We start from the raw sequence: 144179 nt of genomic DNA, 5'->3' as shown, positions 1-144179 counted from the left end.
AGACAGTTCAGGAGTTCAGTGACACCTGTATTTCTCAAGTACAGAAAAGCTCCTAGGGACTACACTTCTAAAACTATATTTAGAATGGCACGAAATGGAAACTTAAAATATGGCTATTCACCTCCAGACTTGTCTCTGCTATTATACTGAAGTGACAGGCTTTTGGAGGCAGAAATCACGGTAATTTACTTAACCTTCATGGGAGAGAACAGCACTACTAATACAGCCCTAACAATGGTTTGATCTCCGTACAACACAAAGGCTGTCACTGGGATCTATGAGTTTTGTGGTGTTTTGATTTTGTTTGGATTTTTTTAAATTAAACTATTTGATCCCTATGTGTTAATTAAAAAAAAAAAATTGAAAGTCAGTTAACATACGTGTTGATAATTAGGCTTTCACAAACATTGAGCTCTGTTATTGACGTAGCTGCATCAGAGTGTGATTCCGGCTGCATCTTATGTGTGCTTTCTCCCCTCTGCCTTTCCATTTCAGATATCAAATCAGATGCTTCAAAATAGTCCCCATGGGACAAATATGAATATTTGATTTAGACTGGAGAGCAGTCATTCACATAATTAGTTACCCTGAAAATAAATAGTGAGATTTTCAGAAAAATAAGAACTGACAGATGGATCGGGACATACTCCTGCCCTCTTCCTGAAGGTGGGCAGACACTACGGAGAAAAGCAGAAGAAAACCTCAAGAAGAAACCCCCTCCCAGCCTGAGGGGCTAATTTGAATTCTGAATAATGAAGTTTAATATTCTCTCCAGTATTTTTCCTAACTTATTACATTTCTAGATCTTGTCACTGCTATCAATTACAAGCCCTTGAATTCTCAATCTCGGGAACAAATTATGTGTTTTCCTAATACTTATTTATTTTTCTATGAGTTTTTTAATGGAGTGCTTTTCAGCTTCATTGACAGTCCACCTGTTTTTGTCGTATGACACCAGAAGAAGAAAAACTCTCTATCTGCCTAAGCAATACATGCCAGTACTTCCCATACTTTTCTTTCAATTTCTTTAAGGTAAACAGCCAAAACTCTTGAGATTCTATATTGTCTGTACTCTTTCTCCTTACTCATCTCAGAGCCTTCTGCAATCTTTTTTTTGAGATGAGATAACCAATATTACACAGTATTTCACTAGGCTGTACTACTAAATTCTCTGAAGGCATCATAACACAGGAAGTACATTCCATTATTTCAGTTCCTAAAATCTGGCTTGCAAGCGCAGTCAAACAGCAGAGGTCTTCCCTGAGCTGCGTACAGTCCCAAACTATTTTTTCCCACCAGCTGTTGTAATGATGTGAAATTTTGCAAGGTAATTCTAGCATTTTCAGGAAACACGAGGCTTCTGTTGGTGCTAAGTTAATGTCATTTGTTGACGTTTGTGCTATTCACCTGGCTGGGTCAGGTCTCCTTAGAGTAATGACAAGTCCTTCCTAATTCAGTTCAATGCATATCAATTTCTGTCCTCAACGGATTTTCAGTTCTTCCTCCCCTCTTTCCACCTAATTTTTAAGTGTATTAAATACTGGAGTTGGTACATAACCTTGAGATATCCCAGAATGTTTTGAATGGTGAGTTTTTTACCACAACAAAACTAGACTCCAAGCAAGTTCTGGGGTCATGGCAACACTATCTCTGACTCTCTCTGTTAGTTTCCCTCATGGATTTCTGCTGAAACAAGTAGCAAAAGCTTTCTGAATGTTCAAACAATTTTATACACATGCATATATATATATATATAAACAGTGTAAATTAAATATGACAGGAATACACTCCAGTGTTAAAAAAACCCAACAGATCTGGCCTTACACATCATTTAGTTACAATAAAAAGAGTGTCACTAAGAGAGACAGACCAAATCTAGATCAGACTAGATTACAGACTTATTTCCCAGAAAGCAGGTCCGTTATTAATGCACTCAGTAACTACTCCTAGTGCCAACAGCACCTAAATGTCTATAAGCATGCACAGTAAGATGACAAAAAGTACCCAGGGTACAATTTGAACTTAATAAAAATTATTTGTCCACAGTTCTTGGGCTAATTAAAGCTTCTAATTGGAAAATCACAAGGGAAGTCCATATCCCAAAACTGGGCGTAAGCCCAGCTTGGAGGAGTGTTTAAAGGTTTCAAAGTAGTTGTGAGAAAGCTGACTTCCCGCTTGTGATGATCTCCCCCATTTATATGTGTTCAGCTGATGCAGATCAACACAGCCCTGCTTCAACTGTGCCGTATTATACCAGCTAGAGATGGGTCTTTTCTTCAGTGTGTTCTTCTACATTCCTAGCAACTCAGATTTTAAATTGGCAACAACTTCACATAACCTATTATTTTTAGATAGACATTTAAGAAACTCAGACACTTTGTATACTTATCCACCACCATTACAACTCAAGTATGTAATTTTGTTATTCAGAACAAGTTCCGAGAGAAAATACAACTAGAATAGCCAGCTTAGGCTTGCAATTAACTTTTCCAGACACAGTTATAAATTTCAGCAAATAGGTTATAATTGAGGAGCCAGCATGACCTTTATTATTTCAGAAGGCTCAGCCACAGCAGCTCAGTGTGACTTCAGCTGGACTATTAGTCACTCTGTCAGACAGAAGCACTAACCTCCAACTCAGTCTGGCATCAGCATACGGTCTGATCCTGAAAACTGACCTGAATAAGCTTTATTGTCAAGAATGGTCCCAATCCAGGCAATGGGATTGCTCTTAGAGAAATCCCATACTCCCTGTGAGCGAAGTAGGAAATACCAGATATTTCTGTTGTAATCCCAACCCAGAAAATTAAAAGGCTTTCACAGAAGAAATCTTAGAATATTTATGAGTAAAGTCGTATTATCAGGCAATCAGGAGTGGCTCTTCCTCACAGAAAAACTGAACTAGTTCTGTGTACCACACTTTCTTGTATCATTCTCCATTATTAAGCACACTACCAAACAGATAATCTATGAGTAAACATTTCAGAACGTTTACACTTCATGCTTAGGAAAGTACAACACAAAAACAATCACTTTATCAGAGCCAGTCTTCCCAGCAAAGCAGTGATTTCTGTTACAGCAGAATCCTTTCTAGAACAAAAACCCCTGTGACATTAGAAACGACATCAAGACAACCAGAATATTTTTATGACTTCAGTTAACTGGCAAATTATTCTTAGAAGTTGTTAATTCATGCACCTGCCATCATGATGATGAAAGACGGATAAGAAACAGGGCGTTAGTGCAGAAATACTACTTGATATATTACAAGCACTCAAGGTATTGCTTCCTTTGTAAATCATGTACGTGGAGGAATACAGCTATGTCTCTCTTCATATTGATACCACAGGAAGTTTCTTTTTCAAGTGCAGGCATACGGAGGAAACAGTTCCACTGGACATAGGAGAAGGCATAACATTCAGATCAAGTGCTGTGAAAATCTGACAGACCCCTAAACCAACGGAAAGATGCACCGGTAACGTATTCCTGGGGAAAACTCTACGTGCATGAATGCGCCGGGGCTTTTACACAGCTGTCACAAACACGGTCATCAGCACTGCTAAGTACGACTGCAAGGTTAAGACAAATATTTGACCTATTTTCTTAGCAGAATTTAGCTGTCATGATTCTTAGCACCACGCTCCCGTGAGCCAGCAACTGCCTAAAGACCAACGCATCGCAGAGAGCGACAGTGCTTCCACGGGGCGAGTTTTTTTCCAGGGGGAAAGCGATCGTCCCCCTCGACCTCACACTCCTCAGCCGGCTCCGGACCGTGGTGGCCCCCACGCAAAGCCCCGGGGCTTGTCCCCCTCCTCGCAGCCCCCCGCCCCCCCCAGGCCGGCCGGCACCGCCGGGGACTCACGTTTGTAGCTGGCGGCCCAGGGCTGGTAGCCGTAGTAGCCGGTGATGCGGAGGATGCGCTCCTCGATGGAGGTGAGCCCCACGGAAGCGCTGGTGAGGTCCTCCACGGAGCGGGACCACTTCAAGTCCTCTTTGATGGCCTCGTCCACCACCAGGTACTTCAGCTGCCGCAGCTGCGGGCTGATGTCGGACAGCCGCCGGGGGCTGACATCGGGGGAGCGCCGCATGCCGCTGGGGGCCGGGAGAGGGGCGTCAGGGGGGGCCGCGGCCGGCCGAGCCGCCGCCCTCCGCCGGCCCGAGGCGAACTTGGCGGCGGGCGGCGGGACCTCCGCCGGCAGGTGAGCGCGGCCGGCGGCCGCGGCAGAGGCGCCGCAAACTTTGCTCGCCGCCCTCCGCCGGAGCGACCCCCGGGAGCGGGCGGTGCCGCCGGCTGCGGTGGGGTGGGGTGGGGTGGGGGTCCCGGTCCCTCCCAGCCCGCCCGCCCGGCCCCCGCCGCGGTACTCACAGGGTGGCGGCTTTGCCCCGCGCGGAGCCGTTGGGGAACTCCCGGATCCCCATGGGGAGCAGCAGCGATGGCTGGGGGGCGCCCAGACTTCCCGGCGGGGCGAGCCGGCGGCGCTCACCGGCCGGGTAACAGGCGGGAAGGAAGGACGGGAGGCAGCGGGGAGGCGGCGGCGGCCCCCGCGGCAGAGGGTCCCCGGGCTGGCGCCGGTGCGCGGCGGGAGGGAGACGGGCGGACGGGCGCTGCCGCCTGCGAGGCGCTGCCGCCTGCGAAGCGCCGGCGGCGGGGGCCGGGCAGGGCAGGGCGCGCTCCGCGCCCCCCACCCCGCGCGTTGCCGCCGGCCGCCAGCAGGGGGAGCCCAGCGGCGCCGCCGCCGCCCGCCGCCCAGTGCCGCTCGCCCCCTGGCGGCCGGCCGTGAGGCGGGGCGGCCCCGGGGCAGCCGCGGCTCCGGCGGGCGGGCCCTGCCGCTGCCCGCTCGGCCGGGTGCCGAGTCGAGCTGCCGGGGGGCGAGGCCGGGGGGCGGCCGGAGGCAGCGCGGCTCTGGCAGGGGCTCCTCGCCCGGCGCCTGGTAGGAGGGACGGGCGGAACAGCGGTGCGAGGGAGCCGGGGCGCGGCCGGGCGGAGCGGGGGCGCAGGGCTCCCCGGCGGGTCTCCTCCCTGGGCGCTGGGGTTTCCCTGCTCTGCCGGTGGGACCGGGTGGGGGTGGGGGTGTGTGTGGGGGGGTGGAGGGGTGTGGGGGTGTGTGTGTGTGTGTGTCAAGCCACATTTTGATTAGTGCTTTTTAAACACACACCTGCAGTGGAGAACGTACAGTTAAGCTTAAATAAATGTGCGAGCATTTATTATATGTACGTTATACAATATTCACAAACAAAGGATTAAAAATCCCGTAATAGATACTTAAAACGTGGTTACCTACAGTAGAGGTAGTTGAAGTGACAAGAACTTTTTGTGTATATGTGTGCGTCTCGCAGGGGGCGGATGGAGTCCAAGGAGAAAAGATCATTCCCTTTCGGCACGGCAGAAGCTCGGTTTACCTGGGGCATTAAACCAGCAAGATACTGGATGTGGAAGCGAGCGGGTATCAGTTAAACGCAACCTTTCACTGGCGCTGGAGGTAACGTTACAGGATCACTGCACCATTATCAGAAAGAGAAAGTAAAAGAAACTCCAGCAGATGAAAGCCAAACTCATTATCGTCTTAAATACCCACGTGCTAAATAGCGCACTAAATTTATTTTATTTCCTATGCAACCCTTATTTTGAGCCTGGAAAAGGGAAAATGTTTGTTGCTGAGGAGGTCAGTTCCAAAATCCAACCCAGGTTAACAGCAGTGGTCCAGCCAGGCCAGCAGAGAGTAACTGATGCTGCCTACCTGCAAAGTGACAGATCTCCGTGCAGGGTACACAAACCAATGCTGGAAGATGATTTAAGTTGAGAGGATGAAAACACAATGCTTGCTAAAGCTGCAGATACTGATTACTGGCTTGATTTGGGCCTCTTTAGGACATTCAGGACAGTAGTGATAGCAACAGGCATGAACAGGTTTAAACATTTCAGTCAGGCCTCCAAAGTCTGGTGTCATTCCGTATGCAGAGCCTCTGCTCTCTCTGGCCTTAAGTGATAGACAAGGATAGGATTTCATCTGAGAATTGGCTGTAATACTGCATGTATCTAATGTCAGATTCTTCCATTACAGGTACAAGATTCTCAAAACGTACTAAAAATGACATAATACAGGTCCAGAATATAAGTCTGGGCTGGCTGTGCTCTGTACAGGACTAATTCATATTGGCGTGAGAAAATAGTATAAACTTCTGAGTCTCAGAGCAAGCAAAGGTTCCAACAACCAAGGAAGTGACATTGTTGACCAAGCCAAGCAGTGACACCTGCTGAGCACTCACCTACCTCCCAGCATGGGCTGGTGCAGACTAGCAGAGGCTTGGTCAGCCCTGCTAAAAATTTTACCTCCATCCCTGAAGTATTCAGCTGCCCATTTTCTGTAGCCCCAGAGAGGAGTCATGGAAAGTCAGAGGCCCTGTTACACACATCTCCACTTTAATATGCCAGAACCATCTCATTCCTCTGTCCAGTAAATATTGTTTTCCTGCTGTTTTATTCTTTCCCAGCTGCTGTCATTTCAAGGTGTAAATGAAATTATGGATGGGTGTTAATACTTTGTCCTGTCATGCAGGCAGGTGACTTTGGACAGCTTGGGTGGCAGGGCTGACAAATTTGAAGTGAGCAGGCATCTTGTGAGAGGAAAAAAAACCAAACAACAACATAAAAAAATTAAAGTTCACCAAAAAGTTTAATAAAGATGACATTTCAAAGCTGTAGTAAGAGACAATGTCAACATAGCTAGCTGTTAGGATCTTGTCAAACCTTGCTGTAAGTGATGTTTCTTCTTAAAAACTGACAGTTTTTACTACATGCAAGTAAAATTTTTTCTGCGTTTATTTTAATTATGTTTAAGCATTGTTGCTAAACCTGAATCATTAAATATGGCATTGGATGTTAAAAGATAAAGTATGGGATCCTACCTCATTTGGAATTTCTAGATTTATGGAGCTACTTAAGAGTTTTAATATGAGGAGATAAAATATTGTAGTATCCTAGCAATGCTACCAAGAGTAAGCAACAAGTTAAAAGAAAAAAATTGCTAAAAAATATATACCTATTTCAGGAATAGTGTGCAGGATTTGACTCAGAGATTAGGTTTGAGCCACCTAGCACGGTATGCAACACTAAGATGGAGCCACTATAAACAGCCTTTCTGAACCTCTTACTAGTGCATTATTGTAATGAAACACCTAAATCCTCCAAATACAGAGTAGTTAGGAAATAGTCTATTTTTTTAAATGGCAGAGACCTATAGCAAGGGAACAATTAGCACTTTTTTCAGAGTGTAGTGACTTATTCTGTCCTGCTAGATACACCTTTTTATTTCTTTTTACAGACAATATGGAATTATATGCTTGACTGATAGTTTCTAAAAGGCACAGTCATTAAGATATATTAGCATTATGTTGTCTACAGTGTGATAGCATGTCAGAGGAAAATATAATTTAATCTGTATGTATTTTCACCTCACATCAGTACTAGCTTGCCAAAAAAAAGTTTCCCTGGGAAGGAAGTTTACACTTAGCAAAATATTAGTCATTTCATGAGAAAGGTAAGCAAACTTTTGTATTTCTCCCACCCCCACAAATAAGAGTTTTACATTTAAAGGATACAGTGGCAGTAGTAGGATAATATAGCAAAGATATTCCATGGGGCAACAAAACAATCACAACTGCAGAAACTATAGCATGAAGTATTCCCTCTTCTCCAGTTCCTAAAAATCACCCCTAGGAACTGAGTCTTTAGAAGACCAACCTTCCTGCTTCTTAGTATTCTTAGTATTTTTATGCTTAGCACTGAGGGTGTATACCCGAGCCGTTAGTCAGATGTTCTCACTCCAAGGGGGTTTGGGTGTTAGAAATTCAATATACATAATAAAAGTCCTATATAATACATGGAAATGCTTGTATGGCAAAACTGTCAATTTTCTCTAGCTGGGGTCAAATTTGACATCTGCAGGAATATGATGCTACTGTGTATCCAAAGTGGCTACAGGTCAATCAGTGGGACGAATTTTAGTATGCTATTCAGACTAAATAGGAGCGCAATTCGAACATATTCTATTTCACACACAAAATATTTTGATTCAGCAACAAAAAATATATAGCTAGAAACTTTATAGCCTATCCTGGATAATCCTTGCTTGTATTCATGTTTTAAAATACCACCTTTAAATGGTTTAAATAAACCCAGAGAACCAAGAAAAAAATGATAGAGCGGGCAACGAATGTCTAAATGCAAGACTGAATAAGCAAAAATCAGCCTGACTACCTTCAGCAAACTCAAACTTGCTCTCTCAGGTAATAAGACGGAGACTGTGCTTGTAAGAGCAGTCAGATGAAACTGCAACAAGTTGCAGCCCATGAAAATCATGTGAACCCCTGCATTGTTCTGAGACCCCTGCAATGTACAGGCAAACCGAACAGGCAGCAGAGTTTCTGACATGACTTGTTGCTGAAAGCAACTGGAAAGCTCTGGAAATTACAATGTAGCTGCCTGTTGTAGTCAGGAAGGGACGCAGGTATGGGTGTCCCGGTTCCTGGGAGGTACGCTGCTTTATGGAAAGCTGCTTTAATCTGCTACTTCGAGGCAGTTGAATCTAAACTGTTCAGTTTTTTCTTTTCTGCTGTGTCTGGCAAACAGAAGTTCCTTTTACTTGGAATTGAAAATAGGCCTATTTTTTTGTTTTGCTATCCATTGTTAGATGAGAAGTGCGGGAAAAAATAATTTAGGACATCTCATCGTGTCTTGGTGGTGTGTGAGCCCTGTCATTGCATCTCTTCCCAGTTCAAATTGAGTACTGAAATGCAAAGAGCAGAAAAATAGTAACATTTCCTTCCTCCACCAAAAGGCCCCAAAGGGACCGTAGGAGGTGTCAATGACAGAAAGTGCAGAACAGCAGACTCTTCAGTATCCCGTATTTTGGGAAATGCCCGAGGCTTGAATCTCAAAGTCAGTCTGTGTTCTGCATAGCCTGGGTATCCCTTCATGTTCTGCCATGTCAAGTAATTTGTACCAGAAATAATGGGCTACAAATTAGAGTTAAGGGAAGACAAGATACTGGTCTTGCAAGTTTTCTGTATTTATCCGTGTATCATTCCTGCTTTGTCCTTTTCACACAAGTTTGGCTGAGAGGCAAGGCAAGCAACCAGGGAATAAGGAAGAGGGGTAAGTCATAGCAGCAGCTGGCTAGCCTGGCTAGCCCATGAAAAACCATGGGAGACAAAAGAGAAGGAAGAAAAAAGAAAAGAAAAAAAAAATAAAAGCAATAGCCACAAAGATACAGGGGAAAGAATGAAGGACTCTGGAGGGAACTTGAAAGCAGACTTTTAATGGATTTGTGCGCAGGGAAGGCAGTTGCTCTAGTGAACTAGAGCACAATATTCATAGTATGTTTAAAGTTGCTTATCTGCAAGGTGTGCTAGCCCCAAGAAAAATCTGATAATTCTCACCCTTTGGATAAACTTCTGTTTTTCTAGTTTTGAAGGTGGCTTTTAAAGTTGACAATTTTTTGATGCAGAAAATGTGTCGCTAGCCTTGGACTGTACAGCTTTCTCAGCAGGAGACATTTCTGAAGAGAAAGGAACACTCGGAGACTGATTTGACAGGCAATTTTTACCATGTAAAATTAAAATGGCAGCTGTTTGAAGCTTCTCATGTGTTTGAAACATTAAAAACCCCACAGCTGAATTTTTGATCTGGGAGCATAGAAGATCAAGGAGCGTTACACTTTTGCCGTATTGTTCTATAGTGTGGGACATAGCTGCTTACTTCCATCTAGGCATTTTGAACCCTATTTGTAAGTTAACCACGTTTATTTTTCCAAATCTTCTGGAAATAATTTTGGAAGCTACTATTACTATTCTGCTACACCAACCCAGACCCCACTTCTCCCCACAATATACAGAAAGTTGTTCTCTCTTTTTTTCTTGTCACCTACAATAGATACATTTCATTATATCATAGGTAAAGACAGCACCTCACTGCACTTTTTTCCAGCTGTTTCTTGAAATGAAAAGACTTCATTAAAAATAGATCTTTAGCAGTATACATTTTTAGTGAGAGTAATGGTAGGAACCATGGGCAGACAGGTTGCAGTGGCACTCTGTAGGTCCCTCCTATAGACAGCAATGCCTCTATGTATATACCCACACAGGGGCAGATGTTAGCACTACTGTAAACCTCAAGGCTGCGCTGCTTCTTAGTATAAAATGATATAGCGTTAAAAAAATGAGTTCTTTCATCTTGTATTTCTTTAGTAGATTCTTTTATTGTGGTGATAAATTTTGAACAATGAGATTATTTGATTAAACTTTCTCAGTCATGCTGAATGGAGTACCCTGCTTGTAGAATTAATAAAAAGGCCAGGACACCTCATTAACATGCTCAGTATTGAGCTGAATTGGCAGTGGTGCAGTTTAACGCTGCCAAAGGGCATTTGCTGAGGAAAGTCAGAAAGCTTTTAAATCATATTCTTAAAGGTTGAGTCAGGAGAAGATGACCTTGCAAAAGCTGTAGTCCTGGACTGTCCATACTTGCCCCCCCGGCGCATTCGTGCTAGAGCTGCTTACTGCACAGAACAATATGTTAAATAATATGGCTTCTCCTTGTGTAATTCAATGCATCAGGCTTGATTTTGCTGGGCATGCTGATTGGAAAGCTAGATACAGAAGCTTAGTTTGGGAAAAGCCATGTGCGCTAGCATCCTCTAGCATTTTTTATTAGGTGAAAGTACACTAGCATCACCTGATAGTCTAAAGGTAAAGTTTCATTTACCATAATTGATACAGACCCACCACACCACTTTCACCAATGCCTCACACTCTGTATAAGCAATTACAGCTCAGAAAGACATGGAGAAAGTGGATGAAAAGCACCAGCTGTGCATAATCATGCCTATCAAAACATCACAAAGATCAAGATTAATGTCATCATTGCTGTTTAAAATCATGCATTTATGGCACACATAACTACAGAAAGTTATATTGTCGAGTAAATGGCATAATTCTCCTACATAACAGCCTATAAAACAGATCTCAAACTTCTGTTTTGGGAACACTGTTTAGATTATTTACTTAGACATATAAAGTGAACGTCCCAGGTAATTAAAACATTCTTTACAACTGGTTGTCCCCATGGAAATAGATTTTTCTGTATGTGACACAAACAGCTGCATTTCTCAACAGAAATGAGAAGCGCTCAAGCAAACTGTTTTCAGGTCATTAAAATTTAAGGCAAAGTTATCCACCAACCTCAAATAATCTGATTTATTTCATGCTGGTGAATGAGTTGCTTCTGAAAAAAAAACACCAGCTTAATTGCCTCCAATGTATAGCTTCTGAATTCACAGGTAGGATCTCATTTTGAAGAATGACATGACTTTTGTGATTGATTACTATTGTATTTTTAAAGGAAATGTAACTGCAACAAGATTTTATTGCAAGTATCTTAACTTCTTTTATTTTTGCTTAAGTTAAGCATGTAAAAACGTCTTAAAAAATGGTAGGTCCTTCCATTTCTTTGTTGGAAATGTTTCCTCCAAAGTGCATTTTTGTACTCCTTTCTCTAGGCTACTTTTACTGCGTTTGAGCTAAGGGTCTTCCTTTGTATGTTTTCCTTTGTTGGCCCATGCAAAATTCCTGCTCAAGTGAAAATGCAGTAATGTGAGAAAATCCAGCAAAGACAAATTAAGCCACATTAGCAATGTGATAAACATGAGGCAGTATGTGGAAGGCAAACTAAAAAACATATATGAAGGTAAGGAAAAATCACATTATGGTTAGATATCTTCATTAGGAAAGGGACACTCACCTGGACTGTCTTGAAACACAGCTACTGTCCTTGAAAAAGGTTTCCTAGGCTAGAGGACTCCTTGGCACTTCACAAAATGACAGTGCTGTGTGAGACTGAGAGAAAGACTGGAAGAAAGAAACATTTTTCAGGCCACTGTGGGTTTTTAATTGAGTATTTGGCTATCAAGTTAAGCAAAAATGCTAGCCTTGATATTCTTTTGTTAGAATCTGTAATAGTAAATAATAAATAGAAGAAACAAGGATATTGCAAACTTCCCTAATAGGATGTTTTTAATGCCTGCCAGAAATATCATTTTTTCTTGTATCAAAGAGCTAAAGAAAGAAAAATTAGAGTAATTAATTTTTATTTTATCCTTTCTCCTGCTACACAATGCATGAATGAAGCAGTTGAGATTTCACACATTAAAAAGTTGAAAAATGGCAACATTTTATGCTTTAGAGTACAGTGAAGAGGTAATTTGTGCCCTTTGTATCACATATGGGATTTTTATATTGCCTTCAATGTATTTTTGTAAACATTGAAAGGGAATTAAAATACCCCCTATAAAACACAGGCATTGTTTCTGCCTGAGCACTGCGCTGCAGATAGTGTTTTGCCATCCTCCAGTATTCACACACATGTATACCCAGAGTTTTAGCTCTCAGCTGCTACTAAAATTAATGTTTTGTAACCTTAAATATGGTGTTTCTCTGCTAAAACAAAATAAATCCTCATCACAGCAGATTTTAGCCTCCATTTTGGCACCAATTATGGACCAAGATTATATTTATTCCTTTTGTTGCCATAAACAAAAGAGCTTTTTTTGTGTGTGTGGCTTCTCCTCCTACCCATGCTGTTGTCAGTTACTACAATACCATTGAAAACAAAAGCCCACTCACACAGTGCAGTTACGGAGGTGGTCATGCCATTCCCCACCCCTCGAGTTCACTTTGTGCTGCATTAGTCCATAAAAGACTACCTTGTCCTTGCAGAGATGAGTAAGAGCTCCCTTTCCACCCTCCTCCAGTAGTTGTGGATGTTCTCTGCTTTATCAGGTATAACACTCCTTAATAATATACACAAGCAGAGATGCTGACATGTACAGAAGGCTTTTTTTCAAAAAAAAGCCTTATCTTAACAGTGCAATTAAAAAACCTCAACAGAAATATTCAGCTCTGCTTATGAAGTTGAAGAGACAGACAACAAACATGCAAGTTATTAAAAACGATTTTTCTGACATTGTAAGAATGCATGGGCTAGCAATCTAATTCTAGGCTTTGGTATATCTCTCACTAAAGGTTAAATATTCTTTTTTTCTGCGGTGAGTATTTTTGCAGCGTGACCCTGTATAATTTCAGTATTGAGGTATTTTTGTGATAGTAACACAAGTAAAAACAAAAATTCTACAAAAATAACTGATGAAAAGTTTCCACTGACTGAACAAGATCTTAAAATTAAGCTGATGAACAATATTTGTGCTTATTTAATGATTTTGCCAGTAAATTCCAGTGATGCCTTTATTAGACCATTACACAATTAGTAAGTAGATCTTGCAAAACAGAAAACAACCACATCTGCAGTAGGAGAAAATATGCAAAAATCCTAGCTGCCTCCCAGTTTTTCCAGAGTGAGTGCACTTACACGGCAAAGAGAAAATCTTCATAGCATTAAGAGAACCTGCATCTATCATGACAGTATACCACCAGATCATATGCAAAGGTTTATGAAAAAAACCCACACACAGTCCCCGTGAGACAGCCTAGGGATGAAAGCTATTTTTCAGGCTTGTGCATCAGCAGCATGAACAAAGGTTCACCACTTAGGACATACTTGCTGCTTTACGAGCGGAGAAGAAGGGGGAATTATTTTCACTTTCTCACCTCCTTTATTCTCATGGGGCAATAGGACTGTCCAGGGTAATATCTTTTACTTAAGTTAGCAGATCATATCATAAACAGATTGGATGCAGAAAGAAGATGCCATCTTTACGGTCTCACTGTGCTGCAGTTTTTAGACTGGGGGTAAAGTGAAGACTAATGTGAATCTCTTACAACCATTTGTTATGAGAAAAAGTCAATATATTCATTTCCCTGTTTCTCTGGGACAGGAGACGGGGCTTGCATCTCAGCAAAAAGCTTACAGTTTAGATACTGAGCAAAAATTTTTTTCAGTAAAGGTAGTTACTAACATAGAAGTGCCTCAATTAGGAAGTTTGCTGGAGCCTCCATCACCAGTATGTAAGTAGCCAGACACACATCTGTCAAGGGATGAGTCCTACCTTGTCCATCCTTGGTCTTGGCCTCAGTCTCCATTGCTCATTGGCAGCAAGCCATTTCATGTGCCAGGCCAAAATCATGCCAGAAAAAAACACAGACTCGATATTAGATTTCTCAAGAAGTGTTGCTGCAGTTGCTGCTATTATTCCATTTAATGTTACATATTGCATTAGTCAATAGCTATCTCATTATGCACAGCCTCCTTGGTTTTTCCATTTTATTACATTTTAGTTGTCAAACAAGACTGAAAAGAAATAAATCCTGGAGCTTGGGTAATGACTTGTTTTCCCTTTTCTGAATGTTCATTCTCTGGTTAAGAATGAACCCCTTTTCCACCCCCCTCCAGAGTTAAGCTATCATTTTGTCTGATAAAATTAAGTTACTCCTGATTCTCATGCCTTATCCAGGGAATGTCATCAGCTCTATCGTGTACGAGCCAGCTTAGGAGAGTCTTATCTGTTTCTTTCAGAAACGTAGCTCTTAGCACTAACTTTTGAAAAAGATTCTTCGGTGACATTGTGTAAAGGTACAAATGAAGCACAAAAGCAATTTCCCCGCAACTTGCAATGCAGGGGGTGTGAGGGGGAGCACTGCTTGCCTGCTTCCCTGGCTCCCATTTCACCACATGCAGGAGGCAGTCAGCAAAACAAGAAAACAGAAGCAGCCAGCTCACAAAGGAGAAGTAGAAAGCAGCAAGAAAAACACAAAACCTCCTCCCGCTACTCAGGAGGGGGAAAGGAAGCTTTAGCAGGAGAAAAACCCTGAACACCCTTAAGAACTCAGATTACCATGGCATCTAAATTGCTGACCATCGGACAAGAAGGGCTGTAGTTGTCTACCAGCGGTATCAGCATGCCATTTGCTCCCAAAGTTCAGCCTGCCCTCTGCTACTTTGTTCTGGGGTAGGCAGGCTGACTGCAGAGCACTCACTCACTGCCTTGAGGTCCAGCTGACCCACAGACAAGCACATATACAGTGGAGAGGTCAGCGAGAGACCAACTAAACTGATTTACAGAAAGTGCATGTGTTATAAAGGAGGGAAGCAAGACCTCTCCTACGGCTGTGACCATTTTTACTGGGGATAAAAAAGTAACGGTGCAGTTACACTGCTCTCTTACACGAAACACATCAACTATGTTTTTAACTTGAATTTTTAAAAGTTCATACACAAACCCTCCATTTCTATGCCTTTCCTAAGCGCTAGTTTATTTTATTTATTTTTATTTATTTTACCTATTTTTAAGGTATTGACCTACACAGACACAATTGCTGCCAGTGTTACGTGAAGGGCAATAAGAGCTGAAGGGAGAAATAGGAAAATATCCCTGAGATTGAACTGTGCAATTCTGGGGTGTGAAACTGCCTAGTGCCGGCGTATAAGTTCTCATCCTCTGTTAGTGCCTTCCCAACAAGGGGGGTGGGGCTGCACACACACCCTTAGCTCCAGACCATGGCACCGATCAGCTCATTCTCGAGCTGCTGTGCTGGCCATGGGCGGCTCTACATGGGGCTGGGGCATTTTTGACATCTGCAGGAACATGAGCAGGCCCTAAATAAGCAAAGGATCTAGCTGTAGAGGTGTGTAAGAGGTGTATAAATCTCTACTCTCCCTTCCTCTACCTGGGATCAAACCCAAGCATTAAATTTTTAATAGAAGGACAGTTTTGTAGTCACTCTCCATTTTGATCATTGAGGAGGTTTTAAAAAACAGCCCATTGGTTCCCTTCCTTTTGAAGTTATACACAGCAGGATCGTTAGTGGTAGATAAGCAGACAGATGTAGTGCTCAGTGTTAGATTTTCACTGTCACCATAACAACATTTAGCAGGGATGCTGAGCGAACTTCATTTGAAACGAGACCAGCAAGTGCTGCAGGGTTGTGAGCTTGTGACATGCTTTCATTTTGAGGCTGTTCTCTCCAGCAGTGAGCTGAGAACCTGGGGAATGACCTGTTTGTTCTGGACAAGAGGCAGGGGAATCTCTGTGAGTCATAAAACAATTGGAAACTTTTGGCTCTGCTTATCTTGTGAGAAGAGATGAAGCTTTGCAGGGTGGGGAAATAATTTGTGCAGCTTCTAGTTCTGGCTAGTTTGCAGGTCCTGCTTTGATTGTCAAGCTATAGAGAAGCTTCTGGAAATGGTTACCTTCTCCCCCCTCTCCCCTCTACCACCCCAACTCTATGGACCATCACCAGATGCAAATGTGATGAGCTCAGTTCAAAATTTGAGAGTAATTTATGTATAATACCTGTCTTAGATTCTCCTTTTCTAAACATAATATTGGTGGAAGATGGCAGCTGGAAAGTTTCCTTTTTCTCCAGAAACCAGATGTTTAAACTGTGTTTAAATGATTTCTAGGCAGTTACAAGCACTATCCACATGAATTAACAGTTCTAGCTCATCTGCAACAAGATAACACCTCTTGGGGGCTCATTGAAGTCATAAACCCGCCACAGGGGCAGCTCCTTCACTGCAAAGTGCAATAGTCTCGTAATGGTTGCTTAGCTCTAGACTGGCAGGCAATGGGCGATTAAGGACACGGTTAAAATTGCAAAAGAGATGTTTAGAAGATGTTTTAAGGTGACCTAAAGTGATTCTTACATTTCTATCCCATTTGAAGACAAACAATGAGAGATCCCCGAGGTGTGACACTGGATGCTCTGTTTTAGAAGGTGGTGGGAACTATCAGCAACCTGCATGTCCCTGGGACTTCTATGGTAGTTTCTAGCCATCATTCACCTCTGTGAAAACAGCATTTTTCTGTGCTGTAGGTAGCTTCAACTCTATCTTTTAGATGGTGACAGTACAGCGTAAGAGAGATACATAATTAATACCAGCAAAACTGTGGTGGACACAGAAACGAAAGCCCAATTCCTAGTTTCTTGCATCTAACCCATTGATAGTGAAGCTTCAAACGTATAGTTTTCACTGGAGCTGACACTAATCCTGTACACTTTGCTATAGGGTCATTTTGTGTAACTTGTCCAAACCTAAAAAACCTACCCCAAAATTTGTAAGTAACAGTGTCCTCAGGTGAGCTCACCTAATGTCAAAGACTTGGAGGGGTAGGAATAGTTTGACATTCAAACAATAGCACAGGAGTTTGTTGTCAGGAAGAGCAGAGGGGAAGCAGAAGAGGACCTTAGTTTAGGACTCGCTCACCATAGTAATGCTGGCAATGTTTTGCTGTTTCTGTAAAGCATCATTTCTAGTGATAATGGGCACAGGCAGCGAAAAAGAAACCCAGTGAAAGGAGTTCTGGTGCTAAAGAGCAGCCTAGTGACTATCTCAGTAGAGAAAAGTGAAAAAACACATTCCTCTCAGTTTGGAGAGGTTCATTTCAGAGAAGCCTACAGCCTCCAGGTGGTGCAAAAGCAAGGCTTTGAGCAGGTGAATTCAGCACAAAGCTCCATGCACAAAGTTCTGCTGCTGCCACACTTCGCCACACTAAGTTACTGGCACTTTTAGCTGTTTCCCTGGTGGCTCTGCTATTCATCCTCTTTTCCTTTCCTCAAAACAATTTCTTGTTGTTGATACAAGCTTCAGGATGTGATAAATTACTATGGTTTTGTGCAAATATATTTCTTCTTGTCTGTATAATGAACTCTATTCATTTGTTTATAATGTTATATTAGCTCAGTTAAACATATCTACAAATTTCAGCGTTGGAGTGAAAAAGAACAGTACCACACTAACACAAACCTTTTCACTCCATCAGGTGCGTGTTTATTGGAAGAATACTAACTTTGTTGTCCATTGTTCATGCATCTATAGTTTTCCGCTGCTTTGCAGATTATAATGAGCATACTGATTTTCTCATGCGCACGTATTCAAGACTCTGCAAAAGAGCTCTACAGTGAAAAAAAGCCCTGCATACTAATAGCCTGGCTGGTACGTCAAGGGGCTGCTTGTGGGCACTAATTCCTACTTAGAGCTAAAAGAAACTGAGCCTTCACTTTAGACTAACTTAGAAACATGGCGGAGGCTACTAGACCAAATACAAAGACTTAGATCAAATAACTCCTTCAACTGTAAAAGCCAGCACTCTGTACTTACACCAAAGCAAACTCTGAGCTCACTAATTGAACAATTTCTAGCTCTAGTACTGTGAAAACTTGTAGGAATCATGAGCCTCAGAGCAAGAACTTCAGAGCAGAACAACAAAACAGTGTACTTGTGCATCCCAGTACACAACTTTTGATCAGAATAATCTCCTCAAACAGCAAAATCCTTTGGCCTGGTGGTCTGCATAGTGCAGTAGTGTAGCCGCCAGGGCCCCTAAGTATAAAAGTTGTTTGTAACTTTAGTCACATGGACATCATCTGCTTTCATTAGGTTTTTTATGCTGCGTCCTACCACAGATTACTTGGAAACTTTTGAGAGAGGAAATTTAAGGTGCACGCTGGCCTTTGGTTTGGTGAATGTGACAATTAAATGCAGTGCTATAGCAAGGAGAAGTAGTAGTGCAGGACAGCAATGCAACTGGAGGGAGAGACTATTTGCCAGGTTAGATGACTTAGCTCACATTACAGAGGGTAACACCTATACCACTCTTGATCTATCACAGGAAAGGGAAGGAGTAATACAGAAACAGAAATGTAGGCTGCTCTTACACTTCCAAATACTAAAGTGGAGTTTATTGACCTGGGTCGACATACTTTTGTACTTCATGGAACATTAACTCTGTAGTTTGGGGCCTTTTGATTTCTAATTGTGGAGAGTTCATTACAAGCATTACCATCCCAGTGCAAAACGGTTCACAGAGGACAAATAAAGGTAACTCCTAAACATAAAAACAAAGAACCAGAACAAAGATGACAGATAAAAGCCCTGAGAAAGGAAGACAAGGATTGCAGAAGACACACAAACCCTGGGATTCCCAGGCTGGTTGGGACTGCCATGTGTCTTTCATCATGCTGCTGGTGGTGCTCATCTAGTACCTCCAGCACTGCTAGGAAGAAGACCAGCAGAGCTTTCTTGTGGACATGATGGTGTAAACAATTAGATCTTCTGTTTCTTGAGTTCTTGTGGAAGTGTCCATTCTATGTCAGCACTCCATACCCAAAGTAATGAAAACTCCATCACAGAGCAGAATACCTTATGCTTCCACGCTGACATGAAGATGGGGCCTTTACAACATGTACTGAATATGCCTTTAATCAGTGCTTTGCATTTAAGAATCATAGCAGTGAGCTGTATTTAGCCCCTTTTCTCATGACCCTGTCTGCAGCTTTTCCCAAGGCTTTTTCAGCACTTCACGCTTAAAAAGAATAGGACACAGATGTCTACCTGTCCATTCTCTGGAGAGTAGCCTAATCATTAATCAAACAGTCTAGAGTTTCAGGATTCTGCATTCTCCTCCTCTCACTTCTCTTCTCCAATGGATCACTGACTGTTCCTGAACAAAAGAACCTAAGAGTCTTGCTTGGATGAGCCTTGCTCTTCCTAATAATTTCAGACATGGTTATAGCACTCTCCTAGGAAGAAAAAGGAGGGGGAAGAAGAAAAAGGAGGGGGAAGAAGAAAAAGGAGGGGGAAGAAGAAAAAGGAGGGGGAAGAAGAAAAAGGAGGGGGAAGAAGAAAAAGGAGGGGGAAGAAGAAAAAGGAGGGGGAAGAAGAAAAAGGAGGGGGAAGAAGAAAAAGGAGGGGGAAGAAGAAAAAGGAGGGGGAAGAAGAAAAAGGAGGGGGAAGAAGAAAAAGGAGGGGGAAGAAGAAAAAGGAGGGGGAAGAAGAAAAAGGAGGGGGAAGAAGAAAAAGGAGGGGGAAGAAGAAAAAGGAGGGGGAAGAAGAAAAAGGAGGGGGAAGAAGAAAAAGGAGGGGGAAGAAGAAAAAGGAGGGGGAAGAAGAAAAAGGAGGGGGAAGAAGAAAAAGGAGGGGGAAGAAACCCAGAAAAATTGCAAAAAAACCCCACAAGAAAACCATAAGAAAAAAAAAAAAGAAAAAAGAAAAGCAAAAAAAGAGATTTAACATCCTTCAGCAGACATGGGATGTGAAAACAGATCTCCCATTTGCATTGCTTTCATCACATCATAATCTTAGTCCTGACATTTTTAAATCAGTGGCCAGACCTGCATTTTCTGAAGGGCCTAGAGTCTGCTGCCCAGCTTCTGAAAATGTAACTACTGGCCCCCTTGGAAGACCAATATTTCTTCTGGATTCCAAGGAGACTTTGATGTGAGCTAGAGGCAGTTGCCCAGCTGAGATTTCTGACCAAAGGAACATACACCAGCTCAGTAAAGGCAGTCTAATGAATGTTGCAGTTCAGTGTCTGTTTTTCTTGCATATTCAAGACTTTAATCATCATCTTTATCTACAGAAATTCAATAAGAGCTTCAGAACTGATCCTTGATCAGATTATAGATCTAAAGTCAATGTGAGCAGTAATCCATTTTCTGTGGCCAGTGAACTTGCACTAGTTTATCTTGGAGCCTACTATAGGCAGACGTATGAAAACAGTGTAGTATTATTTTCCCCGGCACTTGCAATCCTGCTTTAAGCACTTGAATCAACATCTCATCTTAAGTTTCCAACACTATGAAGCAATGTTTAAGGATCACCCGGCTGAAAAATATTGTATTAAAAATGAATTCCAGGTGTCTTTAAATACATTAAAGGGTAAAGTCCTTGAACCCGTAGTAAACAAGCACCAAAGGATTTTACATGAAAGTGAACATTAAGAAGATAGCTCTTACCTTTGCATATTTAACTGTATGATTCTGAGTTCATGTATTTGTAGCCTCATACTTAGGAGGTTTTACAATTGACTTAAGAAATAAAAGAAGCACCATGCTTAGTAGTTAAGAAATTAATTTGAGGTGAAAGCCTTGCTCTGTCACAATTGCTTTATCTCTGAAGTTGATGTACCCTCACAGCACAAAATAGTCTTGTGAGAAGTGCTTGCACACACCCTTCTCATCCTTGTGAAGGACCCAAGTCTGATCTCTCTCTCAGCTTTTACTTCCATCTCTCCTTGTCAAAGTGAAACCAGAATCAAGTCTTAAGGATGAGTCTTCAGCAAAGCACAAAGTAGGAAAATCTCCCCACCAGTATGTAGAAGGTGCAAGCACAGAGTTTCCCACTGGCTCTTGGTACGTTCACATGGTACGCTCTAAGTCATCTCCCCTTGGTTTCTGCACATTCTGTACTTACAGAGCTGCACACTGCTTCCATTAAAAAACACAACAAACAAACAGTCAGGCAACTTGTCTGATCTTATGTATCCTGTTAGAAGCCAAGCTGAAGAAGCCAGACATCTAATATCAAGGCAACTTAAAATTTCCTCAGACTTTACCTTTGAGATAAATGTAAATGTATGCCTGTTGTGTTGGGTTTGCGTGGCCAGGTTTTGGTAGCGGGGTGGATGCTACAGGGCTGGCTTCTGTGAGAAGCTGCTAGAAGCTGCCCCCATGTCTGATGGAGCCAATGCCAGCTGGCTCCAAGACAGACCCACCACTGGCCAAGGCCAAGCCCATCAGCGATGGTGGTAGCACCTCTGGGATAACATATTTAAGGGGGAAAATTTGATGCACAGGAGTGACTGCAACCAAAGAGAGGAGTGAGAATATGCGAGAGCAACGGCTGTGCAGGCACCAAGGTCAGTGCAGAAGGAGGCAGGAGGTGCTTCAGGTGCTGGAGCAGCAAAGCCCATGATGAGGCAGGCTGTGCCCCTGCAGCCCATGGAAGTCAGTGGTGGAGCAAATATCCACCTTCAGCCCATGGAGGACCCCACACCGGAGCAGGGGGATGCCCAAAGGAGGCTGTGACCTCATGGGCAGCCTGTGCTGGAGCAAGTTTGCTGACAGGACCTTGGCCCCATGGAGAGGGGAGCGAGCCCAGGCTGGAGCAGGCTTCTGGCAGGACCTGTGGGCCCATGGAGTGGGGAGCCCAGGCTGGAGCAGGTTTGCTGGCAGGACCTGTGGGTCACCCATGGGTTCATGCTGGGGCAGTCTGTTCCTGAAGGACTGCACCTCGTGGAAAAGGACCCATGCTAGAGCAGTTTGTAAAGATCTGTAGCCCCTGGGAAGGACTCACATTGGAGAAGCTCAGGGAGGACTGTCTCCTGTGGGAGTGACCCCACACTGGAACAGGGGAAGAGTGTGAGGAGCCCTTCCCCAGGGAGGAAGGAACAGCAGAGACAACATGTGAGGAACTGACCACAGGCCCCATTCCCCATCCCTCTGTGCTGCTGGGGCAGGTGAGGAGGTAGAGACACTGGGAGGGAAGTTGTGCCTGGGAAAAAGAGAGGGGTGGGGGGAAGGTGTTTCAAAATCTAGTTTTTGTTCTCTCATTAACCTACTTTGATTTGACTGGTAATAAATTAAATTAATTATTCCCAAGTTGAGTCTGTTTTGCCCATCATGATAATTGCCAAGCGATCTCTCCTTGTCCTTATCTCAACCCATCAGCCTCTTGTTACATTTTTTTTCTCCTCCCTCTGTCCAGCTGAGGAGGGCAGTGATAGAGCAGCTTTGGTGGGCACCTGGCATCCAGCCAGGGTCAACCCATCACACTTGTCTAATCAGCCATCAACATGAAAGAATTTTAGTTTGGAAGAGCATTGAGCTGTCTGAATGCTGAGGATCATTTTGCTTGATATAACATCAAGGCTGACATGGGCACGTGCATACTCTTTTCATTAGTACAGAGAAAATGCATTTGAACAGCAGGCAAAGCAGATCTGGCTTTGCAATACTTTCCAAAATACCATCCGCTTGCCTAATCTAAACGAGGTTTTATCAAGATCTTTAAAAAAAACTAACATAATTTCTCTTTTCTTGCATGCTTTGATCAGCTGTGAGGAAATTAAGGCCAGCGCAGTTTGGCTTTAGCACTAAAATCCTATTGAGATGAATAATGCAATTAACACCTCTGAAAGCATTTGATTGACCATTCATACAGTCCAGAATATCAAAGCTTTTTTTAATAGTTGGCATTTATAAGCGTCAATAAATTTCAGAGAAATTAAGCAGAAAAATTGTTCTAATGTACAAAATGCTACCTATGGAGATATTTTTTTCCTGACAGGACCACATAGCTTTTCACTATCCTGGAAGCTAGAAAGATTGCATCCAAGTTTGCATTTTCAAAGCACACTGTCTTAAAAATAAATTTCTAAAAAATCAAGCTTACTTTAACTAATTCCTAGTGCTCAATTGACATTTTTTTCATTAAAAAGCTCTGTTAGAGTACAGTAGAATCAAACTGTATTCTAGTATTAAAGAGTTTGCCTACTCTTTATATTAAGCTAGTATTAAAGAGTTTGCCTACTCTTTATATTAAGAAGTTGCACAAATATGGAGGAGAATTTAGGCAGGCACTGCAGTTATGTAACACAAATTTGAGCTTGTTTAGGTCTTAAAGTAGTTTTTGGAAAAGCTCAGTCAGTTACAACAAGGGGTGTTTGCCCAAACCTTTTGGAAATAATGTACTTCTAGATATGCAGTATACCCTTTCCCAAGAGGGGAAGTTCAGAAAATAGTTTGCTGATTTTTTGTGTGTACATATACTACTGCCTCTTTAGGACTACTTTAGATGAACTACTGTACTCAGCAGTAGTTACCTACTGCAGATCATCATTCAGAAAGGAGCACAAGGAAGATCTCAATAGTCCATCGTGAGGCTTCGGATGCTCTCTGGAGTCCTGAATGAGCTGAGGGTGTTGCAGCCCCCAGTAAGTATGCCCACTGACAGATAGATAGAATTGCTGGGATTTGAAGTCAGGCCTAGCCTCCAAGGTTGTTGAGAAGATAATTCAGCTCTGACCATGCCACAGGCTTCACAGGGCTTTCAGAATACTTTTCTATAGATTATCTGTCTTCAGGAGTGAGAAAAAAATATTAAAGCAACATCAAGGAGGTCTGGCAATTTTACCTCCTGCTTTTCTTGAAGAACAGAAAGAGAGGGCAACCTGAGAAACGAGTATGCACAGGAAAATAAAAGCAGACTGCTTAGAGAGGTTCTCTTTGTTGAGCTTTTTTGAAAGCTTTCATAGCTCCACATGACAGATGTCTTAATTTTGCAGTTCCATCAGATCAGCGTTCACTAGTACAGCGATCTCACTGACTTTCAGCTGCAGCTTGTAAGGCACAGCAACAACACTTAGTGTCCAACCAAACTAAAGATCAAACACAGCATACCCAAACAGACTGTTTGAAATAGGCTGAGTTAGGGCTCAGATGGTTTCCTCAACAGTGATAATAGAAACCTAGAGAATGTGCAGTCAATGTCAAGCACACATTGCATGCCAAAGCAAGCCTCGTTAACAGCTTTATATTGCTCCTCCCTCTCACTCTGGGTAGCAGTAAAAGCTCCAACAATAACCTGCCAATATTAGCGAGCTATACATCACTCTCTCAGTCCCACTTTTCCTCTAGGAGTATCAAATCTTCTTACACAGAGGAAACAAGCAGGACTTTGGAGTAAGCAAGAGGAGACCCGTAGTCTGCTCTCATTTACAATATGAGAAAAATATGTGAAAAAAAAGGAAAATGTTCAAGATATCTGGAAGGTTCCTCTTTACCAACACAGATTACACAATTTCTGTTTTCTCCATTAAACATCTATATTTCAATATTCTGTATTAAAGGTACATATTCTACTTCTTGTTAACACAATGAACATTTGTATTCCAGTAGCAGCTGGTTATAGGCTCTATGAACTTAAATATAAATATCCTATTTTTCTCTTCAAGACAGTTAAAAGATTCTTAATATATTCCTCCTACAAAACCAGATAAACCATAACACTAGCAGCAGTGTAACACAGAAGGTACCTGTTAGATATCACCTATTCAAAAGCTTTTATAGCTCAGTTATGCATTATGTATGTGATGAGTGACCTCCCCTTCCAGCTTGATCAAGATTAACTGTTTGGATCACAAGTAGTCTTTAGTCTCATATTACTGAAAACAATTATGCAATTACGAAGGAATTTCATGTAAAAATTATGTAGCTGAAAAGAGGAATGAGCACTGATCCACTTAAACATTAAGTACTGCAGTTCTGTAGTAGAAACCAGTTAATATTTAGTGGTCACATAAAACATCTTCCAGAGAGCTAGAAAATTGCTGGAGGTGCATCAGCTTCTGAGGGAGAGGTCAGCAGAAGTATTATTCATAAAGCCTGCTTTAAAACAAAGACCTGGGGGTTGTGGTTTTGCTAGCAATTAACTGCGTTTCTGTACTTTCCATGAGAAATCCCTGTCCTAGATTCACTATCAATACTTGTCAGCATATGCCTAACAGAGCCTTGGCACAAAATCCCCAGCTGTAGCCCAGCCGCAGGCATTTTCAGGGAATAGTTCCTCTGGAAGCCCAGCCTTTCCTTCAGTAGCCCTTTTCCAGCCTCATGCAGGCGGGAGCTCCAGCCTCTCTCAACCCTCGCCAGCAAACCCCTTGTTCCCTTTGTTCCCTCTGCTTTCCAGTCCCTGTTTGCGGTTAGGCGATCACAAAGCTAACCGCGGATTGCTTCAGCTGAAGCAGAATTCCTGGTGAGGGCGTTCAGACGCGGCTCTTTCTACTCTGAAGATCATAGACTTCGATAGTAAGGGTTCGTACAGATGCAAGAAAGCCAGGGTATGTTCTGTGGAAACATGAAGCTGTTACTTTTTGAAGGAAACTATACCTCAGAGAGTATCACCGTTATGAAGAGCACATTATACTGTAGGTACAACTCTTACTAAATGCGTTTTCTCCAAAATACAAATTAATCCCTTACTAAGTTATCAATTTGGTTTCCTTTCAGCCTTACTTTCTATAAATTGTTTCATTAAGAAGCATTACATGAAACTGGTATTATCATGTCCTTTTCATATCAGTACTTTATTTTGTAAACCACGCTTTCATAATTAAGTAGCTTAAGAGGTTCAACATAACCACCCTCTGTCATTTAGAGTTTGAAGCCTTGGCTGGTATGGGACAGGGAGGGATGTGGAGTTTGTCCTTTTTGTCCTTTCCCCTCCCATAAGTATATCTTACAGCATGATCGCACCTCAGAACAGGACAGATTCCAAAACTAGCTTAAAACGGTCTGCGTTGAGGGGTGGTTTACTGTGATTAAAATATGTGCTTATGTCCTAAAAGACCTTATGTTTGAGCGAGGGAGCTGAGGTACCTACCATGGGGCATTGCCCTGTTGCATACTAGTGCTAGAGCTGGATACCCCTGTGTGCTCTGGGCTATGTTGCACTCTTCTGAAGTCTCAAAATTACTGGCTTCCCACTGGATTTTCACCAGAAACCTTTTTAATGCTACATGGAAGGGAGAATGGGCCACATTCATATTTGCTGATAGTAGGCATAGAAGAAGAAAGGACTAAATTCCATTTCACTGCTCTGATTTTATGTTGTCACATAATTGCAGAGCTTCATTTCCTGCCTATAAACTGAAGAGCTCATTGCAATACATTTTTTCAGGCATAATCACCAAACCCATGTAATTCAATCCTTACTGTATTTTATACCGTTCACTTGATGAGCTGCATTAGAAAACAAACTCAATGGTTGTTAGTTGTTAACACATTTAGGGAATTAGATCAAGCTTAAAACCATTGCTGAAACATTTGACAACTCTCAAAGGCAAACCTTAATACTAATCTCTATCATGTACCCTGTTCTGTAGTTCCTCATTACCTCTTTGGGTAGGAGAGGGAGAATGTGCCAATTTATTTACACTGGCAGCAGCTTCTAATAGAGTTGTGCACCCCTCAAATAATGTTTTGCATGCACCCCAGTAAATGTGTGGGAGGGGAGGCAGAAAAAAGCCTCTTCTCCAGGGAACCAGTTGGGTGCCATTCCAAGGATAGCTTTGTCTTTATTTCACCCCAGAACAGCAGGGACCAAGAAAGGTGCTCTGCACATCCAGAATCCTCATCTGCAGATGTTCAGGGTCTACAGACCGTGCAACATAAGGCCATGAAGTTCTAGCCACCTCTAGTCTAAACTTCAAAAGAAGAACATGCCGATTGTAGTCTGACTATTAAAAAAAACAACAGGTCTGACTAGCAAAACGGTTTAAAAGAAGCAAAGGACCACAGAGGTCGTACATACAGAATGCAGGCAAAGCCCTGAACACGCACTCAGCTTTGACATACGATTAGCCATGTACCCTGCCCACATCGCTCCAGCAGCAGCGCCTGCCTCAGATGTGATCTTTGCTTCTGCCGAAACATACACTCAGGCAAGAATATTCATTTTTGCTGCCCCAGTATATGCGGTTGTCTCCCTCAGACCTCATCAGACCAACTCTTTTATTCACACAATTTCACTCCATGGCTTCCTGCTGTGGAAGGGAGGTGTAACCACCACAAGAGGAGCCTAAACCTCTGGCTGGGTCTTACACAGTCCAGTCAAGTACAACTTAGTTCTTCCCCTTCCAGCTCCCTCAGATATTGGTTTACTGTCTTTTTTTGGTCTAAGTGAGCTCATAGACACATTCTTCACCAGCAGGCACATCTTTTTTTTTTTTCCATCTCTGGTACTAACTGGCCTGGTTTCAGCTGGGATAGAGTCAGTTTTCTTCTCAGTAGCTAGCACAGGGCTGTTTTTTGGCTCTGGTGTGAGAACAGTGTTGGTGGCGCACTGATGTGTTTGGTCGTTGCTGGATAATGTTCATACCAAGTCAAGGACTTCTCAGTTTCTCAGGCCCTGCCAGGGAGAGGGCTGGAGAGGCACGGGAAACTGAGAGGGGACACAGCCAGGACACAGGCAGGTGACCTGAACCGGCCAAAGGGGTATTCCATACCATGGGTTGTCATGTTGACTATGTAAACTGGGGGAAGGAGAAGGCAGGGGGGACATCTAGCATTATGGCGTCTGTCCTCCCAAGTAACCATTATGCATGATGGAGCTCTGCATGGGGATGGCCGGACACCTGCCTGCCAATGGACAGCAGTGAATTAATTCCTTGCTTTGATTTTGCTTGCGTGCATGGGTTTTGCTTTACCTATTAAATGGTTCTTATCTCAACCCTTGAGTTTTACATTCCTCCCCATCCCTCTGGGTGTGTGGGAGTGAGCGTTCAGCTGCATGGTGCTGGGTTGCCGGCCAGGGTGAAACCACAACGCTAACAAAGTCATAAAGCACTAACAAACTTAGCAAAAGTGGTTGGCATTCTTCAAGTTAGCCAATGGGAAGATACTTTGCTTAACTCAATTTGTACAATACTCAGAAAATATTAGGCAGAGAGGGTAGGGAAGTAAGAAAATTCAGTTATGTTGATACTACTTGTTTCTCCAACATCAGAGACTCAATTATATCTTTGTTTCCGGACCTGTGCAATTCTTTGTAACCTGGACCATTGCTAGAGCTTTATGAAAGACAAAAGAAAATAGCAAACCATGACCCTTTATGCAACATAAGCCACAACCCAACAGATGAGTTTAGGTCTCTGAGATCCATGCAAACATTTTCTACAAATTTCACAGCTTAACACTTCCAGATGCACAATTGCCTTTCTGACAAAAGCCAGTCTCAATGAAAACAAGTTTTCAATTATTTAATTCTTTTAAAGTCTCCTTACTAAAAAAAAAAAAATCTATAAAACACATAATGTAATATTTCTTCAAAAGGCAGTTTGAGAAATTGTTTATTCTACTTATTTTAAAATTGAATTGAAGTTGCAATTACAATTAGCACAGGAACCTTACAATAATAAGATCAGGTAAGAAACAGGGATTCATAACAACACATTAGTTCCAACTGATAATTCCTGCAAATCATTTTTCACATCCGACCTTTCACAATTGTGTTCCTAATATCCAAAATGCAAGAAGCAAAGTTTATTTTGTACATTTTAAACAGGCAAACTAGGGCAAGGAAACCACAATTCCCCACACACTGAATCATGGTGTGCCAGCTACCAAGTTTTGGGAGGAGATGGAGTAGGGAGTTGCTCTGGACTGCTAGACCAAACCAGAGGAAGAGGTCATATGCATGAGGGCAGGCTGAAGGACCCACACCAGTAATTAATTATTCCATACCCACCAGTTGCCACTGGGTTAACAACCAGCAGCTTCCCAAACATAATTCTGCTGATTACCCTGCTTCTGAGGAACCTCCCCGCTATGGTCATCCCACACCTCTTCTACCTGCTGTGCTACCTAGCATGAGCACAGCCACCTTGCTTTCCCCATTGTCGCTTGCAGAAGCTCCAAACAAGGGCTCTTTGCAGCTCAGTCCCCCACCAGGCTGTGTGGGGCACAGACATCCATCATCCCATCACCTAGCCCTACGTAAGAGGCCACAGGTTAGCACCACAAGAAACTGGTGGATACTGGTGCAAGAGTGCACGGGAGTTTCACACCAGCAGTTGGACATCTGGAAGCTGCAGCCCTTAGCTCTGTTGGGTTTGGCAGCCCCAGGCGAGCCTCCAGCTCCCGTGAGCCCCACAACAGTGACATGGATCAAGAACTTCCTCACTGCCCCTCAAACAGCCTAAATACATGCTTAGACAGGGAAACTGCTGCCTGAGAACAGCAGTCTCAAGAGCTGTGATCAGTTTGCTCTGTTATCTCAGTGCCGCTTGGCTGAAGCTCTGGACCTCCTTTTTGTTGGTATGAGGGACACAGGGAGTTGATTTTATAAGCCTGAGCCTTTACACTCCAATTCACAATATCAGAGATGCACATCAGCATCCTTACACCACTGAGAACAAAAAGCTGCCTTGCTGTGGCCCATGGCAACTAGTCTCCCAAACATACGTGGGAAATAAGACAACTGGATGGCCTGCATCCCTTGTCCTCTATGGTGCACACCATAACTCCTGGACAGCTATTACTTGTGCAGCCCACTGCCTACAAAACATAGGTGTGAAAACATAAGCAATACATGCATATGTTAGAGAACACAGGTGAGCAAGATTTTGCTTAAAATTATAAATATTAAGTTTGGCTTAAAAATCAGATCACTTGCCCCTCCCATGAGAGTCTGCAATGGATTCCTTTACATTCACTTCTTGCATACAGGTCTCATATGAACCCTTCTCATTTTTCACCCTTCTCCAAGAAGGCTTTCCTACCTTCGACCTCCAGCAGCCTTCCCTCCATGCTCTCTAAGGACCCTCTCTCTACTGGTCCCACTAACTCTCCAACACCTCTACCCACTCATACCCTGAGAGCTGCCTTTTAGACCAGTTGTGCCTAATTGGCAATTTGGGAAAGAGGAGGAAGCAGGCTCCTTTGAAACCTTTCCAGGCTGCTACAGGGGGAAGAAAAGGGTGCTTGAACTTCCACCTGGGTTACTACATGCCAAATTTGAGCTGTTATTGTAATTGTTTTGCCAAGCAGGCTGGTCTGGCTGCTGGGGTAAAGCATACAGAAGGCGGTAGAACTTCTCTGTGGGCTGGTGATACTGATATGGCAATACAGTATTCAGCTCCGCTGCTCCCACTTTTTTAAAGAATCTGGCAAAATCAAATGAGTGCAAAGAACTGTTGTGAAGTGGTTCAAGGGCTGGAGGAAACTCCTCATGGTGAAAGACTTTAAGAGGTAGTTTATTTTGTCAACAAAGATCTTGAGAGGAATATTGACTACAGCACATAGCTGTCTGCATGGAAACAAAAAAAAATAATCAGCATTAATGATCTCTGTAATCCAGAAGTATTAAAAAATTCAAATGAGAAGGCTCATGTTATAACTTTGCATGAAATGTAATTTTCAAGAAACCACCCATGAAAAAAATTAATAAATTCTTTTTCAGTTTTCATCTTCATTATTTCAGATGTTATAAATTTGTATCACTTTATTCATATAAAATCAATGTAACTGTGCCATTAATAAAAATTAGAAATATTTGATTATATATTTATTAAACATGGAAAAATGTGGCAAGTATATGAGGCTGGTTACTTGACTGTTAATTATGACTTTGACAGAAACCTGACTTTTAACATATTTTCTAGAAAGGACCATAAGTTTCTAAAGAGATTTTAGGACTAAGAGGCAGGGAAGGGCTCGAAATAAGCTTCTTCTCAAAGTAAATAGAGGCAAAATCATGTGCTTTCTGGTTTGGATGTTAATCAATTTATGGGAGATTCATAGAGAGTCTGATAAAAAAGTTAATGGGTTTTCTCCCTGGCAGATCTCCTTAGAAAGTCTGTTGAATATCCATAGGAAACTTAAATCATCTTTCCAGCTGTATTTTTAAATTGGTGTTCTTGAAATATCTCAGTAGAGAAGTTATCCTGTATAGATTTCTGTAGTTACCACAATAGTTTCTCCAGCAGTCTACTGGTTTAATCTTTATTAAACCCTGTAAAGATTTTTTTCCATCAGAGCTTAACTATGGTTGAAATCATGTCAGCTTTTGCATAATTATACATAATTTTACCTTTCTTCATGAGGCGCCAAGAGGAGTCCGCAGCTCTGTTTGCATCCCACCAGAACAGCGCGTTGGCCATCTCTGGGCAGGTGGCACCGGGTGGTGTTGTGCCCCCACTGAGCAAGTCCATGGGGACCCCCAACCTCCTGCACAGCCCAGCTGGGGCAGGCTGGATGGGGCGCAGTGCACATATCTGCCAGGGCACATGTCGGTGTGTTTCTGTCTGTCTTTGAAATGAAGTCATGAGTGTGGGGATGTGAGTGGGTGATAGATCGGGGTGCTTGGGAAAGTTGGGAGACCCCTAGGTTAGAAATGGCCCATGCAAGGGCCCTCTTCTTTCTGACTCAGCCCCAAGGAGCTGCACCTAAAGGTCCTTTCCCACCTCCACACAAGGTTTTTTGTGTTACTTTGCAGAAAACATGTGAAAAACTTAATGGAGTGTTCAATGGGCACATTTTTTGGGTGCTCCTAGCTCTTCCCTGACTTCTAAATCCAATAAACTCCAGCCAAGTGAATGTACCTGCCAGAAAGCATGGCTGTCACCTCAGCAAGCTGGCCTTTGCTCCCAGCAATGGGTGCCGTGGGTGCCAACACTATCAATGTTCATCTTGGTGTGACCCTGCTTCCCGAAGCTGCCGTGGAGAGATAGAAGCAAAAGTGCCGCAGGTCTCCATGCCACCCTGGGCACGTCCTTGATCTGCCTTTCTGTGTTCTGTTTGGCCAACAATCTGCCTCATAACCTGTTGGTTTGTAACCAAATTATTAAAATGGTATCTAAGGGAAATAACAGACCAGCTCTGGCTCCCAGAGGTGTTTTGCCTATGTAGAAGACTGCCTGTGATGGCTCTCGGGGCAAGGTGGAAGCATATGTGCAATGCTGTTAAAACCTAAAAGAGAGCAGTGGTGGAGTGGCAGAGGAAAGCATCCATACTCTCTGAAGCCAGGCATTTAGTGACAGTTTTGCTTGTGCTCCTATGTTAGATAAAACTTTGGTAATAATATTGTCTGTCCACTTCTAAAATTCATACTGCAGTACCGGGGCCAGTGATCTCCTGCAGCAGAGCAATCCACCAATTAATGAAAAAGTGCATGAAGAAACATCAGATACCAAAAAATGCCTCTTTTAGCACTGAGAATGCAAGAAGACAGTGCTGGGACAGCGTTGCAGGTTCACAGAGGGTCCAGGCTGGCATTTTAACCTTGAAGCAATAACCACAAAGTTGTAGCTGTCTCTTTGTGGGAGGTGAGTCAGACTTTTTGCTGTTTGGTTCTGTAACAAACAACCTGTTGGCTCCAGGAAGGGTCCTCTCAACCTCAGCTCTGAAGAACTTACGTGTCTGTCGGTCTGTTTTTTTCTGGAGAAGGCAGGAGATGCTTTCATACCTCTATGACTCTGCACTGTGGTTATCAGGGTCCCCGCTGACCAGGGAGTGACAGGAGAGTAAAAATGATTAATAAAGCAAATTCTCCCTTTTTACCTTGCAATGAAGTTCCATATTTAGGCATGTTTCTATAGTAACAACAACATCTTCAGAAGAATTTGTGGGTTTATCTCCTGGATATATTTTACAATATTTGGAATTTAAAACTTCTTTCTGCTCCACAGAAAGCAGATTGTTGTTTCCCTGAGAAAGAACAACCGAAATTAAAGAACATTTTGACTGACATTTTTGCAATTCTGAAATGCCAACAAACACCCCAAACCAACCCTCCCCTCCCCAAAATAACTATGAATGGGAGGAATATACATGAAATATACCTACCAGAATGGGGGAGGGACTGGTCTTTTTCATTTGGTAGAGTATGGCAACTCCTCATAACCAGAAAAAATGAAAAGGTATTTTTTCTAAAACATAATCACATTAGTTGATAATTAAACCATTCTGTATGTTCCAGAATACCGTATAGTATCTCTTTCATGGGATGCAGGTTTTGACAAGCACTTTTCTTCTTTATTGGTGCATTCATGCAGACGTTTACGAGCATGTATTTTTATGTCAATGAGATATAAAAACTGCTTGAATTTCCAGAAACACTTGGACATTCTCTTGCATTGCCCTGACACCACAAAAATCACACGATGCTGTTCCTTTGCACTGTCTGTTTGCAAGGGGTCCTCCACAGTCTCAGAAGGATCACTGTATTTCAGAGTCAGCCTGCACTGTGCTGAAATGACTTTGTGGAGCAGAGAGTTAATTATTTCTATTTATTTTATTATATTTTAAAAGAATAAAGGTTTGTTTTTCTGAACTGTCTGAAGAGATCTTAGGGCAGAAGGTGCATTAAACCATCCTACTTCAAGGTGAATTTTGTGTTAAGGCTCCCTCCAGTACTTTAACTATAAACATCAAAGGTCGATGTGGTTCATCTACCCAGAATGTATGAGTTTGATCTATGTGACACCCTGTGCCCTTGCAGGACAAAGCCTGGTACACTCCTGGGGCCCTCTGGGATGGCCTTGAGAATACTAGTAGGATAGGCTCCCTGAAACCTGTAGCATTTTGAACTGTTTTAGCCATGAAAACTATTAAAAAAAAAAAAAAAAAAAAGCTATTCTAAAAGATGTTGGAGACTATTCTGGACTTTATTTTAAAAACTGTAGCAATTGTGGCCATGGTCCTGGGCAACCTGCTCTAGCAGACCCTGGCTGAGCAAAGAGGCTGGGCTAGATGATCTCCAGAGGTGCTTTCCAACCTATTCCAATCTATTCTGTGCTCGGGGGTTTATTTTCTGCCTCACCTGCTGCTTTCTGCAGCACTGTTCCCATGCATCTCAAAGCTGTAAGATCAGGCCAAGGCTTCTCATTACACATGCTCACTCGGTGCAGTGCTGGTCACAGGGGACAGAAGCTTGTCAGCTAGCAGGAGGCAAGGAGAGACACATAAAGACATTGCAGAGGAGTGCAGAAGTCACCTGGGAAAACACAGTTCTCATTACCTGGGAGGAGGTGACACCCAGCAGGCTGCAAGGTGAGCAGCAGAGCTCTGGCAGATGCGCTCTGAGGTGCCGTGGGACCTCATGCCTGCTCTCCAGGTGGTCCTGGGGCTGTCGTGCCATCTTCTGCTCTTGCAGGGATCTGAAACAGAGAGAGTAGAGGCAGAGGTGGCTCACCAGGTGGGTTTGGGAGGTCTGCCAGTAAGATGCAGAATCCCCTGACATTCCAGATCTCCCTAAAACACCGTTGAGCTCAGTCTCCAGTTTTCAGTTGTTGGTTGATATACCTAAACAGATGCATGCACAGATAAACATGCACATTTTTACCAACTTGAAAAAAATATGGTCAAACTGTTGCTTAAAACCTAGGAATAAGCATTACTAATTGACATAATGGATATTAACACACACCCAACCCTTTTCACTGTTTCTAATCAAGTTTAATAAACTTGCAAAGAAACGCAAAGCAGTGAGATGGGTGCAGTTTCTGAACTCGGGCAGCAAGGCTGAAGACACGGAGATCCTGAACCATGTGAAAGGAGCAGCTACAAGTACAATATAGTCCACAATTTTCTGCATTTTTTACTCTGCAAATACTTTCTCTTATGCTTTGACAATAATGTCAATCTGGGCAAGCAAAAACTGTCACAACGAGTGTTAAGAAACAAGTAACCTAGGAAGTGGGAGGGGAGGGGACACACATGGGACGGCACAGAACACACGATGGGGGACGGGAATTGTTCTCCACACGAGAGCACCTGTGGATATGACAGATGTCAATGTCACAGCTCCTAAACATGAAGCCAAGTATCTTTGCAGGGGTCATTTTACATCCATACATTCTCAGGAATAACTGTGTGTAAGAGAACTTGGAACTATTTGTCCTGGGTTTAAATATTTTTCTCTGTAGGATTTTCAGGATAATGCTCAGAGACTGCCAATCACATTTATGTTACCTCACAGAAATCAGAATTTCTGCCATTATTTTGATGGCTACTTCCAAATATGCCCAATCCCCTATGTGATACTTGTTTCTAAGCTGGCAATGTGTAAGGTTTCAATAAAATAAACTGTTTTCTTCCTTTTCAGGTCCACACTTTGGTATTTGAACCCAGGTACCTAATAACCAAAAACTTACAAAGCCTGAGGACCAGTTGAAAACTGGTGCAAAAACTAAAGCCTACAGCATGCATCTGTGTCTTCATACAGTTTGAACATTACATCCCAAGGCTTTGGATTTTCCAGCTTTAGCATCTCTTGTGTTGGAGTCCATAAAATAGGCTGAAGAATTATATTTCTTTTCAGCGTTTTCACTGAAGTGGAATACACTTGAAATTTTCTCATCTTCTGAAAGAAAGGTGCTATAGAAGGTGTGTTATTTTTCTCTATGTACAAAACATCACTATATCTATATTTTACTTAAAATAATAGAAGTCAGAGAAGTGAAAGGACAACTTTACAATGACCTTGCCTAATACCGTATTCATACTTGTATGGATAGAAACCTTAGATATCAGTGAAATCCTGGGAAATAGACGGAGATCAGATTTCTTCCTGAGAAAATAGCCTGGTTTTATTTGAAGACTGTTACTTGTTTTTACTTGTATTCATAAGATCATTTAAGCATTCCCTGTTCAATATACATGTTCTCTGTCTTATCTGTCAAGTTCTCCTTACTGCCTGAAACAAAACCAGTGCTCTCCAAATGGATGGGTTGTGATCAGGTGTGCAAACCAAGGCAAAGTGCTAATAATAACACCTGTTAAAACATCTCTGCACATTTCTATGGGATGAATCAGCATTGATGTGGGCAGTAAGGATCTTTTTATGCAGTGCCCCCACTTCTGTTTAAAGCAAATGCTGGTTACTTCAGCCAGGAGAGTCCTGCTTTTCAGCACTTCTACACATCCATTTGCAACTTTGTGAAAAGTTACAGTTCTTTTTCCCCCAAGACTATGCTAGCTGAGTGTTGGGTCAAATAAATGCTTCAGAAGGGTATCCCAGCTACTCTTCAAACATTGAACATCCCAACCCACTTTCTCCTGAAATCTGTTGGGATCTGTCTTTGAGTCTGGCTCTGTCTAACAGGATGCTCACAAGCCTCTGAGGGAGCAGTAAGCTAAGCTACCCTGCCTATTTTAAGGCATTAGAAAGCAAAACGCTGGGTTTTTTAAGCCACGGGACAAACCAGTTCCGAAGTATGTGACCAGCTCAAGGGTTTCAAACTGCCAATATCACATGCAGAATAAAGGGATACACTGCCTTTCTGTTACCGGTGTCATTTTAATATAACTCTTCCTTGTCACAAGACTTTTCATGAAAACAACCCTTTATTCAAATAGCATTATCTGAGGGAGGATAAAGTTAAAGAGCTGTGACAGACTGAAGTGGGAAAAAAAAAAAGATGTCATATTATCAAAAGGAGTCTTGTGTGACTCAGTTATTTCATGCCTGTATAAGCTGATATTTGCATCACATGTTTTCATTGAATTTCATCCTATAAAAATAATATTTAATTTTGAGTGTAACGTGTTCTCTATAAAGACAGAAAGATATTTAAAAATATAATGGTAATCATCTGCCTATAGCACAGAATATTATACCTGGATGCCTTTTTTTTTTTTTTGCCTTTCCTCTATGGTACTGTCTGAAGCAGGAGCAGGAATGTGGAGAGACAGTAAATCCTCCAAGCAAGCAATAGAATAGATGAAGCAGTTGACTGGCATATGCCAGGCAGTACAGGTTTCGTTTTTTAATTAAGAGCAATTTAACTCATTTTTGGACTACTCATGTGGCAGTGACTGTCAGTACGGGAAGGTGAGACATTACACTTAAAATTATCATACACTAGAGAGCATGTGAAAATAGTGGGTTGGAAAGAAAAGTGTTTGGGAATCAAGAAGTGGGAGAATGAGCATTGCCCTTGCAGCCTTACCATGGTGTGTTTATATACACGCTTGACTGTGGGCAGTGACAAGTGTTCATAGGCAGCGCTCCGCACAGGACCTTCCTCCTTCAGATCACAGGATGGAGCTGCTCATGGTGTGAATCAAGGCTGTGCGAGGAAAAGGACTAAAACCAACTCCCGTGCCTGTTGTAAGAACTGGAAAGCACACAACGGATGAGTCAGAAAGGATGAGCTCATGGTTAAGGCAGATTAATGCTGCCCAGGGTACAATTCTGCTATCAGTGCCGAGGCCACAGATGACTCTGTGAAGTGCCAGAAATCACCCACTGTAACTCTTTGCATGTGCTAAAGATCTGCTCTTGACGTGATCCGGGGGTCGATTTGTCCAAGTGCTGAACTGCAAAGGGTGTTAGCGCCCATGGTACCGAGTGCCCTCAAAAATCCAGGCTACTCAGTATGGCCTAGGACTGCTTGAAACCAGAAAAACGCTGTGTGTAATAGCATGCAGAGGTCCCTCTATATTGAGGATTGTCCTCCATCGGGCTAATATTATAAACATGAAGACTACAGAGCTTATAGGTTAAAGCTCTCTAATGCCAGAAAAATATGGATTTCCATTTTGAAGGCACTGATATGAGCAGGGTGGAGGAGCTGCTACTTTGTTTTGCTCGAGCAACACTCTAATCTAGCCTGGGACCAGCAGTAGAATGAGAACTACTTTTAAGGTAGCCCTTAGTTCATTTTCTTCAGCTGTTTTCCAGCATCAGTGGCCTCTGTGCCGCTGGAAGGATGCATTTAGACACTATTACTTTCACAAGCCAAACCTCAACATATAGGAAGCTTTGGCATTGCAACAAACTGAAATTGTAATACTGTTGTATTGCCTTAATGTAGTCTTTGTTGAAAAGATACTTCTGGGGAAAATATGGGGGTTATGCATCGAGAAAATATGGGGTCTGTGCAATAACAACTGGCATCCAGATTTTCAAGCTGTAAGATCCGTGCTAATGTACTAATTTATTAATTGTAATCTGTACTAATGTACTAATTTCTGTGGAACACTCTCCCGTGTTACCTGTATTGCAGGAAGGGAGGTGCCTGTTGTCATATAGTCCCATCAATATAATGTTTGGACCCTACTGCAGCACATTTACATGCAAGACTGTACAATGCAGCTGTAATTATCACTGAAAGGGGCAGATCTTTCCAGATACATCCATTACATGACAAGCACACCTGGAATTTGATCTACCAAACATAAAATGCTCATTGCTAACAGTTTGTAGCTAATCTGGGTTGACAAGGAAAGGATCATAACCAGTACAAAGAGAGCATTCACGTAGATATCTATTGCAACAGTGCCAGGGCAAGCTCCGCAGGGAGTATTGGCGTAAAGGAGTGGTTTAGGTTAGGTCGCTTGAAGAATCACCATCCAAGTTATGAGTGAAATATTTTAGTATGAATTTGTGGGAGTGCAAATTCACAGAGTTCGATGGCAAGGTTGGCTCTTTTTTTATTATATTTTTATTAATGCACAAACCAAAATAAAATTAAAATCGAGTCAGACTTGAGCTGAAATGATTTACACAGGGATGAAAGATGTAAAAGGTTAAGGGAGACCCTCCTGGTGAGTCAAGTGGCTTAGAGTGTATTTTTCAGTAACAATGGTACTGTTGCACTCAGGCTACAGTTTGGGCCAGGCATGTCCCAAGGCTGTCAGAGGATGACCGATTACCATTTTCATTTCCACCTTTGCTGGGCAACAGGAGTTCCTGGTATGGGCATACCATTCCTACCTCAGCCATGCGGAGTTGCTGGTATGGTCAAGCGGTCCTTAACCACCCAACTCATTACTCAGATGCCAAGGCCTAGCCGGGACCCCTGAGGTGGTAAGGTGGCCCAACCATCGGTGGTTGGGCAAGACGCACCACCACAATCCACCCTGTGACCGAAGTCAATCTGTCTCCCAGAGTGGTGGTGTGGTTGCATCTTGTCTCAGTGCCTAAAACAGACTCATGTCATGTTCCAATTGTGATTTAAGGGAAACTTTTGCTTAGCTTACCTTTGCTAAAGTAATCAAGCAATGTTGTATGTGCAAAGAGGTTTTCATAACAGTGCCATCCAAAGTAGCTATCCCCCCCGCTCTAACATACAGAATAATGTTCAACAACAAGCATAATATAACAGAAATTAGTAAAAATACGACGGGATGTAGCATTTGATTCAAAGCCCCTGTTGTTGGTGGTGACCATCTGAATAAGGTGTCCCACTGGTGATGTTCTCCATCCTTCTTTACTCTGTCTAGGACATGGTGTATCTTCTCTGCATCATGATGGATGGTAATCAGAGGGGTTTGTTCATTGTTTTGGATTCGTTCTAGCACTTGACTCAGGTCATGGTGTTGCAACAGTTTTCTTACCAATGTAAGATGTGTTCTAATGGGGATAGGCAGTAAATCCTAGCAGGATGTGTAGTGTGATTGCAGCAATTGGTAGGTTGTGACAGGAGCGATGTGATAGTCACATCCCATCATCTTGGTCAAATTATTAACACAGGCACTTGAGTCATTGTGTATCTCCACAGTGGTGGTGTCTGTGAGTATAAAATCACAAAGGGTCTTCATATAAACACATTTCCAACATATATCAGTAATGGTTTTAGGGATTCCATTAGGATGTATTTCAAAATGACAAACATTTTGTTCAGTTTCAAGGCAAATGCCTTGGGCCCTAATGGTACTACTTTTATAAATAAATCCTTGTTGCTCCCATATAACGTATGCATCAACATCAACAGTTTGCCATGCGTTGCCATTTTGTTGGGCCCATACTCTATGTTCTAATGGATAGAGTACAGGTCCATTGTGATTTAATCCCAGTGCAACGATTGGGTATATGTGTGTATATATATACACACACCCCATATATATCTATATATGGTATATACTGAAGCACTGCTTATTATTAAGACAAAAGCTGTGGTTTTATGGTTGGTGGGGTCCTGAGTGAAATTAACTAAATGCCACCAACACTGGAAGACTCCTGGCTGCATTATCCCAGACTACCTTTAGAACTTTAGTGGGCAAGGTGCCCTCATCACCTTTTCTTATAACTGTTGCCATGGTAGATACTATCCACAGCTGAGCTTGGATGCAGCTAAAAGCTAGAGAAACATTATCTTGGGTAACATCAAATGTATCTGTAATTAGTTGGTGGGGGTTTTATTAATTCTTTTCCCACTTAGGCAATATATTAGATAAAAGCTATTCCTAGTGCCATTAAAGAAGATTGTAATGGGTGTTTTAGTTTATGTAAATCACTTGTTGCCAAGTTTATTTTGTTTGTTAAAATTTCAGCGTTTATGCAATTTAATATTCCTAGTCCTGTTCCCAGGATACGAGTCACATCTTTCCTCAGTCCTTTTGGAGAGGTGGGGGCTTGTTCATGCAACCATGCTGATCTGTTGAGGAATGGTGAGCAAGTAGGTTTAATCGCAGAGGTATCAACCTGCATTGATAGTTCCACTCATTTAAGGGACCATAACATGATGGGTTAAATAACACTCGCTGTTGTCCTTTGTTTTTAACTATGTAGGGACCAGTGTTATAAATGTGAGGAGACAGTTCAATAGGAGGCTGAGTTGGTAGATACGGCTATTTGCCATCAATCTTAATTTGATTAAAAACCTAATCTGGAACAAGAATTGGGGTCTGTCCAAAGACACATTATGTGTGCTGGATGAGACATAGTAAAAGTATACCAGCATCCATGTTTGAAAGGACACGTAACTAAGTTGTGTGTTTCTCCAATATAGTTTACAACAATGCATAAGGTTCCTCTCTTATATTTAGTGTGATTTTGAATTTGATATCCTTCTGAAATGGGGTCTTGTTTGGTTTCCTTTAAAGATGAAATTTGCTGATTGTCACTACCATTTTCAACTATTCATTCCTGTGTAACGTAATGCTACTACAGGTAAATTTAGACCAGGTGTAGGTACCTCAATAAGTATGTATACGTCAATCTATGACCACCTTATCATACACAAATTCCACATTTGGTGCTTGGTAATCAAAAAATCAAATGATAGTTCTACACCATGATTACTCCAGAGACAGAATGCATGTACAGGTTGTGTAAAAGTAAAATTATACTAGCACTTTGGTTCTAGTACCTTATAGCAAGATTTCTCATTGTTCCTTGGTCTAGAAAAATCAGTATAGTATATTCTAATTTCAGTGGCTTTTATGTGGGTAGATCCATTGATTGTCCAGCATCCTATTTTTATCTCTTCTCCTGGTGTGGCTTGAAGTGATAGCATTTGATGAATGTTATTACTATGGTGAAATATCCCAATTCTCTTTTTGTATAGTGCCTCCCATCTCCATTCATCCTTTGGATATGCTTCATTTCCATGTATAATCAAAGTGGCAAGGTTTAGGTTTGCCTTATTTTTTGGTGTGATTCCAACATTTCCAGTATAATTTGGTAGTACGTGGTCCCCAAAATTTTATGTCTGAACTGGAAGAACTAGATTTGTCCTGATAAAGAGGACAAATGAGATTGTATTGGGAGTACACTGCTGCTGTTGTTGCTGCCATCGATACAGGTACATTTTCTCCTTTAAGAGAAAAGAAAGAAAAGGTTTCAGTGAGGAAGGTCAAACAGGTCACTCTTTTACAATGCAGGATAAATCCACCTAGTACTGATTTTATGTTTTGCTCCACTGCTATCAGTAGCTTCCCAAGCAAGTGGCCCACGAGGTTTAATTAGAGTCATAGGCCACAGTTCCAATTTGTGGTAAATTTATCACAGCAGATTGGCCTGGCTGTAATGTTATCAGACATTTTCTGTCGTCAGGAGATGGAGTACCAGGTTCAGTTTTTGCAAAGAATGCTTGGTTGATAGGGCTTCCAGTAGGCCAATATCAATTATGCAACTGGTGAAGTTCTTCAGAAGGTCAAGTGTCCCATGGGGCCTCATGTGTCTTAAGGTTCCTTTTTAATAAGCCATTAGCTCTTTCTACCATCCTATTTGATTGGGAGTAATATGGAGTGTGGAATAACCGTTGAATTTCTTCTTGTTTTGCCCAGTTTTGCACCTCTTTACATGAGAAATGTGAACCATTCTGACTTCGGGTGGTATCAGGAGGTAAACTTGAGAACCAGATTTATATTTCATCCATCAGCCTTTTGGCACTTAGTTCCCATAAGGAGTCCATATACCATTTCTACATCTGTTGAAATACATTTATACATGGCAGATGGTTTTAGGGGGCTGATACCGCCTATTAGTCATGTAGACCACTAAGTTTTACCTTTGTTAATGTGTAAAGGTGGTGCTTTAGCAGGATGACCTGTTTGAAATCTTAATTTACATTGGGGACATTCCGTAAGAATAACTTCACAAGTTTTGCTGTTTAGGGGCCAACCCTTGCTCTGTGCGGAAAAATGAAGTGCTTTTTTACTTGTGTGACCTAATATTTGATGTAGCCATTCTCCCAGCTAGTACCACTCAGGATTTAAGGAACTCTCTGTTTTTACCTTCCTAATTATGGTCAATTCATCCACGTTTTTATTCCAATTTGTAGCTGCCTGCAGGAAAAATACTTTGGGGGAAATTAGAGAAAACTGGAACCTAATAGCAGCATAGTATTACAGAAAGCTTTTTAGAGTAAAATATAGTTACCTCTTTCTGGATGGTTGGCATGTACAGAATCTACTTTACCACGGCTCCTTAAGCAACACCCCCTGCCATCTCAGCACATGCTGATAGGAGTAACGGAGTGGAGCGGGGACACCGCGGCCAGGCTCTGTTGTACTCCTGGCAGGAATGGGAACTTGATGGTACCATACAGCTGATAACCTCCGTGGCAGTTGCCAAATGAATAATATATGAGATGTCCACTGCTGAGCCAACCATTGTGGCGGAATTAGTTTGCTCAGATGAACCTTGCTCATTATAGTCTCATTGTAATACTAACGCACACCTCCATCCCAAAGCTGCCTGCCTCCAAGGTATGACTACCCCTCACTGAGCATGTGCTTTGTATTTTTATTTGACTCCACCTCTAAAGGTAAAGTGAGAGAGTTTTACACCTATCAGTAACAAAACCCTGTATGAATAGAGTTACTCAAGCTTTACTTAGAAGTAAAGAACATACAAAAGTAAGTTAGGAAGGGGAGAAGTTAGGGAAGACTCCATCGTAACTTCTGGGATCAGGTGACAGGCTGAACCTGTTATCTGCCCCATAGGGACGCCTACTGGGTAAGAACTTTGTTCTATGACTAGCCCATGCTAGCTGTTACTAGGTATATTGTTTTAAGCTTGTTTTGCAGTCAGTGTATTATCACTGGCAATGTCTGAGTCTTATCCTGTCACAAACTTGCATTTTTTTATAATTAAAATCTTCAGCTGAAGTTCATTTTGTGTAAATCTCTGGAGATTTGGCTAGTTGTTATGAGGGATTTGACTCAATGATGCTGTCAGCAGGGGTCCCTGAACAGGTCAGTCGAATCACCCTCTGATAGAGTGAGCTGTCAATACGCAGGTAGCAGACAGGCTGGTCGGGCAAAGGGTCTCCTCTTTCCTGGGAAACAAACAGGCTGATCAAATATAGAGGGTTCGAGGAAACCCCCCTTCTTAACGTGACACTGGCTTATTATCTTTGGCATGAGCTTTCACCCATCCCACCTTCAATGGTGCTTTCCTGGCTATATCTAATAATTACGAATCCTGAGTTTTCCAAACAGGAGATGTGTTTACCACCCACTGCAAGGATTCCCCTTGACAGAGCCGTTGTGTGGCAGCAGCCCATACAGCATAGGAGTCTACATACATAATATTTGCTCCATTCTGTGTTGCCAAAACAACCACCCTTAATTCTCCTACCTGTGCGCTACCTTCACCTTCTTCTATTACTTGTTTGCCAGTAGCAGTATTTAATGCAACAGCTTTGTATTGCCATTTAACATTTATTCTTTTTGCTGAAGCATCAGTGAAACAAATGTCTTCTGTTGGTGTTTCTTCAGGGAAGGGAGGCACATTTAAAATTGGTGAGGGTTTAAAAGGTTGTAATGTTAATGGGTCTGTATTTATAGACATTTATAATCTGGAAACTTTAGTATGTCCTTTGGTTGATTTCATTTCCTCTGCAATTACTGTCAGATACGCATACCATTTTCTGACTGTAGGTTTTTGTGTAACTCTTTCTGAAGGAGCAGTTCCCTTTCAGATGGTTGCTAACAAATTAAATGGTCCTCTGGTTTGCACAGGTTGTCCCTGGTGTATTTTCTCAACTTGTTTTAATGCTTGGGCTAAACACAAAAGTCCCTTTTCCCACTTGGAATCTCTCTGTTCTGTCTCTTTAAATGCAATTGAGCTGAAAAGTAAAGGTCTCTATGGTCTGTCGGGGCCAGTTTGCAATAGATTGCAGTAAGTACCATGTTCAGCAAAAACCCTTTCCCCTGTATTAGGGTCGTGGGGATGTATGGGTCCTAAGGGTTGATATATCTTTAACTCCTGCGTTAGAGTTTTAACTGCTTCTTTATGTTCTGGGTTCCATCTCCATGGCTTCCCTTTTGCAAAAATTAATATAGTGGGTGAGCAATGATAGAAAATCCAGGTACAAGTTTTCTCCAATATTCTGAAGTACCCATAAGCTGTTGTAATTCTTTCCTAGATTGGGACATCCTCAATTGTCCTGTTTTTCTCAAGGTATCTAGTGAGATCATTGCACCCTTCTATCCAGCAAGTACCCAAAAACTACTTCTCTACTTGGTCCCTGGCATTCTTCAGGTGGGATGTCAACTTCTGCTTCACGGAATATTTGTGACACTGCTGCTGTTGCTTCCCCTACCTCTTCAGGGGAATCTACTCCAATTAGATTATCATCTATATATTGGTACAATGTCACAATCTGAGATAGTAGGACTGTTTGTAGGAGTTTAGCAAGTGTGGCATGAGCAATCATGGGTGTTTAAACCCTTGTGGAAGTCTGCTAAAGGTGTATTGTATATCTTCCCAAGTGAAAACAAATTTCTTTTTATCCTCATCTTGTAAGGGGACCAGAAAGAACAAACCCTTTACATCTTGTGGTGCCACCCATGGGTATACAGCTACTTGTAGTGTGGCTGTTAGGGCTGCAATATTATACTGTCCCTAAGTACTGTAGCTGTTAGTGGGGCTGCACTGGCATTTAAGAGATATAACCAAGTGTAAGATGCTATCTCCCATCCAGTTTTCAAACTGACCGAACTGGTGAATTATATGGGGAGTGGGTTCTGGAGATGATTTGTGTTTTTCCAAATCAGCTATGACTTCAGAAATTCCCTTTCGTGCTGCAGCAGAAATTTGATATTGTAGTACATGAGTAATTTTTTAATCAGGGAGAGTAGGTGCTGAGCAGGGTACATACACTGTAGCCTCCCGATATCTACCAGGGTCAGGGTCAACACTTGAACTGAAGGACCCCCCTGCTGTCATCGGGCAGGCGCCAGGTTCGGCCATTCAAAACATCAAAATGCAAAATGTTTTCATTGTGATCTTTAAAACTGCAAAGTGAATAGACGACATGTGTTTCTCGCCTGGGAGCCATAAATTAACTTTGGCAGTTTGACAAATAACACTTGCTCCGTTTACTCCAGCAATATTAATTCTTTGCTGTCTGGGTCGTATACCCAGTTTCTTGGCATCCTGCTGTATTAGTACGGAAATTTGTGTGCCCGTATCTATTAAAAATTTTACCAGTTGCTGTCAAGGGCCAGCTGGAATCATAATGTATGGGACATTATTATCTAACCATTGATAGCATTCCACTTACCAGAAAGACAGGCCTAATCGTCGTCCAGGCGCTATTAATTTTCTGATCTAGAATTTTGGGGAAGAAAGGGACTATCACCCCCCACTTGGAGTTGGTAATGGTGTCTGAGTGTTTGGAGTGTTTTGTCTTTGATTACTGTTATTGTGCCTCTGCACCTCATGAATTAGATCTTGGACTAATGCTGGCAGATTGTCTCTGAATTACAATTCTTGGAATGCCTAATGCCAATACTTGGTCATATAATTTGCTCCACCTCTGAGTCCTGGGCTGATGATCAATGGGTCCTGGCTCCTGAGAACTATTTTGGGGTGATGGTATAATTTGTCTGACATTACCACCTATATTTCTGGTTACACTAGATAGATCACTCCATCCCATTTTCTCCTCCATGATTTATAATATCATGCACTAATATTGCCCAGGTGGGGAGATTTCTATGCACCAGGGTTCTTCCTGGTTGTCAGCAACATCCCTTATGGCAAATAGGGCAGTGAAGTCTGTGTCTCTCTTAATCTCATCTCATCTTGCAATGAGATAAGGTTTGAATATAGCAGGGGACCCCTTAACTAATGGCTTTAGCGTATCATGATCCACAGTTGCTGATACAGGGACATCAAGGGGACTGCACTCATGCATCACCTGTACATAGGGAGCTTTTGTAATAGCTGTGGAAAGCTCATTCAAAGATCTGATGGGTATTAACAGAGGCTCTCCACTCCCTAATATATCTATCCTGCCAGCCCAGTATGCTACCCTACTTGGTTTTGAGTGGGGGTTGTTTGGAGGTTCGGGGCCAGCATTTAAAAAGACACCAGGACCCCAAAATCCATTGGCCTCATTGCTGTTTAGAAAGATTCTATCTCCTCCAGTTAGACATACTCAACATAAATATTCAGTTTCTCCTGGCTTATGGTCATAGTGCTCTTGCAAATCTTCTGAATCAGATTGAATGGGGTTGCTTTTCATGTATGATCCCCTGCTACACCAAAAGTTCCAGTAGGTTCTTCTGGTTTTATAATGGGCCTGGCTTCATATTCATGGGGAATAGAAGGAGGTAAAGAATTATTTCCCACCCCTCGTTGGCTATCACTGGTATCGCCCCAGATATTTCCATCCCATTCTTCAGGGGGTACAATTAATTTCCTAATTTGTACAATGTCATGGGGACAAGAAGCCCACATAAGCATAATTTCAATCTTTTCTTCCAGTTCTTGGTTTTTTCTCTTTTTCTCCCTGTGACTGTTTTTGCAGCTGCCCACTCTTCATAGGTAGTATGAATTCAGCTGTTTTTCTGCCTTCTCTTTCTTCATTTAGGTCTTGTTCCCTTTTATTGTCATTCTTCCTATCCTGACAAGTGGTTTCTAGGCAGGTGCCTAACATTTTGCAAATAATTCCTTTTCTTTTTCCATCTTTTCTATTGTCTCTGTCTGCCTTGAAACGTTCTACAGCTTTCCAATCATAGCAGTTATCACAAACTCACTCTTTTGAGAACTTAGGATTTGGATTTATTCTGTGTTTTTGTAAGTAATTAGTGATATGACTTGCCATCCTGCTGACTATGCCATTTCTTTTTGCAAAAGAGTGGTTTAGGTTAAGTTGCTTAAAGAATCACCACCAAAGATATGAGCGAAATAGTTTTAATATGAATTTGTAGGAGTGTGACTTCACAGAGTCTGATGGCAATGCTCACTCTATTACTTATATGGATGGAACACGCAAATCAAAATAAAATTAAAATTGAGTTAGACTTGAGCCGAAATGATTTACACAGGGATCAAAGACATAAAAGAGTGAGGGACACTGTGCCATTGAGTCACGAGGTTTAGAGTGGATGCCCTTGCTCTCTAAATTCTTAACGTAGCTTAGATGCAGCTAGAACAAATCTTCGTCTCAGACTTGGACAATGGTTTATGTCTAATGGAATATAAAGAGTAAGGGAAATCCTTCTGTTGAATCATGAGGTTCAGAGTGGACCCCATTGCTTTTTAGGCTCTTGATAGAGTTTAGGTGTAACTGGGTCCGGTCTTAGTCTCAGGCTTGGTCAACAGTTTATATCTGAGGGTATATACAGAGTGAAGGTGTATTCACAATTTACAGATGGCCAGAAGATTTTAGCAGAACTTAATCATCAATTTAACATTTACAAAGTGAATTTATAGGATTTACTTCAATTATAACAGTGATTTAGTTACGGATCCAAATGATAACACATATACTGCATTGATTATGAAGTATTTAAATCATTTTTTACACACGTATGCACACAGACACAAAGGAATAGGTGTATAGAGATATACGTACAAATCTACAAAGGTATATACCTTTAAAAGTTTGCCTCAAGTTCAGTGAAATACATCAAATACCTTTGCATTTCTCAGTGGTGAAGGGTTGAGCCTAGAGGAGCAGGGGTGTCATCCCAGGCTCCATCATCAGCTTTCAATGGTGGTACTCCTGGTTTCACAAACTTGGGAATTCACAAGCTCTGAGCAGCATCCCCCTCAGAGACAGATGCAGGTCACACCCGCTGCAGCCCAGGAGAGCTCCAAGGGTCGCACTTAGGACCACTGTTGTAGGGTTGGAGATGATTTGGTTTAGTCATCCGTAAAACTCCATCCCAGCCATAACCCAGGGCAGTCATTTTTCAATGACAATGGTACCATTCCACTTGGGCTATGGTTCAGGCCAGGCCCATCCAAGGCTGTCAGAGGATGACTAATTATTGTTTTCATTTCCACCTTTGCCAGGCAACAGGAATTCCTGGTACAGGCAGTACCGTTGCCACCTCAGCCATGCAAGAGTTGCTGGAGTGGTCAAGCGGTGCTTAACCACCCAACTCATTATTCAAATCACCTAATGGAGATTCCTGAGATCACCGAGCAGCCCAGAGAAGTGGGCGAGATGCACCACCCTGAGTATGAGAAAAGCAAACCTTCAGGAGGGCGCTGGCCAGAAAACATAACTGTTCCAGAAGACATACAACCAGCAAGAAGACAGCAACTCAGCAGCAGCACGACACTGCACGTGTGAACACTGCATCAAAATACCGGTGCAACTCACTGAAGAAGTACCTCAGCTGTAGGAGAACATCACTGTATTTGCAGCTCAGGCAACAACTGTAGCATAACATTTACCAGAGACACAGTAAGCCTGAGGCAAAGCTCATGTATAGAGATGTCATTCTGCCGTGCATTGATGAGGGGAAAAATACAGCAAGGCTGGGCTTGCCAGGAGGTTTTGATCAAGCTTATCGCTGGCTGTGTTAACTGAGTAATGAGTCTGGTCACCAGGTTTTTAATTACTCCCTGCCCCCCAGTCTGGCATCCTGAAGTGTAAGATCTAACATGATGAGGAGACTTCTCAGGGCTTCCTGGCAGGTGGCTTTGGGCTGGTGAAGCTTTTCTGCAAGACATCACAGAGCCATGTCCAATTACTTTGCCTGCAGCCTGAGCTCTTCTGCAAAACTGTTGAAGACTCACATATCCAGGTGGGCTTAGATTAATACATTTTACTCTCTCCCAGCTGTTTATAGCTGCTGAGGCTAAAGGTGAGAATATGGCAACGGAGCCTGAAGTTCTGAAATACGGCAGTCAGCCACGGCTGCCTCTAGTGGGAGTTAGAGCCAATTTGTACAGAAACACTGTCTGCACAGTATTTATTTGTGCACTGTGGGTGTCAATACAACTCAGAGCTGTCTTCACAAGCTGCATGAAAGTCTTCACACACAGGTACTCTTAGGAAGCCATTACTCTCTCAAGGCAACTCCCATTAGTTTCAATAGGAGAGCCAAGCTGATATCATGGGAGGTCACAGACATAGTTTCCCATGAACGAAATACTTCTACAAAGATTCCCGGTATATTTAGAGAGTTTTTAATGTATTCAAGCCTGCTCTGAGATCACAGAAAGTGAGAATAGTCACCATTTTTAAATCAATAGTAGCTTTCATAAGCTAGGTGCAATTTTCAGAGCAATCATGTCAATTCTGCAGATAACCATTGTACAAGTTAAGAATATAAATTGTGTGATATAAAAGAAAGAGAAAAAGCCAATTCCTTTGGAGTTCACATGGTTGCAGAGGAAAGACGGCAAGAAACATCAGGGAGTCACTTTTCACAGAAGCACAGATAGCAGGGGCTTAGTTAGCATCAGATCATATGTATCAGACTGAAAATATGTAGTGAATTGCTAGCACTTTCACATGAGACAAGGCTGATAATTTGCCATATTCTTTCAGAAAACATTTATGTATGTAGACAAATAATCCCAGCCACAAAAGAATCACACTGACTGCCGTAGACCTGCCAAAAGGATAATTTAGAGCCTAGAACACCTACAAATGACCCTTAAAATATATATTCAATGAGGCTGTAGTTTGTATATGGCAGAAAATGGAAGTTCCTGCCAGATCCAGCCACATCTGAGATGTACAATTTACCTTTGATGAAAACAATCTACAGCAATCTTTTGAGTTGCTTGGCTTTATTTTCCTTGTACCTGACTAAGATGAAGCATGTGTCATGTTTAAGGTCCATAGTGGTACATTTTGGGGATAATTTTGTAGAGCTGTATTAATTGTTACAGGTTTTAAAGTTGAAGTTTTGCACCAAGACGACAGAAAAAAAGAGTGAATGGTTTGAACACTGCATAGGGACGCTGCTGGTGTCATGGAGAGTTAAATGTGTGTAAGTAATCCCATTTCCAGCCAAATGAGACACCAATTATGGAGCACACTTGCATTACTTCTTCATCCAGATGTTACAGAAGCTACCGGCATGTCTCTAGGGACTTCTCGTCAGCCTCCAGCCCACAGGCCTGGCCACAAGGACCAATCTTTAATAACCATTCCGTCTTGAGTTAATCACCACTTTCAGGTTTCTCCCTTTTCCTCAGAAAAGTCTTCCACTTGCAGATTCCTGCTGACTGCTATGCTAGTGATAATATTTTATGAGGACCTGCTGGCCCCTGCTCCTCCAAGCTGTGTCCGCAGACCTTCTCTGCAGAGGGAGCCCAGCCCTGAACAAGTATATATTTACAGTAGAAAATAAATAAATTGAGGGCTCTACCTTGCAGGCCCTTGCTCTTCTTTCAGAACACTGCTGAGTTACCTGTCTTGCTCTGTCCTGGTTTCAGTATTTGATGTTTCTTACAATGCCTCCCTGCTCCCTGCTTTTCCCATGTTGTGGTTCCTGCTGCAGAGCCCCGGCTCAGCCAAGCTGCCACTTGTCATCCAGCTTGCTCACAGATCAATCTGCTTGTCTTTCCCTACTGTCATGGGAAATATTTCTTCATTTACCAGTATGCTCCTTCACACAGCACAGCAGAGCGTAGCTCTGAGCCCTACTATTTGCTTCCACAGTCTTGTAAGAGCTTGTTAAGAATTAGGCAGAAAATAGTGCCAGAGTGCTTAAAAAGAGTGTTTCCTATGGCTATGCTTTTCTTATTTCACCCTAATTTTTCTTTCTTTGTTCCACACCGCAAATATTGATTCTACAGGGAACAAGACTCCACAGTTCACCATAGAAGAGAATAAAAAATTCAAATTTTCATCTGTATATTGTTCATTTTCCTACAAAACTCCAAAACAGACTTCAAACAAGAGCTCTTACTGACCCAAAGAGATTTCTGAAAATCCTGCTTTTGCACCTTGTCTATACCAGCATTTTCCCCTGCCTCGGATATTTCTCATAAATCCTTGAAACAGAGCTTTTAAAAGTACAAGGAAACACTTCAGCCAGGAGGATGACAGCTTTAGCTTTGTCCAGAACTGAATCTGATTTATGATGGTTGAGCAAGGCCAAGAATTAATGCATGGTCTTTGGAGACTCTGCTCTAAACCTGACAGATAAATCATTTTTATACTTGGATGTTTCTGTTTACCTAATTCATTACGTCTTTAGTTTAACGGCTTAATATTTCCTTGAACAATAACGTAAGAAAAGGATTTAAGAATTGCGCCACATCTGTATTAGTAGATTATAAGCTAAGTTACAGGCTTTCTCTGAATTCGAACTGATCAGGGTATACAGAGATGTGATAGATTTGGGGTTTTGTGCTTTTCTCCCTACACATTCAAATCCCTCTTTTTTGTATACGTGTGGACCATAATCAAGTCCCTCTTAACCTTCAGTTGCAGTAAGTGAATAGATTGAATTTTACATCCTTTTCCTCCTGTTTTAATATCTTTCTTGAATCCTTTTGCACAAAGCATGCTATGGAAGAGTATTACCCCAGAAAAGGCCGTTATATTCCTGCAGGGGTGGCATTATTATCCTGTACAGAACCAACATACTCTTTCTGCTCATGTGATACTCGCCTGGCTATCTATCTTTTGACAGTGCCAGGCAGATTCTTTATTGCCACAAGTAGGCATTTAAATAGTGCTACTGTGCACGTCACAGCAGCGTAGTGCGTGAGTCCCTTTCGCTCAGGAGGCAACATACAAATCCATTAATTAATCAGATTTCAATCCCCCTCTTTGTCTTTAATATAGATTGACCACAGGCTGTTGGTTTTTTTAATTAAATACTGTTTACAAAATGCAAGACAGGTCCATGCCTGTACCTCTCAGTTTAGTATCTTGACTAAGCACCCCCTCTGTTCAGGCTTCCATTATGCAAATGTCTTTAAAATGGAAGTAAAAAATAGCAATTACATATATATTCATACACATATATATAAAATATACATATTAACAGGTATATTAGAATCACTGAATCATTCGGGTTGGAAAAGCCCTTTGAGCTCATCAGGTCCGGCCGCTACAGCCAAGCCCAGCACTAACCCACGGCCCTCAGCACCGCATCCACGCGGGCTCTAAACACCTCCAGGGATGGCGACGGCACCACCTCCCTGGGCAGCCTGTCCCAACGCTTCACCACCCTTCCCGTGAAGAAATTTTCCCGATACCCAACCTAAACCTCCCCCGGCGCAACGTGAGGCCGTTTCCTCTCGTCCTGTCGCTCGTTATCCGGGAGAAGAGACCGACCCCCGCTGCCTACGGCCCCTGTCAGGTGGCTGCAGAGAGCGATCAGGTCCCCCCTGAGCCCCCTCCTCTCAGGCCAACCCCCCCAGGTCCCTCAGCCGCCCCTCACAAGGCTGGTGCCCCAGCCCCTGCCCCAGCCCCCTGCCCGGCTCTGGACACGCTCCAGCCCCTCCACGTCCCCCTGCAGTGAGGGGCCCAAAGCTGAACACAGGGGTCCAGGGGCGGCCTCACCGGTGCCCAGCGCAGGGGGACGGGCACTGCCCTGGTCCTGCTGGCCACGCCGTGTCTGCTACAAGCCAGGGTGCTGCTGGCCGCCTTGGCCACCTGGGCACACTGCTGGCTCCTGTTCAGATGTCTATCAGCCAGCACCCCCAGGCCCTTTCCCACCAGGCAGCTTCCCAGCCGCTCTGCCCCAGCCTGTAGCGCTGTGTGTGGTTGCTGTGACCCAAGTGCAGGACCTGGCACTGAGCCTTGTGGAACCTCATACATGTTAAATATGTACTTGTAGGCATAACATCAATCTGAAATAATTACACTCTTTAGATATCAAAATAATTATTTTAAAAACCTTGATCAACGTAGATATTTTGTGACATAATCCTCCCTTCCTCAGTTTCCCTGAAGTACATTTGCCTTTTGAGCGTTATCCCTGAGCTTTTCTTATTTGTTTCAGAAATACATTTTTTTCCTCCATGAAGCTGTACTGTGATCATGCCCTGCTTGTAGGTAGCTGTAGGAATTAATCATTAAACCAGAAACATTTTTTAGAGATAATTCTATCTAGCACACACAGAATAATCCTGAGCCGGTGGCGATGCCTTGTTTGGAAAAATTGCATTTGGAGACTTGACAGGTATTTTGCCATTGGCAGGGATAGCCCTATGGTATCTGTCTTTAGATTTCAAATTACCACTGATAATGCAGATCTTTTCTGCATATGAAGGAGCTGCTTATCTAGGTCCTTCCCCTGATTCGGGCACGGTTGCAGACTCCCTGGCAGCAACTGCCATCACTGAACCAGGGGTACTCTGTGCCTCCCCTTTCAATTTGCCAATAATTACAGCAGATAATGATAACATCGCACCCTGTACAAACCCCCAGCCCCTTCTGCCTGTCACCAGCTGGTGGTTCGCTGCAGACCCATCTTTTCCTTTTTTCCGCTTGGAGAGTGTATATCAAAAAAAAAAAGGAACCCCAGCACTTTAATAGATCCAGACTTCTGTCAAATGGAAAATGGTATCCCAGCATGTTAGAACTTCATAGAAACTATTTGCATGCAATTTTTACTGGATTTCTTTGTCTAGATCAGTGGAAGGGAAGTTTATGAAATAATTTCCCCATATTGTTATACAGAACAACTTGTTTATCAGAATTTGTTATTCAAAATCTTCATTAGACGTTCAACAGCTAATTTAGATATCTGAAAGCCACAAATGGTCTGCAGCTTTTGAACCTCGGGCCACTTTCTCACTTGAGGCACTTGAAAACTTGTTTATGTGATATATATCTCTATAATGAAGTTTGAAATGGAAATTTTAATCCCATAAGATCTTCTTTTCAGGAGCTAATGGGATTTATAAAACCTATTTTCACATGCTACTTTTATACACTAGCTATACCTGAGCGCAGTTTCTGGCTATTTATTTCCAGCTTTTTAGGTCAGCTATATGTTTTCACCTCTTTTTTCCCCCCAGCAGGAGAACTCCTCCATGCTTATTAAGTAGATGCACCTCATCTATGAATACAAAGTAAGGCAGAAAAGAAGTAGAGATAATATATGACTTCCAATGGTCTCCATCACATGTAGTGCCTTATAGAACTTCTGTTCTTCGAGCCATGATTTTCTGAAAAAAGAAAATGAAGAAGTCTGCTCAGCCTATAAGCAACAGGTGGATGGTGTGTGTGTGATACCAGCTAGCAATCAAACTGAATGCAAAATCCTGTTAAAACTGAACAGGAGCGCTGAGATACATGACCCAAGCAGCAAAAGGATAGCGGTCCTGTGATGGTGAAACCAGGACAGTGCCAGCCTGGGGATGTTTTTCCAGTGATTTTTAGGGCAATCAGTGAGCAGAGTGCAATAGTTTTGACAGGAATCATCCTTCTGAAGTTTAAACTGAAGGGGAACATACTTGACTGGTGAAGAGCAATAGGATAAGAGTACCTGAAAACTTCAGCCTATCAATTACTTGAAGATAGAAACACATTTATATATGAAAATGTGCACAACGCTTGGGCTAAGTGAAGGTTGACAAACAACTTCCCTTCAAAGTGATGAGGACAGCATAATTATTTTTTTCATAATTAAGTAAAATTACCTGCCTGGGAAGGAAGTTACGGCATCATGAATGCTCAACTAAGTGAGAGAAGTCAAGGTGTGAAGGCCCTGGTCCCGGGCTAGTACTGAGGACCTGCTGGAGAACAAAAACATTCAGGAAAGATGCAGAAACACGCCTCTACCCGCTGCATGTGTCACCTTTTGAGGACAAGGACAGGGAACAGCCCAAAGCAATCAGGTGAGACATGGGTGATATCTGCTAACACTGGCACAGCGCAAAGCTGGAAGAAGGTATGAGAATGGTGACACCACCCTCCCTCAAGAGTGTGGCCATGCTGGATTAAGGTGCTTCCTTGCTGCTATTGTGAAGATGGAAAAAGAAGTCTCTGTATCCAGGGAAGAGCCACCCATACTCATTTTTTTTGAGTCAGGTTGGTTAATACCATAGGAATGGAGGTTGCAACTGCTATCTGACAGCTCACATATCCCTCCCAGTGTTCAAAGAAGCTCCAGGAGAGCTTAATCTATAAATCTTGGTCAAATTAAGTGGCTAGTTTTGAACACATTATAAAAAAATATAAATGGGATTAAGAACATGATTTTGTTTCAGAAATGGTTACTTTTTAAAAGTGTATTTTTAAGAAAACCTTTCAATTCATTTGAAAAGATCCAATTTATAACTGTCCTAATATGTGCTAACACTCAATAAAGAAAAGGGTGATTAAGACCTCCCCCTTACAACAGGATTACTTTTAATTTCAAACAGTCTTGTCAAGAACCCACAAACCTGAACTTTTGCTTTCATATGCAAGCACTTTTTTCTCTTTTCTTTTGGTCAGTCATGACACCAGGAGGAAGAACCCCAATCCATCACCAATTCCATCCTGATGGTAGGCACCAGATGATGATCCGTTGTATGAGAGACTCTGCTTTGTGTGATGCTGACTGTACAGAGGAGGCGAGTGATGAATAGGCAAACCAGAGCCACATCCAACTCTTCCTTGCTTCTTCCCCTACCCCTGTCACTCAAATCATATGTTTTCCCGCACCGAAAGCAGTTTCCAAAATGCCGTTTAGATGTTGCTTCAGCTGTATCACTTTTATTTACAGCCTTACTTTTCACCGTCATGCCAAATACGTAGCACACTGCACAGCATTGGCCGTGCAGCCAGTGTTCGGTCCCACAGTCCTAGGAGGAGTGCTATAAATTTAAGGTGGGCCATTTCCTGGCATGTCAGCCATTTACCCTTGTAGAGAATTTCCACCTAACATGCCTGTGACAAATTTCTTTTCTCCTTCCCTTTCCTTGTATTATGAGTATAATAAAACACACCCTATGACGTTAATGGTCTTGTAATATTGGTTGAACTATTTGGATGCTAGGAGACATTGCAACTGAGGTCATTTATTCAAGCAACGTATTGAATTACAGGATTCTTTTTGCTTTTTTTTTTGCTTGTTGTTTTGCTTTTCTCTGCAGGACCCACTTGTGCACTGAACGAAGTAGGAGCTTGTTAATACAGCTATTCGGTGTTTCATCTCACCGTAATTGTCTTGCCTAATCACACAGTATTTCAGTTCTTTCGTGACAGGAGAATTCTCTCTTGCACTTTTCTGTGGACTCACACTATAATGTCTGAATTCATAATAAATAGGTGTATATTTACTGTCACAGCAATCTGGTTTGGGGGCATTTTCACTTCCTCTCCCTTTTTACAGGTGGAGAATGGAGAGAAATGGAAAAGTCGGGCCACCCATTTATTGCATGGTCAGCTTCAGACAGGTCAGATTTCTCGTTTTAGAGCACTTGTAATACGTGATAATTATATAGTTCTATAACAACAGATGTGCTGGGGACATGGTGACACTTGAACTAGTTCGGATATTCTAGGCAAACTAGTAGGGCTGGGAGAGCTGCAAACAATTACAATATTTGCATTGGGCAAGTGAGTGCCACCCGTCTCACAGCCCAGTGCCACGTCACCAAGGCATGACCTCTAGCTCTGAAGCCCAGCTCCTAGCTATTTAAAAGCTCTGTGTTTGAGTGTTAAGTGCTTTTGTAAGTCTTACATCAGAAAATAGGGGGCATAAATTAAAGGCTTTGTCTGCACAGCATAATGAGGTATGTCAGCTTTTGCACAAACAAGCTGGTACAGCTGATGCCATGGGTGAAGGACACTCAAGCCGGCTTTGCAACGTGTCATCCGGGGAAGGACCCAGGTGACTGTGGATGCTCATTGGTTATGGCCCATGCATGCAGGCAAAGCTTTTGATTTATGGTTCTGTTTCTGGCTTGCAGGAACAAATACACACATTTACTAAGCAGCCATGCACGGTAATTCTGAAGTGAGGCCACTCTTGGTCCATTTCTAAGAGCTGGCCCAGTCTCCAAGCAGCGATTCGGTGGGAGCTCAGCGCATGGAGGCAGCTGCTCACTTGATTGTCAGTGGTTCGTTGCCAGAGAACTCCCTTTCACAGAGGCTTAGAACATGGTTTCTACGGGATTTTGCCCTCAAAACCACATCTTCCTGTTGCAGCACAAACAAACTAGTAGGCTGCAGCAAGGCTTTTATCATCAGTCAGATTCTACTGTCCATGCTGTTTCTCCTTCCTCCAGAGACCAGACCAGACCACACTGCTCCCCATCCATCCAACCACCCATCCCACACTCCTCAGGGCTATTTAACCACTTAGCAGGAACGAGCTACAGCTGCACATCGTCCATGTCAATCAACCCACTGCCTCTGAGGCAAGGCCACAGCTGCATGTTATCAATGCTGATCAACCCACTGCCTTCGTTCCTCTACATCTTCCCACTAAGAAAAGCAACATGATTTATGAATTTTTCTTCCAGAAGCTGTCATTGGCAACAGCAAATTGTAGAGGATGAAAGTCTTTCTCACCATGTCAGTTACAAAAGGTCAAATCAAGGTCTTACTTCTCCTTTGTGTCCCCTTTTGGCATGGTCCCTGTTCTCTAGACTTTCTTCCTTCGGTGCCCATCCTGTCCCATCTTTCTCCTCTCCTGATTCCCTCAGCCACACATTCAAAGGCTCCTGCTCCTGCTCCACTGGATGCTCCTGCAGGACCTCACCCCAGCTCTGCCACACTTCGTGCCACGCTTGTGCCCAAACACATTAGAAAGTAAATCAACATTTCAAGTTGCTACAGACTTGGGCAGAAAGTCCAGGGTGAGTGATTTCTCTCTTACTGTCTCCAAGATCAAAAATCAAAGCAATTGATTCTGCTGCCAACAGCACCCGGGCACCCCGGCCACCTCGCTGAGAAGGCGAGGTATTAACTGGTCCCACAGCAAACACAGGGCACAAAGCAAATAGCCCAGCCGATGACGTGGTGAAAGCTTACAGCCAACAGTGCCTGAGAAGGCCTTACTTCTTCCAACAAACACCAGATATTTATTATGAAGTCTGATCTGGGTTTGAAGCCAACTATTTTTTAGCCAAAAAATTTGCAAATGTGGGAAACCTTGAAGGCGGGTGTTCTGTTAGTGCCAGCTGAACAGCTTGGGAGAGGGTGGCGTTATACACATGAAATTCAGAGGATTCAGGGTCGCTTTGCCTTCTTTCCTTTCACTCAGCCTTACTTTTTGGCAGAAGAGAAAATGGAAAGCAACATTTTTGAAAGCAACAAACCTGAATACAGCCATAACAAGGGTTTACACTCTGCAGTCTTTAGAAGGAAATATTGGCTATTAAGGTCTGCATGCAGGTGGCCAGCCCTAAGGCTGAACTAATGGGAAATCAATGTGGAAAAGAGCCAAACATTGCAGAGGATAAAAGGGGGAAAGCAGTTGGCTAGCCACGCCTGGGACTGCACTAATCAAACAGGAATTGAAAAAAACTACCAGGCATTTCAAATAGTGAAACAGGAGCATTGGGAACTCCCTTTAGGTGAAACCTCAAGAGACAGGGAGATGGTGGTTTATGGGCTGTCACTGTGGCCAAATCAGCAAAGCTGGGGCCTGTGGGGAACGATTAAACAGAGGCAGGTCTGTTATTTGGCAAAGGAACAGGTGTGAAAAGAGATTGCTAGGTAAAACAATTCCCGTGGTTAGGGCTCTGTGGGTTACCTCTCAAACATCCACGCAGCTGATCAACACAGCCTGCGGCAGGACAATAAACCTGGTTTTGTAACCACATTGCGTGCATCTGGCTTGCTTCCCTTGTCAGCAGGGTCCAGAGGGAGTCCTCAAATGTCAAGCTGGAAGAGGCTGGAGGGTGCACTGAACACCACTTTAACATCAGTGGTCCTAATCAATCTTCCTAACGTACACCTGACTTTATTTTGTTTATTCATTTTAATTTTAATGAAGATTTTGTGCAAGACAAAGTGTTTAGAAGTAGTACATGTTATTGTGGACTACTGGTCTAAGCCTGTTTACACTGTCCTGGTGCATTGCCCTCTGCAGCAGCCCTTTGCTGAGCGTAGCCACGACGGCGATACCCGTGCTCCAGCAACACCTGCCTTGTCCCACTTGTTTTCCTTCATTAACACACTGCTCGGGGAAGGTTGAGGGACTTGCCAGGACTGGGCACTCTCTGGAGTTGTTTCCCTCAGTAAAGTGGTACACAGCAGCTTGTGTCAGTCTGTCTTGTGCCTGCCCTTGTCCTCTTTCCACATTCATGTGCTCCTCTCCACATTATTCCCTGTCAAATACTTTTCCTGGTTAGCAGACCAGAAATGAAAGTTCAGCAATACAGAGAACTCCTGGGGATGCGGGCAACCATCGGTCTCTACTTAAGCCAGTGGATCACTCTGTTAGTTCATCCACAAAGAAAGTTTTGGGGAGAAAAAAAATCTATTAGATGGGGGGGGGGGGGGGGGGGGGGCAGGGGAAACCCCAACTGTTGCATTTGTAGCTGCCAGCCAGCAAAGAATAAACTCAGAAGGAAAAGCTCTGGCAGGCTGCACCATGCAGTGCCATCCTTTCCCAGCCCAGTCACGCAAAGGGTGGTTTGACAAACCAAATGCACAAAAGCCGCAGTTCTGCATGTCTCAGGCAGCTCCCTCAGCAAAATCTGGCACGATAGTAAAAGAAAATTTTACCCCGCTGCCTCCTCTGCCAGGCGTGCTCAGTGCAAGGTGCCAGCCGGGACATCGTGGCCTCGTGGGCAGAGAGGAGAGCCTTGCCAGCACCATGGCTTCCTTCAAGCTGTAGCTGCCCTCAGCAGGAGATGTAGGCAGGGTATGAGCCCCCCTTAAGGAAAACACACCTGTCATGGTTTAACCACGGCTGGCAACCCAGCACCACAGCTGCTCGCTCACTCCCCCTCATCCAGAGGGATGGGGAGGAGAATCGGAAAGGAATGTAAAACTCAAGGGTTGAGATAAGAATGATGAAACAATTGAAACAGAATAAAAATGAAATTAATAATAATAATAACAGCAACAATAACAGTTATAATGAAAAGATGGGGGGAAATTATAAAATCCAAAGGGAAAGGGAGGAAGGAAACCAAGTGATGCACAGTACAGCTGCTCACCACCCACTGACCGATGCCCAGCCAGCCCCCCAGCAATGACCTGCAGGCCCTGGCCAACCCCCCCAGTTTACATAGTCAACATGACAACCCATGGTATGGAATACCCCTTTGGCCGGTTCAGGTCACCTGCCTGTGTCCTGGCTGTGTCCCCTCTCAGTTTCCCGTGCCTCTCCAGCCCTCTCCCTGGCAGGGCCTGAGAAACTGAGAAGTCCTTGACTTGGTATGAACATTATCCAGCAACGACCAAACACATCAGTGCGCCACCAACACTGTTCTCACACCAGAGCCAAAACACAGCCCTGTGCTAGCTACTGAGAAGAAAACTGACTCTATCCCAGCTGAAACCAGGACAATACCAAAGAGAAGGGCTACGGGCAGGTGGGGGCCTGTAACTGTAACTACAGGTCCCCAAACCCTATTTCTATGCAGGGCACCTCCAAAAAGGCTCAAACCCCTCTTCCAAGTTGACTTTTCCATCGTGCCCTATGTTGGGCCCCCAGAAGCAGCACCAGAGCCTGGGCTTGGTGCTTTCCCTTGAGAGGACACCCTCAGCCAGGACATTGTGACGGGCCAAGAGACATAGACTTTCTCCAGGACATAAGAGAAGGGCCCTGTCCACAGCTCATGCTTATCTGATGTGCCCGGGTCCTGTGCCCCCCTCCACAGCTGTAGCTCCTGCCTGGCTGTGAGGTCAAGCAGAACCTCAGCACATGTCCACACACTCCGTAAGCCACTACATGGGTGAGATTTTCATACCAGCTCCAACTCAACCTGGCTGAGATATCTACTCTTGTACACTCCTATGCCTCATCCCTAGAAGATCACCTGCTTCTCACAGGCTTTGCACATGTGTTATGGTTTCTCGTGCCCTACTTTTACAGGTTGGCACCAAGCAGGGAGTGCATTTGAACTGCTTCATGCAGGAAACACGTTTGCTATGTGAGATTCTGCTTGACCTAAATAGAGCCATGCACTGGCCTTACGAGGAGATCAAATGGAGGTTGTATCATTACAGGTGTCTTTTAGGGCATCAACATATACCTCTACCTCTCCTCAGGCTGGAGGGGATGTCCCCATGAAAAAATCTCCTCCAAATAAGCACAGTAGGGTCATGTCAGACTTTCAGACTCTGATAGCCCAGGTTTTACTGAATGGTGCTTCATTTTTTTGGAACTTCATCAGCATTCAACCCTAAGGTCTGACACCCTGCAGCAGGCAGCTGTTTGGCATTCACTCGGCATCACAAAAGGGTGGTTTCTTCTGCTGAGAAGTGTCCCGAGCAGCTGGGTTTCTAAAAGTGCCAGAGTCTCACCGCAAAGGCACTTTTGCATGCCAATGGGTTTTAAAGCAGCCGTTCACTTGGTGGACAGAGCAGGGAGAGAGGAAACAGGGGCCATGGGGTCCCCAGAAAGGGATGGTGGTCAGAGGAGGGGGACGACAAGGGTGAAGGAAAGACTGGGAGAAGAAAGGAGTGGGCAATCGAGAGGAAAGTAAGGAGGACTCATGACAGCTATAGACTTATGACAGTGGTATGAGTGACAGCTGAAATTTTATGAAGCAAATGAGAGAGTGACACACTTTTTAGGCATTTTGAGTCTTTTCCACTGCTGTGTGATAAGGGGAATGCAGCTGCAAGATGCCATGTGTCTCAGATAAGAGGAGGCTAATAAACATATGGATGAGGTTTAAACCCAGCTAGATCAAAGGAATATATTTGGCTATTCTCATAACAAGGGTTTTATCCTTGCCTTGCTATTTCCCCTCAGATAGGAAACACATCCTTTAGTCCCAGGGCAGTTCAGCCTTTTTCTCTAGGTCTCCAAACAGCACTTATGAGAGTCTACACAGAACACTGATCTCCTGGCTTACACTTGCTCCCAGTAGAGCCCTCTGATTTCTCTCTAGTCTCAGCTTCTTGCTCCCCAGCATCACTCTCAGTCCTTTACAGCTGCACCCACCCCAAGCAGCAGTTACATCCTCCCACTGGCTCCTGCATCCCCAGATCAGGCCAGGGTGCTCCACAGCTCTGGCCCTGGGCTGGGGAAAGGTGCAGCGAGCAGAAGCTGGGCACTTGGGTCTTACCTTTCTCCAGGAGTGAGGCCAGAGCCATTGCACATGCATGGATGCACTGCCCTAGATAGGCTGCCTGCAAGGCTGCTAACACCTCCTGCGCCCGCCAGCACGGGTAAGAGCCACCATCACTCTCTGCTGCAGGTCTTCACTCCATAGCTAAAGCTGCCAGGATTTGTTTTACCAAGTGTTTTCCCTGTGCACATTGCTTAGATTTTTGCAATATTCCTTTTTAGCCAACCTGTCCCTCTGCAGGGGAGAAGCTCCTGCCCTTCAAACAAGACCACAGACCTTTCGCCACCCAGGCACTGGTTGCTGGTACCTACCCCAGCTGCCTGGCCCTGGTTAAAGGGAGAGCTGCCTCAGCCCCAGAGGATACACTTCTTTCTTTAAGGAGCTCAGCAGGTCTTTCTGTGCCTGTTCACTTGCATTTAACCCAGCCAAGTTAGCAAATGTGTTTGGCTGAAAGAAAATGACAACATCTTAAAGATAGAAATGAGTGTGATTTGGGGGCAAGATTTGCTCCGCTGAGGAATAATAACTCCTCCTTTAAGGTAATATCGACTTTATCTGTTGCAAAAATATACAGCTCTGTTTACTCTCCGTTGGTATTTGCCCAAAGGTCAATATCGTCTAGATCTCAAAACTTATCTGGCCACACAAAAGAGCTGCCAGATTTTTACTGAACTCATGATTCCTTTTGTGTCCTCCTTTTCCTTATCTGGGCATCCAGGCTGTCATCTTTAATTATTTTAAAATGAACTGCCACATCTCATCTCTTTTAGAATATTTTATCCTCTGTACATTCTTGTATTTCTTCCTCATTCACAATACTAAAAGGAAAGAACTGATTTTTCTTCTTTGATTATTAGTGGTTTAGCTCTCACTTCTTAAATTGGGGAAACTTTTAAAAACCCAATTTTTATTCAGCTTTCTTATTCTGGTTCTCTGGTGTGAGTGTCCTTCCTAGCTGCTCAGGTCTCTCCAGCAGACTTTTCTCGTATGCTGGATGATGAGATGCCACATCCTACAGTTTGCCTGGAACGTATCAGCTACATGACACTGGAGAAGGACTCCGAGAGACCAGACCAGGTGATATACGACCCCCCCCTGCTCTGCTGCATTGCCCCACTCCTCCTGCTGCATTAACCACAGCTCTGACATCATGACCACTGTGCCCCTCCCCACCAGCCCAAGCACCATGGCCCTTTCCACCCTGACACAGTTTTTGCTAATAACTGCTATCTGTCTAGGCATAATAAATTTGTGCATGGAGTCTGCAGACTCCAAGCTATACTTCATACCAAAAAAAACCATCCAGTATTTCACAGTTGCACCCTTCTCTGCAAGGAGTGAATGTGCCCATCAGTGTACATCAGTACACCCAGCAGTGTACGTCACTGTCACAGGGCTTGGATATTGTGTGGGATGTCGGGACAAACACCAAAAGGACTGGCGTTTAGGATAAAATTTTAAGAACTCTTCCTGTGAGTGTCATGAAGGGACTGAGGACCTTTTGTAGATGTTTAAAGTGTTTGTGAAATGTCCATACAACCCTTCCTAGCCCCTTGGCACCTGAATGTTCCCAGATCTCCAGAGCTTTCGCCTGCTATCCCCATCCGTGACAGGATGGGTCCCATGGGGTGCTGTGTTACTGCCACCAGCACCAGCAGCCCCTTGCTCATCGCAGTTGTGGTCTGGGAGAGAAGGAAGCTGCTGCACCCCGTGGAGATGCTGGGCACTTGAGGGGCATTTTCCAAAGGTGGCTGTGGCGTGTAGGCACTACTCTAGAAAACAGGCAAGTGGTCGAAAAAGGTGACTGACAAGAGCTCTGAATGGGAGAGAGGAGGAATTGTGACACTTAGAAAGCAGCTTTTCTTTAAGATTATTTTCATCGTGGACTCTTATTTGCAAAAATCAAAGCCTGATCTACACAATCTAGTCCCACCATAGCATGGGCAATACGTCAATAAACGCCTAGGTATCTACATTTCTATTTGTTCAGCACACCACATGCTTCTAGTGATCTATAAAATACAACTTGGAAAAGCGTGGATTAAGTGAAATACGTTTTTAGCATTTTGATAATCAGAGACAGAATGTAACGAAGCAGCTCTACGCCAAAACACTCAAACCCATATCTTATAATGCATGAGCCTGTCGGGAGCCATTTATTTAGTATTTTATCATATTAGGCTTAAAATTAAGAAGTAAGCTGTACAAAATTACAATCACATGAACCTCAAAGACAAGAGGTAAAAAGCCAGGTAGGTAAAAGCCAGGACATGCAGATACAGAGTCGAAGTGGACTGAGTATACAGGCTGGTAAGGAGCGAGGATGAGACATGGGGCAACAAGCTGCACTGATACGGACATGGAAATAATTAGAAGACGTCCAGAAAGTGCTGTACAGCACCCAGCAAAGCAATCAGAGCTCCACCCCGGAGAGCAGAACAGTAACTGGCATCAGAGCAGAAGCTGAAATGAAAGCTGACAGTGGAACAAACGTCGGTCGGTAAAACACAGGCTGATTATATACCAGTTAACATTGATTCAGATGCCAAGAATAACAGCAGGCACTGGAACAGAGTGGGGGAGTGCAAGGCACTGAGAAAGAGCTCAGCACAACAGAGCAGGAGATGATTAAACAAACAAACAAACAAACAAACAAACAAGCAACCCCCCACCCCAAGGAGGAAATGCTTAAAGCAGCACGAACAGGGAGCTGCAGCCTTCTTCTGTGGGAAGCAAATCCCGCGGTGAGCCAGCAGACTCGGCAAGCCAGCAAGTGGCAACTCTAAATTACTGGGGGAAAATGGATCCGTGTTAGCCGTTAGCCAGCATATGCTTGACCTTTCTGAGAAAACTGGCACAAGTGCTTTTATTAATGATCATGGCAGGGAGATGGGTTGGCGTGGAAGGAGGTTTGATTTCCGGACCATCTGCGATGCCGCCTGCCAAGCGATGGTGAGGCGCGCGGCCACCAGCCAGCCCTGGCCCAGGACAGCATCCCTCCTCAAAGGCAAGGGAAGGTGAGACCTGCTCATCTGCACTTCTCTTACACAGGGGGGCTCATTTAGCTCTCGAGCACTGGCATTTGGATTTGGGGACCTGCTGGAAGCCGTCATGTGAACCGAAAGCACCATTTGCCTGGGAGTGGCATGTCCAGGCTCTGCATGGCCACCTCTTACTGCGAGAAAGGGGAGGATGACAAGAAGGAATGCCCAGTAGGTTAAACCATGTCAGATCCTGTATTCCACGACACTTAAAGCCAGTGTTTCTGTATCCATCAAGCCGTTTCTTTTTCTTTCAAGCACACATGGGAAGTATTTTTCACCTCCTTTGTTACATTTTATCAACGAGCAGGGGTAAAGTTAGGCAGAAAACAAACCCCATCGTGTTTGCTGAGAGGAATTAGAAAATGTGATCCTAGAAATAGCTGGTTATTATGTACAAATGCAAACAGATGGAGAGTGCTGCAAAAAAGGTTATGCCAGTCGATAGCATAGATTTGTTGGCCTCATCTCTACAGAAGAATTTAGTACAGTGACTCACAAGGATTTGCTTGTAAAGCTGGGATGTACTGCAAGAATTATAAACGGCGTAATGACTCGGGTGAAGACGACGGCGTAAGAAGATTAATTGGCAGGGGTGTTACTAGCACATAGATCGTAAATTAGCCCTTTTCCCTCCATGCCTATGGTGCAAGACAAGGCCTGTGTTTATAGCGGGTGACCGCATTATTTCACAAGAAGAATTAGGTAGCCCTGGGGCTAGTAAAAGTATGAAATGCTATGGGGAAAAGAGCGTGGCATAATTCACCTGGGGTCACAGAAGAAGGTCTGTTGCCACATGCTGAGATGTTACCAAGGGATGCTGGGGAGGAGGGTGATCTGGGTGTGACTGCAAAACGCAACGCTGCTGCTTAGCCTCTGGGACTCGATGCTTGACGGCCGGGGAGACGCGGCAGCAGATCCAGGAGGTACCGGGTGAGGTGTTTTCCACAGTGGCAGGGAAGGAGCTGGTGCTGGCTAAGGCGCTGCAGCAGCCTCATTAAGCTGTCAGTGTGCACTTATCACCTACCTTTCAAAAGGATGATTTTAAACATACAAATGGGAAAAGGGCTACTCAGAAACCAGAGATTGTTTTCTACATTTCTTAAGGGTAGATTAAATAGCCTGTCTTGTGCAGCTGTGCTAACAGAAGACTGAGAGAGGGTTGGATTTCATTTCAGCAATAAATACAGGAAAGGAGAGGAATTATTTCTGTTCAGATAAAACCTGCTACAAGATCAGCCAGGTGTACACTGACCCTGGAAGAATTCGGGTGGGAAAGAAGAAGAAGAAGATATTTAACTTTAAGAAATAAAGTGCTGGAGCCACCTTTGAATACAGATACTGGGAGAAGGTATCTTGACTGTTGCAAGATAACATCAGGTTAGGTTACAGAAGAAATTGTGTGAGCACAGGGCTGGTTCTTAGTTTTGAAAATGATGGTGTGAGATATGGAGTTTCAATTCCTTTAGTATTATTCAGAGTTCCAGTTGAAAGGAGACTCAGTCACATGTGTTTGTGACACTGGATTTAACCGTTCAATTCCATGCTAAGCCAATTCCCTGGTTAGCCCCAGGCTCCAGGACAGATTTTGTCTTTCTTGCTTGTTGCTGTTAATTTTGATTTTCGTTTTTATTCTTTAGGGCACTACAGCTGTCGCAGGCAGAACAAGGTGTTAGTCCAAGTGCATGGGTGCCTCAGTGGCACAGAGATCACTTTCAGGCACCCCACCAGTGCGTGTCCCTCCTGACCGCATCGTGGTCCAGGTCAGCTAAGACAACTTTGCTTGCTCCATTCTATGACAATTTAAGTTGCATTTGATGGCTTTCATGTTTGACAGCTGACAGAGCATGAAACTGATGGAAGGAATACGATGAAGCAAAGCATTGCCATCTGCAATTGCCAAGACCTTGCAACTGATGGACTTTTCCTTTGACCTGGACTGAGTCCAGTCCTGCAAACATTTCCACACAGCCAGTACACCTGGCCTGGGAGAGACCTCCTCATTTTGGGGGAAATTTACCTACAGAAACCACGTGAATTTCTAAAGTGGGGCTTTTAGCCTGTACATTTCCCAAGCTGAATGCTCATCCAGGCTTTCTTGTTTTATCAGAACAGAAGAACCAAATCCTATTGACAACAAAGAGAAAACATTGCATATAAATACCCCAAGAGGTAACAACCCATTTAAACATAACTAAAGGACCTCTTACTTAAAGTGCATTTTTTTTTTTTTTACTCAGGAATATTTCCCAGCCATTAATCTGCAGTGTAAATGGGCATGAAGTCTTTTTCCTCAACGGGAGTACTGTTGCCTAAAACCTCCCTCAGCACCAGCCTTGCCCAGCCATTAAACAAACACTGGATGTATTTACACCGAGCCATTTGACTGCAGCACCTCTCACAGGACTGATAACTGAGTAAGACTTAAGCCTGTTCAAAACATATACAGCTCTGCTGTGGCTGTAAAACACACCTACAGCCAACATGAACCCTCAGTCCCTATTTGTTTTGAGTTTGCCCCTTTAGATGGCAAATATTTATCCAGCACCTCCCAGGCTGTCACGAATATTTTCCTGTAATCCATTTAGCTGGGCTTCAGATTAAACAGTATCATATAAATGAAGAGCTGTTAATGCTATGGCTTGTGCGCAACATTAAAGTTTGGATGCAAACTAGGTCGAATTTACATTAAAATTGCTAAGCCCCCACAGGAGTGTACCATGGCTGCTGCATGGGGGCAAGATTATAAATTAAATCTGGCAAGAGAGGAACAGAAACTCACATCCCAGCTCACTGCCTGTTTTTGCTTCTTCATAGTCCTTCAGAGACCAGTTTGTCATTGAGGAGCTGAATTTGGGCTCTTGGGGTTGAAGGAGAAGGTCCAGGTCTCGTACACACTTCTGAGACTCGGATAAACTCTGTGTGTTGATACTTTCATCTCTGGTAAAATAGTAGCAGAAAGAGGAAGGGGACAGGATCTGGCTGCATTTCTAGAGAGTAATAGAGCTGTAATCTCTCAGCAGCAGGGATTATAAAGTCAGTAAACAAGATAAACTTGGTTCCTTTTGAGAGAAGTGCAGAACTACTGGGTGAACTTGGAGCTGTAATTCCTGTATTATTCAACACATGGGTTTTCTACCGATTTTGTATCTCACACCTCATGAGATGCTAGGGGTTATTAAAATGCCAGATTGACCACGTGGCCTCAGGGAATGCCTCAAGGAGCTGCCAACATGATGGCATTAGAACACCGTAATTTGCTGATGCAATGCCTCTAAAAATCATTTAAAAATAAGCTTGGATTGCATTCAAGAAGGGTGGTACCTCCTGGATTACAGGATGACTGCAAATCGTAACCATGATTAAAAGGTAGAAAAATAGCAAGCGGTTGTTAGCTGTCTTGCTGGGTCAGTTTGGTGCAGACACATCCTCTTGTTTCTTGGGATGCAGCAAACTGACCTTCCTGTGGTCTCGCTGAACTGGATTTTGTGTACTTCCCATTTATTCCTGCTTCTCTGCTCTGGCTATCATCTCTGGGAGTTTCACCCCGGCTTACATTTTGCAGCTGGGGAAGAGAGTCCTGCGTGACTATTTGCCCAGTGAATCTATTTTTGTTGAAGCATTCGGTGTCAGCCTTCCATCATTCTGTTTAGCCACCAAACTCACATTTGAGGGCATTCAGAACTAAAACCTTTCGAAAAAAACCTATCGACATGTTGAGATAAGTTTTTCTTTCAGTGTTGTCATGAATAAGTGGTTTAGGTTAAGTCATTTAAAGAATCACCATCAAAGGTATGAGCGAAATAGTTTTAACAGGCATTTGTGGGAGTGCTGCTTCACAAAGCTCGATGGCGATATTCACTTTATTACCTATCACATAGATAAATCACACAAAGAAGAATCAAATTTAAAATTAAGCTGGATGTGCTTAAAGTGACTAAAGACGTGAAAGGGTAAGGGAGACCCTCCCGTTGAGTCATGAGGTTCAGAGTGGACCCCCTTGCTGTCTAAACTCTTAACAGCTCAGCTGCAGCTAGAGTCAATCTTAGTCTCAGACTTGGACAACAGTTTATGTCTAAAGGATGATTAAGGTTTCTTCACAGTTTAAGGTTGACCACAGGATTTTAGCAGCACTTAATCATTGACTAATTTAACTTCTACAAAGTGAATAAAATAGGATTTACTACAATCACAACAGTACCTTAATTACAGATCCAAGATGGTAATACTTATACTATACTTATTACGAGATACCTAAATCAATTCAAACACACATGCACACAGACAAAAAGGAAGAGATGTATATACAGATATAGATATAAATGTGCCAAAGTATACCTGTTAAAATTCCCCTTGAATTCAGCAAAATACTCACCTCAAATGTCTTTGCATTTCTCAGCGGGTGAAGGGTTGAGCCTCAAGGAGCAGCGGTATCAGCCCAGGCCCACCAGCTTTCGGCAGTGGTACCACTGATTTCACTGACCTGGGAGTTGGCGAGCTCTGAGCAGCATCCCCCTCAGAGACAGATGCAGGTCACACCCGCTGCAGCCCAGGAGAGCTCCAAAGGTCTCACTTAGGACCACTGTTGTAGGGTTGGAGATGATTTGGTTTAGCCAGTGGTAAATTTCCATCCTGGCCACAACCTAAGTCACTCATTACTGGAATTTTTTAAAAATATGGTGGTATCGTACCACTTGCATTCAGATAGTGTTGCTAGGCTTGTTAAGGGATGTTATGGTTCCAGATAAGGAGCGCTCCAAGGCTGCCAGGTGGTGGTGTGGTTCTGATAAGGAATGTTTCTGGTACAGTCAGTGCCGTGCTCCACCTCAGCCAGGCGAGAGCTGCTGGTGCGGTCAAGGGGCGCTTAACTGCCCGACTGGTTACACAGAGGCCACGGCCTAACGGGGATCCCTGAGATCACTGAGTGGTCCAGGGAAGGGGCGAGATGCACAACCACAAATGCGTAACTTGCGAAGAAAAAAACCCTTGAACCTTATTAGTCTCCTTTGTGAGAAGATGAGATAGCAACACCTGCACCATCAAGATTATCAGTAACTTGGCAGATATTCACAGGTTTTTGGATTGTTTATATGGAGGTTCTCAGTACCTGGCTCGACTCAGGACATTGCCTCACCCACACTGGTATCCTGGAGTTAGGTCTCTTGCCTCATCTGTAAAAGGAAATTCCAGCCTCAGGAGCATTTTAATACAAGCCAGACCTCACTAAGGGGGTCGCAGCATGAGTGTCCCCAGTGCACATCACAGGGACATGTTACAGCCCCACAGCAGCTCCAGTGAATGCAAGAGATTTTTTTCTTGTTTTGAGCTGTATTCTGACATTAATAAAAATACATCTCTCCTCCCCGCAACGCCCTCCCTGCAAGGTGCTTCACTCCCAACCAAGGGCACATTTGTGCTCTCAGACGCGTGCTCAGCACCTTGTTGATATCTGAGGTGCAGCCAGGAGGGCAGGATTGCTGAGTTATCCCTATAGCTTAAAACCAGTGCTCTGAGACTGCCTGAAGTAAAGGAGCAATTGTTCCTTCTGGCAGGTCAACTTGTGTTTCTCTGAGCTCTGACAACCTCTCACATCCTGAAGGTCAACAGAAGATGCAAAAAGCTCCTGGCCAGCAGGCTGGGCAGGTGGGCTGGAAGGGGGTTACAGAGCTCCTGGTTCTCATAGGGCACAGCAGATTGTGTTTAAAATCAAGGTCTCTGTTTCAGACACTTTGGACCATCTGGGGCAGAGAGGACTTGGTGCTGCCACAGCCTCTTCCCCTGGCACGGGGCATCTCCCCAGGGTTAGCTGGGGTAGGGATGAGTACCTCCTGTGCCTCAGGCCCAGGTGTGGCACCAGGCAGGCCCCTCAGGGCTGCGCGAGGAGAGGGATGAAGGCAAGCCTGGGGGTCCCCAGGGAGATGGAAAGCACGGTGGCAGTGGCATGGTGGCTAACGCCATCTCCCCTTTCTGCTCCATGGCCACAGGCCAGCCCCTCCGCAGAGGTACCACCCTGGGTGCTGGCGGGAGCGTGGCACCCTGGCTTCAGCACTGCACTGAAAAATGGATGTTAAAAAACTGACCCAGGAACAAGCTGAGCTTTTGACAAGACGCTTGTGTTCAGCGCCCAGAGGAGCTCAGCCCGCCTCACCTATTAAAGAGGACACTGAGGGATGCTCATCTTCTCAGAGCAAGCTGATAGCTAATGTGGTCTGTCACTTAGCAGACAAAAACATAACAAAGCCCTATAGAAATGCTGCTTTTGAAACAATTCATTAAAAATCGTGCAGCCAGACAAAGGAAACAGGAAATTGTTAACAGAGAAGGTAATTAGCATCTGGGACAGGGGATGAGAGCTGAGGCAGGGTCTCTGTCAGACTTGGAAATCCCATCTGTTCTAACACAGCTACTGCTGAAGTCTTGGGTCCTGCAAGAGGTCAGGGACGAGCATCACAAGGGTTGCTTCTGCCTTTAAAAACACAGAAATGCATCTTTTCTCTGAACATCTAATTTTTACAGATTCATTAGTTCCTACTTCTCTTTGCAGTAAACTTCAAAGCCCCCTCCCCCAACTCAGCGTGGAAGATTAAAAGTAACTTCAAAAAACAACACTCCCACGCCCCAATTTGATAACCCTGATATCAAATTATTTCCTTCCTTTCTTCACATTGCAGCAGGTGCAGATCCTTCCCCAGGGGCTGGGGCAGGCTGTACGCCCTTGCTCCCTCCAAATCCCACCGTGTCCCCTCCTTTCTTGGCAGTCTTTGCTATTTACCTTTGGCCTGAGAGCAGCTGTGGTCTCTCCTCTTGTATCCCATGAAGGCTGCTCTCCCCCGGGAAGCCCCATCTTTTTGGGGCCGGGGATGTTGCTTGCAAGCCTTCCTGGGGCAAAGACTGCCTGCCTCCATGTTCCGTACGACCCTGGAAAGCCAGTTCTTTTTTCTCTGAGCATGGGTCAGCAGTACCAGGTCATGCTCCCTGGGAGGTAGAGTATGAAATAAGGTCATCTGTTCTGTATTGATTGTTTCTTTTCTCTGAACATGCAGAAGGAATTTGAGTTAAATGGATTATGGATTTTAATTTTTGCATACTAAATTTCAAACAAGGCCTTATTACCTCCTGCAAATAGGATTAATCTCCAAAAGCAGCCAACTAAACATTTGGGAGACTTAATCCCAAAGGTGGTAATTGTACTTTATTACTGGACATCAATACTTTTTGCATCTCTGTTCAGAAAGCATGCATCAAATCACAGCTGCCAATTGCTAAACAAATTTAACAGATCTTTGTCCATATGCAGGAAACCAGCCCCGGAATGCAGAATTAGAATCCACTAATTCCTATTTAAACTGATACTACAGTTTGCTGTCTTCTGTTTATGCAAGCGTGCTGATTTCTGCCCATGCACAGCTGAGACAGATGCTTTACAGTTGTAGGATAACTTGGAATTGCAGGTCAGAATAAAATCAAAGTCTAAATAATGCCCAGAAGGACAGAAACAATGTACTTCAAAAGAAAAATAATTTAATTCTTCTAGATGAGCTATTAGTTTTTATAGTCCCTACGTTACTAGCAGCATGAACTCTGGCTGATGTAGAGTGCAGCCGGGTGAATCATAAAGTCTTTACATGCAAGACATTGGAACTAGTTTTAGAAATAAACTAGTACATTTACTGGTGGCTGCAGCTAAAGTTAACACATACTTACGGGCAAGGATGGGGCTTTCCCAGTGACTACCCCTCACCTTTTCCCATCACCACTCCTTAGGACAGATGACATACGAGTCCCTTCTGGTCTCGCCTCTAATCTCACCTCACTGCTTGCTGAAGTGGCCCAGTTAGGCACTGGTGAGCCCTGAGGGACAGCCAGCAGCTATTGTGAGTCACATTCTTAAACGGGGAAGATAAATTCAGAAGGCTGAGTGGGTTGAACAGTCTCAAAAAAATTAGGCATAGAGAAACCGAGTCGCAATTCTATGTGCTACTCCAGGTACTTGCACATATATACTATATGCTCAAAACTACAAGACCTCTGGGATCAGCACAGAACAGGTTGGGGGAGCTTTGAGCCTCCCAGGAGGGTGGGTTTCTCACTTTTGAAGGCAGAGGGTTCACTTTTCTCGTTCCAGACAGCCTGGACTCTAAAAAGGGAGGCAGCCCCACGGCCAGGCAGCACCCTGAGCCACATTTGCCCCTGGAACGTTTCAGCAGTGACACTGACTTACACTCCTGCTCACGGGTCTGAGCACTCAGTGAATTTCATACAGGAAAACTTGTTAAGATAACAAGCATGACTTGTTATGTTATTCAGGGAGCACAGGGACCATCTACACTGGGAAAATGCCAAACCGTTTTCCTGATTTGTAACACATACAGTGCAACTGAAGTAACAGAGAGCTGCAGACTATAGACAAATGGTGAAAAAGCTAATTCTGCTGAACTTTGTTTCAGATAACTTTTGGCAATGTCCTTTCCTCCTTCCTTCCTCTGGAAGCATTTTCCTCTTATTCCTAGCGACAGGCAATGAAGCCTGGTGAAAACTATGTGGTCACTTAGCAGTCTGCCAGGATGATTTTGTCCTGACATTGGCTGTCAGCCCGTGCACCTGCTCCCAGCCACACTGTCCCTCCTCATTATCTAAATCTATCATTTGGCCTCAACTGCCACACATGAGGTAGTCCTGTTGTCAGCTGAGGCAACAGCTCTGACAAACGTGCATCATCACCAGCAAAATAACTGCATCCCAGCACTCATAATCAGTGGCAACATGATGACCTTTGAAGATAATTGGGACGAGAAATCCATGATAAAAAGCAAGTAGAATGGTAACTTAGGAAGTGATGAGACTAACTCTGTAGGCATTAAAAATGACACACATCAAGTGCCTAATACGCATTAGTGAGCATGTGAATTTGCAGAGCTAGTCACCATGATTTCAAAAGTTACCATTTCTGTTTGAAACAAGCAACATGAAGATACACACTTGTTTTGGCTGCCTTGATACACACTACAATAATGACAATTAGCAGCGCAGAGAAGAGAAACCCTATTCTTTTGTACCAGTGCGTAGGTAGAAGAGCACTGCTTCCAGTTTATTTTGCTTTGGTAGAAAGCAGAATCTAGAAAATGAGTAATAATGTAGTAACATTAGGGCAGTGATGTTTTCAGCAGCTCATGGCTCATCTTGTACATTTCTGACTACTATTTAGAAAGCAAATGGTAAGGCGGAGCTGCAAGATCTAGCATTGGCAAAGAGGTTCTGTGTACATTTCTACCTACCAAGAAGACAGCAATGTCCAAGTAACGGCACGTAAAAAGCCTTCCCCTTCCTTTCTTCCCTTTTTCAAGAGATCATCTCATGCAGTGTTAGTGCTACCCCACCTGGTCACTGCAAAGCACTTGAAACTGCTTTGTGGGAAACAGGTAATCTTCATTTGATTCTGTGAGGGACAGTCTCATACCAACCGACACAGAAAGCAGGTGCATCAGAGTAGCACATCATCTACGTGTCACACCTACGCTGACTTCCCATACCTCCTAGACATTATCGATACAGAGCTGCACATCGCTGGGAGCTGGAAGAATATTCTGCAGAACTGTTGCTACATGCTAGCCCTCTCCTTACATAAGCTCACATGTCTGCTCTTGGCCATCGCCAGAAATAAAATACCGGACTGGACACGCTTGATATAATCCAGAACTGCTGCTCTTATGCAATTACTCTGAGATAAACACCCTAAACAGCTTTTGTAGTGCTGGCATTAAAGCTGCAAACCACTCAAGTCTCTGAAGTTGCCTACTTTGAAAATTACTCATTTCAACCTTCAGCAACTCTTATGTTCAGCCATACCAGGTGCCATTGGTGAACCTTGGGAACAAGCTCTTAGGGAAGAGGAGATGCTCTCAAAGGGACAAATGTGGCTGACATTCAACTCCAAGATCAAAACTCAAGTGGGTTCTTCAATTTTCTTTCCCCCAACACAACTGAATAGCCCACCAATTCTTTCATTTGAAATAATAGTAAACCACATTTATATTTAATGACTGAAAGACAAAGAGAAGATGGCAAATGTCAGCTGTAGCACGGGAATAAAGCTAATAATGGGATATATGCCTCGATCAATTGAAGACAGAGAGTGAGGAGAGGACCCAAGCGATTCTCTTCTGTGTACAAGTAATTTGCTCACATTTCTAACTCCCTCTTGTAACTTTTGTTTCAGCACTATTTTTTTATGACCCATGCTCTCCATCTGGGTTTGCATGCACCCACTTTGCAGTTTGCCTCTAGGAAAGATAGGCACTTTATACTAACGTTCTTGCACAATAATCTTTCTCCTTCTAATTTGGATTCCAGTTTTAACTACTCTTATCTTGTGCATTGGCTTCACATGAAGATGTAAAAGCTGTAGCAAATTAAAGCCATTATTTGCATCAGTGGTATGGATAATCTGCCATGACAGTTTTTTGGATTTCCTCAAATATTGTAGTTAGATTATCAAGACAAGATAAATGTTCTGCCACTATTTGTTACTCGCCATAATCAGTCAGCACCTGGAACACACACATTTTGGAATGCTTTTTTTTCTATAGGAATAATCAAAACATTACTAAGCTACAATTAATATCAAAGTTAGGTACCACACTCACATACTCTGGCATTAACGGTCCCTTCTTGAGTTGAGGAAGGCTAATTAAAGGGTGTATGATCTTGACAAGCGCAGACAAGAGTTTTACACAGTATGGGCATGCACACACACTGCTAAAGAAAATACTCCCCACTTCGTAGTGCAGGCAGGCAAAAGCCAGACTTTTTATTTAAGTTTAAAATAACAAATACTCACCCACATCACAGCATACTGCTTAGTTTATCGCTTCTGCTTTGAATTCTGTGCTTTCATTTCACGTGTCTACATTTTGCAATTGTGTACACGCTGCAAAGTTAACTTTGTAAATCATTTAGCATCTGTGCATGTCCTTTAGAGCTTAATGTTACACTGAAATTAAAAGAAATCTTGAATTTTAAGGTACTGAAAACAATCAATAAAATTCCACTCAAAAAAACAGTATAAATGTTTCTTGTAGTACAGTACTCATTGTTTTATGTCAGCGTCATTTTAATGCGATAGTTTTCGATAACTGAGTGTATAAAGAGAAGCATAGGGAAAAAATTATCTAAAATGCCATTCTTAAATCTGTTAAACTCTGGTGATTTATGGTATATGTACAGTATATAAATATATTTATGTATATATGTACATATATATTGGTTAACATTAATTATAAATAGAACTGTGTTAACTTAAGCAGTATAAAAATAGCCACTTTCCTGGGAACATGCAAACGCAGTATGCTCTCACCTGATCTATAAAACCCAAAAGAACCAAAACCTTTAGCTCTGGTTTTCTATAAATATAAATTTTAATTGAAGATTTTCAGCTGATTTAACCCTAAAGTAAGTTTTTCCAGTAAAGATATAAAACCTGTTTGAAGCTAGCTATAATTAAGCTCAAACACAGTATATTTTGGGTTATTTACTTTCAAGTATTTTTCCCATGTGCGCTAAATCTAGACACACTGCATCTTTTTTCTTTTACAGTAAAATATTATTCAGCTCTATACACTAAAAGCCAAATTACAGGCAATCTGGCATGCTTGCACTGCAGGGAAAAGGCTCTCCTCTACACTAGTCCTATGTGGGAGGCTGTCCTAATATGGCTATTTGTGCTCCAGATCTTTTATTCATTGCAAAGCATTATCATGATTCCCATATCGTAGATTCTTAAGGCCAGAAGAGAGAGTACTACAACCACTTAAGTCTCATCTCCTGCTCACTGAAATTCACTCTAAGGTCCCTGCATTCAGCACAGTGACTGGTAGCTGGACTAAAACACCTCTCTTGTTAGAGCCAAAGAGGTTCCAGCTTCAGAAGTTGAGCAAGATCTTGACTTTGTAGTGACTTTTCCCAAGGGGAAAAAATTTCGGTTCCATCTGAACCAAATGTGACATTTTTCCTTTTTTCCTGCCGTATGAAAAACTGAAAAATTGTTTTGCCCTGAAACATTCCCTTCTCCTCCAAAGTGCTCTGAGTACTAGTTAGAAAAGCAAAAAAAAAAGGGGCTATGGTCAAACGTGACACTATTTCCATTCCTCCGCTCACATACCTGCTCAGCAGAGAGCATACACAGGGTTGGACTGTGGAAGGAACAGCATCGAGTCCTTCTACTGAACAGACTTCAGCCATCTACTAGGAGAATGCCATAAGCACATGACTATGCCAATTGTGCCGTATGCTTACTCTTTTTCCTTCCATTCCACATAGCCAAAAAACCCTGCTGCCCATTCCAGAGGGCAGAGGACTGAAATGCAGCTGTCTCCCTTGCCTACAATCCCATCTCACTCAGCACTTTGAATTGGTCTTGCTATCTCTCGAGGTTACAAAAGTATTTCATACAAACAGCATGGAAGACTCAAGGCACACTCTCTTCAGGACAACATTTTTCTTGTTATTAGGGGACCTTTTAAGGAAATAGGAAATACAAATGTAAATGGCATGGGCAAAGGAGTGACTGGAGCCTTGCTTTTTAATTCCTAGAATCATTATTTGCACTTACAAGTTACTGGGTAATAGAGGGATGATTTAGATACTCTCTCCTCCAGCATACCTATAGATATTGCTCTGGAAATGTTTTCCAGATTAAGATATTTGGTGTGTTTGGATTAAATATGTGACTACATTTCTGACAATCAAAAGTGCACATCCCACAATCTGCTGTGTCACCCAGCCATAAGATTCGGTGTGCAACTAAACGAGTTGGATGTCAGCGAAGGCCTACCTAACCATGTTGGATGAAGCTGCTTGTGCAAGCCTTTCCCTCTGGCACCTCTGAAAGTGGTACACCTAACTCCTTATCCCTCGAGCAAAAGGGCTTCATGTTCCCAGCCACATCCTACATTGTTTTTTCCCTGATCCCAGGGTGGCTCCCACATTTTTCCCCAGAAGTCTTTTCTATATCAGAAGCCATGAATCTTTGTCAAAGTAGCACAGTCTTCCAGCTTTTATATTTTTAGGAAAAAAAAAAAAAAAAAGGGGGAGGGGGGCATTCTACTTCTTATGGTAAGTAGCATAAATGCACCAAAACAACGGTATGGATACGCCTGTATTAATTGTTTAGAGAGCTGTCATTGGAAGTTGGGGACTGGGAAGTCACAAAAGGTTCGTTTGCCTTCTGATCGTCCTTCATGGAAGCTGCTTGGTCTGAGATGGAAGAGAAGGAGAGCTGGTCATGTTCCATAATATGCACTTGGTCCTCTTCCTTGTCCTTCTTCACATAAAACAACTTCCTAAACTTTTTGAGCTCATGGAGTTCACAGAAAGTCTCCAGAACCACCAACATTGCGATAAGGCCCAGCAACAGATAACCTAGGTGCAAAAAAAAACCAAAACAAAACACCAAAACCAAAGTATTTTAATTATTAGCAAATTAAGTGTAGTTGGAACAATTTTAACTCTGTAACTTTTCCCACCCAACACCTCTGAACTGTATGTTAATTTTCTTTATGACGCAGTTTCAGAGCTCTGTAACCCACTTCGGACTGTCCAGTCCTTTTCTTCCTTTTACGTTCTACAATCAACAAGACCCTCTAGGGGCTTTAATTGTTACAAATGTATAAGAGAAAAATATGTAAAGGTCTTAATGAAACGGAATACTAAAATTTACTATATCCATGCTCCCCCACTTACTTACAACCTTCCTGATTAAGTGCTCTTCAAAAGGTTTTTTTTTCCCCCTTAATATTCCTACATGTTACAAATAGAAGTAAAAATATGGCTGCTAATTATGGTTATTTGTTGTTTGTGCCAGTTTAGCAGGACACCACTTAAGATTTCATGAAAACTTTTGAATTATTTTCCTTCAAAGTTATAACAAGATATCTGACACCCTGCAATGAGTGGAAAACAAAGCAGCTAGAAATATGTACAAACCCAACAAAATAAAAATAAAAAATTACTGTAAAATTACTGCTGGTATTTTAAAAACCTGACAAAGTTGTCTGATGACACCCTGAAGATTATTTGCAATGCTTTACTAACATACATAAACTATCCAAACCTGGAAACATTACTTAAATGATATTACTGATGACTTTGGTGGTATACTGACTTTTTTAAAGGTATTAGTCAGCTCTTATAGACTGAGACTTTTGGAAATGGAGTTTTGCATGTTTAACAGCCTACTGCTTTTTTTTTTTCTTCCGCCTATCCAAACATATGCATCTAGAATTTGAGGGAAGGTGTTAAAAGTGAGCATTTCTTAATCACAATGTTTCATCAGACCCCTTCTACTGATCATTACAATTTAATGAAGAGCATGACTACTTGAATGTTTTATGATTTCAATGAGTAAATCAAGCACAAGCTAAGCATGTAATTATTAGTACAACATGCTTATCCAAAGGCTGAACATTAAATGTGCTGAAAGATCAGCACAGATTAATTATTATAATCTACATATGGTCACTGTTCTGTTACCTAAAGGCATAAATATTTCACCTGTAGTTACAGATCATTCACTGACAATAACACACTCCTCCTCCTTCCAGGAGTACCATTAAATCAATCTTGCAATATCATGTACTGATCTAAAACAGCACTACAGCTAAAATTTATGAATTGTTTTTAAGCTTCACCTCATGACATCAAATGGGAGCTATGCATTAACACAAGGAAGAAGTGACAAAGCTATGCCAACTAAAAGACATCTATAAATCTGCAGTGCGAATTTTGTAATTATCTCAAACTCAGTCAGCTGATCAGCGCTTGATTTAGAAAAGGACTTGTGTTCTCCTAGAAATCCTTGAAAAGCCTGTAGCACTCCTGTATTTTCTGATGTAGAACTCCAAAACTTTTGTTGAAGAAAATTTAGGTTCAGCAAGAGAAAGCATTTTATACACCCTGTTTGGTTCCTTGAATTGTTCACATGAAGAATAAAAAGAATATTTTAAAAGTTATGACCTTAAAAACTGCTGAAATTAAATATTCTAGAGTCATAACTTTGCCTAAAAGCTACTTTTTCCTTTTAGTATTTTCAGCAGCTTCCTAAGTGTTCTAGGAAGTGTTCCTCAGTTTGCTAGCCAACACCTCCCAAAGTTTGAAAAAGGATAATCTGAGCCATAATGTTTTCTTCTGATTTTGAGTTTTCAGAACAGCTAGAATTTTTACAAGGCCTTTACTAGGCATCACTTTCTCCATTCACTTCACCATTTAGCATCCCCAAGTCAACTCTGCAGATCAGCAGAGTAATAATTAAAAGCTACTGCTGGTAAAATAAACACGACAGGTAGAGTGGTAAAGTCTGCAATGACAACAGGCCTGGCAGGAGAATAAAATTAAGTGTTCTGCTGGCTAGTTCATGCCCTGCTTCAAGGAATGAAAATGTAAGGCCCAGTCTTTCTTCAGGTGAAACACAAAAGCAAGTTAGTGGACCCTTTGCCTACATTAAGATTGCTGGATCATGCACAGGAGTACAGATAAACACATACCAGCCTAAAAAAATGGACCTGACAGGAAAGGTTTGTTTTGGCCATTTAGATCGTTTAACTGGTGTGTCTGATGACCTAGGACTGTGCAGACTAAAGCCCTATCAGAAACCAGGATGCTTCAAAACAGTGTCACTGGAGAATATTGCCCTCGGCATACATTCATTCAGAATGCCAACACAAAGTTTGATCGCCTCTTCTGTGTCAAACATAATGAAACAATTAAATTTAAACATTCGTGGTCTTGCTTTGCTATCATCTCAGTCTACTTGTCTCTTTGACAGCCGGTATGTACCACTGCCAGCTTCAGCTCCCATCTGTTACAACGGTGAAGTCAGAAACTTCACTGTTCTGTCTCGTTTCCCATTGCTCCTTGATTCGCCTTTGCCCGCCAGTCATCTCCCCTTATGAGGTGACCTTAGGTTACAAGAACCATCCTCCTGGCTCTTTGATGCACTGAAATCTTAGCCCAAGATGCTCATAACCATTTCCAGAACAGTAATGTGAGCATTTTTTTCTACTATTAATAAGAGTAAGTAGCTATGTACTAGCACAATGGAATTTTGGTTTTAGGTTTTTCTTTCTTAACTGAGAAAACTGACTTTATTTAAAGGTTTCTTCTTTGTGCAGCTACCTACAATGCTCAGTTTGCTAGCCAACACCTCCCAAAACAATCACCATCCACAAAATGGAGAGGGAAAGTCTGGTTTTTTGGGTTTTCTTTTGCTGTGGTTCTTTTTTCTTATTTTTTTTATAAAATGTCTTTTATTTAGCTGGTTAGTTTGAAACTTACATGTAATCCCAATTTTATACAGCTCTCTGAATTTTTGATTGTAGCCTTCTCCTGGCACATAGTCTCCGAGGCCAATGGTGCTCAGCGAAATGAAACAAAAGTAAAAAGATTCCAAAAAATTCCAGTCATCTTCCAAAACAGAGAATATTGCTGCTGGGATTAAGAAGAAGCATGAGACAGTGATGAACCCAAGGGCTATAGCATGGATGATTGCAACAACCTGCTTGGAGAAGCCCCAGCGAATGTGGAAATACAGCACAGGCCGCCTGGTGACATATACAATGATGCGCTGTACCACTGCTGTCAGGAAAAGCAGTGTAAATGGGATCCCGATGACTGAGTAGATGATGCAGAAGGCCTTTCCTCCATCAGATAAAGGCACTGTGTGTCCATAACCTGGAATAAAGCAGAGGAGGCATAGGTTGAGCTAAAGCTGAGAGCCCATGTACCAATTTGATATTGGCTATGTTGTATGAAGAAAAAAAAAAAGTAAATGCTTCGCTATTGCTAATTCTGAATTCTGCTATTCTTGAAAAATGCTGTTGAAAGGTCTGTTTTAAGCAGGCAAACAAAGCCTAAGTACTAGCAATAAGCAAGTAAATATTCTGAAAAAATATTTTGTATTTCAAAATTGTGAATGTAACTGTATAAATGCTTTTTTTGGAGAAGGAAGTAATGCCTAGTCAGGAGTGGGAAACCTATGCCAGGAGATCTCTGTTTTATGCTGGGTTTTCCTGCTGAATTATTTGTTCAGATTTAAAAAGTGAGGTAACTTCCTTTACCTGCCTTGTCAAGTGCAATAATCCACACTACAGAAAAATGCTCCTATATCTACTTGTAACACACTCCAAGACCTTCTGTGAAAATCATTTTAATTACACAGAAGTATTGTAATTATCATCAGCATTCCATGCCATATACTTCCATGCTTCCGCAAGTTGTTTAGACGATAATCCATCAGAGGATATCTAAAAGCAGATCAAACAATTTCACAGCAAAAGTCCTGGAATCTAACCACCGTGGCTGGATTTTTGCCTAGGCAGATAACGCTAGAAGTTATCAACAACGATAAGCGCGGAGTGCAGGAATGCACCCGCTGGTGTAAGGCTGATCACGGCCAGCAATCTAAATTCCACAAACGTGTGCAATTACACTGGTACCCAGCGCAAGCAGCTATGCTGCCAAAGCACACTCCGCCAGACAGCCTGGTTCCAAACGTAAATCACAGGCACAGAACAGTAAATCCAGCATAAACCAGGAATGCTTTCTTCTGTTTGCCAACCAAAAAATGAGCATTTTGTTTTCACTGCTGCAAGGAAGAGGAAATCTCTTGAAATTTGGTTCGGGCAATCTAAGGCGATACCAAGCCAAGCAAGTGCAGACAGACCCTAGTAATTCTGCAGCCCCAAATCTGCCAGCTCATTCAGGTTACGTTAGTGCTGTACAAGGCATTTTCCAGAGCTGCTGCAGCTAGCTATCTTGAGGAGCCCAGGCAGAGCCCAGTGCATACAGGGTTATGCTGGTTCTGATCTCTGCACTGGGCTCACTCTGCACTTGCCCAGCTTGCCCGGTGCAACACTGGGCTGGGCAGACATACCCTGAGGGCTCCTGGGAACCCCCTGCCTGGTCCCCTGCTCTACCAGCCCCTGCAGGTTTTATATGAACACCAGAGATCTCCCCTCTGCCATAATGAATTTAACAGTAAAAACATTGCTCTTAAGTTTTCCAGCAGAGTAAGAAAAGGAAATTTTTCTTTTATTTAAGATGCATAGAGACACCTCCAGACAATGAAAGGCAGGCAAAACATCTTACCATTACAACGTACAATGTCTTAGAGAAGAAACACGAGGTGTAGTTTCTCTATGTTAGCTAACCCAATAGGAAACTTCAGTTGTTTTTGAATTTTAATGGCACTATGAATAATTTACCAAAGCTCAGTCTTTTGAACTCCAGAAAATGGTATTAATTAATGGCTTTTTTTCTTGCTCACCTTCTGTTTGCTTTATCTGCTCTAAGATAACCGATCATAACTGCACAGCAGACACAGCTGAATCAGATTTATGAAGCTTGCAGAGGTTTCTCACCTTGTGTCCTACTTCATTCCTAAAAAAGCTGGACATTTGACTGGCATTTCTGACTACCACTGAACTGACGCTTTCTTGGCCCTGTCTATCAAAACCCCAGAATCTTGCCCCTCAGAGGTATCCAGAGAGCCACCAATGCAGATCCCATCACTTCATATGTAAAACTATGACTGGTTTTGCAGTGAGCATGACTTCACATTTTATCCACACTCATTTCAACATGCCATTTTATTGTGCTGCTGCCCTGTGGCTCTTGCATCCTCCTTACTGCCTTAAATAATTTTGTGTCTTTGCTAAACTTTTTTACCTCCCTCTTCCAGGTCATTTATGAACATGTTGAACACTACAAGCTCCAACAGAGGCCTTCAAGGAACAACCCTTGTGATATTCTCCTGCTTCAACAACTACCCATTTTCTCCTACTCTGTTATCTTTCCCTATCTCACATCATATGATGACCAGCCCCAGCTGCTTAGTTTTTCTGAAAGCACTTTGTGACAATCAACTCAAAGTTTGGAAGAGAAGAAAGATGTGTGTTTGGAGAAGATCATAGGGCATCCAGAACTGACCCATGTGACACAAACACAAAAAAGGCAATTGCGTCGTTCCATCACATCAAGGTGCCTTCAGTAAAGCAGAACTAGAGGTGTGTTACTTGAGTAAGACACAGATCAGACCTCATTTGGACTAATTACCTCATTCTGTATATCTACACTTAAAAAATGAATTCATGCTAGAAGAAAAGCAGAGAAACGTTACTGAAACCATCAGGGGAACAGAGACTATTTTATGAGAGGAAGATAAAAGTGGTTGGCTTCCTCAGCACTGCTCAATGGAGGCTGAAAAGTGATACAGCATCTCCCTGTTAATACATCAGCATACAAGTACTATCAAGGGAAAAGAAATGCTTTAGATGAAGAATAATATCGCCACACAAACAAATAGCTTTGATGTAACATGAATAAATTTAGTCTAGAAATTAGAAAAAGGTTTTTAAACTTTAGAGAATATTTTTGGAGCAGCCATCCACTTTTAGTACTGGGGAAAGAACCCAGTTACGTTTAAAATGGAGCCTAGTGAAGCTTGGTAACTTTATTTTTGGTGCAATATCATGAGGCTACACATTACAAGTAGAAATTGAGCTTGCAGACATAGAAAGCCCCTTGCAAGCTCCAGGTTCCTAAATTAATATGTGTTTGCACTGTACAATTAATCCAAGCTTTCATTAATTTGAATTCCAAACATCTGTATCTTGCATACAAAAAAACCCCTAAACCTCCAACACATTTGTCAGTTCATCACGCACAGAGCAGGTTGATGGTGATTTAATTCCAGTCTCTGTGCTGACCCAGACAGCAATCATCTCATTTCTTGGTAAGGAAGGGTTCTGTTACCTCTCCAATACTTCTCTCATAATTCCTTCTGAAGGACAGACATTATCCTTCCAGGTGCTACATAATATGCACCCAGACTCAAAGTAAAGTGTAGAATGAGAAAGACTTTACTACAGGAAAGTTCTTTCCCCATTTCACAAATTAGTTGAGGTGCCTGAAGCAGATGCTACCTTCTAAGGTCTGCTCTGCCATTCTGGTGAGATTGTCACATCCTTTAAGGTATAGCCGAGGGGATTTGTGTATCTGCTCCTCAACTGCTAACAATTACAGGAATTATAACCCTAAAGAGCAGTTTCAGACTGAGGTTAGAATATACATTCCACTCAACCAGCAGCAGTAAGAGGATGATGTCTTCCAAAAGCAATGGATGGGTGATCAGCGTTTGCTTGCTACTCAGGATACAGTCGCTGCCTGGGAATCATTATATTGAGAAACTTGAGCTAAAACACTCACAATTTATGAGGCTACGGCAAGTGGGAAAGAAAAGGATTTGTGTTTTTCCTCAGTATGAAATTGCTTTTATGTGACTTTTCCTAACAATGCATACAATCCTAGTTATCACTGTACAAAAGTCATTAAAAACCCCACCCCAACAGCCATACATTAAGAGACAGGAAATTACAGATCTGAGGTAGAAGATACTCCATGTCTGCTTTCAGACACTTGTGCTCTATTGCCTCCCATCTCTGCGCTTGCACCTGTTTGTAGCTTCTTTGTGCTGTAACCTCTTCAGGGAAATTCCCTCCTATAATCCCTCTGTGTGTGGGACTAGCACACGCTAGTTCTACATAAATAATGGATAATAAAATGTATGTTGATTTGCCTTCTTCAGTGGAAACTGCCATGTTCATAAGTTACAATTTCAATCCTAAGATATTCTTTTTGTTATGAGAAAAGGATGCTCACAAAAAGGGGGCTACTTATGAAGACATCTCTTTATCAAGGAGAATTGCTATGGGTGACTAGAATTAACTTGTCCATGTAGCGTATCTGATAACTCTCTTAGTGATTATGAAGACAGACAAGATTTCTCAAATGCCGTATTTTCATATGTCTAATGCAAATATCAGACAACAATCACCCATTTAAAAGCACTGACCTTTGAAAAACCAAACCCTCAGATAATCCACCCAAACTCAGAGATGAAGTAACACAAGAGAGAAAAAAAATATTACTCATGTATAATCCCTTCTATTGTCTATTCATACCTTGGAGGGACCATTCCTTCAAAAAAAGCTCACAGGAAAAAAAAAAAATGTGTGCAAGGTAATCAGGATTTACCAAATTATGTAAGATCAATGCTCCATCTAGCTCAGTGTTTTGAGACAGACCATATTTGATTGATCATACAAAGAACAAAACCCCACAAGATGTAGACAGTTGTGTCTCAGTTCTGTTCAGATAAGGGTTTCTTTTTTCTTTAAATGTCATTCACTCTTATGACTTGGAGGACTTCTACTGTTAGACGCTTACATAAATACATAAAATGTCTTTATCTTCTGATGTAATTTCGAATGTCATCGTAGTCTACAAAAGTGCTTATTTTTAAAAATCATTTTAAATGCTCAAATCTTTTTACATTGATCTCAGTGCTGTGAGTTATATAGGCCAATTATGTGTTCAATAAAACATTTACTCTTCAATTTGCTTTCAAGTTAGTCTTTTGCTCTCATACCTTTCTAAAAAAGCTTGATCATCACCTTTCTATGCTTTTCAGTGGTTTGTATCCCTCTTGTGTAATTTCTTCTTTTAGTTATTCACTCTTCTATCTTATCTGTGTCTAATTGTTCCTGCCAGATCACTTTGTAGAGAAATACACAGAATTAGTCATTGTATTCCAGGTAAGATATTTTCTCCCTCCACTTTTATATACCATCACACTCTGTTTTCCAGAGTCTCTAGGTACCTTAGAACAACGTCCAGCTCATAACAGCCTATGTCAAACCCAGCACTGCATACAAGCATTTCATATTGCTCTTCCACCCTGTGTTAGCCTGGCACTTGCTGGCACTGGGTGTTTTCTCCTTTTCAGATGCTGCTTTAACCAATCTAAGCAGTTCTCTTCATAGTTCAGTCCTTCCTGTTCATTAACTGGTTTTCTCTCTGGTCAGAAACTGTGGCCACCTTACAGGTCTTTCAGGACGTCGAACTGAGCATTTAGTGCCAGAGTGCAGAGGTGCTGCAATTGTGTTGTGGTAACTCAGCCTGGAAGGAAGTCTCCAGAGGCTGCCCCAAAGGTTGGATGTTTGCATGTTGTAAATTGATCTGATATCAGGTGAGGCAAGCAATAGGCAAACAGAAGTGCCACAGCCCTTGGAAAGGTTCCCCAGACAGCCTCTCCCAGGCTATGGTGACAAGCCTGGAAGGTGTGTATGCAGGCTGCAGCACTGGCTCTATCTCTTGCCCCTCTGGTACGCACTCCCCAAGACACCAGCTGTCCACGATTGCTTTCATGGGCTGGTCCTATGGATGGGGACCACCATCCACAGCATTAAAGCTCATTCCTCCCCCTTCACAAATTAAACAGTCAACGCTTTTGTGTTGTCTGTTTTCTCCCACCAGGTGCCCCTCTCCCTCTTTCCTACCACAGGTTTTGTTAAGCACTGCTCCCTCAGGTCCCCTTAGCCCCTGACCCTGTTGCAACACCACCAGCCCTACTCGGCACCACCGAGCTTCTCAGGGCAGGGAAGGGGTTTTCTTCTGCACATCCAGTGTCCCTGCAACACACCCATTCAGATGGCAGAGTCATAATGCGCAAACCCAACAGGGCAGCACAACACAATAAATGTGCTTATCCCTTTGCTGGTTTGAGTCACTGTCCCTGAAGAGAGGTCAGCTCTTAACATCTGCTCATAATCTCAAAATGCCCCCATAAATGAAGTAAATCTCGAGCTATGTATTAAAGTTATGCAAGGATCTTTCATTCGTTCCAAGCGCAACATGACTCACTGGAATATGATGATGATGAAGGTCAATAATATTGCATGATTTCTACACTTATTTTTGTAAGCCTTTGACATTTTCCACTGTGTTTCCACATCCTTCTTCATAACTGGTCTATTATCTTCTAAGATAAAAAGGAAGTGTCAGGTGATGGTAGATCCATGTGATGGAAGAGATCACAAGTAAATCTTCAGTATTTTTTCCTATTGCAAGGAAGAGCACAGCAGCAATGAAAGTGATCAGAAACTTGCACAGAGTTCAAACCCACAATATTACGATTGAAATAATTGATTAGGAAATTCACATACAGCACAGCAACTGAGTGGGCCATGCATTTGCCAGCAAAAGGTCATCTACCGTACAGAATGAAAGAAATCAGAAAAAGCTGTTATATTACAGAGCTTATCTACACCTGCTAAAGCATCTGCTCAGAATGAAATTATTTCAGAAAAGGTATTTTGCTTTTTCTATAGGATGTGCACTGGGAGGGACCAGCTTTAAAGGTGGCTGATAAGGCAGGTAGCTCACCAGCCTTTTAGCACACCATCACACTTCCCTGCAATACAGACAGAAAAAAGAATGTAAAGCACTGAACAGAGAGGAAAACTGGTTCATAGCTAAAAATGTGTGAAACAGTAGCAAAACTGCTAGAAAAGACTTTTTAAGAACTCCTAGTCAGGGGGTTGAGACACAGCAATACCATTAAAACAGTTGTATGTTAAAAGGGGATACAAATCAAGAGTTAGCCAACACAGTTTTGTTAAACAAACCTGAGCACCTTGATTTCCCGCCAGGCTGAGATAAGCTACCCGGTATGGTAGAAAGGAGGAAAAATTCCACTATCATAGGCATTTTTTGCACAGTGGAAATCCTTTTGGATGTTAATTTTGCTACCTCCTCTGTTGAGCTAATGGAACTGATTTTGTGAGCAATGGAGAAGGAAAAGGTGCTGTAAACTGAATTGATGAAATTGCCTGGGTTTGGAGAAAAAAAAAAAAAAAAAAAAAGGGAGAGAAAGGGAGGAGGAGGAGGAGATTTGTTTGAAACCCAGTTCATTTCACTAATAAAAGCTTATGGAGCAGCCATCAAAGACTTGCACTGGCGTAATTAGGGAGGTGACAAAGGGTGTGGCAGAAACCTCTTAAACCAGTTCTGCCACTAAAGAAAATATTCATCAGGCTCATCCTCACACAGCACCAGTAAGGGTGACTTAAGCTTCCAGCTGAGGTGATTTAGTATGGTGCTATTCCAGCTCCCTTCAATAATAATAGCTCACTAAAATGAAAGTGGTAAAAATATATTTAAACAACCAAATTAAGCATGAGCATTAGATCTTCTCCATAATGATTTCTTGCCTAATCACTTCTCTGAATAGAATTGTTTTCTTTTGCCAATTTCTAGAGTCAAGGGACCCCTTAAAAAAAAAAACAACCAAAACCAAAAACAAACCACCCCCCCAAAACACAAACTCACAACAAACAAAACACCCACCAAGATTCCACCACACTGATTTGCGTGCGCCTGTTGTCTCACAAATGGAGTTCTTCACCTGCTGTGGAAGCGCCAATCTCACACACAAAACTGAGATATCATTTATTGCATGTTTGTGCAGAGATGGGTGCTAGGCAGTTATCCACAAAGCTAGCACCCCTCTTAACAGATGGTAAACCCCTTTATACACCTTGAGCAATTGTTTACAATTACATTTAGTCCTACTTAATCCTCACTAGTCCTTATGAGCCTCAACTCCATTTAAAGGTAGTGTTCTTTTTTGTCATCACCCATGTTCTGTTGGGAGGGGGCTTTGTGATTAAGGGGCTCTCTCTGCTCAAGTATGCTAATTAGAGCAGCCCACACATAGTTAAAGTAATTTTCTGTTTGGTCTCACTACCCACTTGGTTCTCCTTGAGCTTATCTGCTATGCCCCAACTTGACTGTCCCTTCTCCCCAGGCCATGTTCCACCAACTGTAACACATCCTCTGTCTTTCAGACTCTCTCCTCTTCTTCACTACAGATATTCACATATTTTGTCTGCATTTCAAGGTAATAACAGACTAACCTTCCTACTGATCATGTATCTGCAAGCTGGTTCACTACATACCTACTATGGTACATAATTGTTTCAATTCCTTCTGAGATTGTCCTTTGCTACCATTAGAAGACTGCCACTTCCTCAGCATCACTGTCCTGCCAGCTAGGACCAGGTTCATATAATCAGCTCAGAAGTGTCACCTGCTGCACCAAGAAAGGCTGAAATGACTTTGAACTTTATCAGTTGGGTAATAAGGTTATAATTTGGCTGGCTGGCACCAACATCTGAACCCAAGAACAAAGCCAATAGCATGGATATATTGGCTTCTATGTTCAAAGCCAGTTTCAAAACCAATTTCTACCAGAACATCTGTGTGTCAGAACATTTATATATTGCAAAGCATAAAAAGTCTGCTGCATCTGCTCCTGCATAGGAAGCAACATTCACCTGCCCAAAGAAACCAACCTAGAAGTGGCACCCCCAGATGCTGGAAAAAGGGGATGCTGATGAATGAAACAGGGGGAAATTTATCAGGACAAGGGATACTATTTCTGTGCATACATTGATATAAACAGCTTGTTTTATGGTCTTATATTTGGTATTGTTTAAACTGCTCAAGGATTTTTACCAGTGCTGGCAAAACACAGATGCTTAATTCCTGTTCACACTAACATGATCTGGGTCAGCCTAAATAACTGGTGTGCCAGTGGATATAGCTACAAATCGACATGCAAGACATCTGCATTCAGAAAGCATGGCAACTGTTAATTAAAAATAAATAAAAATAATAAATAAAGAAAATAACCAAATGCCTCACACCAGGAGCAGAGGGAGTAATGATTCCAATTTCCTACTGAGTATGCTCTTAGCCCTCCGAAAAGTCATCCCCTTTCCTGCAATAAGCCAAACCCAAACTCCACGCCTTTTCTGGGAGTCCCACATGAAGAGACAGCAAAAGCTCTTGTTGACCTGGACCTATGCACAGGGTGGCACTCTGGCAGTAAAGTCACTTCTACAGAAATAAAATAAATAATTACTCCTAAAAAATAAAAATTCGGTATTTAAGAAATAACTTGTGTATATATTCTTTTAAAATCAATGTAATAAGCATTTAGAACTTACTGCGTAAGTATTTAAAACTAAACTCATATGAAAGTATTTCATATATCCCACAATAAATATTACTCCTATTTATATTCTTTTCAGTTACTGCATACTTATTGTGCTAACAAAACAGAATAAAATATTTCCTTGCCCTCAAAATGTAACAGCTTCAGTATAAAATATAAGGCAGCCAGTGAACACAAATGGAAAGGTGAAAAAGAATGAGATGATACTGGGCAGTGTGCAGCACAACAGCATCCATGCACCACCAGTACTTAACCTGCCCTTTCCAGTATTTATACACATTGATGAGCTCCCCGCTGAGCCCTCTCTTCTCCAGGCTGAACCGTCCCGCTCCTCACAGGAGAGATGCTCCAGTCCCTTCATCATCTTAGTGGCCCTTTGCTAGACCCTCTCCAGTAGCTCCATATCTTTTCTGTACTGGGGAGCTCAGAACTGGACCCAGCACTCCAGGTGTGGCCTCACCAGTGCTAAGTGGATGGGAAGGATCACCTCCCTTGACCTGCTAGCTACACTTCTAATTGCAGCCCAAGATACCATTAGCCCTCTTTGTCACCTGGGCACGTTGTTGGCTCTTCTTCAGCCATTAATTGTGCAAGGAAAATTGAAAGTTCATTAGGTCTTTTGAGAGGAGTTTAACAATCAGAACCAGAATAAAACCATATGTTGTGTTCCTATTTATTTTCTTAACTATTGAAAAATTACAGTACCATTTGTTTATAACAAGAACTCCTGTATCTTTTTTGCTATTACAAGTGCACTTACGATTTTCTCCAGCGATATATGCTGTCCCCTTCTACAGCTTAGCAGACCTGGGAACTCCCAAGTTCCAAAAAACATTTTATAAATCCGAAATTATGGCACGGAAATCCTTACGTCATTCAAGTCTACCATTAACCCATTTCTATGATCTCCAAGGAATATCCTTTCTCTTTCCAGCTAGGAAATGTGTTAAGATGGTTGTTGTCTTTGTTCCAATCTCGCTGCTGGTGCTGGAGAGCTGTCAGTTCAAGGAGAAATCTATTAAGGTTGCTGTTCACATGAGATATAGAAGGTGGGAATATTGATGTTGTGGCCTGGGCACATCTTTCCAATTCCATTTTCCTTCTGCACCAATTACGCAGCAGGAAGAACTGTTGTCACCTTAAATATTCAGGGCAAATGACAGTAAAGCACAAACAACCTTTTATTTCTTTCTTAAAATTCTGACATACTTTCATATGAATTATTATAAATATTTTCTCTCATGCAGAGATTAAAATATAGACATGTCTTTTCAAACTAGGAAAAAACCCACATTCTTGAAGACTGATGAAATGTAACTTTCCTCTGCTCCACCTGTGAGTTAGCTGCTCTCATGATCCACAAACACCAATATAAAAATGCATGTGAAAATATTTTTCAACCAAATTCAAGTGACAAAACATAACGCAGAACAAGTACCCTGTTGTCATTTCAATAAGCAAGAGAAAAGATGCAGTCGGTGCAAGGGGACCCCTGGAAATTATATATTTATAGATGGTAATTTTCCATATAAAAAAACATGATCATTTTTGATACTCTTCATGTCCCACAGAGACAGTAGGAGAAATTACAAAATGTCACAATGAAGAAAATATTTTTGTTTCGTTAGGCTTGTCAGCAAAACTAGTCCTTTAAAACATGAAAACAGTTTGGTTGCAACAGGAGCTGAGACCTTATTCTAAAAATCTCATCTGAATGTAATGAAAAAAGCAAAAAAGGCAACATTTGATCATATTACTTAAAGGCTCAAGTATGTGCCAATTCCTGCCTAGAACAATTATTTTGACTATCGGAATGTAAGGTATAGCAACTGAAAAAATAAATGGGGAGGAAAAAAAAAAAAAAAAAGACTTGCTTAGCCACCTTGTTTACATTAGTATTAAAGCACAGTAAATGAGTATCCATAGAGTGGAATATTTTGTAGCATGGACCTAAATTCATCATCATATTTAGGGAAGCCAGGGTTTACTTCAGATTTCCTCTGCTCCATTTGTAAAGACTAGATGCCCAGCAATAGCAGAGGTGTGTGTCACTGCTCTCCAAGAGCGCCTGTTTCAGGTTGCTCAATTGAAAAGAACTCCAGGCTGCACACTCCAGAACTGCTCCACAAGTGTCAAGTAAAAGTGGGAATGATCTGGAGATTTGTTTCAGCAGTGCACTTGATCTGAACCAAGACACTACGGCAGGGCCGAGAAATCTGGCAGACTTCAGCTGTCTTCAGTTTCAAATTGAAGCTAATAGTTCTTCTCTAGCATCAACTCCTGCACTCATGTTCAGCAGGGCTGTGCCAGGGTGCCTTAAAAGCACAGTTCCCCATGCCTGAAGTGTTTCCACTTCTCCAACAGGCTCCAGATTTTCTGTAGGAGAGACTTTCACTTACAGTTTCTGAATTGCCATCATAGAATCATACAGGTTGGAAAAGACCTTTAGGATCATCAAGCCCAACCATTATCCTAGCACTGCCAAGCCCACCAATAAACCATGTCCCTAAGTGCCACATCTACATGTCTTTTAAATACCTCAACTTAATAAGATGAACGATGACATCATTAATAGTCTGTGAGTCTACCGGAACCACAGGTCACCTGAGAACATACCAGGATACTCCATGAACTGAAGGGAAACAATATAACTCTGGGCCAAACCAAACAAATGCTAATACTTTCTGATTCTGACCCAGATATTCTGTGCTTCCTTTCATCAGAAAGTTAATCCATGTCTTGCTCACACCACCACGCAAGGCAATGCATGCCAGATGCAAAGACTACAGTCTAATGGGACATACTGGATGGCTAGCAAACACTAACATTCTGACCATTTACAGGGACTGCCATTCTACACAGGAGTTGCCCGTAGTTACTGTTTAATGAAGTGAAAAACATTACAACTGTTTAGCAGTGATGCTAATGACGAAGTCATTCCCATACCAGCAGTTAAAATCCATATGGTGGAGGTTATAAGGAAGTGCTCCGTATAGATACTGCAGGGTAGAAGGATGTGTTGTAGTAGAGCAGCACTACAGTAGATGGAATCTACTGCACAGGAACCAAAGAGTAAGTATAGAAATTAGTATGTCCCTCCCGCATCGGAGGTAATTACTAGCAAGTGTTTGGTGCAATACTATCTCTTCTCAACAAGAGTATCATACAGAAACACAACTCAAAAGATAATAACTTTAAGTGGAAAACGATAGCATCCTTTCATGCCACTGCTTGACACTGGATATTGCTAATCCTGCCTAGATTCATTATGTATGAGTAAAGCAGACATTATCAAACCAAGGGAACTGTTAGATCCTTCCAGCAACAAGTCTACATCAAAGCACACATTGCTCACTACCAAAGAGGGACCTACTATATGTGAGACAAGGGTGGCAGGACTCCAGGTGAGGAACATTCTCCATTCCAGGGCTAGTATACATGCCTTTGGAAAGGACATGCTCTCTGCAGGAGGAGCTTGCGTTCTCCAGACACCCAGCCGGCAAAGCTTTTCTCACTTACCCTGCAAGAGCAGGTTTTTCATACCCTAGCTGTAAGCCACACAGCTCCTATCAAACTGTTCGCTGACAAACTCCTTACGTGCTAAATGTTCAGCCCAACGTGAGGTTTGTGTGGGCTGGACCTCTGCTCCCACAAAGCCCTGGCAACTTCAGTCATGTTTTTTTGAAGTGACATGCCATTGAAGACTTTGTGCCCTCCATGTGCTCCACACAGTGCTGAAGGCAACAGCAAAGACTAAATATGAGTGCCTTCAGCAGACAGAGGTCTGCTAAACCTCTGTGGCAAAGCATTCAGGCTTTACTTCTATCACAGATGATAGCCAAGAGATATACAAGCATTTCTGGGTTTGCTGTTCGGGTTTGTTTTGTTGCTTTCTTAAAGTTAACAGCACATTTTTTTTTTTTTTAAACATTAGTCTTTATACTAGAAATTGGTTCCTTTTAGTGTTACCCTGGATTTAAGACCCTCTAAGGGTTAAACTGCAATAAAACCAGGATCCATCTGGTGTTGGGGACATTTTTCCCCCCACAGACCTCTCAATAACAGCACATTTCTAGAAATATTTATCCAAAACATGAACATCACATCTTTAGATCTGCCTCTAGCAAAGATTTAGCATAAGTAAAGAAACCTGTATCTTGTTTCAACAGTTCTTTTCCCTGTTATCTCAGAGTCATTTCTCAATGAAGGAACAAAAAAAAAATAAAATTACAAAAAGTCTGCTGAATAGAACCCAACCAACAGGCCAATAGCAAGGTGAGACTTCCTGAGGGCTCCTCTGAGAATTCAGCCAGGAAAATTCCAATTATTCCTTTATTGGTTTACTTGCCCGCTAGGCAACAGATGGTCAAAAATCTGTATCGAAGTAGGGGCGCCACCAACAAACTACTTTATTATGAATGCTTCCCGATAGAACAAACTCTAAACCTGAGAAACTTAAATTTGATAAATAAGAAATACAAATGAGCTTTATTAGGAAAGCTTTACTTGTAGCCCGCAGAAATGTTAGAAAACAAGACAAGGTTTTGTGCTGGTCTTTTGTTAAGTGTTTTTGCCCTGTTCCGTTTGGCAACATGTGTGCAGCAGCATTTCCACAATTATGATTTTTTAAATCACCAAGATTAACACACAATCAAAGAAACAAGTTCATTAAATTTTTTTCTATAAGAACTTCAACACCAACTTCATGGTACTGAAAGGGGTAAAAGTCTTTCTGCAGCTCTTCATAGGAGAAATATTCAAAGTAGGAAAAAAATAATCTTAAAATGGACAATGTTTTGGCAGAGACACCACGGAAGAGAAAACAACATTATCAACTAGATTTAGCCAGCAGCTTGCCCATGATAGCGATCTTCTCATTTCTCACAGTAATTTTGTAAAAAGCCTGATGAGACTCTCACCTTGACTACAGCATAAAGTTGGTATGTCTTACACAACAGGAATACTTCCATATTTTGTCTTTAGATATGGCAGCCTGCACCTACAGAAAAACTCATTTTAGCAGCTAAGACACATTTAGCATCTAACTGGCAGTGAAGCTGAGAGGATACACACTTTCTGAACAGACTGGCAGAAAATGTAGCTGCTTCTTTCCAGAAAAGGTCTGGAACCATGGTTTCATTTCATACTGCAACTTTCCCTTTCCCCATCCCCTCCAGTTTTCCTGTAACAGGTTTTAAAATTCTATCAATTACTTCAGCCTTCCACCACTTGAAAGACCTTGTTTATGCATGGTGTACCACAGGGATGTGCCAGCTGCAGCTGCTGAGCCCTGCACCTGTGCAGTATGGTACTCCGCTTGAAGCCTGGTGCAGTTCACTGGGAAGAGGTTTCTAAAAATTGATAATTTGGCACCTGTTACCATCCCAAACGCACCCTGGGATGCGTCAGGAGCTTTGAATGTGTTGCAGTGGCATTAACTGCAGTGTTTAATCACATATCCAATTAGTGAAGAATACCTATCTCATCTTGCTAGGTTTATCATTTCTTTCACTGAAACGAGCCACAGTTGTTCTTTCTACCATCCGGGAATAAAAAGGAACAACCAGCTGCAAATTAGTATGCTTCCCACCTTCACTTCTGAAACAAAAATTGCTTTATTGCACCATCAGAAAAAACAGAACATGAAAGCACTGAATGAAACTTGTATTGTGGGTAGTAAGGAATTATCACACAACATTAAAAAATTAGGCCATTTCATGCTGTGGAGTTAAAAATCAAATCTGTAAGCAGCATCTTTGCATTAAAATGCAACCTCACATGGAAGAAAGTGTTATCTACTAGATACAGCAGGGGAATAGGAATTTATGCTTCTAATCCTGTTATTGATTTAACATGTGGAACTCAGGGAAATTACTATCATCAGCTCCCTTGTTTGGCAGAGGAAGACACATAGTCCTTACCTATCTTTGCAAGATATTTCAGTTTTCATACGTAAATCAACCAGACATAATACATTTGCATAAATATAAATCTTATTTCTGTCTTCTGTTTTAATAGCTATTTCTCAGAAATATGAAGGATTCAACAGCACATAAAGCAAAAGAGAAGCAAATCAATTCAACACAAATAGCAAAAAAAAAAAATATCACTAAAACAACTAACAAAACCTCACAGATCAGGGTGCTTTAGTCTCCACTTTTACATGCTGCATATTGCATCTGAAATATTCATTTCTAACTTTCAAGTTATTGTTAAATAATAATTAAGAGAAATTAAAAAACAATATTTAAATAAGGGCCAAAGTGAGATACTTTTTCAGATCAGATGGCTTATTCTAAAACTCTAAATCACAGTCCTAAATATGACGCTTGGTAGTACTTTGCCATCTGAATATAACCTAGTTGAATATACCGTTTCATGCTCAAAATAGAACATTAATTTGCAAGGCCCAATGGGGAAATATTTCAGCTATTGTGAGAACTAGCTTACTGAACCATAAGCAAATTTTATAGATACACTAGTCCTATCAAATCATTCACATGTTTAGGACATCTTGCACAGCAAACACTAATTGTGGGAACCATAAATTTGAGTAGTTACACTGGAATCAGGATAGTCACAACTGTATGTCCTACCAATAAATAGAGGGAAAAAACCAGCATTGTAGTTGCACATACTATTGATGTTCATAAGAGGATGAAATGTAGATGGTTTTGCTTACCTAGAATAAGTTATTCAGAAACAGTGACGTAACATTTATAAAGGCAAGCTACAGATACAAGACATTTAGCCAGCAGTGTAAAGATACACACAGAGTCACTTAAATACTGTGTGGTTTTCAAACGCTTTGCTGTCTGCTTAGATTAATGGCAATTTATTTTTAACCAGTGAACCTCTCTTCAGTTTGTTAGAGAAATGTCTCTGGGTGGGATATTTGATGTTTCTGGAAATTCTTACACCATAGGATGATTTTCCTAGTGAAAACAGATCATTCTAACCTCACAGGGACAGAATAAGATAGCCCTGTATATAATGAAACAGGAAACATAAATCAGTAAGACAATTTACCAAAAATGCTCCATCTGCCCCATCACAATCCTGGACCCACCATGTCAGTCAACACTGACCAATGACTCTGAGTCCCATTTCCTTAATTCTCATTACATTAAGGCAGCACACACATCAGAAATGCTAAACAACTATCCAGGCTGAAGACTGAATCATAGCAAGGCTTCGCATGGTAAGCACCCTCTTGCCAGTGCTTGCATTTTCAAACCATGGCCAGCATGTGAAGGGCTGGATTGATGCAACCTGTGCTTCTAAGGAAAGTGGGACCCTGTCAAGTGGCATCTCTCAGACCTCAATACAAAGGGAGGGGGATTGCAAAATTGTTGGTAATTCCAAAATTAAGGCCTAGTATTGAAGAGCCTGGGCAGCAATGTGTAAATTAATACTTAACTCATCTTTTCAAGGGAGGAATTTCTTTGCAAGTGTCTGGCCCTATGAACACATCCAGTTTCTTGTAATTGTCAACGATCAGAATTTGTAAACTAGTTACAGTAACTAAACACAGCGGTTTGACTGCATTAGTTCCTTACTAGTTTCAAAAATGATGCAATTTATCACAGAACACTAGTTACCCCAGGGGGAAAAGATAAAAGTCCCCCTTGAGATGCATGTACCTAAGGTGTACCAGACAGAAATATTTCAGTGGTGGCATCTGTATTAACAATGAGGAATCCTGTTAAGTTCGTTCAGCTTTGCTGTCATTTTAATACTGCTTGAAATAATGTTACTTTACAAGGGCCAGGCAGCGACTGTCAGATGACTGTCAGATACATTGTCATTACAAGAAACATGTTCTTAGGTTGCCAGCTCCCTTCTTACATCTGTTGTTAATTTGGCTGTGCATTTTTGATTCTTTCCACTCTTTCACCAAGTTCTTACATGAAATGCCTAACCTAATCCCAGAGTTATTGCTAAGAAAGAAGATACTTCTCTCTATGGGCTCAGCCCATTTTGTTTTAAACCACTGTAAGCAAACATTTTACTAGGCATAAGGACAGACAACCAGCATGCTAAAACAGAGCTAACACTGCTGCCTTCCCACAAAGGCTATTCACACATTTGGCAAGTTATGTGGGCTGTATTAACTCCTGTACACAACCAAACAATTTCCTAGAAGGGAGTGGCAATATTTCTGGAGTCTCCACTGAAGGAAAGATACAGAAATGTGTACTGCACACTTCGGTAAGGCTTCTGTAAGCCCCTATTCAAGTACTGCAATTTCCTCTAAGATTACTGAGCAGAAAAAAATATTACTAAAGCAAAAAAAAAAGGATATCCAATACAAGAAAACGGTGAAGTGCATCCACAGGATGGGAAATCAGCATACCATATGGGAACACTGCTTAGCAGGAGGAACAGAGAACTGCAAGACAAAATTCACAGGCTCCTATTCTTGACCATACTAATGGCTCTTACACGATCTTTCACAGCTGTTTTCCCCCCTTTTCTTAGTTCATCCTTTTGTGAAATACATACAGAAATATCACTTTAATTTCAGAAGATACAGAATATAATAAAAGTGCTCTAATTAGTACAGCAGTTCCTGCTACGTGCATGCTTCAAGATCTACGGATAAAGGGTGGTTCACAAATGTGAAAGATTATCGCCATCTCCCTCATGGCATCTAAGGAAATGATGCAATGTCAAGCTAAAATCTGGAACTCAAACTTCTGTTTGAGATGTTGAGAGAGTTTCTATCTTTTGTTTGTTTGAGATTCATGGCTAGTAATAACTTCAAGTGTCGATGACATTTTCCTTGAAGCAGCATACAAAATTCTGTCAGGTGGCAATTACCCCCAGACAGTATAAGCTGAACATTAAGCTGGCTTCACTTTATACAAATAGCTGCACTAGAAGATATGACTGAAAGATAAAAGATTTTTCTTTGCACTATAGATAGGCAGGACGTAAATGCATAACAACTCCAATAATTAACTAAGGCAGGAGTTTGCCCTTAGAAAAGATTTACTCTTTTCTTACCAACATGAATTGTTGATTCATGCAACGCAACACCACGTAGCATTCACGGTTCTTTGCTTGCCCACCTGGAGCTGCAGCAGTGCACCAGAAGCTACGTTGGGGGCCAGGACTTCTCAACAGATGTGCAAATGCACACAGGTAAATTAAACAATCTCCTGCCCTCAAATAAGAGAGCTTCATTGCTATTAACCATTCAAATGATTTACAGTGTTTTACATTCATTTCTGTGCATCACTCATAGTTTATAGTAGCTAGGACTTTCAAACAGAAACACCACAATATGTCTTTGAGCCTTACTAATTTTTGCTATACTGCTGAGTCAGCATTCCAATGCTAAATAAAAATACAGCCATGAAAATAAGTCACAAGTCATGATGTGAAGTGTTTAAAATTTAATTGCCCATTAGTAAATCATACCACCTACAGCTTCCAAAACTCTACAAGAGATGCAAGTTCCCTGGTTTGCTTTAGAGTTTTCTCATTTACTTTAGGCTGTAGGCTTCAAAGGGAAAGGTCTATGCCATTCTTGTACAGCACACAGTTGAGTAAATAGCTGCTTAAATAATATACAGTGATTTCATGGCCTTCTCACATTGATCTTAAATATAACAAGCAAATTTTAGAGCTCTTTTCCCCCTTTCATTAAGTGAGATGTATAGGATTGTACAATGAACTCCCCAAGAGTTAAACATTCAAGCTACTTGATTTTTTAGCAGACCGCTGAACACCTTGCTACTTTCTGAAGACAAGGGTTTTGGGATTTGTTTTTCACTACAGCTTTCTTTAAAGCCATGTATATATGATCCCAACCTATTGCGGAGGAGGTGAAATCAGAATCTTTGCCCTGCCTCTGCATTTAGTGACTCTGAAGTAACCCACCCCTTTTCAAACTGTATTATAGACAAAGGAGGATACCTATTCTGGCTTGTCTCTGGACACTGGCACTAACGCTCCATGTTGCAATGTCTAAGCCTGCCAATCACATTTTACAAGCTCAACCAAGCAAAGTATGTGTTCAGTGTAGCAGGTAGGTTTAAGATAACAAAGTAAAAGGCCAAGTGTCATGCTAGAGACATTTCAGTACAAGCTTTAAAATAAAAACATGCTTAAGGTCCATTCCAACCAGTGCTGCCATCATTTGAGATCTTCTGAAGCATTTACTTTTGCCTATTAATGCTGAGAAATCTCACATTTTGAAATAATGTAGTCTTAGTATGTATTTAACCATTACACGCAACAAAAAGGAAGAAAAACTTTCTGAAATTATAGTCAGTTTTACCATCCTTGTTGAGCTGGCTGTCTCTTTTTTTTTTTTCCTTGATGCAGGAGACCTTCTCCCTGCAATTCTGTGTTCAGCTTAGCTTCAGGACACTCATGTGTTGCCTTTAGGCACTTAACTACAGAAAAGAGGATGCCAAAGCAGATGCGCACTCATGGCAGAATTCCCAGCAGGTTTTGTAGTTGCATAATTTTCTGTAGGGCAGACTATTTTTCTTTCACCCAACAGACCACATGTTTGTGTACTTCTATATGAAAAGCCTGGTACACAGCTTTTACCAGCATTACAGGGAACACATTGAAACAAATGTGTAACTTATTTACTATTTTAACGGCATATAGTCATATCAACTAAATGCAGTGTCTTTACTGTAAACACTGAATGAAGAATATTTAACCTCTAAATAAAATATTTTCAGTCAAGTTGGGAAAAGGATTCCTTTTACAGTCGCTTTGGCATAGTACTAGCAATATCATATAGTCAGTACAAAGAAACCAAGTCCCCAAAAAATCTAAGTGCTGTCTGCTTTTTCTTTTGTGAAAGGCAGAATTTTGAAGCTAAATTCACCTATCATTAGAATTAAGCTTCTGCTTATATATATATAAAATATGTAATAATGGTACAATGTATGTGTTAACCCTACCAATTCAGTATCGAATCCTGGTTGGTTCCCCCTTTCCCCTTCTCAAGCCAACTTGTATATCTACTCTTAGAAACCATTTGTGAAGTAGCTACTGTTAAAGAATTTAAGGTTATTTAGCAGATTCGATTTAAAAATTCTTTAAATAATTGAAAGACACAGAAGGTGGTACTCAGGTATCACATGTAGGATGAACTTCAGAGTTACATTTTAACCTTTTCAGTTTAGCTTCTGGAGTTATTTTTAAAGTCTTCAGAAAATACATTCACAGCGTGTGGGACACGAAATGCACGAGGAGCAAAAGAGATGAGAAAACCCCGTTCTTATGGTACCAGTTCTCTCAAAAGCTGCATTTGCAACGGTATTAAATTATGCTTGAAGACATTCTGTATAGAAGTTCTGGTTACTCCAGAAGTTTTTTCTTTGTAGTAGAGGACAGTAAAAAGATGCAGAAAGCCTCTACTCCCTGGTAGCATAACAGTCTGAACTCAAGGTTTTCAGGAGAAAGATGGAAAACTGCTGTTGAAGTTTCTACTGCTAAATAGTATGGAATTTTGTCAGAGGGCACAGCCTCACTTTCTCTCACACAAGCAGAGCTGTACTCAGAAGACTACTCAGCTGGCTTGTTCCGCTGGCAAAACCTGTTTCCCAGCCCCACCTCCTCCCTCAGCTGTCACCAAGCCTAAGTGATCTCCTTGCTACCACATCTGCATTCCCTCAGTTCCTCAAAGATGCTGTGATACCTTCTGAAGCTGCTTAAGCTACTGGCACAGACTCAGTGTAGAGTACAGATTATGGTAATACCTAGGAAGCATCAGTTAGTAAAAGTTTGGGGTCTGGTGACAGCTGGTGTATCACTTAGATTCATGTGTGCTTTTCCAACAAGGAAGTTTTCATACTCTGTTTTCAGAGATGAATGTGTACCTTTTTCTTTCCAGGGGAGAGAAAAATCCATATGTTCTTGCAAAACCCACTATGACACTTTTCTGAAGCACAGCATCTCGAAAAGCTTTGCTCCATTCATTCCTCTCAGTCCTGGTCTTAACCAGGACCACATCACTCTTTTGTCCTCATAAGAAACACAATCTCTTCAAGGTTTCAGCGAAGCTCTTAAGGGAAAAAGCAAATCAAGACATTTCTCCTACGGTCTTCTGGGTCACCAACAATAACTACTCTAGGACTTCAGCTGAATTTTATACAAATGTCATAACTTTTAAGCAGCTGAAGTCAGATACAGAAAGACAGTAAGAATTCAAGTAGCCAATTCCTGAGAAACTTTTTATTGCTATTCTTTAATCCTGAAGGCATCAAAACTCATAGGTAAATTGCTAAAATTTCACTTCTGCACGTACCAGGAAATATCCTGGTCTTCATATGGTTTAGCAGCTTGTGGCCTACTTCATAATTAACCTGGGGCAGTGGCTAAAGTAGACATTTCTCCATAGATTATGATGTTCTTCTATCAAAAACCCCCATGATTATTAAAATGATGATGCAGTGGGCCGAAGTGAAACAAATAAAGAACAAAACCCAGCCAACAAATAAAAACAGAAGAAACTACAGATTTGAGAAGACTTATTTTAAATTATTTTCACTTCTATGTGAATGCCTTACTCTGCAACAGTAAGGAACTGCAGGATTTTATTGTTAAATTTTAGAAGTCTTGCTCTGAAAGTGTACATAACTTTAGCTTAGAATTTGATTTGGAGATGTCTGTAGAAAGGTAAAAAAAAAAAAATCCAGCTTTGCAAAAGGATTACAAATAGAAACTTTTTAATGGAAGGCAATTTTGGAGGAGATTACGCTCTTCCTTTCAATAAAGATGTAAATATCACAGAACAAAATAAAGCCAGAGTAATAATTAGAAATAATAATAGAGCAACAGGAGGCCATGTAATCTGTCTATGAAAACCGGCAAACAATTTTAAGATGGCTAAATTAGGTAAAACCAGAGAAATAGCAAAGGAAACATTTACAAAAAAATGAGTCAATTAATAAGCCTGGGGCAGAACACCAGTAACCCAGTCCTGACCCGTTACACTCTGTGTATCATACTAAGTTCAATGGACTTGTTTTATGGTTTGGTTTTTTTATTCTTATTATTTCTGCAGAGGAGGAATGACCCTAGACCTGACATGAAAGGACTACAGGGGCAGAAATTGCAGTCCTTCACCTGTGGAGAGTGCTGGGCTGGCTCCTCATCACGGAATTTAGCAAGGCAGGTGGAATAGCAGGACACAGAAGACAGGACAGAGCTTCTAAGAGAGAGATTATATCCATCTGCAGCCAGCACTTCTCCAAACAATAATACAGTCATGCAGCTCCATGGCTTCTCAGATTTCTGCCAGGAGATGGGTTTTACTACTCATTGGCCTGTAAAGCATAAACATTGGATTAGAGCTACTCTTGCCACCCTGTGTTTCAGCAAGTACAAGCAGGAGTTTGGCACAGCTGATTGCTGTACTCTCATGAGAAACCAGGAACTGTCACCCTGCCTGGAAGACAAGAGAGGACAGACCCGTATTTCCCCTCCACTACCGCCTACTTCAGTAGAGAAAACAAGAACTTTGTCCCTTTGTCCTGGACACACAAGAGATAATGTGACCGTCTGTTGGCTGTGACTGTCATCTCTGGTAACAGAAGAGTGGCTTGTGTCCTGAAGCCCAGAGTCTAATACACTTTGTAAGAAGTTTATCATTAATAATTTTGACAAATACAGGTATTTTAGAGATATTCACACAAGAGGGTTTTGGCCTGTGGGGTTTTTGGTGGGTTTGCTTAGGATTTGGTTTTGTGTTTTATTGGGGGGGGGGGGGCTGGTGGTTTGTTTGCTTTTTTAACTTAAGACCCTTCTTTTCTTGCAAATTCTTTTAAATTTTATTATTTTTTAAAATTTTGTTGAATGTTCCCATGTTTTTGTGTTGTGAGACAGGGAAACCAGAAGCACCCAATCTACTTTCCCAGTATTAGTCTATAAATTTTGATCTCACATCCTCTTACAGCTTCCCTAGATGGTGTTCTTTTTGTCTCTTGTTCCTAAAGACAGCTAGAAAATCTTAGTTCAAGTCCTTGTCCTGAGAATGGCATTAATCAGAACTCAACTGAAACCTCCCACATCCCAGGAGACAGCATCTTAACCCTGGGACCAGACTAGAATATGACAGCAGCAAGTCTGGAGCTGCTCAATGATGTATAAAATACAAGAACTTTCCCTGAGAGGAAAGCAGACAGAATGACTCTTTCGCTTTGTGTTTATACCACTTAATCTGAGAGGCGAGACACCTGGTTACAGGAGAGTCTACTGATCTATCAGGAAGGGGACAACCTCAGGGAAAGTAACTATGACTACCAGAACACCCTGCAGCATTCAACCACTCTGCTGGGGTGAGGCTTCAAATCCCTCCAGGCAAAGGAAGGCAAAGAATGTGGTTTCTCACATCCTAAATCTGTGCCCAGACAGCTGGCCTATTGAAAGCAATCCCTCTCCTCTGGCGGCTCTCTCAACCTACCTCTTCAGTTCCTTTGCTTCCCTTAGAAGCACTCCAGAGTGGTCTCTGTTGCAGAGCACCACACAGTCTCGCTTTGTCTCCTAGATCATCCCCAGCAAATTACCTTTTCCTGTAGATGTCGTTGCTAGGCAACAAACAACTCTTAAAAGAGAAACGAGTTCCTTCTCAAAGTTTGGCATCCCCACCCTGGTGAATAGCTGCAATTCATCACACGTATTTAAATGGGCCGAGTGCTCCAGTCAGAGCAGTAGGACAATGAAGCTTCAGTTTTCTGCTGGAGTCAGAGGTGACTACTAGTGAGACAGATCCGAGTGTAAAACCATCACAAAGTTTGTACATTTTCATACAAGAGGCAACAGGGAATCTTATGACAGGTCTCTAGGCATACATTTGGTATGAATTATAAAATGTATTTATTTGGTGTATACTAATGAGCTAATACAGGCATCCTCAGGGACACAGGCCACATGTCCTGATGCCAGCAAGATAAAATACGCATTTTTACATTGAATTCAAGTATGGGACAAAAAATTCTGCTTTCCCTAAAGCCTCTGTGAACTACCCTCTTTCTAATTAAGTTAAAGTCACATTCTTCCACAAGGTATGAAAGACCCAAGTAGCCTCTCCCACCCGAGGACTCTACTGTATGAGCATAGGAATCTTACGATGGAGCATTACAAAGACATCACTGTGTTTTCATGGCATTCCCTAATCTTCCAAGGATTTCTTAAGAACTGTAACGGACACTAAATATGCACTGGATGTGGCATCTGTTCCCCTGAGAGGGAAGAAAGCAAGGAAGGCCACTTTTTGACAGAAGAACATGGAGAAAATGGAGACTGAGGTTTCTCTCTCCCTGGTCTCTTCATACATACTGTACCTTCTTTTGCAGTATATCCACTGGCCCCAGCACAATCTCCCAGCCTGTCACCTTTCCTAAATATAGGTATAGTTCTGTTTCTCTTGCAAGTCATCAGTAGCAATGCTTATGAGAATCAGACCTAACAGAGAACATCAAATGTTATATGCATATATGCAAGCGGAAACGTGAGTTCAGTACATCATGGACCCTGGGTGGCATTCCTTGCAATGCAGTGTAAGACGGCCATCCTCAGTGCCAGCACTGAAACTGGCACAGGATAAATTCTGGAGAAGATGCTGATATGTACTAACAACCTTGCAGACAGCCATATTGCAGCCTTCAGGAGCGGTTGAATACCAACAGCCCTCTCCTACCTTCTGTCACTGTCTTGACTCCTGTGGCTCAGATGAGAGTCCAGCCCGATCTTAACCAAAATATGAAAAACGTGCATTGCCATCATGGAATATACATACAACTTCTCCTCACCCTTCCTCTGCAAATCCCTACGTGAGGACAAGGCTATCCTAGCTTCCTTGTAATGTGTATCTCACCAACCCTATCACAGCAGAGAAGGATCCAAAGCAGCTCTTTCTCAGCATCCCTCTGGTATTCAAATTTTAAATGAAATCTACAGTCATGTTTGTGACAGGTAAAATTACTCAAAGCTGGACCCCCAGAGTAAGATTTATGGTCCTTTTGCATAAAATACTGTGGGATATCCTTACACTGCAAAGATGCTTTCCAAAAACAGATGTAAAAATACAGGCCTTAAGTTCCTAAATTTCCTTTCCTTCCCCGTTTTCCATCAACAAACAGAAGCCACTTTACTCTCTGTATCTTGCAACAGTCAATACCAATTTCTTTCTTTACTCCATTCTGCCTACAATTCATGCAGTGCAGTATTCCCATATTGTACCAATATGGGATAAGATCTTAGAGCTTAACAGCATGCCAAGAACAGTGAAAACACACTACCCGGGAGGGTAAGCGCAAAGCATTACTTCACTTTTATTGTGAGAAATAAAACATGTATGCGTACAGATGGTCCTACAACAAAGCCGGCCAGAAACAACTGCTTCAGCAAGATCATTCATAATATCTAGCACTGAGACAAGTGATGACCATAGATGTGCATAAGGTCGTAATTACAGAGAGTTTCCAAGACAGATGCTATTTAAATGCACATGATCGTATATTCTTAGTGCTATGTTGTCAATGATTAATGACCAAATTACTTCCTCTTGCACACTGCTCATATGGCACTCTGCATGACTGCTTAAGTTGCACAGGGAGGAATAAAGTTGTTAGAAACCTGCTGCCAGTCACTGCTATAATCTGCTGGAGACTCACCCCCAGTCCATTTCACTGCCCTTTGTTTGCCCGTCCTTCAGGCAGCTTGTGACAGTCTGTATGTGCAGCAATATAAATTGCTTTCACATAACAATTTGCCTCGCTGTGTTTATTCTGCAAATTCCCTCCATTTAAGAATTTTTTCCAAATTCTTAACTGCCTTTATCATTTTCTTCAACTATTTTCTCTAGTGAGTAAGAAGTCAAAGAATGTAATAAAGATGGGAGGGAACAAGAAGTGGAGTTGGGGCTGCTAAAATTAAATGCTTTTCCTAGAATACCAAAAGGCTATGAAATAAGCCTTGTCCCACCTACAAGGGGTAGGTACGCATTTATTTACAAGATGAATGACAAATTCAGTCAGCTGAATATAAGGAATATCCCAGTGCTGCCTGCAATTTCACTTATGCACAGAAGCAACCATCAGTTGGTACCATCAGAACCAGGATTCTCTTTTCCTGCATTTGTCCTTACTGTACTCAGCAAAGCAAGGGCATTCCTGGTGCACAGTTTGTAATAATACATCATTTTTTGAATGTTTAAACATTTCCAGAAGAACAGCTGTTTGCGATGACCAGGCAGATTCTGCTTCTTTCTTGTCTTTCATTTTAGTGACAATTTCAAAAGACTTGAAAGATTCCTTGCACAGTTGCAGAGTAAATTGCAGGGGGGGTGGGGGTGGTGGTGGTGTGTGCTGTGCAGGGATGCACCTCACCAGAAATCCGTATGCTCTGGGAAGAATTTGAGCAAGTGTTGGACATACTATATTTTTCTGGATTTATACTTGTCTACTTGCAAAAGTTCTTATTTATGTTAAATAGGAAAGAAGCAAAGCCACTCCATAAAACAAGAAACAGATGGATTTTGTTAAAAGGGGCCCAACCCAAAGGACTATTGGACGTAGAATGAATTATTGATGCCTGGACTATTACATAAATGATGACTAGATGAACTTCACAGAAACAACAATAACATGTACAGTGTACATTTAAGTACAGTGTTCTAAAAGGTTTTCAATTTGGACAACGGTACCTTGTGTTTTCAATATGTTCCTTGTTGGTCCTCTATGATCAAACCAGCTAAACATGCAGGGCCAGGCTGTGCCTTGCCCTTAAGCAGATGTGCAACGGGAAAGAGAGAACTCTGCCTCAACTGTACTACTGAATCCAAACATCCTGTAGCTGTGCCTTAACAGGCAGTATTGAAGTGTTACCAACTCAATCCCATGCCCACTGTCCTGGTTTTGGACATTTTTTGATTGATTCATCTCTGAAATAAACAATGCCAGATTTAAAAATAATAAATTTCAGGGACAGTGGATTAGATTTTTGTCTCATTAAAAAAAAAGCTACATATACTATACTGTGTAAGAACAAACAGAAAATCAGCACTTTTAAAAGTATCTTTTTTCTTTTTAAACATTATTATTTTACAGAAAAAATAATTTGAATACAAAAATAGCTCTTGGACAAAATAATTTATGTTTTGTAATAGTAGACAGTGTAGTTGATTAGGAATAGGAACAGGCATCATAAGGTCAATTTGACACCTTAAGTTTAAAGTCCTCTATAGTTTTACTAAAAAAAAAAATATTAAATGGTTCAGTACTATCACAATTCCATGCTTTTCTCACCAATAGTATTACTATACATTATTAATGCTTAGAAATTTGTTCACTGAAAGCATTTACCTGTCACAAGCACGCCACTTTCTTCTTACAAACTTGAACTCTAGTTATTAAGATGGGGGAGAAGGTGTTAAGAGGACACCCATAACCTTTTTTTACTACTTAAAAAAAAAAACAAAACAAAACCAACCTCCTTATAACAAGCAGACAACCTGATCTGTATACTCAATGACAACTATTTTTAGGACAAGCATTGCCTGTTTGAAATCAGTCAGGAAGCACCAAAATAAGATCAAGTAAGTAAATTATTAAAAGTCATTATTGATATCAGCTGACTGTATTTCCCATAATGGAAGGAGTGCTCACCTGGGGGCAAAAGGGGTTGGGGGGGAGGCAAAAAAAAAAAAAAAAGAAAAAAAAAGCACTGCACCTTTTATAGCAGTATCAATGTAACCGCCAAGACTCAAAGCCCTCTGTTTGGCCTAATTTTAGGGTGATTCTTTTAAAGCTTTTCTTATTCGACAAGCCTTTGTTATTTATTTCGGTGAGCCACATTCAAATCCCCACAGCCCAGCACAAATGCCTGCACTCCTTTACGAGAGGGCTGCCCGCTACAAGCCTATGTGAAACGCGGCTGCTGTAAAAATAAGTGCTTATAAAAAACTACGGCCAAAGGAACGTTTCCTCAAGCTTTTCGAAATACCAATGGAAAACTGCTATTTGGAAGCGAGCTAAGCATAACCTTTCAGTCTCTGACATGCAAACATTAAACCGAAATGGGCGGTAAAACACGAAACCGAAATTTAACTTAATTCTGGCACCCAGGTTAGCAGCTCCCCCCCTCCTCCCCAAATCAGACTGGAAGAAACGCAAAGGAGACGGGGAGCTTAAGGAGAACACCCCTAAAAAGCATTTAAAACTTCAAAGAGACGGGCACCTCGCCGGTTTCTCAATAGCACCAACGTTTTTAAGGGAGGGGGGCTGGGGGCGGGATGTGTAGTTGGATCTCTGGCTCTTTAATGCTGAATCGGGTGGTTTTAAAATCTGGGCGATGCACCTCACATCAAGTATTCCTCTCACACGAGAGAGTTTGGGAAGTAACGATTCCTCCGGAGCCCAACCACCACCGCCCCCCTCACCCCCAGGGCCACGGGGCTGCTGCGGGGCCGGCCCCGCAGCAGCCCCGTGGCCCTGGGGGTGAGGGGGGGCGGCAGGCCCCGGCCCCCCGCCCGCAGGCCCGGCTTCCCCCAGGCCAGCCCCTCAGCGTCCCTGAGGGGGTCCAGGCCTCCCCGGAAGGCCTCCGGGGCCGGGTCGATCCTGTGTTCTCCTTACCCGTGGTGGAGAGAACGGTACTGGCGAAAAAGAGGGAAGAGGTGAAGTCCCAGTTCCAGTTCCCCGAGGCGTTGCTGAGCACCGAGACGCCGTAGTTGCTGGCCTCCAGCACCCGCATCAAGAACTGCTCCAGCTGCTGCTCCGAGAGGCAGGCGTGCTCCTCCAGGAAGCGCTGCTTCAGCTTGCCCAGCTCCTGGCGCAGCAGGTCCTCGTAGGGCAGCTCCACCGAGGAGAAAACCACAGCGCCGAACACCAGGTACAGCAGGTAACCCAGCACCAGCAAGGCGAAGCACCAAGCCGAGCGGTGCTGCTCCACCAGCCGCACGCAGGAACTACCCGCCAACGACTGCAGCATCTTCCCGAACCGGGGTCGGCAGCACCCCGGGCCGCGGAGGGGGGGAGCGAGGGCCGAGGAGCGGCGGGGCAGGGAGGATGGGGAAGGGGGGGGAGGCGGCCGGTGGGGCCGGCGCTGCCCTCCCTGTGGCCGCTGACTTTGAAGGCGCGGAGCGGCGCTGATGTGGCACTCACGTGGCCGCGCGGCGCAGGTACCGCGGCTGAGGGACGGCCTGCTGCCGCCCGCCCGGCCCGGCCCGGCCCCGCCGCCTCCCGCCTCGGCCCCGCCGCCGGTGCTGAACGGCGCCTTCCCTCTTTTTCTTTCTCTTTTCTCGTCACCGAGTAACGCGAGGGGCCCCAGCCGGCGGTCTGTGAAGCCGACAGCCCGCCCGGCGGGGTGGCCTGCGGGCCGGGCGCCTCGCCGAGGTTCCTCCCCCTTTTCACACAAAAGTGTCTGGAGATTTCCTTGCCTCGCTGCTCCCCCCTCTCCCATACAGTGAGGACCCCCCCAGAACTGCACTTTCTTCCACGGGTTTTGGGGTCGGGGTGTTTGTTTTGTTTTGTTTTGTTTGTTTGTTTTTCCACATTCACCGGGCCAGGCGGCAGCAGGTCATGGCAGGTCTGTGGCGGTGTGAAGCAGGAGGCCCAGTTTTCGTTTCGGGGATGTGAGGAGGGACCCTGACAGCAAGCATCAGTGTCCTCCCTCAGGCCCACTAGGACACAGCTTCAAAATGGGGCCTGTCTGGGGGCGCATTTGAACCAGGCGATCTCCAGAAACCCCATCCGAGCTGCCCTCCCTCAGGCCCACTAGGACACAGCTTCAAAATGGGGCCTGTCTGGGGGCGCATTTGAACCAGGCGACCTCCAGAAACCCCATCCAAGCTAAACAGAGTTTTTGCTACTGTGCTGAGCTCCTGGAGAGACTTACTTTTTAATGCCAAGACGTACCCGCCTAGTGCTCTGAGCAGCGTCCACGATGAATATAAATGCACTGTCCAGGCAGCCCTCTGTCTGGTCCAAACCAGCAATCTCAGGTTTAACTTCAAATGCGTCTTTCTTCATCCATCTCTAACTCTGGCCAGCAGTCCTACAGTTAACCTGCAAAGGAGTTTCACACCACATGAAGAGGAGCAGTGAAAATTGTAGCTTCCCAAAGTGTCCCTTAAGGTGACTAAAGGCAGATTCCTGTAAAGGTGAGAGAGGCAATTTGCTGGTTGCATCCTGCAGGACTCTGCCACTTCCATGTCTCAGCCGATGGCAACTTGTACAGTCACAGAGAGGGGAAGTAGTAGCCTGTAAGTTAGAAACTTACTGGGGCAGGGACAGTGAGTTCAGACAGAGGAAATCAAATCCAGCAACCTATCTTAAGACGTGAGGTATACCCCTTTAAGCTGTAAGGACTAAAATGGGAAAAGAATAGAAAAATGAAAGGCGCAAAACAATTTTTCATGCTAGAAACTTAAAACATTGTGTCAATGTTTCCTTTTATATGATAGCTACACTAGGCTGTGGGATGAATCCGTCCCGGCGGAACAGCTCACCCAGTTCCTGGCCCATTTCCACACTGCCAGCTACAGCCGAGTTGTTCCAGAGGCTTAAACCCTCCCTCTTGTTTCATGATCAAAATGTAAATGTGTTCATGTGTGCAAAAAGCAGCTGCTTGAATGCTTGGGGGATGTGGTAGGTGCATGTGAGACAGGCTGCACACATAGACTCTCGATGCCGTCCCAGGAGTGCACACATGTTCTGGCCTACAAATGTGCGTCTGTCATGTGTGTGCACGTGCAGCTTTTGCATGCACATTCAGTCATACAACCAGGGAGTGGGCACTGTGGGCACTTGGGTTTTGGTAGGAAGATAAACTTTCCCCCATGGCTGAACTCCTGAAGTGTTGCAAGGTACATGGTTCCAAAGTATTCGTATGTATAAATTGTAGCACCTAACAGAGGTACGGAACAATTAAATGAGGGGAGGGGCTTGAAATAAGCAACGGAAGAAAATCTATGCTGTATATCCAGAAGTTAATTGACAGAAGGACAGACAAAGGCAGAGATGTCATGTCCCTACACCACCACTTCAGCACCTTTCGCCAGTATCAATGTTTCTTTAAAATGTATTTTTTTGCTGTAAAACAGTGATGTGTAGGAAAAAGGCGAACTAAATCATTAGCAATGACAATTAATAATGGATACTGTTTGCAAGAATGTAATGCAGACAGGCTTTTGAAGGGAGTATTCCAAACAAATATTTCATTGCATTGCACTAAGCGTGCATTTAGGCATGATTACAGAACAAGAGGTCAAGTAACCTCATTGACCAATTTGGTATGCTTGGCTAACTCCATCCAGTTACTTAATCACTTTTTCCCTCAAATTCCAAATGACGGAGTACCTCCATGTATAATAGAAAAGCCATTTAAAACAGTTTATGTGACATACTGGGCTCCATTTTGATCAAATGTCCTCAGTTTGCCAGATACAGTAGGTTTCATAATACGTAATTTATGGCAACATCTGGTAGGTACAGTTCCATTCGTGATAGGAAATGTCTTCGCTATAAAACGGTATTTTCCCAGCTTTCAAGCCAAATATTTATTTAATGGTTAGAAATGTTTGCCTAAGAACACACCTCTCTTCAGTGGTGATAGGAAACTGTGGCTGGGTAGCTGAACAGTTTTATTTACTGGCCTCCTTCAGTTTTCCATTTTTATGAATCATTCGTTCTCCATTTTTAGCAGTCTCTCACACTTGGAGGCTTGCTGAAATAGAAAGAAAAGGAGGACTGTCTGCTGAACAGAACCTGCACTGCTTTTGTAACTCAATTTCACACACACACACACACACAGGTTTTTGGAAGCATGGGCCGGGGGGAACTATGGCAGAGCAGCACCAGTGTGTCACTGAAGATTTCACGTTCTTGCTTCCAATGCAAATGTCTGGACAGTCTTGAGTTTTAGCCACCACTGTTTATGTTCATGTTTTAACTCAATGAATTTAACATACTTGATAATTTAGTTACAGATTCCATTGGGATAGATGTACAGAAAGGTGTCATAATGTTCAGTTTTCTGACTTCAGATAGTTGTATTTACCATGATAATATTATACGTGAATGCAATTATGTTATTCCACTTTCATTCCAGAGTATGCTATGTCCATTTTCACATTGTTTTGCTCATCAAGGATCAAGCTAGTCAAGGATTCGGTGTACTGAATCCAGTATTATGTACTGTGTAACAGAAAGTCACAACATGCTTCAGCGAGGAGTGACTGAAATTCTGGAGCAGGCTGTTACAGAACAGTCTTTTTCCAGCAGAAGTTTCATTCTGCTGTGATCATCCCTCTTAATAAAACATGAATCTGGTTAATAAAGCATACTACATCATCACATCGTTCATCCACTAGCTACGCTGAGTGATGACTGACTTCCCTACTGCTGGAGAAGCCCAGCTGCTAGTAAAGTGAAGAAACCCACTATTGGTAGATACTGGTGCTCTATTGCACCAAACTCCCCCCTGAGCTACAGAAAATGCAAGTACAAGCTGCCTGTGTGCAAGGGTCAAAGAGAAGACAGATACTAATTCACCCGTAGAACTGAGACAGAAACCATGTTTGTGTCCTGGGGTGCTAGAAAACCATAGAGAAAGTCAGCAGTCTCTAACGCTGCTGTCTGGGGGGACAGGACGGCTCCCCTATCACATCACAGGGCTGGCAGCTTCTCTCGTGTAGTCTAGAGGCTGAGAAAATCCTCTCTCGTATATAAGAAATGGAAAGCCCTCTCAGAGCTGTGTGAATCGTTGATATTTTCTGTTAGGAGAGGTGAAATTGAAAGAAAGAGGTTTTGTGTGAATGGCAGCCCATTTTTCTCTGAGCTTTCTGGTTAACTAAAATCTTTTATTACTGACACATTTCCAACGACATGCAAAATGCTCCAACACTGGAAGACAAGGAGGTGGTAGCAGCCTGGAGATGACAGCCTGGTGGCAGACAGTGACCAGAGAGGGGGACCACTGTACTCTATCTTTTGTCCAGTGAATGTAAATTACATTAGACAAAAATAGTAGCTTCAGTGAAATGCAAGAATAGCTCACAGCAGTGCTCCAGTGCCCAGAGACTGCCCTGTGCTGAACGGCATATGGCAAAGAGGAGATTTTACGCTGGGGCTCTGCTGCTCTAATCATGAGCATAATCTAGACCTTGAGCGGGGAATGAGTCTGGGGAAAGGGGAACACCCACGTGTGGCACTGTTACTAATGTCAAAACTAAAGTATTTTCATCACCAAAAAGAAATAACTGAAAATGACTCAACTACACCAAAAGTTTCAAGCTGACTGGAAGGGTTGGGTTTTTGGTTTTTTTTTTTTCCAGAAGAGTAGTCGCATGGCAAAATCACAAACATTTGTCCTAGATCCTCTCAAAAAAAGTATAAATAGTTACACAGAAGAACCTTAAGTCCTGAGAAGCAGGGTAAATAAAACCAGTTACTAGGCAATACTTGTCCTGACAAACCTGTTCTGCCCTGGCATACCTATAGCATGAGTTCACAGTACCATGAACAGAGGAGGTGGTGGGAGTGGGATGAACCAGGACTGTGTGGGAGCCAGTAAACAGTTACATGCGGAGAACATGAAATAGTCTCAAAGCTGTGTCACCCTGACAGCTGAATAGCATAGGGAACTGGTTTGTCCTTCAGGATTTTTCTTCAGATTTGGCATGAGTATAAATTCAGTGGTTATAGCAAGTCCAAAGTCTGATTGGTCTGTCCTAAATTATGTGTACATGAAGTAAGATAGTCATAAAAGTGAGGTTCTCTGAATTCACTTGCATTAAGGGTTCTGCCACATTTAACCATTCCCATGAATTTTATTTATTTATTTTAATGAAACTGAGAAGTAGAATCCTTCATAATTTGCTGTATCTGTTAAATGAAGGCTGGAACATAATACATTTCCTGTTTTAGAAGAAAATGTATCCGAATGATTGTTTCTGAACACTCAATTTGTGGGCTTTTGCGGAAGTTGATATGAAGTTGTCTAGTGGCTCTGACTGAATGTCATGCCCTCGTGGGCAGGCAGGATGTGGAGTTAAAAGAATCACATCCTCACAGCACCAACAGAAACACAGGTAAGCTGAGAAGCAGTCAGATGGGTTGCCGTGTGTTCTGTTTCCGATGGGTAAGGTGTTCTATTTTGGCTAAAGGAAATAATCTAGATTTGGGTCAAATAATGTGAATCTTACAAAAATTGTAACAACACAGCCTGAATTTATGGAAAAAAAGTAACCTTTGAAGAGGGGATTCATTCCCATCTTAATGTGGCAGGAAGACGGACTCACGGTAGGAGAGTACAGACATATTTAGGTCTCTAAAATTTATCACCAAGCAAGCTGGTGACAGTAGAAATATTGCCGTGGAAGAACAAGAGTCAGTCAAGTCTCTGTCCATGCCATTTCCAGTAGCCTGCCTGGCTGCCTTCTACTTGAGAGTGAGAGGAGAAAAGCTGAGATTTAGTGGCTTCCTCAAAAAAAATCATTTCATGTCGTTAACTTAATGGTGCAACACCATCCACAAAGGTTAAGACCACTGATCTGTGGTAGCAAAAGAATGAATGTGCCTGGTTTGGGGGCTATATTTAGGGGAAGGTTTACGTCACGGAGTAGCAGTATTTGGAATCAAGAAATTTATATGCATGGTCAGGCACAATTTCTTTCTCAAGTGAGTCATGCCTTGTTCAGCGTAAATGTAATTTTCCTTAGAGTTGCAATATATTCGTATTTAACCAACGATCTCCATGTCTGAGTGGAATAACTGATAGATAACTGGTTTAATAAGATAAGCATTTTATGTCATGGAAAAAGTAATTTCATGTATACTTGCTGTTAGGTTTACCTAATGGTATTATCCAAAAAGGAGCTTGGTCATTCCAAGAGGGTATAGGTCCATTTGGTATAAGGGCTGCATAAACATACATAAATACATGCATTCATATATATATATACCTACATGTTTTATATAATTGTATATAGTGTGTGTGTTCCTCAAACTTTTCACTGTTATATTCTTAAGTTGTGCCATATCTTGGTAGAAAGGTAATTACCCGTGATTTGTAGGATTGTGTTAACACTGAAGGAATGTAATAGCTCAGAGAATTCAGGATGTCAACATGACCTTATTACAGCATTACATTAAATAAAATTCAGTGTTTTAAATAAAGTGACCTTGCCCTCATAAGTCCTGTGGCAGTCAGCCAGCAGAATCAGTCTTTTTAACCTCTTGTTCAAGATGCTGAAAAGAGGAAAACCAGTTAAGATACTTAATACTTTGTACTGAAAATAAGAGTTCACAAAATACTTTCTAGCTCTTCCCTCTACTCTGTAGAATTTTTAGTATTTCATCCCCCTTCTTGGCAGCCTGGCCTTAAACATGGTTATAGAGGGAAATAAAAGAATGCAGTAGCTGATGTGGACTCAAATAGCTGTGGGTGTCCAAGCTTCCCTCCTGATCTTACCACTTCTCGAACCGATCTTGGGTTTGTCTCACAGGCATTGCGCTGGTTCTTGGGCACCCAGGAAACGATGGTGCCAGTGAAGCCTACCAGCTTTCTCTGGGTCACTTCCAAAACACACAACCCCAGAAAGGGACACACACTAAATGGCCTGTCTGTAATTACTTTTTTTGGTACTTAGGCCATATTTACATTATTTCTGGTTTTGGTTAATTGAGGCCCAGTCCCAGTTTCTCAGTTTAGTGCTGCCATTGGGGAGTGTGGCTGTTTTAATTCAGTCTGCATTGCATTAGAATCTGTGTACTCCTATAATCAATTTTATGCAACAGGCTGAGTTGCACTTGCGTTACACAGTGGGATACGTAGAAGTAAACCTGGACCCAGCAGTGGTGACGTTTTCGCTGACAGCTAACACACCCTCTCGCCCATTCGTGGAAAGGTCACATTAACCTGTCAAAATAGCTTTCAGCTTCAGCTCTGTTTGACTGTTTCCCTGGGCCCCGGTGTGTGCATGCAGCACAGCGCTGCTCTCCGAGGCCTCCCTGACCTGGGTAATTAGTGCAGGCTGAACAGCGTGCGCACTTGGACTTCATGCACTCAAGTCGGTGCGTTGACACCTGGTCCTGACACCGACTGCTTTGTGACTCTGCCTTGGGCAGTTGGGCTCAGGTGGCTAGAGATGTTTTTGAAGGTGTTGTCATTTGGACGCCTGCAGCCGTCCTGGCCCATAGGATACCTTGTGGTAACTACATATCATATCACCTCCAGGCCAAGTTACATTGCTGAAGTAGGGAAGTCCAGTGCTGGATGTGGCTGCCTGTGTGTAGATCATACAAAGACCACAAGGCAGGTGCTGAGGATGACTTTCAGATGCTGCCTAGATGCAGTCCAAGAAGTAAGGTACTCTGGAAGAAGTAGGGTTGCAGCTCTAGAGAAGGATCTCTCTTTCCCCCTACAGTCATAGCTAATAGCTAGGATGAACAGTGACTTGGCTTTTCAGGACCCTAGACTCCTAGAGAATTTAAATTCTAAAGAGAGATCCATCTTACAGATCATTGCCAATCTCTAATATTTCAGACACTCTAACCCAGATCCTCAGCCATACCTGAAAACAACCTGTGTGCCTGACCTCGGATGTTTCCTGTGCTGGATGGATCCTACAGTTTGAAGGAGCTTAATGTTTATCTGTAGGCTGGCACAAGCTCCAATACTTTCCTACAACTGCCCTAGCGGGATGGAGAACCCAGGCAACCCTCTTCTTTGGGCACACGCTGTACAGCCAGCACAGGGTGGGGGTGAGCGTTGAAGCAGGCACCCTTCCTTCGTCATTCCTGCAGAGCAAATCCATCACTTTCTGTGGACATCCCCGACAGCTCCGAGGCCCAATACCTCTTCACTGGGAGGTGAAGCACAAACAATAGCACAAACCAACCAGCTGTATGAGAAACCCCCAGCTGTAGCATTTATTCCTTATCGTCGAAGGCCCACGTTACCGCAGAGAAGCAAGTGGGAGATCCTATTCACAGTCGAGGAAACGCAAGCAAAACCAACTGATTTGCGATACTCCCGCCTAGCCACGCTATTTGTACGGGTTCATTTTCCAGGCAACCCTTCTGCCTCAGCAGAGTTAAATTTTAATAAGTGCAATTCAGCCTCGCTGAACCAATGTCTGGAACAGCCCATGGGTACTATTGCCACATGCACCTGCTATAATGAATACCAAAGCCTACTTCAAGTGACCTGAATCTTTTGAAAATTTAGTCCTTTATTTTTATCCACTTAGAGGGAACACAAGCTGCAGTGTCCTACTTTTTCTCAACTGTGTCATCTGACTCATCAATCAAAATTGAATTTGAATCCTATTATCACCCACTGACTTTCAATCAACCTAACAAACCTATCAGAAGTACAAAAGGACAATTCTGTCACTCAGCCCAAGATACCTTTGCAAATCTTGAGTCATGTGAGATATTATAAGGTATAAGAAAATTACAGTTTCAATAATTCTACACTTTCCCCTGAAAATATACACTTAGATAGAAAGAACATCACAGGACAAGGTTAAAAGTTCTGTGAAGTAAGACAACTTTAATATGGTATTTTATGCTATTGGGTTGATTAATTTTTAATATAGTACAATAGTATGATTTTTTTATCCACTTGTGTCAGAGCGCACTGTACACTCTTGTAACACTTACCAGATGTTCATGAGGGAATGTGTGCTGAGAAAGAAATAGAAAAACTGTCTGGCCTACAGTCTGTTAAAGAAATGGCTTAAAATGTAGGTCTATCCAGAAGAACCTCAGTTAAAAACATGACAGGTTTTTTCCCCTGTACTAAAGTAATGCATGAAGCAATTAAAAAACAACAACACCTCTCACCACCAAAATCTGCTTTTCTTACTGTTATGGTAAAACAAATATCAGTCACCCGATCCTATACTGTCTGGCTCATGAGACATACATGGGAAACAATTACAACATAAGCTAGTAGAAAATAATTTCTTCCTTCTTCTTGAAACCTTTTTCCCAGAATCCAGCCTGCCATCCTTCAAACAAGTCTTTAACCTTGCCAGGAATAAAGAATAAAGATTGAAAACCCCACATTCCAGGGAAAAAACATTTCTCACAGTGTGACCATTTCTCCCCTGATCTCTCACACCTAATTTTAAGACAGATTCTTTGAGAAGATGAGGTTGCAAACATTTGCAACCCTCTTGAACATTGCCAAGTATGGATTTTGATTTTATGCTGCGTTATTATTTCCTCTACCTCCCCCACTTCTTTGTTTAAACTAATAATACTTGTACCTGTTCTTGCTCCTAGCAAAAGTCCTCTTCTACACACCCCATAAAGTGAATTTAGGACTATGTTTTCATAAACAGGGAAATGAAATCAAATAAAATTTACACTATATATATATTTCAAGCTGTCCTTTCATTAATGAAGCCTTAAGCATAACCTCAGTACAAATAACTAATGCTAAAATGTTAAACCAGGCTGCAGAACTGACCATTAGCATAGATTTTTCAATGAAACTGAATTGATGCAGAATTAATTTTGGGAAAGTACATATACAACTTAGTGTTTGGAGCAATCTTCCTGAGAGATGCTTTAGATCTATGCTTTAGATGGACCTCTATTTTCTCCTCAAGTCAACATCAGATCCCTCATCAACATAAAACAATCAAAATATTAATAATATTAAAAGTTATAATTAATAGTAGTCAGATATATTGCCACAATTTGTGTTTACTAAGTAAAGGGTGATATTTTTCTAGGCGGTGCAGAGAAGGAAAGAGGAGGGAGAACTCCCCAGTATTATTGGGTATTAGAATAACTTGTAATATTACTAGTCAATAGGGACAAATAAATTGTTTGCACATTGTATTGATGTCTTCTATTTCACTACCATGCCTAGTTTGACTATGAAATACAAAGGCTTTCATATGCTGCGCAGCTGCTACACCACATGAAATTAAAAGAGTACAATTTACCTGCAGCACTGCAAACCAGCATCAGTGAGCAAAAGTGAACCTGCTGATGAAATTCAGTACATTCAAAATCCATTACTGAATTGAAAGGGAAAGTATTGTGTATAGAAGTAGCTCATGGGCTGTATACTCTTCTTCAGTTAATTTGAGGTTTGATTTCAATAATGAAACAAGGCACAGTATGTTTCAACTAGCCAAAATAGGGAAGAATCAGACTGCAATAAGAGAAAGTTTCAGCAAGATTTTTAGAATGACGCATGATGACATATGTTAAACATTAAGCTTCACCAATATTAAGCATTTAGGTTAGTGCTGAGTCCTCAGTCCTCAAAGGATTCTCAGTCCACTCGCACAAAGGAAAGAAGCACGAGAAGACAGGAAATACATACATCCAGCAGCTAGAGGCTGAATGCTCTCCCGTCAGGGTACCGGTAAAGACAAGTCTCCCCTAGCCAAAACCAGAGAAAGGATCTTGTGGAGTTGCCTTCAACTGTTCAAGGCGCCTAGAAGAGCAGTGCTACTTGTCACCTGATAATAATGATGAGAATCGCAGAATAGGTGAGACTGGAAGGGATTGTGATGATGAAAATGATGGTGGTTGTTCCCACCACACAAAACCATAGCAATTAGGTCCAGGGTTGCAAAGAACTTTATGCTCAGTATGTTATTGCGTAATTATATCCTCATCCTATTATCAAACCTATTCAGCCACCAAATTTGTCTAAGTTGTTATATGATATCATGCCATATTTACTGAGCAGCTTAATGATTTTGAGCACTGAAGAAAGAAAGTTTCAGCACTTTTAATCTGCCAACATCCTTTGAGTGAGAAAGTTCTGTTTTCCTCATTTTATACCTGCAAAATGGAGTCATAGAAATGGAAGATCGCTTTTTGAACCCTGGTCACCATGAGATGTGCACAGGCATTTAATAACATAGTCAAGAGTGCCAGCAAACCCCTACTGAAATCATTAGGAAGTTGACACATACAGTTCCTAGCAGTACTTTTTTGCAATCTCATTAAGGACTTGTCTGCCTCCGAAACCTCTAATCCCCAGTAACAGAAATCACTGCTTGGAGGAGAGAATGATGATGGAATCAGGTGTTTGCTGCCAGCAAATAAGTCTGTGTACAAAGCACAGGCAAAGTGTATTTTTCTACAGCATGTGGATGGGCTGTCCAATTCCCAAGTTGGCCTCTGCCAGCAAGTCTTGTCTGGTGGGGTCTTACCTTGCCCCTTTTCTGGGCCATTCTCTGTCTGTCAGTACTACTTGCAGACTTTTCTGGATGTTTGTATGCATGCAGGCGTGTCCAAACCCCATCCATGTCCCAGCTGCTCTATTGCCAGTCACCGTTGGCCCTTTCTACATGACACCCTGCCCTGCTAATGCTGCAGTGTCTCCCACCATCATCCCCCGCTAAGAAACAGCAGTTGTTTTCAGTTTAAATATCAACGAATGAAAACTCCTTTTGGCGTGCAGTTCTTACCCTCCCACATAACACTTCTGGCAGAGCTGGCCTTAGTGGCTTACCGTGGTGTCCTGGCTGTGGTGGAAGCGTGCAATATCCGCTGGGGACACCCAGGCTGCTGGCACGCTGCCTCCTCCCGTACGGCTATATGTGGCCTGTGTATCACTTTCCACAAGCAAGGGGACGACAGACCCAAAGGAGAATGACACAAAAGGACCTGTAACAGCTTAGGAAAGCCAAGTGGCTTGTGGTTAGTTCCCTAAACACCAATTTAGAAACTTGAAGGTAGGCACTCCAGAGCTTTTAGCCACAGGCTTCTGTCTGCTTAGACATTCCCATTCATATTCTGTGATAGATAGACAGACATTATTTAGGGAGAACAAAATGTCCTATTACCACAGGATTCTATAAATCCTGCCTGTCTTCTGGGAAGTTCAGATTGAAAGAAAAGCTGGATGTAACTATCCTAAAGCATTAAATATTTATGAAAAATATTTATCACAGCATTTTACGTGCAGTTGTGCAATATACTTTTGTGACTTTGCTCCCAAGGCACTTCTTTTATATGTTTAAGTTGTTGACAAATGGCATGATGCTTTGCAGCAGGAAAAGATCTCCCCTCCAGCCCCCCAAATGAACTCCCTAAGACGTATTTCTTCTGCTTCATGTTAAAGCAGAAAACCAAATTTTCACCTCATCATTTTGTATTGAAGTGGTTTTGGTTATGAAAGTAGAATAATCAAGAAAACTATTTTAAATAGCCTCACTAAACTACAGAGGAAATTAGATTGTCTGCTGAGTTTGAAAATCTGTCTGTAATTAGACTTAAATATCACTCTTTTCAGTGCATTTTAGCATTTCTGCAGACTGTAGTCCTTATGAAGTATATAGTTTCAGAGTATAGCCTTCCTTTTATGAAAATTATGACCCTGTGGCATGCTTTCAGGAGAGTATGTCTTTATACTAGCTATAAAAGATAATCTAATAGTTGATGCAGTTGTTGACTAGTTTCCTCTCATTCCTGTAGCATAATGTGTTATCATTTTCTTTTCTCTATGTATTGTTGAGTGCTGTATGTTAGGGAGGAAAATATTTCACCTGTAGCTAAGGATAGTACATAATTTTACTATAAATGTCTCTATTTCATATTTTACAAGTGATGTTTGCATATATGAAGTGCTATTTACTCAATACAAACAATAGTGGAATTTCAGCAGGTTTAATATTTTCTTTCATTCTGTGGTCTTACTGCATAAATAAATGAAAAAAGGTTATTAGTATGAGAGAGATTTATATGGCTGTGCTTTTGTAGAAAAGATGCTAGCAGACCAGGTGTTGTTGGGTTTTTTCATTGTCTGTAATACCACAATAATGCCATCACTTACAAAGTTAGGGTTTTACTTGTCCACTTGTGATGGCTTTTTCCAAATTAAGGCTTGTTTTTTGGAAAAGAAACTGAAGAGTAAAAGCTGACTTATAAAGAAACGGTTGACATGATATTGGGATTTCATCTAGTTATCAAGACATTGCTGTGCTTTAATGCCTTCTGGGTACACCTACAGTGCATAGTCTGTGAACAGGGTGGATAGCTGGGGAGGGACCGGGGGGAACTGTTGTATCCCCGACCACCTCGGCTCTCTGCCATATGTCCTGGTGATGTGCACTCCTGTAGCAGCAGCTGCAGTGCTGGGAAGCCTCCGTGATCCTTTCCTCCTCATCTTCCAGTCCGCTTCTAACACTTGATCAGCTCAGGTATGGCCCCCAAATCAGCCTGTGAGCGGTGACAGGGAGTGGAGTGAATGGGGAGTACAGACGTGTAAGATCAGATCATGAGCCAGCATTGATCAGAGTAAACAACACCGGCATAGGTGGCTTATCCCACCTGCAGGTTAGATGTGGGTGCCTGCATATCTGAGAGCAGAGCTGCACACCCACCCCACCCCAACACCACGTACTGCTCATTCTTAGCTGTTCAGCCACTGCTGGATTTGTGTTTAAACCAATCAAAATGTAATGCAGCAGAAATATTTTCCCTTCAGAACCTCCAATTTCCAGAAGAAACAGTTGTCTTTGTTATCCAGGAATAAACTCTAAAAATCATACCTTAGCTCAAATGAGTTCTGACTGTCCGTGAAACTTTCACCTAATTAAACTGTTAACTTCAAACTGTGGCATAGCAAGGAAAAAAGAACATGTTTTACATTAGATAGGCAAGGCAGCATCTCCCATTGTAGCACATTTTGTACCATGCAATGGTGGGTTCAGATATTTCAAATCTAATTAGGACATATAGAGTGGACCTTCACTAAATTTTCACATGAGTAAAGCCATCGTTTCCAGTGTGAGCAGCTCAGGTGACCCGGCCTGCCTGGCCCTCCTGGCTTCCAGACAATGTGGCTGGATGAAACAATGCAATTCCTTTTATTGAGAACTCCTGGCTCCAAAGATCTGTCACTGCAAAGAGCCATGGGAACAAATCATGTGTCAGCCTAAAAAATCAATATTGAAGAACAAATTGAACTATAATAGTGTGTCTGTCTGGTTATTTAAAAATAGATAACACAGAAAACGCAAAGGACAGGAAGCAGCCAGGAGAGGTTTACAGAGATGGCTCAAAGGTGGAAAAACTGAAAACATACTTCTCCTTCCAGAAACAGCCTGGCTTAATACTCACTGAAACCAAAGAAGTGGTTCCTTCCCTTGACTTTGTATCTCTTCTGTGTGTCTTTGCAAACACAGACAGTATCTAATTTCCCTTTTTACCTATGTGCTCATGCCAAGACCCATTAATATTGCCCAAAGAAGGTAAAGGGAAGGGACTGGGACATGTAGCAATCTAGCCTTCAGACCACAAACTCTGAAGGAAATGGAGCACAACAGATCTGTCAACAAATAGGGTGAGCTAAGATTTTCCCAAGAGGCCTTAATAAATCTATGATAGAATTAGAGACACATGCAAAAGGTTCTACAGAAAATCACGACTGAAACCTCTGAACTGTTACGGATATCCTGTGGTGAGAGTTGTGGGACTTCCTGTAACATTCTAAAGGAGAAGATGCAACTCTCCTTTAAATTCCACAGTGTGCTTTGAAAGCCTGCAAGGGTTATCATTTTCTAACAAATATTGTTGTATTGAGCGGTTCTTTTAAAATGCTCTTTAAAAGAAAAAAAATAGTGAAAAGAAAAAAAAGAAAAAAAATTTGGAAAGCAAAGTTTTCACTATCAAGAAAAAGTAGAAAGGAGACAGAAGAAAAAATTTAGTATGCATGTATCCATAAGTGTGAATATTGTGAAACTCAAGAATTGACAAAGAAACAAATAAATAACATTAATGAATTGCCAACAGAGGTCTACAAATAACTACACATTAAAAGCTTTTAAAAGTGGCTTGGTGAAGTTCTAAGAGATATCGCTAAACCTTGCTGTCTCAATTACCTCCCAAAACTACGGAAACCAAAACCTGTATTTACAAATACTGCTGTTTTCTATCTGTCCCAGCAGCTCAGAAGGCAGAAATATTCTTTACAACCAGAACTAAAGCTCTTTGTATGTCTTCTGGATTTTCCATCTTGGACAATATCACAAGGATTGTTTTGTGATTCCTGCTGATTTGTGATTCCTGCTGAACAGCATGTATGCAAATGTTAAGCTTGCGTGTAGAAGCCACGTCGTAACTTTGAGATGGCTTTGTGCCGGAGCTGGTAAGACCTGCAAGTGCACTGTTAGATATTAAGTCTCCCTGTGAAACCAGCTCAACGTGTGTGTTTCTGCTCTGCAGCACCAAGTCTGATGAGCCAAAACACTGTGAACATCTGTTGCTTTATAATCACTGAGCTTTACTCATGGTTCAGCGTAGAACTAAACTTACTTTCTGGTAAGATGGCAGCTTGCCTATAATTATGTATTCTTTATCCTTTCCCAGAGCATCTTTTTGGTTTTCTTCTTGGTAAGAAAAGTTTAAGCGTTGTACTTCGGTAGTGATTCCCAGTGAGGAACCTGGGCAGCTTGGTGGTAGCTTCAGTAAGTTCTTACAAAGCATGATTGTTTAAGGTATGATAAAATGCTTGCTGTCTACACAATCTGAGAAAAACTAGCTGTGATGAATGGATAAGCCTCACATTTTGTGTGCTGGTATTTTGCTGCCTGGAAGTAAGTCTGTTTGGGCTTTGAAACTCTGTCTATATGATCCTGTATACACTTAAGGGAAAAAGAACTGATACTACAGTTATTTGTACAACATTAGCCTGCAATTATTTTTTTCTTGGAGAAAAATGTCCCTTTATTCATGGGAACACCTGTGAAAATGAATGGCTCCAGGGGATAATAACAGCCACTAAAAAGTTGGTATTTGGGCTTGTCGAATTCCTGACACTTTCGTTGGGTAAACATCTTCTGAGAGCTAGACTCACGGGAATAAACCTTGCTGGGTGCCATATCAGAGTGGGTAGGTCTTCTCTAGAAAACAACTTTGAAATGCTAATAATTTTTGAAAGCTATTTTATGAATTATTCCTAGAGTCATTCTGTGCAGCTGCTCTGTTTCTTGTCACGGGGTTTGTCCCCATCAGGCAGCGGGAACCTATGGGCTCCAGCTATTGACCAGCTCTTCCTGAGAGCCCGGCCAGGGGGTTCCCTTTGGGAAGGGCTGATCCGGTACCAGTGCCCTGAGCACTGCGCTTGCCAGCTCCTGGCTCAGTGGTTGTCAGAAGCTCCTGGCTGCCAGCGAGAAACTTAAGTAATGAATTTCCTCCTGAAGAGACTTTCCTGAACCAGCTGAAATAAATGAAGTATATTAGCTTGTTTTACAAGAAGTCCATCTTGCTTTCACTGAACTAATTACCCTGCAGTCATATAGCTGGTTATGCTTTTCTAATGCATTGTGAAATCTGTCGAATTGGGAACCAGGGTAATTATGACACCTCAGGTTCATTTGTGTTTAAAAGCAGGGACTGCTTTTACAGCTCACATTTCATCAGAGAAAGAGCATTTTATAAACACCGGTACCTCTCAGAAGAGTTGGATGAGTGTATAAATTACTAATAAGACCTATTCTTACATTTGAACATTATACACTGTCTTTTCTTCTCAAAATGTTTTCCAAATATACAAATACACTGCAAGCTCCATTCGATGTGGCACTATATACAGCAACCCAGTAGGCTTTAGGGTAGGAAGTGAAACTGTAGCTGCCAGTGAAAATGACAGAAACCATTCTGAGATGCAAAAAATAAATACTGAAGTTAGAATTTGGCTAGGATATGAAAGCTAAAACCTGCGCTCTCTTGGAAATTAAATTATGCCATTTTTAATGACTGCAGTGTCAAGGGTGTTCGCTTACAACTGTTTAAGCACAACTCCTGTTAACATATATCTGGACTTCATGTTAACACAGGGTCAGAGAGATGAGTTATATACAGTGAAGTAATAGTGAATCACCGAACCTACCCATAATAGGGGGCCTCTAGACTTGCTAGACATTAATGGGGTACGACTGCTCTGCTTAAGCTGGTACAAGTGCAGTGCTCCGTGAAGACAGGATGGGGTTTCTCTCTGTTCACAGCACAGAGCATGCACTCCTGTCCTGGGCCACACGAAGGATGTGCAAACACGTGTAGAGGAAGGGGAAGGTTTGGGTGCAGCCAGGCAGCTGCATCACTGCACCCGCTCTCAGGCTCCGTGCAGCAGATAAGGGCTCAGGTAGAGGCTGGCGTGGGTTGGTGGCATGTTGCCAGAGAAGCGAGCCATGCTGGCATCCAGCAAATGCCGGTTCTAATGCTGGGGCAGGGGAGGGTGGTTTGGTGCCGGTGTGAGGGCACATGCCCTGATAAATGGTAGGCTGGTCAAACCGGGGCATGAGGAGGCTGAGTATTTTTGGTAAAACAGGCAACTAGCTGAGAAGAAAGAGAGGCTGTTTTACAGGCAGAGAACTGAGACCGCGATGAAGTGACTAAATTAAACCTAAACGTGTGAGACAGCTGAGAAATTAACTAACATCTCCTTATTCCCTGCCCAGGTTCTTAAAGCAGATGGTGTTACGTGCTCCGCTCCGTCCCTACAGCCTCTGTGAGAGGCTCTCCCTGCCGACCAGTGTGCACTGCGTCGCATGCTAAAAAATACTGTGCATGATGAAAGGCTCGGAGCCAATAGGGTTGTAGCAGCCTTAATTAAAAGTGCAATTAAAACCCCAGCATGAGTTACTGTTAGCCAAAGGGGCTAGGAGAAACCAGAATGTTGGTTTGTTTCTTTTTCGCCTTAATATATTGGAGTTAGAATGGAGCTAGAGAGATAACAGGGCAATTAAAAATATGAAATGGATAAAATTAATGATGAGTCAAAGTGGCTGGGAGAGGTTGATTTTTTAATTATTTTTTTTAACATCTTTTTATAATGTATTAAATAAAGAAAAGAACTTTGAATAATCAGGAAGTCAGAATGATGCTGTAAAATTAATTGCTGATCAGGAACACAGAAAGAGTAATTGGAAAATGTGAAATATATGATGTAATGGCTCCAGCAATACATATCTCAAAGGATCTAGAAGAGTTGTGGAGTCTGAATGGATGTGACGGGGTGCTATAGGGTGTTTGCAACATCTGGCTTTATGTGCTTAATGGCAGTGCTAAGTTACAAGACTCAGCCCTCTGTAGTCACAGTGAGGAAGTCACCCTCAAAAGACAACAGTATAAATGAAGATCCAGGAGTCTCTGAGGGGAGCCAACCCATTCACCTGGGCATCTGAACTGGTGCCTCAATTCAGGTGATGTGAAATTCCCCCCTTAGTTTCACACTGCAACACTCTGTGGAGAGACCAGGGGAAATAAAGTGTTTTCCATCAGAGATGGATGTGATGAAACCTGCTGCTGCTGCTGCTACTGCTTGACTCAGGTTATTACAGCGTTGTTATTACCAGGACATTAGAGCCTTACTGATGCTGAGTTCACACTGGCTCTGTATTCCCTTGACTCCATCAGCTTCCAAAGGAAAAAATGAAGGAAACTCTGAGACAGAAATGAGGCATCTTCAAAGGGCAAAGCTGCCACTTCAGTTGCTTGTACCAGCACTAAGCTCAGAAGAGTAAACTTCAAAGAGAGTGAAGCCTCTTTTCTTCAGCAGCTGGATGAAGCAAACATAACACATATCAGCACAGATATGGTTTTCCTGACTCCGGAGCTCAGAAAACATCTGTCATACATCTAAAGACTAGGAAATCAAAAGTGATTCCCTCTCAGTTTCATTCTTGTGCCTTAATCTTTTAATCAGAAATGATCCCTGGCAAGAATCTGTTCTGTTAACAGGAACGAGCAGAGAACTGTAGAGTTGGTGTACTTCAAAGAGCCCCTGAGACAGAATTAATCTGCTGAAGCAGCCTGTGGGAGGACGAGACAATAATATGTCGAGAGACCAGTGGTTCACCCTTCCATTGCGTACGAGCCTTGCCTTCTTCACTCACTGCTGAAGATTTCTGCATCCTTCATCATCTGCATCTGCTGCCTGGGCTCTGAAAGCAGCGCAGAGTGACTGTACACAGGGTAGCATGGAGGGAGCGTTCCAGCGTTCCAGTCGTCACATAAGGAAAGCCCTCATGTACTGGTGTGAAAAGAGAGGAAACAGCTCTGACAAGCAGACTGAGTATGAAATATTAAAACACTGCCCACCCTGGCTACTGTGGGCTCGTATCCAGCGTGAGTACATCATGCACTATCAACGGGTGGCACCAGGGAGTTTAAGAAAGCAAGGGGGAAAGTATTTTGCATACAGTTTTTTTCCTACAGACTGCTAGTTGAAAACAAGCATACCAAAACCACAGGAGAAAGTCTTTTCTTCGCTGCCCTGCCCCTCCTAAGCAGGCTAGCTGGGACTGAGCTGGCTGTGGGCTGCTGTTCCCAGCGGCACCCAGTGTCCACCCTTCCAGCTTCCCAGAAACGTCCCAGAGGAGGGCAGAGGAGTGGGCAGCATGCTGGCAGCACGTTCCCTTCACCATTTAGAACTGGAATAAGGGTAGAGATCTCAAGTTCCCAGTTCGGTCTAGCAACAGGCGTAGAGCCTCATCACCTTCCTTCTCAGAGATCAGCAAAAGCTGTCAGTGGGCAAGATGGGACAACAGAAGACCCCAGGCCACTGAATGGGAAAATGATCTTTATAAATGTCTGCTTCTGAGGCCTGCTCCCACTGGCCTCCACCCCACCCATTAAATCAGCTGGAATCAGGCTAGGAACATCAAATCCCAGTGGCTTCCCCTGGTGGGTTCCTCCTAATGCATGCATGCAGAGGAAGGCAGGAGAAGCTTGAGTGGCAGTTTTAACAGCTTTAGCCCCTCTAAAAAAATCCGTGGCAGCCATCAGTAGCACATTTTTTCCTTAGCCTGTTTGCAGCCTTGAACTCCTGTGTACATCCCACTTGTTATTTTACAGGCAGTATTTTGGTATTTGGTCAGAAGGGAAGACCTACTGCAGGCAAATGAAAGATAGTGGAACAAAATATTTCCATCTAATTCTGCCATGAACACCGGCTGCTCATCTACATGTTTCTTGTTCAGAAACCTTGGGATAAATTTGCACAAACTGTACAAATGTGCACTGAGAAAGCAAGCAGTGCACCAGCTGGGAAAAGCGAGGACCACAGCAGAAAGACAAACTGGAACCTCTCGGTCAGTTTTGGTTTAATACCTTGTACTTAGGTACACACAGTGTTCCGTTAACTCCTCTAACTTGGTCTCAGTGTAATTCCTGTGACTTTACTGGCTTTTCCTCTTGTTTCAGCAGAAGATACAGGAAAAGAGGCACAGCTTCTTCCTCCCCAGGACATGGAATGCATCGCGCTCTGCCCTAGCGAGGATGCTACTCCCTGATGTGGTCCCTCTTCCGCATTCTCAGGGATCAGACCCACTTTATAATGACCATCTGCAACAACCTCTGAGATTCAGAGAACCTCCCCACTCAAATTCCCCCATTTACTTGTTGCTACTGAGAAGAATCTTATGAAAAGCCACAGGTAACTAACATTACTTGGTACATTCTCCTGTGATCTTCTGACAGGAGATTAGTGTCGATACACTCTTACACTGTTACACAGAAGGGCAAATACAAGCCCAAGGCTTTTACCGTCTATAAGTAGAAATCATCAACACTGAACTCATGCGTGAGTTTATCACCTGCAGTGCTCATCCTGCCTTAAGGTGTAGGTGGTGTTAATGCATATGAAAATAAAATTCACATAAAATTCATGCTACTAATCCACGCTTTATTTTAATCCTGCTTAGTGCATATTACAATCCTTAGTTGTTTTACCAGTGATGCCTACTATAAAGGAACCAGATACACTGGTACCCTCAGGTTCCTTTACCCTAATCCTGTGACATAAAATAAATGAGAAAATGTTAAGAAGAGCTTCTGATGGCTTTGCATTGCCTGATTATCACAAAATCATGGCTGCAATGCACTAAAAAATCCACTCCATAATTAGTATAATTAAAACCTTATGTACATCTTCCTGTTTCCCCTGCAGAGTGGTCATTTGTTAAATTGCCAGATAAGGTTGCTGCATCAGCTTTGCATTTCAACCTAATTTCATAGTGTAATAAGGCTCGCACAAGCACTCCCTGTGCTTGCCTGCATGTAGGTGGGTCAGCTCTATTGTACTAAACTAACTATTGTACTAAACAGCCAATTTCAATCAAATCTTTGGAGGTCTCAGAAGTATTCCGGTCCTATAAGATTTACGACAACAGAAAACTATGTGGAGGGAGAATTTTCTGTACATGTTTCTTCTGAAAGAATTGTAAGCACCATCCCCTTTATTAGATGTAAGGGAATCCACTCAAGAGCCCAATTAAGCTTTATTGGTGCTCCCGTTTACCAAACTATTCATAGGTAACGTGATCATCCCACATGGTCAGAATCATTGCAAAATAAGGAAAACAGGGACCTCTGGAGGGCTCCTAGACCAAGCAACTGGATAAATGATACAGTCTCATACCTGATAAGCATCTGTCTAATACGTTAAAGATTTCCAATCCTGAAGTCTCCCCAGGCAATTATATGAGCGTACATCTTTATTCTCCACCATCTTGTACAACAGCTGAAACACTGTAATACATTAGTGAAGCTCTATAAAATATGATTCAAAGCCTGCTGTTAGTGGCTGCGTTTGCATTTCAATTTACAGAAGACTAGGGAAGGGAAGGAAACTAAAACAATGCTGCAGCATTGATTTCTCTCCGGGACATGGTAGCTGCAAAAAGGGCTCTGCTAATTATAGCCACCAGCGATCAACAGACTCAACAAAAGCCACAGCAGCATTGCAGCAATTCAGTGCCTGCCATACTCCACAGCTCTTCGAGCTGAAAGCATTTGTCATGCCTAAGAATTGATTTTCAAAGGTAATGCCCCAGCAGCCCCCTGCAGTAAAACAAGGGTGGACTTGACTCCGAAAGGCCCTTCAGATGATGAGTCGCTGCCAGAGCACTTTCCTCCCAGCGTACCTTGTTTTTAATTGATGGGACTTCTCAGAAGGTGGATCCATTATACATGACCTGCTCAACTTCAGGGCTTTAATCCCAGGGAAGCTACCAGCAAAGCTCCATGAAATTTATGTTAGAAATGATGTAGACCTTCCTTAAGAGCAGCAAGTGCAGTATTTAGGCAGAAACATGCTATTCAGTAAGAGTCTCAAGAACGTCGTTGATTCTCAAAACACCAGTGCCTATCTTCTTAGCTAAAGGGAATGGATCAGACTCGGTAAAAATTAGTGCCTTCATGTAGATTTTTCACTGCCTAAATCTGAGGTTACATCTCAAGGGATATGTGATATTTTTAACACTTCTAAGCAGTGCCTCGAGGAGGACTGGGAAGTCTGGGAAATGCCATCCTTTCTCTTTTCTCTGGCTTGAGGGAGGCCCAACTCCTTGCCCTTTTGCTGCCTTCCAAGCCGACACCAAACTTCAGCTCACAACCCATCCGAGTCCCGAGGTTGTGTGTATGTACACTGTCAGGTGGAAAGGAGGAAAGAAGTAAATGAGGCAATATCCATGAAAAACAGTCTAAGGAATTTTCCTTGACAGATCTTAGCTCTGTGCCTCTCTCAGCATTTCCCTGGGAGTGAAAAGTTTAGTATGAAATTCTCTTTGATGAAAATCCTTGGTTCTATTTTCAGCACCTTAAAAATCTAAAAGCTTCTGCTGCTTCTGCAACTTGGCACAGCTCCTGCTTCAGGGGGGTCATGTTGGTTTCCGTCAGGGCTGGAGCTGCCATCAGCCTGTCTATGCAAGAGGGTAATTCCTCAAATGAGGGAGATAACGATAGAACAAGGCAGCCATGGCATTTGTGCTCTGCTCTGCCTAAACCTGCCTTCTTGCCAAAAAATGACAAAATATTTAAGCATAGCATAACTTTTTAATTGTTTGTGGCATTTGGAGTTGAAACTCTAAGCAATAATTATGCTAATGAGAAATAAAGTATTTTCTTGGCAGCAGAATACTTTTTCGTTGGCATTGTTGTTGACTTGTTTATTTGTTGCTTTCTTGTCATCATCGCCAGCTTCTATTTGTATGCAGTAAGTGCCATTTACAGCCGTCCTTGAGAAAACGGCTGCAGCTTCCAAAAATTGCTTTCCCATTTCTTTTTTTCTTGTTTCAAAAGTAACAGCTCTTTGTCTTTTCAGGCCTTTGACAGCTGCATGCCACCGAGCTATTCCCAGAGCAGGGTAATGACTGTCTCACCAGTGCGGTACGGCGGAGCACTGGGGGAATGGATGTGGGGACTTGCCATTACAAAGATATGAGAGAAATGAAGTGCCAGTCCACAGAGGCCTCGGTGTTGGGGTGAACGATCACATTCCCATTTCAGTTCTTAATTGCACAATGAGCAGGAGGAAATGGAGTAGATCCAGGGGGATCTGCAAAGGAAGAAAGTAAATTCTCAGCCAGAGCTTGCTGCAGAGAAAGGCTCTTCTTCAGCGCATACATTTTCAGCATAAGCAGCAGCTGGATATAAAGAAAGCCATTTTTGTAGGGAAGCCCCTAGAAAAACTGGTGATTCGATTCTGCTTTCACTTACTTGAGTGGACCAGCCCCAGTGACCTCCCCAGAAGAGGGGTCTTTGCTGAGCTGGACATAGGGAGAGGTGAACTGGGGTGGGAAGGCAGGGAGGGAGAGGCCAGGCAGTTGCACGGTGCCCCCCTGCAGCGTGCTGTGCCGTGGCCGCTGCTGCAAAAACTGGCAGCAAGAAAGGCTGCAGTCCTCAAAGCTTCTGCCCTGCCTGGTTTAGGGCTGATGTATAGATGCTCTCTGCCTATAGAGGTGTCCCACCTACTCACGGAGGATCTTTAGCCTCCCAGCATACCATGAGGTTCAGCTGCAGTGGAAGGGATGCCTTAGTTCACTTAAGCGATGGCTTATAGGACTGACCCACTCACTAGTGTAATCTACACAAGTCAGAAAAGCCCGTGCTGTGGGAGCAGCTCTGTGGAGGAATGCCAGTGTGCAGTGACTGTGACGTGGACCAGACGGGGGGAATCTTTACACAGGGCCTTTAAAATAGACGGGAGGCTGATTTCCCAGTTTACCCTCTCACATCTGTAGGTAAATCACAGCAGGTTTTTGGCGTTTTGTATTGAGATGCAACTGACTCTATCCAGTGACTGAGTTATCCTTTGACACTTGCTTGAAATAATATAAACAGAAAGTGAAATCTGTTTTACTGTTTTGTTTTTTGTTGGGGGTTTTTTTGTGGTTTTTTTTAAATTTATATGAGTTCTTGAGGTTTTGATCATATTTTAATGGAAGGTCTAATTAGTGGGTAATTGTTAAAGGTGAGATACTGCAGATGCAATTCATTAAAGCTCAAATGTTAAACTATTAATACGTGTGTAGCTGTTGGAAATGAGAAACAGAGACATAAAATAATGTGTGCTGGATCTACTGTCTCTGCATTGCAGCTCTAGCATGCAATAAATGGCATTCTTTTCTTCTTTTTCTCTTCTAAAAAATGTACTACTTTTACCAGATCAGTGAATCACTAGATGTTATTTTTCTCCTTCTGCTGGATCTGCAATAAGCACAGCAAGGAAATCCTGCCTCTCAGTACATGGAAGTTTGTGATCGTTAACAGATGGAATGGTGGCTATAGAGATGCTGTATGTTCCAACACTTTGTTCCACATCACTGTTTCTACACCTTTATGTGTATTTGGTGAACAGTTGTGGGTGTTGTTTTTTTTTTAATAAAGAGGATGTCTGATTTCCAAAATTAGAGAATCATCTGTTACATTATCATTACAAGAATCACAGGCTGACCAAAATAAACGTTGTTGCTTGCTTCAGGTTATATTAGAAGCAGCTTTCTCAGGGCCTGACACTCGGCAGGTGTTTCCATGAGCTGCCCTGCTGCATTACGAGCAGCTGCTGATAACAATCCTACACCTCAGCACGTCCGCTGCCGTATTGACGCAGCCCCACTGTCTCTAATTCTGCTCCTTGTCAGAGGATCAGACCTACCCAGGGCACACTGCTGAAGGGAAAACAGTCTTTGTACAGACACATAACATAAAAACAACCAGAAATCACGCAGGTGCATGGAAGAACATACACTTTGTGGTAACAAACATCAATGCAGGCACAACCTGCTGGAGATTAAGACCGTACTTCCCAACAGATGCATTTCCTAATTCTACATGTTGGCTTTGATTCTTTCCTCCCTTCTTGTTTTTTTTTCAGTAATTATACCATGCAACACATCTTTAATGCTACAAACATGGGAGGGGGAAGAAAAAGAAAAAAAAAAAAGAGGTTGAGAGGACAGGTCACCAGCTCCATAATGCAGCATCACATGTACAAGATGGAAGATGTCTCCATGGGGCTTGGGGTGAGCCAGAGATATATCCCATTTTTTTCCTTGGGGTATATCCTTGGGTATCCAGGTGAGCAGAAAGGAAGGGAGGAGTTAAGAAATTGCTGCCACGTCAGTATTTGTTTCCTGCAAACGCCCAGCCCGAGTCATCGCTTCACCCATGTTCCGTGCATGTAAAACTTGTTTGTCCTGAGCCACACTTGCAAATGCATTCTGCACTCATAAGGAACAAGCAGATGAAAGCTCAAGACCAATTTATGTCTGCCTTCATGTGTCATCACACTTCAGAAACCTCAGGATTGTTATTTTAAGCTACCTGCAAGAGGTAGCTGTTGTGTTCAGCTGTACGTTACTCAAGTGATTGGCCTCATGGAGAACTGGTGCCCCTTGTGCCAGCCTTTTGAATCCCAAAGATGACTGAAAAGCCCACCAGCAATCATCTATCAGGATTTAAATTTCCTTAAATGTGTGCCTTGAAATATATCCCAATTCCAGAACAGGAAGGTTACTATACTTACTTTAAGATAAATGAGGACATTACATTGCTTTTAGAAAAGCAAAGAAGAAAAGATTGATGTGGGATTCTATTCCAAAGTCTGAATTAATTTTTAATTTGTTTCTGGATGAACATTTGGATGGTTGTTTTTGCTGCGCTTAGGAGTTTTCTTTCAGTTTCAGGAGTTTGAGAATCGATTTTCCATAACCAAGTAGCATGATATCTTTTAAAGATCTAAGAAGGACTATACCAGGTTCCTTGAAGGTATTAATAGCCACATATTTTATTAGTTTAGAGGAAGGATAAGGAGGAGGCAGATGGCAGTGACTGGACAAATAACCTTCATAATGTGGAAAATACTAAGCAGTTTAAAAGATGCTGGCTGTAGCAAGATTTTTTCAAGTGCTGCTGACTAGGTAGGAGATAACTCACACTCGGTTGGATGAAGCTGCACTTGATTTCTGCAAGACAATGAGGGGGAAATCAGGCAAAGCAGTAGGACCTGTTTGTTTTGTTTTGTTTTGTTTTTTTAAACCAAAAGCACCAAGGTTAGTCCATCGAGTGTTGTCTTCAGAGTGGAGAAACTGCCTGAAAGACGCCTAACCTGCCCCAGGTGGCCAGGACTAACCACCTCTGGGAACAAAGACAGGGCACTCACACAGGGGCCACCCCACTCCTCGCTGCCTACTTTCTGCCTATGCGTGGGAGGCCCATGAGGAGCAAGTACAAAGCCAGTAGAGCATCACTCTTCGGCTGCCTGTTTGCATTTTCACATCCTGTATTTCCCCATGTAAAGCTGCAAGATCTGAACGTTCATTAGTTGTCAGGGTTTACAAATAGCACACCTTCGATTTTTGCTTATTTTGACTATCTGTGCCTGGGGTTTTTTTCTTTACACAGCTGAGTGTTCAGCTTGTATTTTCTTTTAAGATACCACAAGTCCATCCAGGAGCTTCCTTCCATCCTCCTTTAGGCAGCCCAGAAAACACTCATATTCAAAGTTAAAAACTTTTCTGAAACTTTGGTACTCATCACAAAACTTAAATCTCTGGTTTATAAAGGTTATTAAATTTCTGCATGTCATAAAATGCTCAGTTGAAATCTGCTGCATAATTAGAGCTGTTAAAACATCAAATCAGTTTTATTTCACAGAAGATTTAAATGTTTCAAAATCTGGTTTTCCTCTAGTTCCAGTCCCGTAGTATTTCTAAAGCTTCTACCAACTGGAAGGGAGCAACCTACACTGAGGTGGACCAGGAGGCCGGGAGACCAAATTGCTGCTGCCCTGTGATGCCCGGAGCAACCCAGACCCCTGGCTCCCCGACAGCCACCAGGGAAGTAAAAACACAGTTTGTGCCTATGGGAGGTGGGAGACAGCTACTATCAGGTGGAAAAGTGGCTTCTGAACAGAAGTTCAGACACTGATCAGGTTTTGCATGGAATTTTGTACTGCTGACATTGTTTTGGATATGTAGTACTTTGCAGTGTGATGGTTACATGTGAAATCTAAAAAAGTCCACTTCACTTGACATCTATACAGACTATTTCGGCAGATTTGGAGCTTCATGACTGCAGTGCCCATTTGTACTCAGCACAGCCTCATTCTTAATTTGGTTTATGAAACCATAAATTGATTTTAAAGGGCATATACATACATGCTCTAAGATATGCCTGCCACTTTTTTACATACCGCAATGGATGTGAACATTAAAAGATTAGTTTGCCAAGAATACATACTGTAACATGGAGAAGAATATAACGAAAGGACAGAACACTCTTCCTTATGATTTAGCCAAAGCCGAGTTGGATTTTGATTTTCATCTAGTTCTAATGAAGCATATCTAAGCCATTCATTGTGTTATCTGTGGTTCATTTACCAACATGGTTTTGTACAATCTTGACAGCTTTAAATTATGTTCAGGTACTTATAAATGCCTTTTAAAACACCTTAGCGCTTGATGTAAGATGACCCAATCTGTTCCTTGGCAGATGGATTCAACCATGTCAGAAAAAAACAGACCACCACAGGGCTCCCACTGTTGAACTTCACCAATTAAAAGTCTGTCTCTCCTAATTTTTCCTCTTCTGCAGAAATCAGAATTGAAGCATATTTTATTTGGCATCTTCTCAGGCATTTCTGTGCCAGATATAAGTTTCCTGGATACACAAAAGCACCCGATCTTTACCAGAACATTCATTTTCCCATTATAGCTGATCAAAAGTGACATTTTGTGAAAAAGTGTTACATATTTATTTACATATCCTTCTGCTTTGAGTAGCCCATACATGCCCTTTGCATACATAACAGGTCTTATAAAGATATAAATAACCTCCAAAGGTTTATAGGTATGATTTGGACAAGTGTGCTAAGATTGCACTTGGCAATTATTTTGAGCTGGATTTCAGCCTTGCTGAAATGAGGACAGACTAATTAGGCTTGGACTCTTCAGCTGAAAAGAAGCGACAGCTGAGAGGGGAGATAATAGAGGTTTGTAATCATAACTGAAGTAAACAGGGAACAATTACTCAATCTTCCACCCACTATAAGAATTAGAAGGCACCCCAATTATCAGGCAGCAGGTTTAAAACAAAGAGAAAGAAATACCTTTTCTCATAACACGTAATTAAACTGTGAAACTAACTGCTCATAGAAGTTGCAGAGGCTAAACGTACAAATGAATTATAAAAGGGATCAGACAAATTCACGTAACCATGAATGTCCACCAGTGGTGAGGGAACGTGACTGTCTCGATGGAACCTCTGACTCAGAAAGCCCCTAAAAAATCAGTAGCTGGGAAGGTTCCGCTTTGCGTTTGCCCTGCTTTTTAGGCTTTTTCATAAGGACCTGCTGCTGGCCACAGCTGGAAGCAGGATGCTGGGTGGACCTTTGAGCTCACCCAATATAGCTGCTTTTTTATTTTATTACGGTCTTCACTATGCTGCCACAGGATGATTTCAGGCATTGGTATCGTGACAATACAGTAACAGACAAGCTGTGAGAGATGCTGAGGAGCAACCAGATGAGTCCATCATGGCCCCAGCAGTGTGGCTACCTTGAGCTGGGTAGCAGGGTGCCCAGTCTGTGTTCCTGCAACAGTCCATCTGGGGCCTGATACTTCTGCACAACAAAGCCACTGTACCAGGACATGCATTCCAACATTCACAATGACAGGAGGGTCACCACAACAGCATTCTCCTGCCACGAGCAGGATGGGCTCTGTGGCCTCAGCCAGCACTGTCATGGGGAGAACCACATCCCTGCTCAACCTCCTCAGGACTTTTATTATAATAAAAGACCGTAAAGGCAAACTATAGAATTGATCTCTTGATGGAGAATAATACCACCTAGACATTGGGTGCACTGCAGTTACTGTCTCAGTCCTTACTTTTCAAACTCTTGCAGAGTATTCTGCTCCTCCAAATTGTGGCATATAATAAACTGGAAGAGGCACATATACACACACAAAGGCACAACATTCATCACATGTAACACATTTGCTTTCTTCTCAAATATCACCAGCTGGGAGGAAACAGGGACAGTTTAACCAGTGTTACTGCTTCGTACCTTCTGCTGCCTGCGACTTTCCCTCCCCAGAACTGTACCCATGGGACACAGTCCTGCATTCAGTAGAAATAAAACTGTTAGAGAATCAATATGATCTCACATTAAAACAAGATTTGTTTCATCAAAGGAACGAAAGATTCTCTCTAGACAAAACAAAAACCTATTTCAGATGTACTACTTTAAGAAAAAAACGATTTCTTCTAAGCCATGGAAATCGCTGAGGAACCAAAACGGCGCAGACTTCAAATATGGAACATACAACCTCATCAAGGTGATGGAAAGCGCCCTTTTGGGAACTCACAAATCAGAGAGGAGAAAAAGCTAAAAGATACGAATGAAATTGAATGAATATACTTTCCTCCCGAATGAAGGTTGATTTCTTTCTACTATTGCTTTTTTTTTTAAAGAAAAAAGGGGGGAATGGCAACAGAAAAACTCAAAGAAATAATATAGTTGCTTTCCTTCACAGTTCTTTCGAAGCTGATTTCAGATTGTAATTTGTCTGAAATTGCTTCTTGAACAATCCCTTGGTTTCCTGTCTGCTGTTCCAGGTTGAATGAAAGACACAGTTGCTGCTGGTAAAATAAGCTTTCTCTTTTGTAAGTGTGCCAGCTTTCACTCTCTGCCATCGGCAGGCAAGCCAAATGGTTCTTCTGGGAAAATATGAATTTCCAGGCGACTCAGCTGTTCGAAGCCTCAGCATCATAATATCAAGGCCAAAAAAAAAAAAAAAAATTTGAAAAAGAAAATAATCCCTTCTGTAGCATCCACAAAGACAAAATAAAGAGATCACAATTATATTATCATCCACTTAAATTATGTGAGGAAAGTGTGCAAGGGGGTTTCAGGAAATGGCAAAATTACTGGTGCTAAGGCTTATCTGTACAGAAAAGGTTTACCTTTTGAGCCAGTGTAATTCTGTCAATAGATGGATCACAGGTGATACAACCTTCTGCGTGGCAATCCAGATTACCCCCCTCCCTTCCCCCCCAAAAATGGAGATCGGAGAGCCAGGCTGTGCTGACTGTGCACTCCTTCTGCCATTTGCTTCCCGGGAGAAGCTCCAGCCCAGCTTGCTGTCTGCGGAGCTGGCCCAAGCTGGATGGGAACAGGAGCATATCCACAGGGGCAAACACGGCAGGTGAGGCCACAGGACCGCTCTCTGGAGCAGGCTGCGGATCCCAGCCTCAGCTGCGTGTTTGGCATCTCTGCTGGAGGGTACTGCCCGTGCAGCGGGGCTGGGAGACAGAGACACGTCCCCCAGCCTCCTTGAAGTCTTACACGAGCACTCCTTTGTCATCGTTTTTAGCTAAACAGGCAGATTTTTTATGGTAGCAACTGAGAGGCAAAGGCATTTATTTCCCCTTGGCCTGCTCCCCTGTAGCGGGACAAAGCAAGGGCAGCACCGGCCGGAGGCACGGCAGCGGCCTGCGGGATGGCCACGTCCCAGCGCCTGGCGGCACCGGTCTGTGCCTGCGCAACCGTGCTGGTGGCAGAGATTAATCATCAGGCTGGTTTTCTTCTGCTGGAAAAGATGTTCTTTCCCTTTTGTTTTGTCTTGTCAAGGCACCATTTCATTTTGTCAAGGAATATGAAAAAACTATCTTGGCGCCTTCGGCATGAAGTGAGGGAGAAAAAATCCCCCTGCCAGCCACAAAGCCCTAATTAAAACTCTACACAGCTATAGGAATAAGAAAGCTGTGTTTTGATCTTAATAGTGTTAGCGGAAAAGGCTTTATCCTGGTGATTTTTGAAGCTTTCTGGCTGCCCCTTGCTGAGCAGAGCTGCAGAAAGCTCAGGCCGGTATCAATCACACAGCAGTGCTCGTGTTCTCCGCCAGCCTGCCGGGCAGGAGTTGTTTTGCAATCCGTACATCACGTACAATGTGCTCCTGCATTTCCACGAAAGCTGGAGCGTTTCGTCAGTAAAGTCTTATTTCATAATGAACTCAGCTACGTGGTAAGAGAAGTCAGGTCTTGGATGGCAGCAGCCCAGGAGGGGCTGAGCCCTACCCAGCCGTGGGGCTGACCCAGCAGCGAGGTCCGTGGAAGGTGGAACTGTTACCCCTGGAGCCCCGTGCGGGGTCACCGGGGGAAAAGCTAAGGGCAGGATGGAGGGAAAATCATAGACTAGTTCAACAGTTACCTCGATCCATCTTTCTTGGCCCCCCGGCAAGCAGATCCTCAACCTGCATTCAGTGTCTTGGCAAACGCAAGGTTCATTAGGATTTTCTGCAAAAGTCCTTGCAAAAGCACCAGGTTGGAATGCTAATGGATTGCTACTGTGACGATGTAATACTGATATACTGCATTACAGAGAGAAAAATCATCATGAACGTGAAATGTTATGTACTTGCCCAGGAAACTGTTCAGACAGGGGGAACTTTGTCAGACATTTCCTGCAGAAGTTGGCTGCAGAAAGCATGACAAAAGGGTAAAACCCATGTCACGCCTCACCTGGCAAATTCAGAAGCCCTCTGATCCATGTCCGAGGGTGACAGCACAAACCAGTAGTTCTAGTTCACTGTGGTTTGCATGCTCCAGGGTTTTTTCTAATAGCAAAGTATATCTGAACTTTACTTAGCCAGCAACACTAGATGAGAACTGCTCATATATTTCAGTCTGGAAACTCGTGCCCTGGTCTGCCAACACGCCTGACCCACCTGAACATGGGGTTTAGTCAGAAAGAGATGCTGAGAATAAACAGAGGGATACGGTCTCATAAAAGAGGAGGGACTTGATGGCACAGATCCAGACGGCTGTGTATTTTTAGGAACAGTCAGTGGAAAGCAAGGATGTCAAGTTTATAGTACAAGATAACAGCAGCTAATACTACCAAGGCAATGTCATTCCCAGGTTATTTTTTCCTGCTGCTGCAAGCAGTGTGCAGTATCTAGGGCTATTTGCATTGAAGATTTACAACCAGCACCTAAGGCTGTTGTCTGCATAGAGAGGGGTTAGCTTAGAGTGGAATACAGGAGAAATGAGGAGGGTCTGAGCTGAGAGGAAAAAAAAAGAGACATAAAGAGGGGAGAAATAAGTGAGTT

The 144179-nt window shown here is 42.5% G+C and overlaps 1 protein-coding gene and 1 long non-coding RNA gene across 5 annotated transcripts; one reads left to right on the top strand and one right to left on the bottom strand.

Annotated features, from left to right (window-relative positions):
• Positions 1-76698: 76698 nt before the first annotated feature.
• Positions 76699-112151, bottom strand: KCNK1 (potassium two pore domain channel subfamily K member 1). Its single transcript, XM_005436580.3, has 3 exons — positions 111433-112151; positions 82243-82638; positions 76699-79332 (listed from the first exon to the last, which is right to left on the bottom strand). The coding sequence occupies exons 1-3, from the start codon at positions 111785-111787 to the stop codon at positions 79073-79075; spliced, it is 1011 nt and encodes a 336-aa protein (XP_005436637.2). The 5' UTR covers positions 111788-112151; the 3' UTR covers positions 76699-79072.
• Positions 111554-136510, top strand: LOC129736367 (uncharacterized). Of its 4 annotated transcripts, none has more exons than XR_008732852.1 (3): positions 111554-111688; positions 131989-132220; positions 134888-136510. It is a non-coding gene; the product is annotated as an uncharacterized LOC129736367 (long non-coding RNA). The 4 variants fall into 4 exon arrangements; XR_008732853.1 differs by having other exon boundaries at positions 111555-111688; positions 131992-132220; XR_008732851.1 differs by lacking the exon at positions 111554-111688 and adding an exon at positions 121729-130911 and having other exon boundaries at positions 131992-132220.
• The last annotated feature ends 7669 nt before the right edge of the window (positions 136511-144179 follow it).

The sequence above is a fragment of the Falco cherrug genome, chromosome 6, assembly GCF_023634085.1.
Source record: "Falco cherrug isolate bFalChe1 chromosome 6, bFalChe1.pri, whole genome shotgun sequence".
Classification (NCBI taxonomy): Eukaryota; Metazoa; Chordata; class Aves; order Falconiformes; family Falconidae; genus Falco; species Falco cherrug.
The sequence above is the reverse complement of the archived record's forward strand: the minus strand, read 5'-3'. Positions and strand labels throughout refer to the sequence as shown.

Excerpts from the sequence above, each read along its gene's own strand:
- KCNK1 (XM_005436580.3), bottom strand. The coding sequence starts at position 111,787 with ATGCTGCAGTCGTTGGCGGGTAGTTCCTGCGTGCGGCTGGTGGAGCAG. Across the intron at positions 82,639-111,432 it reads TACCGTTCTCTCCACCACGG|GTTATGGACACACAGTGCCT; the intron begins GTAAGGAGAACA and ends GCTTTATTCCAG. Across the intron at positions 79,333-82,242 it reads GTATAAAATTGGGATTACAT|GTTATCTGTTGCTGGGCCTT; the intron begins GTAAGTTTCAAA and ends TTTTGCACCTAG.